The sequence below is a fragment of the Thamnophis sirtalis genome, unplaced genomic scaffold (genome assembly GCF_051295495.1).
Source record: "Thamnophis sirtalis isolate CommonGarterSnake01/CBP01778 unplaced genomic scaffold, rThaSir2_p1.2 scaffold_4, whole genome shotgun sequence".
In the NCBI taxonomy this organism is placed as follows: Eukaryota; Metazoa; Chordata; class Lepidosauria; order Squamata; family Natricidae; genus Thamnophis; species Thamnophis sirtalis.
In genome coordinates this window covers 135,423,599-135,532,727 of record NW_028261384.1, presented here as the reverse complement: position 1 = coordinate 135,532,727, position 109,129 = coordinate 135,423,599, and the positions used below count along the sequence as shown (strand labels likewise).

The 109,129-nt window shown below is 39.1% G+C and overlaps 5 protein-coding genes and 1 pseudogene across 5 annotated transcripts; all 6 read right to left on the bottom strand.

The window, feature by feature from the left end:
- Positions 1–26,533: 26,533 nt before the first annotated feature.
- Positions 26,534–37,553, bottom strand: LOC148046786 (vomeronasal type-2 receptor 26-like). Its single transcript, XM_087714203.1, has 6 exons — positions 37,357–37,553; positions 36,626–36,917; positions 34,759–35,622; positions 32,047–32,274; positions 31,464–31,590; positions 26,534–27,947 (listed from the first exon to the last, which is right to left on the bottom strand). The coding sequence occupies exons 1-6, from the start codon at positions 37,551–37,553 to the stop codon at positions 27,049–27,051; spliced, it is 2,607 nt and encodes an 868-aa protein (XP_087570329.1). The 3' UTR covers positions 26,534–27,048.
- A 2,765-nt stretch (positions 37,554–40,318) lies between these two features.
- LOC148046785 (vomeronasal type-2 receptor 26-like) lies at positions 40,319–44,946 on the bottom strand. Its single transcript, XM_087714955.1, has 5 exons — positions 44,917–44,946; positions 44,709–44,835; positions 44,002–44,572; positions 41,118–41,122; positions 40,319–40,641 (listed from the first exon to the last, which is right to left on the bottom strand). The coding sequence occupies exons 1-5, from the start codon at positions 44,944–44,946 to the stop codon at positions 40,319–40,321; spliced, it is 1,056 nt and encodes a 351-aa protein (XP_087571081.1).
- Positions 44,947–55,054: 10,108 nt separating this feature from the next.
- LOC148046784 (vomeronasal type-2 receptor 26-like) lies at positions 55,055–61,940 on the bottom strand (annotated as a pseudogene).
- Positions 61,941–69,313: 7,373 nt separating this feature from the next.
- LOC148046783 (vomeronasal type-2 receptor 26-like) lies at positions 69,314–79,530 on the bottom strand. Its single transcript, XM_087714954.1, has 4 exons — positions 78,697–79,530; positions 76,014–76,241; positions 75,502–75,628; positions 69,314–70,212 (listed from the first exon to the last, which is right to left on the bottom strand). The coding sequence occupies exons 1-4, from the start codon at positions 79,495–79,497 to the stop codon at positions 69,314–69,316; spliced, it is 2,055 nt and encodes a 684-aa protein (XP_087571080.1). The 5' UTR covers positions 79,498–79,530.
- A 1,006-nt stretch (positions 79,531–80,536) lies between these two features.
- LOC148046782 (vomeronasal type-2 receptor 26-like) lies at positions 80,537–81,497 on the bottom strand. Its single transcript, XM_087714953.1, has 2 exons — positions 81,301–81,497; positions 80,537–80,849 (listed from the first exon to the last, which is right to left on the bottom strand). Exons 1-2 carry the CDS (start codon positions 81,495–81,497, stop codon positions 80,537–80,539), a joined length of 510 nt encoding a protein of 169 aa, XP_087571079.1.
- Positions 81,498–94,646: 13,149 nt separating this feature from the next.
- Positions 94,647–100,541, bottom strand: LOC148046781 (vomeronasal type-2 receptor 26-like). Its single transcript, XM_087714952.1, has 5 exons — positions 100,257–100,541; positions 99,088–99,748; positions 97,288–97,310; positions 95,682–95,808; positions 94,647–95,545 (listed from the first exon to the last, which is right to left on the bottom strand). The coding sequence occupies exons 1-5, from the start codon at positions 100,539–100,541 to the stop codon at positions 94,647–94,649; spliced, it is 1,995 nt and encodes a 664-aa protein (XP_087571078.1).
- Positions 100,542–109,129: the final 8,588 nt, after the last annotated feature.

The following is a 109,129-nucleotide window of genomic DNA, read 5'->3' as shown; positions in this document are numbered from 1 at the left end:
ATTATCAGCTATCAAGGAGGAAGGGAGGGAGGAACGAAGGAAGGGAGGGAAGGAGAGAAGGAAGAACCCTCTAAAATCAATACAGGTTCTCTACTGAACCTTGCAACAACTCTTGGGGATCATGCTAAGACCAGGTGACTTCAAAGAAAATTTGATCTTGCCAACCATTTCTCAATCATGTCAGAACTCATCCCTTCATGGTTCAACCATCCTGCCAGAACCAATTAATTTTCCTCTATGAGAAGCAATATTTCGTCTTCTTCAAAAAAAAAACCCAGTCCAGTTGCTTTTTAAAAAAGCATCTTTGTGGCTACTGTGACTCCTCTGCCACAGAAACTGTAGCACAAGAGCTTCCAGCTGTGCAAGGGATACTTTCCAGGTTCCTCCTAATAAGCTCAAGCAAATCAGAACTCCAAGGTTGGAATCTTCCTCAATATTCCTAAATATTTCCCAGGGTTTCTGCATAAGTAAAATAGACAATGATTCTCTCCCCAAGTTTAACTGCTCACATTTTCCAATTAAATTATTTGGCGGGCTACTTAAGTACTCCCATTCTTCTTATTCTGACATCTATGGAGATGACCTTGGTTCCAAAGAGAAAGATTGGGGCTTTGTCTGGCAATGCATTCCAAATTCTCTATCCCCCCCCCCCCCGTGAACATCTCCATATTAAAGAATCTTGGGAAATGTGGAAAATGAAGATAAAACCTAACAGGGAATCTGATAAAACCTAACAGGGAATAAGAAACTTAGACAACCAAAATCAAGTTCAATGCACGTGATGAAAAGGAGAAAGCATCAGGTTAAAGAATCTTGGGAAATGGGGAAAATGAAGAAGTATGAGCACAGATTTTGAAATGGGCAAAAATAATAAATCTAAATAATCATAAACATCCTAAACAAATCTTTCTTTGACAGAAATGCCCTTCTGCCCCTATCACTTATATGTTAAATATAAGTATTAGTCATTCTAGTAATATTTTCAGCAATTCTGAAAGTAGAAAAAGAAAGCTGACCCCTCATTGCACTGTAAAATCATTTCTTGGGGCTGTGAATGCATGTCCAACTCTGGGAATGGGGGAGATGTCGACAACGAAACAATACAAATACATACTTGGAAGAAAGAGCATGAGAGTACAATAGAAAAGGCCAATCTTTTCCCCACCCATTTCCTCATCTGAGAACCAGGTTTAGTGGCCATGAAAGCAACAACTACAGTTGTGGTTTTGGCCAGTACAGTAGAAATGGCCACCGAGAAGGTGATGCCAAACATTGATTGTCGGAGAAGGCAGGTCACTTTTCCAGGCTGGCTGAGGAAGAGCAAAGAGGAGAGAAAACAGAGCAGAAGAGAGACAAGGAGGGTGTAGGTGAGGGACCTGGTGTTGGCTTTGACAATGGGAGTATCTTTGTTCTTAATAAAAATTCCAAGAATCCAAGAGGTCCAGAAGAAGAAACCAAGAGCTGTTGAGGCTGAACCAATTCCTAAGGGTTCTTCAAAAGTTTGGAAAACCAGCTGTTTCAATTTACATCCATTCTTTTCTTTATTTGGATAATGATCTTCTGAACATTCAAAACAATCATCCATATCTGGAAGGAAAATCAAGGATATTTTTTCATCAAGGCATTGCATATTACTGAAAATTATCTTATTAATTTTATTCATTGAAACAGTTTATTAAAGTTTGCTTAAAATTAAATTAAAATTCAAAATTCAATTCAATTTATATCAACCGATGAAAACTTGCTGGAATGTCTAACTTACCCTTTTGATTTGAAATCTTCCCTTCTGGACATGGAACACAGTCATAGCAGCAGAACTGATTCCCCTCAATCCCTTTCTTCCAGGATCCAGGGAAACAAGGGTCATTGCATCGAGAAAGTGGAAGAACCTGATGATAAAGATAAAATATTTTGAAATTGGAGATATTTAAAACAGTTTGTAATTTATCTCCTTTATGGAAGAGAATTACTTTTGACTTCCCAAAGGCTTCTTATTTGATCAGTAAATAAAATTATGACATGTTGACAATATTTTGTAAATGCACACCAAACATGCAAACAATGCTTTTACACTGCAATATCATTTTTTTTTCAATTCAATGAGTGCTTGATCATCAACAGCATTTGAGGACAATAGAAAAGGCCAATCTCTTCCCCATCCATTTCCTCAGGTGAGATCCTGGTTTAGTGGCCATGAAGGCCACAACCACAGTGATGGTTTTGGCCAGTACACTAGAAATGGCCATTGAGAAGGTGATGCCAAAAGTTGGTTGCCTGAGAAGGCAGGTCACTTTGCCAGGTTGACTTAGGAAGAGCAAAGAGGAGAGGAAACAGAGCTGAAGCGCGACAAGCAGGGTGTAGGTGAGGGACCGGTTGTTGGCTCTCACAATGGGAGTATCCCTGTGCTTAATAAAAGTTCCAAGTACCCAAGAGATCAAGAAGAAGAAACAGAGAACTGCTGAGGATAAGGCAATTCCTAAGGTTTCTTCAAAAGCTAGGAAGATCAGCAGTTTCAGGATACATCCTTTCTTTTCTTCATTTGGATATTGATCTTCTGAACATTGAAAACAGTCATCCATATCTAAAAGAAAAGTCAAGGCATTTTTAATACATTCCATATTATTGAAAATAATATGCTTTATGGGTACCAACCATATCCCTCTCAAGTTTTTTTTTCTATTGGCTACCAGTTGGATCATGTTTCTATGGAAATGCAGTTTTTCCATCATTGTGTCATCTGAGATCAGCATAAAAGAAGCACAATGGGAAGAGCCATTATTCTATGAAATGCATTCCTGTCTTATTCAAATTTATTAAAATTTAGACCATTTTGTCTTTTCCCATTTTTCCAAAACACAGAGAAGAAATCTGTGTGCGGGGGTACGAGTTTCGCTCTTTATATTCCAAAGAACAGATTGTGATTCACAATTTTAGAAATGAATATTCACCTTGAAGAAGTCACAAAACTATTTGCTACACTAAAGTAGTGGGAGGTTCATTCTCCCAGCTGGTGGTTTGGTGTGCAAATGGTATAGGGTTTCCTGCCTAGGCAGGGGGTTGGACTGTAAGACCTCCAAGGTCCCTTCCAACTCTGCTATTGTATTGTGTTGTTTCGTTACCAGGCTACGTAACATCTTCAGCAGATTTTAGGGGATGACAGTGTTCTGTTTATAAGGGCTTAGGTGTGATGGGTGTGTCAACTGAGGATCATCTGACAGGTCTTGTGATGAATCAGTTTTGAGTTATCTGTGAGTCTTGTGATGGGTCTTGTGATAAGGAGATTAGCTCAGATCAGGCTCTTTCAGAAGTGAACTGCTGGTGAGTGGGAGTGTGGGGGGAATGGCATGAGTTTCTGGAAGGTCAGTGCTATCTCTGGTTGGCTGTGTGGTTGATTTGGATTCTAAGGGATTCATATGCTGGTTGTAGGTCAATGTATCTATTGATGGAATTGCTTGTGGGTCCAACTAAAATAGTGTATTATAGTTTGCTTAAGTCTACCCTGTTTTCCCAAAAATAAGACCTCCCTGGATAATAAACCCAATCGAGCTTTTGAGCGCATATGCTAAAATATGCCCTTCCCCAAAAATAAGCCCTCTCCAAAATTATTGTAACACAGCAGCAGTCATGAGGTGACCACACTCACGGCTTCCTGCACCTCAAAAATAATAAGACTCCCTGAAAATAAGGCCAAGCGCTTCTTTTGGGGGTCAAAAGAAAATAAGACCCTGTCTTATTTTTGGGGAAACATGGTATCTAATGAACATTTGCTGGAATGTATAACCTACCCTTTTCATTTGAAATCTTCCCTTCTGGACAAGGAACACAGTCGTAGCAACAGAATTGTTTTCCTTCCAACCTTTTCTTCCAGTATCCAGGGTAGCAATGGTCACTACACTGAGAAAATGGAACAACCTGGTAATAAACAGAAAAGATTTTGCAAAGGGAAATTTATAATCAATTTGTATTGTTCTCCTTTATGGTAGGAGGAAGGATAGTTGAATTCATAAATGGTTTCTCCAGGTGTATTTATAAGGTAAAGGTATCCATGTACAGTTGTGTTTGACTCAAGGGGAGAGGTGGTATTCTGCTGGTTCGCACTGGTACAGGTGAATCAGTAGTGGCCGTGGTGCAAGGCTCCGCCCACCCACAAAGATCACAGCCCTTCTGCACATGTGCAAAATGTCCTGCACATGCCCAGATGTGCGCTCCTGCTACTGAACTGATAGTGAAGAAAAGAGGATACCATTACTGCTCTAGGGCCCATGCTCAACTCCATTTCTTGGCTGAAGAAGCCAGCATTATCCAGAGACATTTTCCATCAATACATGAGCAGCAGGGCTGCTCGCCAAAGGTACCAGGAACACTGTTACTTTCCCACCAAAGTGGTACCTATACATCTACTCACCTTGACATGCTTTTGAATTCCAAGGTGGGAAGGAGCTGAGGCAGGACAGGGAACTCACCCTATTGCATGGTGCTCAGGTCTCAAAGTGGGCTATCTGGCTGACAAGCTCGGTGTCTTTAACCACTGAGCCATCACGTATTTATACTATCGATTAAAATGTTGACATTATAAGGATGTGCAAAGGGCGCGTTTGGAGAAAGGCAGGGTGAATGGAGAAATATCTGTGACTACAATATTATGGGAATAGTATCTTATGATTTCAAATGGAAATGCAAATCCGAATATTAATAACTGTATTTTAAATTGTTATGTCATTTTGTCAATTTGATAATATTTGTACAGAATGTGCCATTTCAAAAATCACAAACTAGATTTCTAAAGAAACTATGTTCAATATTGCATCATAATGCATCAAGGAATAGTTGATTCAATGAATCCACACCTGGTTAAAAGCTGGGTGCCAGACAATCACCTCTTCATCAATGAATAATTCCTTCCCTTTGGGAACATGAGGATCCATTTTTCCAACTCTTACTCTCTGAAAGGATCTATTTGGAAAAGTGATCAAGTTGGTGATGTCAAATCCACCTGTTGCTTCCCCTTTCTCATTCAGGAATATGCTCTCCCCGGCTGAATTGTTAAAAGAAATGCCTTGAAGAAATGAATGGAGCTAATTGAAAGGGAATGAAAGAGAGTTGGAAGAATAACAATGAAGAAGTGGCCAATATATTCAATTTTCACTTTGATATTCTTCCCATTGCTCTAACAAATATCAAATAATCTATATTTCAGAAAAAGACACAGGTCTGGTCTAGTATTAATTTCATGTTATTTCTGGGGGGCGGGGGCGGGGAGATGAAACAACAGCAGCTAAGATATCAAAATCAAACCAAGGTATGATACAACTTGATTCAGATATGATTTATATTCACTTTTTAAACAACTAGACAATCAAACTTGGACCAGATCTAAACTCATCCTACATTGTTCTTTGTTAGTACAAAGATTTTTGACATCCTGAGAATGAGAGAATGAGAGAGACAAATAGAGACAGAGAGATTCTCTCAAACATACAGTAGTTAGAAAGGGTGGAGGACACAGCTGACATTTGGGTCATTCCTTTGAACATTGATAGAGAGTGAGTGCTTTGCATCCCAACTCTGAAGTGTTCATGAGCCAAAGAGAAGTAGATGAGAGAACTGGCTCAGGATAAATTTGGATAACAATAGCACTTAGACTTATATACTGCTTTACAGTGCTTTGCAACCCCATCTAAATGGTTTACAGGGTCAGCATATTGCCCCCAATGATCTGGTTCCTCATTTTACAGAACTCAGGAGGATGGAAGGCTGATCTTCCTTGAGTTGGTGGTCATCATACTGCCAAACTGCTGGCAACCGGCAGCCAGTACAAGTAGCCAGCAGTCCTGCTTTCAAACCACTGCACTCTGGTGAGAATAATTATTCACAAACGAATCAGAAAAGTGAAAGGTCTACATTTCAGAAATGTTTTTTGGGCACAAAAAGTAGAAAGAGTGCCTTCAGGCACAATGCAATTGAATTCTTCTTGGAACCAGATTGGAAAAATTCACAAGACATGCCAATTTTATGTGGAGGTTAAAAGGTATTTATTCAATGAAAATTGATGCATACAGTAAATCCCCTTGACTATACAGATATTAGGAAAGACTTGGTTTAAGTTCATCCACTTATTTTTTTTAACAAAACTAATAGTTTTGTTTAGAAGAAGCTATATTAGATTGTGAATGATTGAGATTACCTGCCAAGGCAGCAGATTTGCCAATTCAACCCTTTGAATATCTCTCGTTTGGGATTTTGATCTCACTGCCTGATGCAAAGAATGTGCCACTGCATAAACAGCATTGTAGATACTGTAGCTTTGGCCAGTTATCTGCAACTCAAACAAAGGACCAGGTAGAGTCTCCAACTTCTCTTCTCCAGTACAGGTTTCACTAATCGTAGATAAATATAATTCTGCCTTTGAAAATGAACAATCGAACAATTGCTCCCAAACCTCTTGGAGAAATCCATCTTTGTGGGTTGAAGGTTTGATGACTTGAAGAAATTCTTTGAACCCACAAACTTCTCTGGAATGCACAGTAAAGGAAAGAGCCCCGTGGAACAACTGGAAATCCCAACTCCTTTGAATTCCCATCAGAATGAAATCAATTGAATTCATCAGGATCCAAACCTTCCTAAATAACGTATTCTCTTTATTTTCAGGATCCATTAGAAACATGACAGTTCTCAGCCACACGATTATGATGGATTCTCCGTGGACAAGAAAAACATTCACTTTTCGATCCATCAATTTATTAAAAACAATTCTGACAAATCTTCCAAGTGGAGGTGTTGTGGAATGTTTTGCGTAAAAGCTAAACAGACCCCATTCTGTGAAAGCAACGGCTGCAGTTTCTGCAAAAAACGCTCTTCCTTATTTTCGAAAGCAAAGAGTCCAATCCACGTCCATCCAAAATGGAGAAGAAGTTGCATAAGTCCAGTGTACTGATGCTCCTCTTTGGGGACCATGCAATAAAGTGGAAATAACTCAGTAATCTGAAAGTCTTCTTGGGCAAAGGAACCGTAAATCAACTAAATAAACAGAAAAGAGAAATTCATTATTCATGAAAATCATGGGGAAAATATGAAGAAGACTGTGGGATAGAAACTCAATGAAGCTTTCCCTACATTGAACATTTGTCCAATTCTATGTAGATTATGACATTTGCTGGAACAGAGATGCAAGCAAAATTCCTTGGTAAAATATTTTCTCATCTGAAATATAACTAGATCACTCAGTTTCCTAATACAGAGTTCCAGTATGTTCATCCCCTTAGAACACCTGGAAACTTGCTAACCATCTGAGTTTTTGAGCTCTTCTCAGCCTAAGGAAAGGATTCTTAAGAACTAGACTTACTGGATTACCTTCTTCACTTATATGTAGCAGATAAAATAAAATAATTACATGTTGAAGACTATGCCCATCAGTTTTTGGAGGAGTAGAATTAATCATCTCTTCATTTACTACAATTATTATAGAGATCTTCAAAAGTACCAGGTAGCCCCAGTACTCCAATAATTTCCAGGCAAATCAGTTGAGTTTTAAATTCAGTTCTTATTTTCAGACTCAACCAAGATGTAGCAAGTGGAGTTGTCACCTGTTGTCAGGTAGCTTGGTGGAATCTGGAGCTGAGTTGAGGGCTGCAGTGAAAATGCTGATAGCTTTGATTTCAGGAAGTGGCTGAAAGGAGATGCTCCCTAAAACCACAAGACATGATAGCAGCGTTCTAATATTTGGGATACTCCTACAAAGATGTGGAGGGGGGGGGGGGGGTGTCTCACACTATTTTCCAAAGCCCAAAAATGCAACATGAGAAACCATGGATAGAAACTAACCAAGGAAAGAAGCAACCTAGAACTAGGGAGAAATTTCCTAACAGTGAAAACAATTAACCAATGGAACAACTTCTCTTCAGATGTTGTGGGTGCTCCATCACTGGAGGCTTTCAAAAAGAGACTGGGCAGTGATTTATCTGTAATGGTATGGAGTTTCCTGCTTGAAGAGGGGGTTAGACTAGAAGGCCTCCTTCCAACTCTATTATTCTAAGTGCTAGTGAGCCTTTTCTATCCTCCTCTTGACACAACTCCAGATTTTCCCACAGATAGTGGTCAAACTGCAGTGTTTCAAATAAGATTAATGTACTGTAATTTGTGATTTTAATTTTAATTTTCTAATCTATGATTGTAATAAAAGATTTAAATTTTCTTGACTGATTATTTTGAGGCAACATAATGAGTTGTTGGAACAATCGCAGAAGGGAGAGCAAAGAGAGCAAAATTGAAGTCCTGCAGAAAGGCAGGGCAAAATACTAACTAACCCTACAACACAACCTTCAAAAATGGCTAAGAAAAAAAGTTGAGTTTTATGCTAAACTACGTCTATTATACACCAGGAAATCGTAGTAAGAAAAGTTGTGACCTATTGCTGGCTGGCAGTGAAAACACATGTATGATTGTAATAAAAGATTTTGATTTAGTTAGATTACCTTGAGCCAGTCTATTGAGTTGTTGGAAAAACAGAAGAGGGGGCGATAAAAGTGTATTTAATTGAATTCCTGCAGAAAGGTATGCAACTAGTATCTACTATTAATTACAAAACAGTTTTTCTCTCTTACTCCATCGTAAACTACCTGTGGAATTTTGTAGACATTTATACTTTCTGCCATAAAGGAGGATGTATCAGGACCTAACCCTCCAATGATGGCCATGAGATTCTTCTGGCTATCACATTTGTAGTTGGGGACAAATTCCTGTGATTTGAAAAGCAGGTCTAGAGTGGTGCGATAGGTCATCCTTGGGTTGTTGTAACTGTCAAAGATATGGAACCCGAGAGTGATGTTAGGTAAGATCTGGGAGTCCTCATTGATCTCCTTCACAGCAAAGGCCAAGGCGAGGACGTGCTGGTAGAATTTGGTTATTACACTGGAAATAGTTTAAACACTCCCATTGAGCAAAATAAGTTGACAATTCTTTTATGTTGAAAGCATTTATACATGAGTAACAACCATTCCTGCCTCTGTTATAAGTGAGAAGATGAGGTTTTTTTCCGTAAAACACTAAATAATTTGTATAGTTTTAAACAATGTAAATTAGAGCCAAGGTGGCGCAGTGGTTAAATGCAGCACTGCAGGCTACTGCTAGATCAGCAGGTCAGCGGTTCAAATCTCACCGGCTCAGGGTTGACTCAGCCTTCCATCCTTCCGAGGTGGGTAAAATGAGGACCCAGATTGTTGGGGGCAATATGCTGACTCTCTGTAAACTGCTTAGAGAGGCCTGAAAGGCCTATGAAGTGGTATATAAGTCTACTGCTATTGCTATTTCCTTGATTTGCAATAAATAAGTTTAGGAAGAAAGTCTTGATTTTTTTTCAAGCTCTCTCATTTATTTCTGCCAGTTTTGCACAAAATAGAACAGAACCAGCAAGCATCACTCTTTTAATATATGTAAAGTATGCGGGGAGTGACTGCACAGATTGGATAATTTAAATTATCTTATTTTGAGAGTAACAATGCATTTATATTTATGCATTTATCAACTGCTGAGGAATTATTGAGTCTGTCATATGTATCTCCATAACTGTCTGGTTTGGCTCTGCAACCAGACTTAGATACTTAGAACTGCAGAAAAAAACAATTGCAACCAACCTGCCTTCCATTGAGGACCTGTATACTGCATGAGTCAAAAAGAGGGCTGTGAAAATATCTACAGACCCTTTGCATCCTGGACATAAATTATTTCAACTTCTACCCTCCAAACAACAATATAGAGAATTGCACACCATAACATCTAGAAACAAAGACAGGTTTTTTTGAATGCCATCACTCTGCTTAACAAGTAATTCCCACAACACTTTCCATAATTTACCAAGAATGTATTACTATTATTCTTCTCTTCCTTCCTAGTATCTATCTCTCCCCACTTATGACTATAACCATGTTGGTTGTATCTTTCAATTTATATTGTTTTTATTGTTTCCTCGTATGATTTGATAGCTTATCTAAGGTGACCAGACGTCCCGCTTTTGGCGGGACACCCCTGCCTTTTGATGCATATTCCCGCGTCCCGCCCGCTTTTTAAAAAGGCACGCTTTTTTTTGGCGCGCGCAGCTCCCGCCCATCAGCTGCTGGGCTGGCTCATCGTTTCGTTCTATGCTACCTACAAATTTAAGCCAGCCCAGCCTGCCGCTCATTGATTTGATTGGCTGGACTCCAGCCAATCAGTGAGCTGGCCAACCAGCTCACTGATTGGCTGGACTCCTTAGCTGAGGGCGCATGCGCGAGTTTCCATTTTTATTTCGTCTTTCTTTCTTATTTTAAAATATATTTTATTCAATTTTCACATTCCATTTGCAATCATTTATATACAGGGTATTTACTATAAGAAAAGAAAAAAAAAGGAAAAAGGGAATAAAACGAACAAATAAAAAGGAAACACAACTCATCATTCACAACCCCACCTAACCCTTCCATCCTCCATACACCCCATCTACCCCCTCCAACTTTCCTTTCTCCCTCTAACACTCCCCTCCTACTTCCCTTTCCCCTCAAACCTTCCTTCTCCCCTTACTCCCCGGACACCCTCCTTACATTCCCCTTACTCCTTCCTTACTCCTCCCTCTTCTTTCCCTCTACCTCCCTCCTTGGTGTATGCCTTTATTCGAGTGTTGTTTGATCTGATAAAAGTAAAATGAACCAAGGAAAAAAAGAAAAAAAGAAAAAAAAAAAAGAACCACCGTATATAAATACATTCTTGTTCTTATTAAGACTATGTTAACACCCCCCCACCCCACCCCCCACAAATCCCCATCCCTAATCCTCCCGACTTCCCAGGGCCCACACCTGGCACTACCTTCTGTCTAAAATATCTTGTATACATATGGATTAAAAAATAAAAGTAATATATCAAAAGAAAAAAAAACAGAGAAAGAAAAAAAAAGGGAGAAAAGAAAAGAGAAAAGAAAAAAAAAGAAAAAAAAGAAAAAAAAGAAACCACTCTTTGTGTTGATCTCAGCCCCCCATCTTTATCTATGCTTAAATAGTATAAATCATTCTATCTATATTTTATTCTCGTCTCTTACTTCTTTGCTATTTACCCCAACCTTCTGTAGATTCTCCCGTTCCTCTTCCTAAACCTCATGATCCCTTCCGATAAAATTTAAGCAACGTGGTTCATGCCATATATTCAAATATAACTTTACAGACAAGTAATCAAACTTTCCCTTCTAGTAAAGTTTAAACATCGTAAATGATCTTTCTTTACCCCCTTTTCAAACAGTTTCTTTCTTGTTGGGGTTGCAGCTGCTGCGCTTACTCACTGGTGGTGAGTAAATAAATAAATAATGTATTATTTTATTCTGATAATTTTATTGTCTTATTGTCTCGGTCACGGACGGAGCTTTGTGGCGGCGCCTGTGCTGTGCGCTTGCCTTCCTGGCTTCCCAGCGACCACGCCGCAAGTCTGCGAGGCGTGGTCGCGTCCCGCCGCCCTCCCCTGCGGCTCTCCTGCTGCAGAGTCCGTTTTTCAGCCTTGCTGCCCTTGCAGACAACTTTCACTCGCTTCTGCGGCTCTCTCGCCGCCCGGCAGAAGCCACGTGGAAGTTCTCTGGGCGAGGTGAAAAACAGCCGCCGCCCCGCCCGCCCTCCCCGGCTGGGCTGGCTTGGCTTAAATTTGTAGGTGGTAGCCTGGTAGCATAACGAAACGATAAGCCAGTCTGGGCGGGGGAGCCTCCCCCGCCCACCAGCTGCTAGCTAGCTCGCTGGGCTGGCTCATCGTTTCGTTCTATGCTACCTACAAATTTAAGCCAGCCCAGCCTCCCTCTCACTAATTTGATTGGCCTGGACTCCAGCCAATCAGTGAGCTGGCTGGGATGGAAAATTTTCAGCACGCCACGTGCTGAAAATTTTCCATCCCAACCAGCTCACTGATTGGCTGGACTCCTTAGCTGAGGGCGCATGCGCGAGTTTCCATTTTATTTCGTCTTTCTTTCTTGTTGGGGTTGCAGCTGCTGCACTTACTCACTGGTGGTGAGTAAATAAATAAATAATGTATTATTTTATTCTGATAATTTTTATTGTAATTTTATTATAATTTTATTTTATTTAAGGAGAGAGGAGGAGGGGGAAAAAAACACCGGCGTTGCTGGTCGCCGCGTGCTCCCTTGCTCGGGGCGGAGAGAGGAGGAGGGGGGGAAAACACCAGCGTTGCTGGTCGCCGCGTGCTCCCTTGCTCGGGGCGAAGAGAGGAGGAGGGGGGTAAAAACACCGGCGTTGCTGGTCGCCGTGCGCTCCCTTGCTCGGGGCGGAGAGAGGAGGAGAGGGGGGAAAAACACCGGCGTTGCTGGTCGCCGCGCGCTCCCTTGCTCGGGGCGGAGAGAGGAGGAGGAGGGGGAAAAAAACACCAGCGTTGCTGGTCGCCGCGCGCTCCCTTGCTCGGGGCGGAGAGAGGAGGAGGAGGGGGAAAAAACACCGGCGTTGCTGGTCGCCGCGCGCTCCCTTGCTCGGGGCGGAGAGAGGAGGAGGAGGGGAAAAAAAACACCGGCGTTGCTGGTCGCCGCGTGCTCCCTTGCTCGGGGCGGAGAGAGGAGGAGGGGGGGAAAAAAACACCGGCGTTGCTGGTCGCCGCGCGCTCCCTTGCTCGGGGCGGAGAGAGGAGGAGGAGGGGAAAAAAAACACCGGCGTTGCTGGTTGCCGCGTGCTCCCTTGCTCGGGGCGGAGAGAGGAGGAGGAGGGAAAAAACACCGGCGTTGCTGGTCGCCGCGCGCTCCCTTGCTCGGGGCGGAGAGAGGAGGAGGGGGGAAAAAAACACCGGCGTTGCTGGTCACCGCGCGCTCCCTTGCTCGGGGCGGAGAGAGGAGGAGGGGGGGAAAAAAACACCGGCGTTGCTGGTCGCCGCGCGCTCCCTTGCTCGGGGCGGAGAGAGGAGGAGGAGGGAAAAAACACCAGCGTTGCTGGTCGCCGTGCGCTCCCTTGCTCGGGGCGGAGAGAGGAGGAGGGGGAAAAAACCACCAGCATTGCTGGTCGCCGTGCGCTCCCTTGCTCGGGGCGGAGAGAGGAGGAGGGGGAAAAAAACACCAGCGTTGCTGGTCGCCGCAAGTCCACAGTCTTAATCTGTCAGGTTTGAAGATCCCTGTGTTTTTTTCCCCTAAAGGGTTATGGGTGCAAGGATCTTGTAACTTGACAGCTTTAAGACTTGCATGCTTCACTGCCAGAGTTTCTGAGCCAATATGACTGGAGGAGGAATTCTGGGAGTTGAAGTCCATAAGTCTTAAAGCTGTCAGGTTTGAAGACCCCTGAGGTTTTTTTCCCTAAAGGGTTAGGGGTGCAAGGATCTTGTAACTTGACAGCTTTAAGACTTGCATGCTTCACTGCCAGAGTTTCTGAGCCAATATGACTGGAGGAAGAATTCTGGGAGTTGAAGTCCATAAGTCTTAAAGCTGTCAGGTTTGAAGACCCCTGAGGTTTTTTTTCTAAAGGGTTAGGGGTGCGAGGGTGTTGTAACAATAGCTTTAAGATTTGCGTGCTTCAAAAGCTAGACTTTCTGAGCCAACATTTTGGTTGCTAAGCAGGACCGTTGTTAAGTGATACTGATATTATAACACTTTTAATTAAGCGGTACCTTGAATAAACATAACTTTGAGTTTCAAATAATACTGATTTTGTTGTTGTCTTAGGTGACATCTGTTAAAAAAATTCAGGTGCTCAGTCATGAAAATGTACCGCTCAAACACTATACTTTTCCGCTCACACTGAAAAAAAATTAGAGGGAACATTGGAGAGAGAGTGTGTGTGTGTGTGTGAGAGAGAGTGTGGGTGTGTGAGAGTGTGAGAGGTCATAAAACGGGGCAAAACCAATGTGACCACTGTCTGTGATTCCTTTGTTCCATCCAACTATATACCAATTATCCCATATCCAATAAAATTCTGATTCTTCTTTTCCCTCTATTTCTTTTGTTAATATATCCATTTCGGCACAGTCCATAATTTTTCTTATTATTTCTTCTTCATTTAGGTTTAGTTTATTTTTCCACTTCTGGGCGAAAGCGATCCTTGCTACTGTAAGTATGCGTAATAGAAGATATTGTATTTCTTTTTTGTATTTCATCGGTATAATTCCTAATAGAAAGAGTTCAGGTTTCCAATCTAACTTAACCTTTGTTATTTCTTCCAACCAATTTTTGATCCTTTTCCAGAATTTTTTTGCCTCTTCACAAGTCCACCATAAATGATAATATGTGCCATGATGTATTGAATCACATTTCCAGAAATTTAGCGAGGTATTTGTTGAAATTTTGGCCAACCTTGACGGTGCCAGATGCCATCTATAATAAAGCATTTTGTACTGGTTTTCCTTGTATGGGATTGATAGTGTCATTCTTAAATTTATTCCCCAAAATTTTTTCCATTTGTCTAGTTCAATGTTATAGCCAAAGTTCTGTGCCCATTTTATCATTGGTTCTTTTACAGTTTCCAATTTCCTCTTCCATTTGATACTTCAAGAGGAATTTGTATATTTTCCCTATCATCTTTCTGTCCAGACTTTGAATAATTTTATCCAATTCGTGTGGTTCTGTTTCAATACCATATATTTTAGTGTCTTTATTGTATTTAGTTTTAATTTGGAGGTAGGTTAGCCAATCACCTTTCATATTCTGATCTGCCAATTCTTCAATTGTTTTTAAATTTCCCTGTCTATCAATTAGATCTCTGTATCTTAGAATTTTGTTCCAATCTGTAAAATTTGGGTGTGTCGTTCTTTCTGTTGGTGATAGCCAATTTGGGGTTTTCACATAGTGTTTTTTTTATTTTGAGCCATTGTTGCACTAAAGTTCCAATTAAATGATTTTGAAAGTATTTGTGCGTTTTATGTTTGTCATTCCATAAGAAATTATGCCAGCCTGCCTGCAGGTCATGACCTTCTAAGATCAGAATTCTTTTATTCTTTAACTCAATCCAATCCTTCATCATTGTCATTGTTACTGCAGTTGCGTATATACTAGGCTCCCTGTGTGCTTCCATCCATCGCTACGAAGATCTGCTGACTCTGCCTGCCTGCTGGTAAGTGAGCCGGGTTTTTTCTTTTATTTTTTTAATGTATTTTAAAATAATATGTTATTTATTGTGCATATGATTTTTTAAAATAGTGGTATTCTGTGTTGATTCTTTTTTAAAATTGTCTTAGACTATTTAAAAAAAGATTCTATCCAAAATAAATTGAAACAAGCCATTTTTAAAATTTCTATGCACAATACTTTGAAATGGACTCAGGAGTCATGATTGACACTGAGTGAATTTGCACTTTAATAATCAGGAAGATACAATGGCATTGAAAAAAGTGACTGATGACCATTTTTCACACTTAGCGACCATTTTCACACTTAGCGACCATTGTGGAACCTCATGGTTTAAAATGATTTTACTTCAATTTATTCTGTGTGGAATAGTTTGAAATGGTGACAGTATAAATTATTGCTGGTGTAATACTTAACAATGGTTTTTAAGGATTTCTTTTATTTATAGAATACCTTTTTATTATTTTGGGGGGATTTTTATTTTGGGGGGATTTTTATTTTTAAATTGTTTATAAAATGTATTTACTACAAGAAATGTTCCTTTTTGCAAATGTGATCTTTGCAAATCTTTGTGATGCAATATGTTCAGACCAGGTTTATGTGTCTCAAAGTGGCTGCTATTCTATGGGCAGGGCAGGTTGGTGCAAGGCAGCTTTGCCAGATTTGGTGTGTTTCACCCTCATTGAATTTTATATAGTATAAAATCATATAATTTTAATTTTTTTTAGATTATTAACATGAGTAAGAAAAGAGGATGCAAATTCAACGATGATCTAAGAAATGAATTTCCTTTTCTTAAAAAAACAAAAAGCGACCACATAGTAAGATGTGAGAAATGCAATGGCGAATTTTCTATTGCGCACGGTGGGAGGCATGATATTACAAAGCATTTGGAGACGCAGAAACATAAGAGATATGTAGATGCTGTTGCGTCTTCCTCCAGAATGCAAGACTATTTTCATAAACCAACATATGCAGACGAAGACAAGAAATTAGCATTGGCAGAAGGACTTATGTCTTTTCATACTATTAATCACAATCATTCCTTCCGATCTATGGACTGTACATCACAAGTGGTCAAAAAGCTATTCAACAAAAAATTTACCTGTGCTAGAACTAAATCCGAGGCAATTGTGCGTAATGTGCTTTCCCCATATGCATTTACAGAATTAAGCAAAAATCTAGAGAAAATTAATTTTGTATCCATATACTCTGATGCATCAAATCATAAGGATATCAAATTATTTCCAACCCTTATTCGATTTTTTGATTCGGAAACTGGAATAAAAATTAGAATGTTAGATTTTGTTTCTTTGCCTGGCGAAACTTCGGAAATAATTTTCAGTTCCATTATTAATATTTTGGAACAAAACAATTTAAAACACAAAATAATCGCATATTGTGGAGACAATACAAATGCAAATTTTGGAGGAAAAGTGAGAAGGGGTACCAATAATATTTTTTATAAATTAAACCAAAACCTTAGTCAAAATATTATTGGTGTTGGTTGTGCAGCGCACATAATACATAATGCTATTCAAACAGCTGCTGACTTGTTGCCCATAGATGTGGAAAATATTATTGTTAAAATTTATTGTTATTTTCATATATACACTGTGCGCGTTGAAAGTCTTAAAGAATTTTGTCAAGATGCGGAAGTCGAATATCACAAAATGCTTGGATATAGTAAAACACGCTGGTTAGCTCTTTTGCCAGCTGTCGAAAGAATTTTGAAACTATACGATCCTTTGAAGTCCTACTTTCTATCACAGGATAGATGTCCTAGAATTTTAAAAGAGCTTTTTGAAAAAGAATATTCAAAAATTTGGCTAGAGTTTGTACACAATCAAGCAGCTCTTTTTCAAAATAGTATAAAAATTATTGAAGGTGACAAAATTTCGGCAATTGAAGTAGCAAATGAACTTAATAATTTAAAATTTCAGTGTCAACAGCGGTTAGATGCAATTTTTATTCCCATTACTATCCGTAATACTATAAGGCAGCTAGAAGAAGAAGGTGCAATAAATCGTGCAGATACCAAGAATCATTTTAAAAACTTCTATAAAAACTGCGTAGATTATTTAGAAGAGTGGACGGTACATTTTAACAATATCGAACATTTTAATTGGGTTGAATTAAAAAAAGAACTTGATTGGCATGATGTGCAAAAATCATTCGAGCATATTCATCAAAATTTCCCAAATAGTGATATTTCCGAAACTAATCTTTTTACTGAGGTATCACATTTAAAACTATATATGAATAAGGAAAAAGTTGAATCTTGGGCATCAGCAAAAATGACAATAGAGAATAAATGGATAGAAATGTTTAATCATTTTCAAAGAAACCATATTTCATATAATAATGTATTAAAAATTGTGGAATACGCGCTGTCCTTACCAGGAACTAATGCTGCGATTGAACGTGTTTTTTCTACGGTAAATCAAGTGTGGACATCAGAAAAATCACAATTAAGTGTTGAGACTTTGAAAGCCATTTTATGTGTAAAATATAATTTAACGAATTCGTGTGAAAAATTTCATGACCTTTTAAACAATGAGAGCAATCTACTAAAAAAAATTCACTCAAGTGAGAAATATGCCAAAGAGTAAAATTATTCTGTACATAATTTTTGTCAATATATTTAATAAATATAAATGTAAATCAATGTATTATATTTGTACTGTACATAATTTTTGTCAATATATTTAATAAATATAAATGTAAATAAATGTATTATATTGTAGTTATGTTGAAATAAAAAAATATTACAATACTATTTTTGTGATGTATGAAAATTTTTGTTGCTCCGTATAAAATTTTTAATCAAGCCCCCCCACCCCCCCCACCCGGCAGAAGCCCCGGGACCGAGTGGAAGTTCTCTGCGCGAGGTGAAACGGCCGGCAGCTGCCTCTCCCATGAAGCTGAAAGAATGGAAGGAGGAAGGAAGAGAAAAAAGGAGGAAGGGAGTGAGTGAGGAAAGAAAAGGATGGAAGGAGGGAAGAAGGAAGGAAGAGAGGGAAAGAACAGAAGACAGATAAGGTGAAGGTAGATAAGCAAGAGGAATGAAGGAAGAAGTGAGGAGTCTCGAGGAGGGGGAAAACATTTAGTGACCAAAGTTACAATGGCATTGAAAAAAGTGACTGATGACTATTTTTCACACTTAGCAACCGTTGCGACCATTTTTCACACTTAGCGACCGTTGCGACCATTTTTCACACTTAGCGACCGTTGCGACCATTTTTCACACTTAGCGACCATTGCAGCATCCTCATGGTCACGTGATCAAAATTTTGTTTGGCAAAAGATTCGTATTTATGCTGGTTTCAGTGTCCTGGGGTGACCTTTTGCCGAAAAATTTTTTTTAAACCCCCCCCCCCCCCCGGTGAAGGGCGTCCCTCTTTTCCAATCTGAAAATCTGGTCACCTTAAGCTTATCAGTAATCTTGAGTATTACTAAGTGTTGTATCTTTTTATTCTTGATGAATGTGTTTTTATTCTCCTTATGTACACTGAGAGCAATGCACCAAAGACAAATTCCTTGTGTGTCCAATCACAATAAAGAATTCTATTCTATGCCATTCCATTCTAATTCACTGTTTTATTCTATTCTGTTCTATTCTATTCTTCTCAAAGAACTTTAGTCATATGTGCAATTTTGGGAGATCTGGCTAAGGTTAGAAAATGAATGGAAAGAAAAAAAATCTTACATTGGTAAATCATAAGGTTTTAGAGAAGGATGTTCTTTAAATTCAATTTCAAAAAAAAGGGTGAATTATCTGAGACACCATCCCACCTACGATGAGGTCACCAGGCTGGTGCCACTCATGGGGAACAGGGAAAGCATCACTCGCAGGGCAGCTCAGAGTAACTGCTTTCTGCACCAAGAGAATCAGAAGGAATAACATCTTCAGGCATTTGTCATAGGGAAAATGTTTGTGTCTCCTGTCCTTAAGGAAGTTTGTATTTCAATGGTTCTTTCAATGATTGAGCCAAGGTTTATATCTGACAATGCACCTAATCAGACATCCCATCATTTTCTATCTGAAGTTCCATGTGTGTGCAAATTTGTATTCTGACTATCAATAGGATTGAACAGATGTTTTGGAAAAGAAGAAAGTATGGAGGAGGCATGTAGCAATGAATCTGATGGAGCCATTATTATCCCTTTGTGCCAAACTCCCTGGGGTTCAAGAGTTACTTTATAACCAAATAGATACCTTATGTGTTGCTGAAGTTAAATACCTTTATGCACAGTCCTTGAAGTTTTGGGCTAGCTAAATGAAATACAGTGATTCCTGTAGGAGATAATTATTTTGTTTTTGTTGAGAGAATAAGGAATTCAACTGAAAGTTCAACTTTTTGTTCCAATAAGCAAATGCTAATGAAAATAATCTAAGGGACATTGTCAATTAAAAAATACCCTCAAATATTGAAATTCATGTTCATTCCTTACAATGGAGCAGGGCCCCCATTTTCCATATAAAATGAACTGAATTGTTTAGTAGAGAAGAGGAAATATTTTTTTACATGATAAATAAGCCAATAATTTCTTTGGATGGTTTATCCACATTTTCAGTCAAAGAATGTTGAAGAATGAAACAATGACAATATTGAGATGGATATTTCAGAAGTTGCATTAGCCATTGCCTTGAGTTTAATAATCTATCCCTCCAAATCTTTAGTTATTTATTTACTTATTTTATTTGCATTATTTCTTACAAATAACTGAAGGAAGAGATGATATCTAAAACACCTTCCTTCTCCTATGGTAGCATATGATAGATGTGATGTGATATATGATATGGTATAATATGACAAGATAGATATGATAAGATAGGATAGGATAGGATAGATATTATTTATCTATTATAGCAGGGTTCCAATATCTAAGGGGCCATTACAAAGAAGAGGGGGGGTTAATTTATTCTCCAATGCACTTGAATGCAGGACAAGAAGCAATGGATCGAAAATAATCAAGGAGAAAAACAAGCTAGAACTAAGGAGAAATTTCCTGATGGAATGTGAGAATTAACCAGTGAAACATCTTTAAGCAAAAAAAGGAAAGAAAGAAAGCAGTCTCTAAACCTAGATATCAACCTAGAACTAAGGAGAAATTTCCTGACAGTGGGAACAATTAATCAGTGGAACAACTTGCCTCCAGAAGTTGTGGGTGCTCCATCATTCAAGAAGGGATGGGACAACCTTTTGTCTAAAATGGTGTAGGGTTTTGTGGTGGGACGATAAGACCTCCAAGCTCCTTCCACCTCTGTTATTCCTATTTTCCTCACAAAAGCAAGAACGTGGGATGGGCCCGAGAGTGACTGGGTCAGAGTTACCCAGAGGGCTTTAATGGCTAAGGTGGGACTTGAACTCATCACCTTCCGCTTTCTAACCTGATGCCTAAATCATTAGACCAAATTGACTACCAAATCTAAAAGTGATTCTCAAATCAAATATTTCACTTATGAGTGAATGGTATATACCCTTCATGGTACTGGACCTGGGTACTTGAGAGACCGCCTGCTGCAAATTACCTCCCAAAGACCCATTAGATCCCATAGATTAGGCCTCCTCCGGATTCCATCTACTGGCCAATGTTGATTGGCTACCACCCGAAGGAGGGCCTTCTCTGTGGCTGCTCTGGCCCTCTGGAAAGAACTCCCCACGGAGATTCGGACCCTCACCTCCCTTCAGGTTTTCCATAAAGCCGTTAAAACCTGGCTGTTCTGGCAGGCCTGGGGTTGATGAGTTCCCTTCCCCGCTCGAATTGTGTGACTGTTGACTGTTTTTAAATTTTTCTCTGTATCTTGTTTGTTGTGTTACCTTGTTTCTACTACCCCCCTCCCCTGGGTTTCTTAGCCGCCCTAAGTCCCTCCGGGAATAGGGTGGCATAGAAATGCAATAAACCTTTAAACCTTTTAAACCTGATCGAATGATTTTTGCACATCATGCCAATTAAGTTCTTGTTTTAATGCAACCCAATGAAAATGTTCAATATCATTGTAATGTACCGTCCATTCTTCTAAATAATCTATGCAGTTACTATAGAACTTTTTAATGTGATTCATGATGTCTGCACGATTTATTGCACCTTGTTCTTCTAGCTGGCTTATACTATTACGGATAGTTATGGGAATAAAAATATTTTTTAACCGCTCTTGATACTGAAATTTTAAATTATTAATTTCATTTGCTACTTCGATTACCGAAATTTTGTCACCTTCAATAAGTTTTATACTATTTTGAAAAACAGCTGCTTGATTGTGTACAAACTCTAGCCAAATTTTTGAAGATTCTTTTTCAAAAAACTCTTCTAAAATTCTAGGACATTTATCCTGTGATAGAAAGTAGGATTTCAAAGGATCGTACATTTTCAAAATTCTTTCGACAGCTAGCAAAAGAGCTAACCAGCGCGTTTTACTGTATCCAAGTATTTTGTGATATTCGACTTCAGCATTTTCACAAAATTCTTTAAGCATTTCAATGTGCACAGTGTATATATAGAAATAAGAATATATTTTAACAATAATATTTTCCACATCTATGGGCAACAAGTCAGCAGCTGTTTGAATGGTGTTATGTATTATGTGCGCTGCACAACCAACATCAGTAATGTTTTGATTAAGGTTTTTGTTTAATTTATAAAAAACATTATTTGTACCTCTTCTCGCTTTTCCTCCAAAATTTACGTTCGTGTTGTCTCCACAATATGCAATTATTTTATGTTTTAAATTGTTTTGTTCCAAAATATTAATAATGGAACTGAACATTATTTCAGAAGTTTCGCCAGGCAAAGAAACAAAATCTAAAATTCTAATTTGTATTCCAGTTCCCAAATCAAAAAATCTAATGATGGTTGGAAATAATTTTATATCCTTATGATTAGATGCATCAGAATATATGGATATAAAATTAATTTTCTCTAGATTTTTGTTTAATTCTGAATATGCATATGGGGAAAGCACGTTACGTACAATTGTCTCGGATTTTGTTCTAGCACAGGTAAATTTTTTCTTGAATAACTTTTTGACAACTTGTGATGTACAGTCCATAGATCTGAAGGTATAATTGTGATTAATAGCATGAAAAGACATAAGTCATTCTGCTAATGCTAATTTCTTTTCTTCGTCTCCATACGTTGTTTTACGAAAAAATTCCTGTATTCTGGAGGAAGATGCAGCAGCATCTAAATATATTTTATGTTTCTGTGTCTTTAAGTGCTTTGTAATATCATTCTTCCAACTGTGCAAAATAGAAAATTCACCATTACATTTCTCACATTTTATTATGTGATCGCTTTTGGTTTTCTTAAGAAAAGAAAATTCACTTCTTAGATCATCGTTGAATTTGCATCCTCTTTTCTTACTCATTATGTTAATAATCTAAAAAAAAATAGAATTATATGATTTTATACGATATAAAATTCAACAAGGGTGAAACATACTAAATCTGGTAAAGCTGCCTTGCACCAACCTGGCCTGCCCATAGAATAGCAGCCACTTTGAGACACATAAACCTGGTCTCAACATATTGCATCACAAAGAAAACTTTTGCAAAAAGGAACATTTCTTGGAGTAGATATATTTTATAAACAATTAAAAAATAAAATTCCCACCCAAAATAATTAAAAAGGTATTCTATAAATAAAAGAAATCCTTAAAAATCATTGTTAAGTATTACAACAGCAATAATTTACACTGTAATCATTTCAAACTATTCCACACAGAATAAATTGAAGTAAAACCATTTTTAAAAATTCTATACTCAATACTTTGAAATGCATTGTGTATAGAATTTTTAAAAATAATTTTACTTCAATTTATTCTGTGTGGATTCTTTTTTAAAATTGTCTTAGACTATTTATGTTTTATTTTTCTTTATATACACTGAGAGCATCTTCACCAAAGACAAACTCCTTGTGTGTCCAATCACACTTGGCTAATAAACTATTCTATTCTACTCTACTCTACTCTACGCTACTCTATTCATTTCTATTTCAATTTTAATAAGGAGTTTAGCTTCTCTTTCTTGAAAATGTAAGCTAGCATAAGGCATTATGCAAGCTAGTCTTAGCTTTCAAACAGTTCATTAAGTGACCAAAGTTACAATGGCATTGAAAAAAGTGACTGATGACCATTTTTCACACTTAGCCACCATTTTCACACTTAGCGACCGTTGTAGCATCCTCATGGTCATGCAATAAAAATTTTGATGTTTGGCAACAGATTCGTATTTATGATGGTTTCAGTGTCCTGTGGTCATGTAACTGCCTCTTTTGTGACCTTTTGACAAAGGTTTCCCCATTTGACTTTGTCAAAAGGTGATTACATGACCCCAGGACACTGAAACCATCATAAATATGACTCTGTTTCCAAGCATCAAAATTTTGATTGCATGACCATGAGGATGCTGCAATGGTCGCTAAGTGTGTAAAATGGTCATCAGTCACTTTTTTCAATGCCATTGTAACTTTGGTCACTATCAAAGTTACAATGGCATTGAAAAAAGTGACTGATGACCATTTTTCACACTTAGTGACCGTGGAAAAATGTGACACAGTGGGCGGCGAGGATTGCTTCTGCACAGTTGCAGAGATTGCATTGCTCTCTCGTCGCTGGCTCTGCCGCACCCCCTGCCTCCCAATTCCCGCCACCGGAGTTCCTTACCTGAAGCAGCAAAGGCGAATGCGAAATGGAGGCTCGAGTGAGCAGCGTGCTTAAAGTTTTCCATCCCTAGCCCGCTCACTGATATGCTGGAGTCCAGGCCGAATCAGTGAGCAGCAGGCTGGGCTGGCTTAGACTTAGTGTGGGTGGGCGGGGGAGCGAGAGGCAGCAGATGGGTGGGGGAGCGAGCGAGTGAAGAAAGCGGCAAAATTAAAAATCAGGATTTTTTGGAAATGACACGGGACGAAGGAAAAATTGTCGGAAAGCGTGCCAGTCCCACCAAAAGCGGGACATCTGGTCACCTTAACCTAACTACTCTCTCTCTCCCTACCTACCTACTGTATTTCTCTCTCTCTCTCTCTCTCTCTCTCTTTCTCTCTCTCTCTCTCTTTTTATCTACCTACTTACCTAACTACTCTCTCTCTCTCCCTACCTGTCTACAGTATTTCTCTATCTCTTTCTCTCTCTCTATCCCTCTACCTACATACATACATACATACATACACACACACTCTCTCTCTCTCTCTATTTCTCTCTCTCTCTCCCTTTATCTATCTATCGACCTAACTACTCTCTATCTCCCTACCTACCTACTGTATTTTTGTCTCCCTATCTATCCCTCTATCTACCTACCTACTTTTTTTAAAAAAAAAATGCCTCTTCAAAAACTTGGTGCATCTTATACTCTTGTGCCTCTTATACACTGAAAAAAATATGCAAATAGGTGGCATAATAATATGTTTATTGTAAACAATTGTGGAAGCAGTCAGTATATTGCTTTTTCAAAGCTGAAACTATGGTGTAAAATGAAGAACACTATATAGTAAAAATATTTTTAAAATAATAATAATTGCATATGGTGACAATATCATGTAAAAATGGTCACACTCATGATTTAAAATGAAAATAAAATACATAAACATGACTTTTGTATTGTGATATCATATTGTCAATTTAACGAGTGCTTGATTATAATCAACATTTGAAAACAATTTGCCATTGTTTCTTGAAAAATCCAGAATTCAGATTTCTAAAGAGAATATGTTCAATATGGGTTCATGATGGATTAAGTGGTGATGGATTAATTAATACAATACCTGGCTAAAAGCTGCATTCCAGACTATCATATCTTCATCTATCCATAATTCCTTCCCTTTTGGAGCCTCTAGTTCTAGCTTTTCAACTCTGACTCTCTGAAAGGATCTGTTTGGAAAACTGATGAAGTCGGTGATGTCAAATCCACCTGTTGCTTCCCCTTTCTCATTCAGGAGGACTCTCTCCCCAGCTGAATTGTTAAAAGCAATGCCTTGAAGAAATGAGTGGATCTACTTGAAAGGGAATAGAGAGAGGGAGTTGAAAGGGAATAGAGAGAGGGAGTTGAAAGCCATGTAAGAGAGTAGAGAATATCCTAAAACTATTATTAAATATGTATGCTTAGAAATTTGATAATTTATACTGCAAGGAAAGGTACTTATCCACTCTTGTATTAAATATAATATTATTTGAAGGTGTTAGGTAAGCTCCCCATTGGAAGAGCGAGTTCATTCAGAGAAGCATTGTGTTGGAGAACACACAAACCAGCATACAGAGACACTGCAGATTAAAATAGGCTTTTACTTTCGTGGAAATAGAGGTATCAGAGTCCATCAAACAATCCAAGTCATATATGGTTAAGACAGTCAGTCATCAACATCTTTCAGTTAAGGGATAATCCAAATAACATAGTGCATAATCATAAAAACAGTCCAGTACACAAAGTTTGCTAGCAGTTGCAAAACATACAATAGCTCACGCTGATCACTATATGGTATTTCTAACAGCCAGCATCCAAACACTAAAATCAGATCAGCATCTAACAGTGATTCTGGCTCTATCCTATGGCCGATTGAGGAAACAGCAACCAATCACATTTACAGCATGATTTAAAGAAACAGGTACAGCATTGTTACATGATTTCTATGTTGCCAACCAAACAGTTAGATTATATTCCTAACAAAAGGGAAGGGAAAAATGAATTGAAGCAGAATGAAAATACATTTTTGAAATTATGTAAGCTTCTTAAGAGGACAAGGTGGCTCAGTAACTAAGAGGCTGAGCTTGTTGATCAGAAAGGTCAGCAGTTCGGTGGTTTGAATTCCTAGCATCGCGTAACGACGTGTGCTTTCGTGACTTGTTCAAGGTTCTACCAACCTAGCAGTTCGAAAGCATGTAAAAATACAAGTAAAAAAATAGAAACCAGCTTTGGTGGGAAGGTAACAGCATTCGGTGCACCTTAAGCATTTCGGCATGCCAGCCACATGACCATGAAGATGTCTTCAGTCACATTGTCGAATTAAATGATTTCGTGGGTTACTTAGGTACTCCCTTTCTTCTTATTCTGACATCTATGGAGAGGACCTTGGTTCCAAAGAGAAAGGTTGGGGCTTTGTCTGGCAATGCATTCCAACTTCTCCCCCCTCCCCACACACACCCACATCTCCACAGTATGTGGCAACTGAGAAATGAGAAATAGCTCCTGCCGGGTTCGGTTTTTGAAATTGACAGGTATTGGATGCACCAAATTCTGAATCTTTTGTATTATTTGGAACATTGTCAAAGGGAATAGATTGCATAAATTGTGGAGCATAACAACCACAGTTGCATGGTCAGCGCTGTTTCTGCTTCTGCTTTTACATCATATGGCATTCTGATGTTTCCCATTGTTTCCCAGAAAACAATTGAAGGAGTGGAGATTAATATCAGGCAGGAGAAGAAAACAGCTGCACATACCAAGGTTCAAATAATCTAATTTATTGCTTAAAGTCTTTGCAGAGGAATATACTCAAATAACCGTCATGCTTTTCTAAAATACAGTTAAGCTTACAAGAATTACAAACTCAATAAATTTTACATTTGAAAGAACACTGACAAATACAAAATAAATGATACTGTGATAAATTTATGATTTTAAAATGGAAATATACTTCTTAATGCATTTATGTAATGCTTTAGGAATTCATGTAATGCCCCTGCAAATATCGGATATAATTTGATGTTCATCAATATCTGAAAAATCCTAACAGGGAATAACAATCTTAGATGACCAAAATCAAGTTCAATGCACATGTAGAAAAGGAGAAAGCATTATGTTAAAGAATCTTGTGAAATGGAGAAAATGAAGAAACAAGAGCAGAGATTTTGAAATGGGCAAAAATAATAAATCTAAATAATCATAAACATCCTACACAAAGCTTTCTTTGATAGAAATGTCCCTCTGCCCCTATCACTTATATGTTTCATATAGGTATTAGTCATTCTAGTAATTTTTAAAGCAATTTTTCTGAGCCAAAAATTAACATCTCTTTGTGAGTAGCTCCCTGTGGTTGAGGTCAGGGCGGAAAACAATGATGTAGCATTTTGGGAGGAATATGCATCCCAGTAATGCAGCACTGGAGGCCAAAATGGAGAAGACCTCCACAGCTACCATGGCTTTTCCTTTTGTGCTCAGATAGGCTGGAAAGAAGGAGATCCACACAGTGCAAAAGGCCAACATGCTGAAGGTGATGAACTTGGCTTCGTTAAAGCTGTCAGGTAATTTACGTGCAAGGAAAGCCACAATAAAGCTGGCGATGGCCAAGATACCCATGTAGGCCAAGACACAGTAGAAGAAGAAAGCTGACCCCTCATTGCATTGTAAAATCATTTCTTGGGGCTGTGAATGCATGTCCAACTCCGGGAATGGGGGAGATGTCGACAACCAAACAATGCAAATACATACTTGGAAGAGAGAGCAGGAAATTACAATAGAAAATGCCAATCTTTTCCCCACCCATTTCCTCATCTGAGATCCAGGTTTAGTGGCCATGAAAGCAACAACCACAGTAATGGTTTTGGCCAGTACACTAGAAATGGCCACTGAGAAAGTGATGCCAAACATTGATTGTCGGAGAAGGCAGGTCACTTTTCCAGGCTGGCTGAGGAAGAGCAAAGAGGAGAGAAAACAGAGCAGAAGAGAGACAAGGAGGGTGTAGGTGAGGGACCTGTTGTTGGCTTTGACAATGGGTGTATCTTTGTTCTTAATAAAAATTCCAAGAATCCAAGAGGTCCAGAAGAAGAAACCAAGAGCTGCTGAGGCCAAACCAATTCCTACGGATTCTTCAAAAGTTAGGAAAAGCAGCTGTTTCAGTTTACATCCATTCTTTTCTTTATTTGGATAATGATCTTCAGAACATTCAAAGCAATCTTCCATATCTGGAAGGAATATCAACATATTTCTTTTCATCTAGGCATTCCATACTATTGAGGGGTGCTTGGTGCTCTCTGAGTTTGCTTGTTTCCTTGTAAATATTTCATCGACCCAAACTAAATACCATCAAAATGTCTTGCCAGTCTATGTGGATGGGGACCTACTTAGAGAGTCTTTGGTTGAACTGTTTACTGATGTCCTTTTTGCAACTTCTTTTTTAAATAATCTTTATTATTTATACATTTTTTTAAAGAATAAAACATACAAATACAAATACAACTTTAAACATACACCCCTCCCCCCCCACGGTGACAGTCATTCACAGCCCAACTTTTTTTCTCCTTCCTCATTGTTTAGTCTCTAAGCAGCATCTTCTCGTTACAAACTTCAGGGATCTATTACAATACCCATGTTCACTTTTAGCTCCCATTGTTAACAATTGCTATTTAACTTTCCCCATTTTAAATCCCTGCTGTTCTCCTTGTCGCCCACATATACCATAGGTTCCAGCTAAGATAATGTTCCGTTTCTCCTTTGTCCCTCAGCCAACCCGTCATTCTGTCCATTTCTGCACATTCATAGATCTTTTTAATTATGGCATCTTCCGATGGTATGGTAGTAGATTTCCAAAATTGTGCATAGGTTATTCTTGCAGCCACAATTATATGTAGGCTCAACTGCCATATAGATTTACTCATGTTTTCTGGTTTCATGCTTAGTAGAAAATTCTTGGTTTTCCATTCCATGCTTGCCCCGGTAACCGCTTTTAGCCAGTTTTGAATCCTTCTCCAGTATTTCGTGGCCTCAGTACAATACCACCAAATATGGTAGAATGTGCCATCCCTTTTCTCCAAACTTCATATTTTCTAATTGTGACAACATAAACTTCCAATTTACCCAATCAAAAGCCTTTTGTGCATCGAGAAACATAAAGGCCACTTGTTTGTCTGGCCAGGCTTCATAATATTCTAAGGCATCCAAAATAATTCTAACATTATCTTTCAAATGCCTTTGCGGCAGGAAGCTGTTCTGTTCAGGGTGTATAAATTTGCTAAGGAAGAATTTAAGTCTATCTGCTAGTATAGCTGCAAAGATTTTATAATCCACATTCAAAAGTGAAATGTTTTTAATTTGGGTATGGTCATCTCCAGCTTTAGGCAAAAGGGTTATATAGGCCTCAGCCCATGATTTCGGTGCAATAGAATCCATCAAGACAGCATTAAATATTACAATCATCTCTTGTCCTAAGATTTCCAAAAAGGTATTATAGATTTCAACTGGCAAACCATCCATGCCAGGAGTTTTGTTGTTTTCCATTTTTTTGACTGCCTTTTCTAATTCATCTATTGTTATCTTTTGGTTTAGTACCCCTTTTGCTTCATTTGAGATCATAGGTAGATTTGCATTATCTAAAAATTCCTTAATTTGGTCCTCAGAAATTTCCCCTCTAATATATAGTTGCTGAAAAAAATCTTGAATAATTTCCCTTGATTTCTACTAATTCCCCTTTACTATTCTGCAGTTGAGCTATACGTCTGCTCTCTCTTTCTTTCCGTAGTCTATAAGAGAGCCAACGACCCAGTTTGTTAGCATCCTCAAAAAAGTTTGCTTAATCCACCTAAGTTTCTGAGCAACATCCACATGATCTAGAAGAGATATCCCGTACTTAATTCTAGCCATTTCTTCTTTTTTTATTATCTAGTGGGTCCTGTTGCAAGGCTTTTTCCACCACATCCAATTTGGCTACCCATTTTGCCCTCTCTTCTAATTTTTTCCTCTGTGTGCCTATTGTATATTTAATAGCTAGGCCCCTCATATAAGCCTTGGCTGTATCCCAAAGTATTTGTGGGGTTACTCCCATCCTATTTTCTTCAAAAAAAAACCTCATTTCCCTTTTAAACATTATTTGAAATTCTTGTTCTTTCACTGTCTCTGTATTCATCATTCACCTTCTTTTTCATCCCTGCCTTACTCATTTCCTCACCAATAAGAGTGGATTATGATCAGCCCAGGTATTAACCTCGATTACTGCTTCCTTAATCAGATCCCCAATTTATGGTGTCAACCAAGCCATGTCGATCCTAGAACAGGATTGATGTCTATGTGAAAAGAAAGTAAATTACTGTTTCTGTGGCTGGAGTTCACGCCATACATCCTTTAATTCATATTCCTCCCTCATGTCTTCAAAAGTTTTGGGGAGAGTTCTCCTCCTTTCTCTTAATTCACCACCCCCTTTTGGATGTTTCATGGGTTATAGTCCATTGTCCTATCTGCCACAGCATTATAATCACCCACCACACATATGTAGTCATAGCCTAACTCTGCAATTTTTTGATGCAACTTTCTAAAAAAGGTACTTTGATTATTGTTCGTATATGACCACCAGCAAAATTTTATATCGACCAAATTTCAATTCAACCATTAAAAGTCTCCCCTCCCCATCAGTATACACCAATTTAGAATCAATATGATCTTTAAGGGGCACAATGCCCCTTTTCTTTTCATCTGCTTCTTGATTGGTGTGTTGTTTACTTGATTGTTGGTTTGAGGTTAACTTTGGAGTTAATCTATGATGATATTGGTGCTGATTAGTGGTGGAGAGATGCTGGAGTCTATTTTGTTCTCTTTTGGTCTGATTGATTGCCTCTTTTGCATAATCATTAGATGCTGTTAATGTCTATGGTTGATTGATGGCTGATTTGTGAGAGTGCCAGGTATCTAGATATTCCCTGACATTTTTGGACTTGGTGTGATCTAGCATTGTCACATTTTCCAAATTGAAACTATCGTTAAATCTGTCTATAGATTGTGAAATTAAAGAATTATGTTCATGTCTTCTGACCCCAGTTGGTATTCATGGATAGATTCTGACAGTATTCCGCCTGTTCATGTCACTTAGTTGTGGTTGCAGTCCTTATATTGTACCTTTACATGACTCTTGTTTTTCTTCTGTGCTTGCTCCGTCTTTTGGTTTGCTTAGGAAATTTTGATGGGCTTTAGTTGGCTCATGTGCTACACTGATTCTATATGGTTGTCCAAGTTGTTTGGTGGCTTTTGAGATATTCTTGATGTATAGCAGTGTAATTCTGTTTAGGGTTTGTGTTTGTTGTGCTGTATTGGATTGAGTGGTTAGGAACATTTTGTTGAAGATGTGTGGTAATGCATTTTTTTGAAATGTGTTGCATAGATTCTCCCTTTCCATTTTCTGTTGTTCTGGGTTGCAGAACTGTATTTGGGCTACTTTAAATAAAGTCCTTACTCTGGATTCCCAGACAACTGAAAGCAAACAGCATTCCTTACTAGCACTGATTATGTTACCTACGTAGGATAATTAAACATCTGCAAGAAAACAAGTAAGCTCAGAGATCCCCAAAGACCCCTTATTTCAACCCTGAGCTACAAATATTCTTCTTTATTGGTATTCCGTATTATCGAAAATCTCCTTACTAAAGTTATGCATAGAAGTATTTTATTAAACTTTTCCTTAAGTCAAATGAAAAATGGTAGAATTACTACCCTACCATTATGGTTTGAAATCTTCCCTTCTGGGCATGGAACACAGTCATAGCAGCAGAACTGATCCCCCTCAATTCCTTTCTTCCAGGATCCAGGCAAACAGGGGTCATTGCATCGAGAAAATGGAGGAACCTGGCGATAAGCACAAAAGGTTTTGAAATTGGACGTAGATAGAGTTAGATTCTGTAATTTTTCTCCTTTATTGAGGGGAATTATTTTTGACTTCCTAAAGGATTGATGAAAGATGGAGGTATTCAAAAAAGTAGAAACTGTAATTATGTACAAAATTTCCTGCTTGAAAGACAGTGTGAACAAACCATAACAATTTATAACTATCTCATGGAAAGTAATACTGAGCAATTTCATGGAAAAATGGCTACTCTTGTGATTTCAAATGGATGTGCAAACCAAACATGCCAACATGTATTGTAATGTCATTTTGTCAATTTAATAAGTGCTTGATATCAACAACATTTGAAAATAGTATTCCATTCTTTCTTTAAAATCCAGGAATAAGATTTTGACTGAGATTAGGTTCAATATGGCATCATAATGGATTACGTCATGGTCAATTCACTCATTTGATACCTGATTAAAACCTGGACTCCAGACGATCACGTCTTCATCAACCCATAATTCCTTCCCTTTGGGAGCCTCTACATCCAGCTTTCCAACTCTAACTCTCTGAAAGGATCTATTTGGAAAAGTGATCAAGTTGGTGATGTCGAATCCACCAGTTGCTTCCCCTTTCTCATTCAGAAACACTCTCTCCCCAGCTGAATTGTTAAAAGAAATGCCTTGAAGAAATGAATGGAGCTGATTGAAAGGGAATAAAAGAGAGAGGGAATTAAAAGCAACGTAATAGAGAAGACAAAAAGATATCCAAGTTACATTCACTCATTCTGCCCTTTCCAATAACTCTTAATAATTACGTAAACTTAAAATTTTTATAATCAATATTGTATGGAAATATATATGTCAACTCTTTGATTTATTTGATATTATTTTAAGGAAATATAACAACGCACAGAATCAGAATGAAAATAGGCTTTTGGAATTATATCACTTTATCCAATTACTAAAAAAAACTAATTCAAGATAGATAATGTATAACATTTACACATGGGTACAAAGCTATTTGAGAGTCTGAGGTCTAGTTAATTTCCAGATTTTAGAATTTGAGACAGAAGCTTTCTTTAATAGATAAATGAGAGTTAGAGAATGATAGAGACTGTTGCAAATATAAGGTTTTTTCATACTATGCATGCCACATTTAAAAAGGGCCTAAGATGCCTCTAAGTATCCCAAAGACACAGAAAACGTAGTTAGTCAATTAGCTGAGAATTGATTAGTTTTTGGAGAGATAACAAAAAGTAATATAAATTATGCTTTTCACTATTACTTTTCAAGCTATGCTGATTTATTAAATATTTTTTTATCATTTTTAGTATGTATTTTATACAGAACAACATAAGACAGATGTAAGATACCTTGAATGATTTCTAGTAAAACAGCCAGCTCAATGAGAAGATGCTACAACATTTCAAACAAATGGCTGTCTAATAAACAACTTGTGACCAAAAAAAGCTTCAATATGTTCAAAACAAGAAAAAAGACAAGGAAACAATTGCTCCTTTGCTGGGAGAAAGTGTCAAGAGGGTACAATCAACAGGGAGAAAGCAAAACTACTCAACTTCTTTTTTGCCACTGTCTTTACACAAAGAGAAAAAACAACCCAACCTATCAAAAACAACACCACAAAAAACAGATTAGGAACACAAGTTAAAATAGGGAAGAAAATGTTATGTGAGCTCCTGTCTACCCTAACTGAGTTCAAATCACCAGGACTGGATAGATTACACCAGAAGGTTCTGAAGGAACTGGCAGATGAGATAGCAGAACCACTGAACTATATCTTTCAAAGATCCTAGAGCACCATGGAACAGCCAAAGGACTGGAAAAGAGCTGATGTAGTTCCTATCTTCAAAAAAGGATAAATATAGATCCAGGATACCACAGACCTATCAGTCTGACCTCAATATCAGGGAAGATTCTGGAAAAGATAATCAAGCAATGAATCAGAAAAAACTAGAAGGCCACAACGAAAAAACCAAAAACCAACATGGTTTTGTCAAATAGAGATCATGCAAGACTAATCTTGTTGCATTCTTTGGCAAAGTGACAAATTAGTTGATATACTTGGACTTCAGTAAGGCATTTGATGAAGTAGAACATAACCTACTACTAAATAAAGTACAAAATGTGGGTTAGACAGCATCACCATCAGATGGATTCATAACTGACTGACCAACTGCACTCAATGTGTAGTCGTCAATGGAATTTCATCGACATGAAGGGAAGTAAGCAGTGGGGTAGCCTAAGGCTCTGTTTTAGGCCCAGTACTCTTCAACATCTTCATCAATGACTTGGAGGGGGGAACAGATGTGGAACTCATCAAATTTGCAGATGACACCAAACTGGCAGGAATAGCCAATAATCCAGAAGATAGGCTTAAGATACTGAAAGATCTTGACAGACTTGAACATTGGGCGCTATCTAATAAAATGAAATTCAACTGTTAAAAAAGTAAGGTTCTACATTTAGGCATGAAACTAAATACAGGTAGTGTATATGGAGCTCCTTGCTCAATAGTAGTAATTTTTAAAAGGGATTTTGGAGTCTTGGTGGACAACCATTTAAATATGAGCCAGCAGTGTGCAGCAACTGCCAAAAAAATCCAACCCAGTTCTAGGCTGCATAAACAGAGGGATTAAATCAGGATCACTTGAACAGTTAATACCACTTTAAATTGCCTTCGTAACCACATACATGGAATACTGCATTCATATTTGGCTGCCACAATGTAAAAAAAAAAGATGCTGAGACTCTAGAAAGAATGCAGAGAATAACAATAAAGATGATTAGGGGACTGGAAACTAAAACATATGAAGAACGGTTGCAGGAATTGGGTAGATTAGAGATTAGATAACCATTTGTCTGAAGTGGTGTAGGGTTTCCTGTCTAAGCAGTGGGTTGGACTAGAAGAACTCCAAGGTCCCTTTCAACTCTGTTATTCTATTCTATTCTATTCTATTTGCATTGTAAATATCTGCTATTATGGAGCACCCAGAATTTCTGAAGGCAATTTTTCCCCAACTAATTACTGTCAAGAAAGGGTTCTATTTCTATTTTTTTCTACACATGTAGAATATATTAAGAGTTTCCACAATGGGTTCCAAAGGTAATTCTATTTCAAACTGCTGATTGAAATAAAAGAAGCCTCCAGTGCAAATGGAATACCTGCCAAGGCTGTAGCTGTGGAAGATCAGGGTTTTTACTCATCATGGTTTTCCTCCTTTTGAACCTCAACATGTCTAGAGCCTGCAAAGCATGAGCCACAGCATAAATGGCATTGTAGACGCTGTAGCTTTGGCCAGTCATTTCCATTTCAAACAGAGGTGCAGGAAGATCCTCTAGCTTCATCTCCTCAGTGCATCTCCTACTGTGTATTTCTTGTAACTCTGACTTTGGAAATGAACAGTCAAATGACTGTTCCCAAATATCCTTTCGAAACCCATCTCTGGAGTCGAAAAGAGGTTTGATGGACTGAACAAATTCCCTGAAACCCACAACGGCTGTTGAATGAATGGTGAAGGAAAGAGCCCCATGGAACATCTTGAGATCTGAACTTATTTGAACACCTGTTAGTGCAAAATCAGTCATTGCAGTCACGATCCACACCTTTCCAAATAAGGCAGTTTTCCTGCTTTCAGGATCTGACATAAATATTACAAATCTTAGCCACATAATTATCTCGGATTCCCCATAGACAAGAAATGCATTTGATTTGTTACTCAACATATTAATTGAAGTAATGAACATTCCTAGATAAATTTCTTCCATGTTTTCAAAGTGTAATATTGAATCAATCCTGTCTATGAATGCTGAACATATTCCATTCTGTGAAAGTAAGGGCTGCATTTTCTGTAAGAATTTTTCTCCACTGTTATTACGAAGAGAAAATATCCCAATCCACGTCCACCTGAAATGATGAAGCAGTTGGATGATCCCAATGTACTGCTGGTCTTCTTTGGGGACCATGAAATAAAGTGAAGAGAGCTTACTGGTCTGAAATTCCTCCTGAGGTAATGCACCAAAAGTCAGCTAAAAGAAAGTCCAGTAGAATTATGATGATTCAAATTTAATTTTTCTATTTGTTTTCATTTAAAATATATACAAGGAAAATTGTTGTCCTAGCATTTCCTAAAGGATATAGACACAATTTTGGGGGAAATATTTCAATCATATGCACTAGATCAGGGGTGTCAAACTCAAGGCCCAGAGGCTGGATGGAGCCTGGGGAGTTCTTAGATCAGGCCCAGAGGGCTTCCCTGGAAACAGTGAGGGACTAGCCCCTGGTGCCTCGGCCTTGCCCTCCCAACCTCCATTTTACCTTTCAGAATGCTGGAGCATGTTCTCGCAGCCGAAAATACAGCTCACGAGAGCTCCCTGTGCCCCTTTGGTCAGATCTAAGTTTAGTACATAAAATTATCTGCTACAATGTTCAATGACTACAATGACTATTTCAGCCTCAAACACAAAAACACATGACACGCAATAAATGCAAACTTAAGGTAATCCGCTCCAAACTCTTTTTCAGAAAATATGACCTAAGCAACAGGACTGCCCATGCCTGGAATGAACTACCTGACTCTGTGGTTTCTTTCCCAAATCCCCAAAGCTTTAACCTTAGAATGTCTACTGTCAACCTCACCCCATTCATAAGATGTCTGAAAGGGTCCTGCATAAATGCACCAGCGAGCCTACTGTCCGTGTCCTAATGATCCTTTTTTATTTATATCCATTTCCTGTGTTAATATCATGTTTATACTTACATGTGTTATCTAATGCATCGCAAAATAAATAAAATAAATAATAAAATCAATTATTTTAGCAAAGCAATTCAAATATTCCTGCAGCTACTCCTGATATTCACTTTGTGTAACTAGCAAGGTAGTTTCAGATAACAATGCTAAGTATTTGACATTAAGCCATGCAGAACATTCTAACACTTATTAACACAAACCTAAGCCTAATTTTTTTTGTGCATTAATTATTCCATAACAACAAGATTAAGAATTTTCTTCTAAGCCACTTTAGAACGTACTTGTGGAATCTTTAAGAATCCTATAATTTCAGCTATATAAGTTGATGTGTCAAAATCCAGTCCCCCAATGATAGCCTTGAGATTCTTCTGGCTATCACATTTGTAGTTAGGGACAAATTCCTGGGATTTAAAAAGCAGGTCCAGAGTGGTACGATAGGTCAATCTTGGGTTGTTGTAACTGTCATAGATATGGAACCCCAGAGTGAAATTGGGTAAGATCTGGGAGTCCTCATTGATTTCCTTCACAGCAAAGGCCAAGGCAAGGATGTGCTGGTAGAACTTCATTACTACACTGCAAAGGATTTAAATACCCCATTTGAAAAAGGAAGTTTATTATTCTCCTAAGCAAGGTTGCATCATTTCTGTATGAATAACTAACATTTCTTTCTCTGATTAAAGTAGGAAAGTAATGGGTTTTCTAACATGCTGAATATTTTGTACAACAACATATGTACAACAAAATCAATTCCATCATATATCAGTCATTTATTCTATATATTTTGTTAAGAATGATGATACAGATTTAAAACAAATATTACTAATGTCATTCAGAAGATGTTTTCCACTAAAGCTTTATACATTATATTACAAGTTCTTTAAAATCAAGTGAAAAAAACAAAAAGTGTACTCTCTCATAACTAGAAGGACTAGATATAACCCCTATATTGATACTCTCATAAGAAAATTAGAGGAAACGGATTAAGATTAGGAAAAGAGGAAAAATTTCTTACCATGGTAGGTCATAAGGTGTTATAGAAGGATATTCCTTAAAATCAATACCAAAAAAGTTGTAATGGATGTGGGACATCATCCCTCCAATGACGATGTCACCTGGTTGGTACCACTCATGAGGAATAAGGAAAACATCACTTGCAGGGCAGCTCAGCATCCCTATTTTCTTCATCAAGAATACTAGGAGCAGCAACATCCACACTCTTGAAAATGTCTCTGTCTTTCATCATGATTCCTTCAAATTTATATCTGAGAGTGCACCTAATCAGAAAACCTATCATTGTCTATTAGGATGCCCTTGAGATTGCCAATTCATTTCTTGAATTGCATCAGGATTTGAGCACGTTTTCTCACAGAGGAGAATAAAGGGGAGGAAGCCTGTAGGAAGGACTCTGAAACAAAGCTGTGCCAATCCCCCTGGGGTTCAAAAAGCATTGATTATTGTTGAATTCAAATATCCTCCTGTGCAATCTTTGAGGTTTTTGCCTATTTCAGAAAATATGGTAATTCCTTTAGGAGATAATTACTTCGTTATTGATAAGAGAAAAGATAGATGATGTTTAAATGATTTTTGAAATGCACAATTGCTAATAAAATGTACAGAGGGGAATTTGCTATGCCAAATACACATGACTTTTGGAATTTATATTCTGTTTTACAATAAATAATAGCTGCAGTTCACTCTCCTTTGCATAGGATTAAGATGCCTGGGCAAATGACCCACTGGTCACAGCTTACAAATGGTGGTCTAAAGTCAGCTGTGGATCCAGGAGGACTCCCAAATTGCGAACCCTGTCTGAGGGGCGTATAATTTCACCCCCCAGCCTGAGAGTTGGAATACATGGCCAATTTTTGGGAGGGAAAAACACAAGCCACTTGGTCTTGTCAGGATTGAGCTCAAGTTTGTCCAGACCCTGACAGCCTCCAGGCACTGAAACTCACATCAACCGCTTCACTGAGTTGGCACGGGGCGGACAGATACAACTGAGTATCTTCCGCGTACTGATGATATTTTATCCCGTGCCATTGGATGATCTCACCCAGCGGCTTCATGTAGATGTTAAACAGGAGGGGGGACAGGACCGAACCCTGTGGCACACCATACTTAAGGGGCCTAGGGGACGACCTCTGCCCTCCAACTAACACTGACTGCGACCTGTCCGAGAGGTAGGAGGAGAACCACCGAAAGACGGTGCCTTCCAGCCCCACCTCTCGCAACCATCGCAGAAGGATACCAGGGTCGATGGTATCGAAGGCCGCTGAGAGGTCAAGGAGCACTAGGACGGAGGGATGGCCCCCGTCTCTGTCTCTCTAGAGATCATCGGTCAGAGCGACCAAAGCGGTTTCCGTGCTGACCCAGGCCTGAATCCAGACTGAAAGGAGTCTAGATAATCGGTTTTATCCAAGGACCGCCGGAGCTGAGAGGCCACCACTTTCTCAACAATCTTCCCAACAAAGGGGAGGTTGGAGACTGAACGATAGTTGTTTAAAATGGCTGGATCCAAAGACGGCCTTTTCAGGAGGGGTCCCACCACCGCCGCCTTTAGGGTTGGAAAAGAACCTCTCCCGGAGGGAGGCGGTAACTATTGCCTGGATCCTGCCCCGCGTCACCTCCCTGCTGTTCGCAACCAGCCAGGAGGGGCACGGGTCCAGTGCACACGTGGAGGCACTCACTGCTCCAGTGGCCTTGTCCACTTCCTCAGGAGTAACAGACTGAAAGTCAATCCAAAGATGCCGTTCAAGACCTTCCCCCGGTACCTTGGTTGGCTCTGTGCAATTGGAGTCCAGGTTTGACCGACGCCGAGCAACTTTATCCAGCTGTGCAAGGGATACTGTCCAGGTTCTGACTAATGAGCTCAAGCAAATCAGAACCACAAGGCTGGAATCTTCCTCAATATTCCTAAATATTTCCCAGGGTTTCTGCATAATTAAAATAGAAAATGATTCCCTCCCCAAGTGTAACTGGTCACATTGTCCAATCAAATGATTTGTGGGGGCTACTTTTGTACTCCCATTCTACATATTCTGACATCTATGGAGATAACCTTGGTTCCAAAGAGAAAGATTGGTGCTTTTTCTGGCAATGCATTCCAACTTCTCCCCCGCACCCACCACGGACATCTCCACAGTATGTGGCAACTGAGAAATGGCTCCAGCCAGGTTTGGTTTGAAATTGACAGATATTGGATGCACCAAATTCTGCATCTTTTGTATTATTTGGAACATTGTCAAAGGGAATAGATTGCACAAATTGTGGAGCATAACATCTATTGTTGCATATGCTGCTTCTGCTTCTGCTTTTACATCATATGGCATTCTGATGTTTCCCATTGTTCCCCAGAAAACAATTGAAGCAGTGGAGATTAATATCAGAGAGGAGAAAAAAACAGCTGCACACACTAAGGTTCAAATAATCTAATTTATTGCTTAAAGTCTTTGCAGAGGAATATACTCAAATAATGGTCATGCCTTTCTAAAATGCAGTTAAGCTTAGAAGAATTACAAACTCAATAAATTTCACATTTGAAAGAACACTGACTAATACAAAGTTAGTGATACTTTGATAAATTTATGTTTTTAAAATGGAAATATACTTCTTACTATATTTATGTAATGCTTTAGGAATTCATGTAATGTCTCTGCAAACATCGGATATCATTTCATGTTCATCAAATCTGATAAAACCTAACAGGGAATAAGAATCTTAGACAACCAAAATCAAGTTCAATGCACGTGATGAAAAGGAGAAAGCATCAGGTTAAAGAATCTTGGGAAATGGGGAAAATGAAGAAGCATGAGCACAGATTTTGAAATGGGCAAAAATAATAAATCTAAATAATCATAAACATCCTGAACAAATCTTTCTTTGACAGAAATGCCCTTCTGCCCCTATCAATTATATGTTAAATATAGGTATTAGTTATTCTAGTAATATTTTCAGCAATTCTTCGGAGTCAGAAATTAATTTCTCTTTGTGAGTTGCTCCCTGTGGTTGAGGTCAGGACGGAAAACAATTATGTAGCATTTTGGGAGCAATATGCATCCCACTAATGTAGTGCTGGAGGCCAAAATGGAGAAGACCTCCACAGCTACCATGGCTTTACCTTTCGTGCTCAGATAGGCTGGAAAGAAGGAGATCCACACACTGCAAAAGGCCAACATGCTGAAGGTGATGAACTTGGCTTCGTTAAAGGTGTCAGGTAATTTACGGGCAAGGAAAGCCACAATAAAGCTGGTGATGGCCAAGATACCCATGTAGCCCAAGACACAGTAGAAAAAGAAAGCTGCGGGGGGCGGAGCCTGTTGCCGAGGAGGGCTCAACCGAGCTCCTCTCAGAGATCTGGTTTGTATATCTAAATAAGATCATAGATATCACCCCTTTTTGGCTAAGAAATGGGCAGGGAGTAGCTCTGTGTGCTAGGGTCTATTCGTAATTCACAGCCTTTCTCTTTTTTTTTGGCTGTAGACAGAGATTAGATCCAGCGTGAGCGGAGCTTTTATCTCCAGCCAGTTCTTCTCAGCTGCCTTTTTTTTGCAGCCCCAGACAGGCGAGCCCCCCCCCGACAAAGCAAAGTTGTTTGAAGCTAGGATTAATATGGGCGGGTCCCACTCCTGTGAGATTTATGCTTTCATTACTATCTTAAATACCAGCACCATTTGTCTTAGAGGCTTCTTTGTTTAAACGGACTTCAAAATGGCGATTTCTCTCCGTTGGTGACTGATAGGGGATGTACGTAGCCGGTTTTACCTTCCTGCAGACCGCTCCTTAACAAAATAATTTTTTTTTTGTTTTGTTTTTTTTGGAAACAGAGGGGAGCGAAAGCGCTGTTTATTTGTTTATTTATAATGGCACCCAGGTCAAAATCGAAGCGTCTCACTACAAATGTGCCTAAAGAATCTGTGAAGGAACTTAAAGAATTTACACTGGAATCACAGCCCTTGTCTCCTACGCCCTCTACTGGAGAATTCTTAACACAGGAATTTTTTTTTCAAATCTTTAATGATTTTAAACAAGAAATTAAGGAATTTGTATTGGAGCTATATGGTGATTTAAAGTCTAAAATTGACCAAATGAAGGCGAATACGTTTGCAGCTGTGTCTGCCCTGTCAGATTATACCGCTGAAATAGAGAATAAATTGGAAAGTTTGGAGGAGGCTAATTCTAATTTGATTACTAATATTCAAATTTTACAACAAAAAAATTAGAGACACTCAGGAACAGCTCGTTATGATAAACTTTAATAAGAAGACATTCGCAATAAGAGTCAGAGGATTCCGCGAAAAGGAGCGAGAGAATCTGAAACAGACCTTTGTTGAAGCCCTCAGCCATGCGGTGGGAAGCCCGGGACTTAACTTTGATTGGCAGATTCGGAAAATCTATCGCCAGAACTCGTTGGTAGCGGAACAGCGACAGCTCCCGAGGGACATAATCATATATTTCTCCACAAAAGAATCCAGAAACGCGATCATGCAAAAATTTTACAATAATACTTTGAGAGTTGATGGACAGGACTTGATTGTCTTCAAAGAAATACCTTTCCAGATGTTAAAGGCAAGAAGGGACTATACCTTTTTAACTAAAGAGCTTAGAAATCATCAGATTCAATATAAATGGGAGGCCCCAGCCGGCATTACGGTCACATTTGAGAATCAAAGACTTCGTCTCAATTCTGTTTCGGAGGCTCGAGATTTCTATTACAAGATTTTGAAGGCGGGACTTCCTGATCCACTTGGAAAAGAGGAGAGACAAGCCAAAGGAGAAGGCAACCAACAGATCACATGGCTGCAAGATGGAGGGGGTAGCTCCCCCTCCCTCGGAGAAGCAGAAAAGCGGAGTTTGAGGATTTAGACATTCTAAAATATTCACCAAAGTTGTGGACTGAATGGGGGTTTGCGACCTCTCTCCGGCAGAAAAAGCGGAATTTATTGGTGGGGTGATACTGAATGTATATATGTAAAATGCATGCAGAATGATTTACGCTGTTTAAATTTTGTTAGAAGGGAAAGTTTGAAGAGATTATTTTAAAATAGAAGGTAAACTGATTCTTGTTGAAACTATTATTTGAATATGTGGAATGATCTATGCTATTTAATTTTTATTAGAAGGGAAAGCTTGGTGAAATTATTTTGAGCTAGATTTTAAACTAATGTTTGCATAAATTTGATAGTGGCAAATATTAGAGAAGCAAGGGATGAGGGTAAAATGCATGCGGAATGATTTACGTATATTGGTGGGGTGATACTGAATGTATATATGTAAAATGAATGCAGAATGATTTATGTTGTTTAAATTCTGTTAGAAGGGAAAGCTGGATGAGATAATTCTAAAACGGAAGGTAAACTGATTCTTGTTGAAAGTATTATTTGAATATGTGGAATGATCTATGCTATTTAATTTTTATTAGAAGGGAAAGCTTGGTGAAATTATTTTGAGCTAAATTTTAAACTAATGTCTGCATAAATTTGATAGTGGTAAATATCCGAGAAGCAAAGGATGAGGGCAAAATGCATGCGGAATGATTTACGTTGTTTAAATCCTATTAGAAGGGAAAGCTGGTCGGGACCATTTCAAGATAGAATGCAAACTGATTTTTGTGTAAAGTAATACTTGATCCACGCTGCTTAAACTTTACTAAGAAGGGAAAGTTTGGTCAGATTATTTTGAATTATTGTTTGAAATTAAGGTTAAGAAAGGGAAAGTTTGATTATTCTTCTGTAAAGTAATATTTGAATATGTGGAATGATCCACGCTGCTTAAATTTTACCAGAAGGGATTATTTTTGAGTTAGATTGTATATGGATGTCTAAGGAAGAGGAATGGGAGAGTCTACAGGAGGTCGGGGTAAATAACAAAGAAGCAAGAGACGAGAATAAAATATAGATAGAATGACTTACACTATTTAAGCATATATAAAGATGGGGGGCTGAGCTTAACACAAAGAGTTTCTTTTTTTCTTTTCTTTTCTTTTTTCTTTGTTCTTTTCTTTCTTTTTTTTTGGTTTTTTTTTTCCTTTAATACATTACTTTTATTTTTAATCCATATGAATATAAGATACTTTAGATAGAAGGCAGTGCCAGGTGTGGGCCCTGGGAAGTCGGGAGGAGTAGGGATGGGGATTTTTGGGGGGTGGGTGGGTGGGTGTTAACATAGTCTCAATAAGAACAAGAATGCACTTATATACGGTTGTTCTTTTTTTTTCCTTTTTTTTTCTCTTTTCTTTCTTTATTTTTTTTTTCCCTTGGTCTATTTTACTTTTTATCAGATTATAATAAACAACACTTGAATAAAGGAATACACCAAGGAGGGAGGTAGAGGGAAAGAGGAGGGAGGAGTAAGGAAGGAGTAAGGGGAATGCAAGGAGGGCGTGTTGGGAGTAAGGGGAGAAGGAAGGTTTGAGGGGAAAGGGAAGTAGGAGGGGAGCGTTAGAGGGAGGAAAGGAAAGTTGGAGGGGGTAGATGGGGTGTATGGAGGATGGAAGTGTCAGGTGGGGTTGTGAATGATGAGTTGTGTTTTCTTTTTTATTTTTTTTTTAATTTTCTTTCTTTTTTTTTTCTTATAGTAAATACCCTGTATATAAGTGATTGTAAAATGGAATGTGAAAATGAATAAAATATATTTTTTTAAAAAAAGAAAGAAAGCTGACCCTTCATTACACTGTAAAATCATTTCTTGGGCCTGTGAATGCATGTCCAACTCCGGGAATGGGGGAGATGTCGACAACCAAACAATACAAATACATACTTGGAAGAGAGAGCAGGAAAGTACAATGGAAAAGGCCAATCTTTTCCCCACCCATTTCCTCATCTGAGATCCAGGTTTAGTGGCCATGAAAGCAACAACCACAGTGATGGTTTTGGCCAGTACACTAGAAATCGCCACTGAGAAGGTGATGCCAAACATTGATTGTCGGAGAAGGCAGGTCACTTTGCCCGGTTGGCTGAGGAATAGCAAAGAGGAGAGAAAACAGAGCAGAAGAGAGACAAGGAGGGTGTAGGTGAGGGACTTGTTGTTGGCTTTGACAATGGGAGTATCCTTGTGCTTAATAAAAATTCCAAGTATCCAAGAGGTCCAGAAGAAGAAAGCAAGAGCTGCTGAAGCTGAACCAATTCCTAAGGATTCTTCAAAAGTTAGGAAAATCAGCAGTTTCAGTTTACATCCATTCTTTTCTTTATTTGGATAATGATCTTCTGAACATTCAAAACAGTCATCCATATCTGGAAGGAAAATCAAGAATATTTTTTCATCAAGGCATTGCATATTACTGAAAATTATCTTAGTAATTTTATTCATCCAAATAGTTTATTAAAGTTTGCTTGAGTCTAATTAAAAATGGTAGAATTCCTACCCTACCATTTTGATTTGAAATCTTCCCTTCTGGACATGGAACACAGTCATAGCAGCAGAACTGATTTCCCTCAATCTCTTTCTTCCAGGATCCAGGGAAACAAGGGTCATTGCATCGAGAAAGTGGAAGAACCTGATGATAAAGATAAAATATTTTGAAATTGGAGATATTTAAAAGAGTTTGTAATTTAGCTCCTTTATGGAAGAGAATTACTTTTGTCTTCCCAAAGGCTTCTGATTTCATCAGAAAATAAAATCATGACATGTTGACAATCTATTGTAAATGCAAACCAAACATGCAAACAATGCTTTTACACTGCAATATCATTTTTTATTTCAATTTAATGAGTGCTTGATCATCAACAGCATTTGAAAAGAATATGCCTTCGTTTCTTTTAAAAATGAGAAATCAAATTTTTAAAGAGACTAGGCTGAAAATGGAATCATCATGGACTAAGGCATGGTTGATTCACTAATTAGGTACCTGGTTAAAAGCTAGATTCCAAACAATCACATTTTCATCAATCCATAATTCCTTCCCTTTTGGAGCCTTTAGATCCAGCTTTCCAACTCTAACTCTCTGAAAGGATCTATTTGGAAAAGTGATCAAGTTGGTGATGTCGAATCCACCAGTTGCTTCCCCTTTCTCATTCAGAAACACTCTCTCCCCAGCTGAATTGTTAAAAGAAATGCCTTGAAGAAATGAATGGAGCTAATTGAAAGGGAATAAAAGAGAGAGGGAATTAAAAGCAACGTAATAGAGAAGACATTCACTCATTCTGCCCTATCCAATAACTATTATTAAATACCTAAACTTAGAAATTTTATAATCAATATTGTATGGAAATATATATGTCAACTCTTTGATTTATTTGATATTATTTTAAGGAAATATAACAATGCAGAGAATCGGAAAGAAAATAGCCTTTTGGAATTTATTTTTTATTTTTTTTATTTATTTATTTTATTGAACATTTATATGCCGCCCTTTTCCCTGAGGGGACTCAGGGCGGCTTACAACAATGGGGGGAAGGGAGTGCAAGACAAGACTTAAAAAGAAAAAGAAACGTGAATAAAAGAAATTAACCATAAAAACACAACATTCACTCAACATTCGGGCGGGGTGAGAATAATCCTATCCCCAGGCCTGACGGGATAGCCAGATCTTGAGGGCTGTGCGGAAGGCCTGGACTGTGGTGAGGGTACGGATCTCCACGGGGAGGTTGTTCCATAGTGTCGGAGCTGCAACTGAGAAGGCTCTCCTCCGCGTAGTCGCCAGTCGGCACTGACTGGCGGATGGAATTCGGAGGGGGCCTACTCTGTGCGATCTGATGGGACGCAGGGAGGTAATTGGCAGGAGGCGGTCTCTCAAATAGCCAGATCCACTACCATGGAGCGCTTTATAGGTGGTAAGTAAGACCTTGAAATGCACCCGACGATCAACAGGTAGCCAGCGCAGCTCACGGAGGATCGGTGTTCTCACGGTGTTATATGGGCGAACCGTGGTGCGCCCATGATCACTCGCGCGGCCGCGAGAATTATATCACTTTATCCATTTACTAACAAAAACTAATTCAAGATAGATAATGTATAATATTTACTCATTGGTACAAAGCTGTTTGAGATTCTGAGGTCTGGATAATTTCCAGATTTTAGAATTTGAGACAGAAGCTTTCTTTAATAGATAAATGAGAGTTAGAGACTGATAAAGACTGTTGCAAATATAAGGTTGTTTCATACTATGCATGCCACATTTAAAAAGATTCCTCAAAATATCCCAAAGAGACAGAAAATGTAGTTACTCAGTTAGCTGGAGAATTGATTAGTTTTTCGAGAGATAACAAAAAGTAATATAAATAATCCTTTTAACTATTATTGTTCAAGCTATGCTGATTTATTAAATATGTTTTATCATTTTTGGTATGTATTTTATACAGAACAACATAACACAGATGCAAGATACCTTGACTGTTTTCTAGTAAAAAGCCAGCTCAATGAGAAGATCCTACAACATTTGAAACAAATGGATATTTAATTAACAGCTTCTGAACAAAAAAGCATCTTCCAATATGTTAAAAAAAAAAAAAAAGACAAGGAAACAATTGCTCCATTGCTGGGAGAAAGTGTCACGAAGGTGCAATCAACAGGGAGAAAGTAAAACTACTCGACTTGTTTTTTGCCCGTGTCTTTACACAAAGAGAAACAACAATCCAACCTATCAAAAACAACACCACAAAAAACAGATTAGGAACACAAGTCAAAATAGGAAAGAAAATGGTATGTGAGCTCCTGTTTACTCTAACTGAGTTCAATTCACCAGGACCGGAGAGATTACACCAGAAGGTTCTGAAGGAACTGGCAGATGAGATAGCAGAACCACTGAACTATATCTTTCAAAGATCCTAGAGCACCATGGAACAGCCAGAGGACTGGAAAAGTGCTGATGTAGTTCCTATCTTCAAAAAAGGATAAATATAGATCCAGGATACCACAGACCTATCAGCCTGACCTCACTATCAGGGAAGTTTCTGGAAAAGATAATCAAGCAATGAATCAGCAAAAACCTAGAACCTCACAAAGTAAAAACCAAACACCAACATGGTTTTGTCAAAAAGAGATCATGCCAGACTAATCTTGTTGCATTCTTTGGCAAAGTGACAAAATTAGTCGATATACTTGGACTTTACTAAGGCATTTGATGAAGTAGACCATAACCTATTACTAGATGAAGTACAAAAATGTGGGTTAGACAGCATCACCATCAGATGGATTCATAACTGACTGACCAACTGCACTCAATGTGTAGTTGTCAATGGAATTTCATCTACATGAAGGAAAGTATGCAGTGGGGTACCCAAAGGCTCTGTTTTAGGCCCAGTACTCTTCAACATCTTCATCAATGACTTGGAGGGGGGAACAGATGTGGAACTCATCAAATTTGCAGATGACACCAAACTGGCAGGAATAGCCAACACTCAAGAAGATTGGCTCAAGATACTGAAAGATCTTGACAGACTTGAACATTGGGAGCTATCTAATAAAATGAAATTCAATGGTGAAAAAAGTAAGGTTCTACCTTTAGGCATGAAAAAATAAATACAGGTACTATATATGTGGCACGCTCAATAGTACTAATTGTTAGACTGATTTTGGAGTCCTGGTGGACAACCATTTAAATATGAGCGAGCAGTGTGCAGCAACAGACAAAAAAATCCAACCCTGTTCTAGGCTGCATAAAAGAGGGATTAAATCACGATCACTTGAACAGTTAATACCACTTTAAATTGCCTTTGTAACCCCATACATGGAATACTGCATTCATATTTGGCTGCAACAATGTAAAAAAAAAGATGCTGAGATTCTAGAAAGAGTGCAGAGAATAACAATAAAAATGATTAGGGGACTGGAAACTAAACATATGAAGAACGGTTGCAGGAATTGGGTAGATTAGAGATTAGATAACCATTTGTCTGAAGTGGTGTAGGATTCCCTTTCTAAGCCGTGGGTGGACTAGAAGAACTCCAAGGTCCCTTTCAACTATTCTATTCTATTCTATTCTATTCTATTCTATTCTATTCTATTTGCATTGTAAATATCTGCTATTATGGAGCACCCAGAATTTCTGAAGGCAATTTTTCCCCAAATAATTACTGGCAAGAAAGGGTTCTATTTCTATTTTTTTTCCACACATGCAGAATATATTAAGAGTTTCCACAATGGGTTCCAAAGGTAATTTTATTTCAAACTGCTGATTGAAATAAAAGAAGCCTCCAGTGCAAATGGAATACCTGCCAAGGCTGTAGCTGTGGAAGATCAGGGTTTTTACTCATCATGGTTTTCCTCCTATTGAACCTCAACATGTTTAGAGCCTGCAAAGCATGAGCCACAGCATAAACGGCATTGTAGACGCTGTAGCTTTGGCCAGTCATTTCCATTTCAAACAGAGGTGCAGGAAGATCCTCCAGCTTCATCTCCTCAGTGCATCTCCTACTGTGTATTTCTTGTAAGTCTGACTTTGGAAATGAACAGTCAAATGACTGTTCCCAAATATCCTGTCGAAACCCATCTCCGGAGTCTGAAAGAGGTTTGATGGACTGAACAAATTCCCTGAAACGTACAACAGCTGTTGAATGAATGGTGAAGGAAAGAGCCCCATGGAACATCTTGAGATCCCAATTGATTTGAACGCCTGTTAGTGCAAAATCAATCATTGCAGTCACGATCCACACCTTTCCAAATAAGGCAGTTTCTTTGCTTTCAGGATCTGACGTAAATATTACAATTCTTAACCACATAATTGTCCCGGATTGTCCATAGACAAGAAATGCATTGGATTTGCTACTCAACATACTAATTGAATTAATGAAAATTCGTAGATAGAATTCTTCCAAGTTTTCAAAGTGTATTGTTGGAGGAAGCCTTTCTATGAATGCTGAACATATTCCATTCTGTGAAAGTAAGGGCTGCATTTTCTGTAAGAATTTTTCTCCATTGTTATTACGAACAGAAAATATCCCAATCCATGTCCACCTAAAATGGTGAAGCAGTTGGATGATCCCAATGTACTGCTTTTCCTCTTTGGGGACCATGAAATAAAGTGAAGAGAGCTTACTGGTCTCAAATTCCTCCTGAGGTAATGTGACACAAGTTAGCTAAAAGAAAGTCCAATAGAAATCTGATGAGACTTTTTTTTCAAATTTAATTTTTCTATTTGTTTCCATTTAAAATATATCCAAGGAAAATTGTTGTCCTAGCATTTCTTAAAGAATATAGATACAATTTTGGGGAAAATATTTCAATCATATGCACTACATAAGGGGTGTCAAACTCAAGGCCCAGGGGCTGGATTGAGCTTGGGAAGTTCATAGATCTGGCCCACAGGGCTTCCCTGGAAACAGTGAAGGACTAGCCCCTTTTTCCTTGGCCTGGCCCCCACAACCTCCATTTTAGCTTTCAGCGTGCTGGAGGATGTTCTCGCAGCCGAAAATAGAGCTCGTGAGGGCCCCCTGTGCCCCTCTGGTTGGACCTAAGTGTAGTACATAAAATTATCTGCTACAATGTCCTATCTGTCAATGACTATTTCAGCTTCAAACACAAAAACACATGAGCACACAATAGTTGCAAACTTAAGGTAAACCACTCAAAACTCAATTTCAGAAAACATGACTTCAGCAACAGAACTGTCCATGCCTGGAATGCACTACCCGACTCTGTGGTTTCTTCCCCAAATCCCCAGAGCTTTAACCTTAGATTGTCTACTATCAACCTCACCCCATTCCTAAGACGTCTGAAATGCTCCTGCATAAACGCACCAGCGAGCCAACTGTCCGTGTCCTAATGATCCTTTTTTATTCATATCCATTTCATGTATTAAAATCATGTTTATACTTAAATATGTTATCTAATACATGCTTCACAAAATAAATAAAATAAATAATAAAATCAATTATTTTAGCAAAGCAATTCAAATATGGCTTCAGCTTCTCCTGATATTCACTTCATGTAACTGGCATGGTAGTTTCAGATAACAATGCTAAGTATTTGACATTAAGCCATGCAGAACATTCTAACACTTATTAACAGAAAGCCAGGCCTAATTTTTTATGTATTAATTATTCAATTACAACAATAAGATTAAGAATTTTCTTCTAAACCCCTTTAGAACGTACTTGTGGAATCTTTAAGAATCCTATAATTTCAGCTATATAAGTTGATGTGTCAAAATCCAGTCCCCCAATGATAGCCATGAGATTCTTCTGGCTATCACATTTGTAGTTAGGGACAAATTCCTGGGATTTAAAAAGCAGGTCCAGAGTGGTACGATAGGTCAATCTTGGGTTGTTGTAACTGTCATAGATATGGAACCCAAGAGTGAAATTGGGTAAGATCTGGGAGTCCTCATTGATCTCCTTCACAGCAAATGCCAAGGCAAGGATATGCTGGTAGAACTTCATTACTACACTGCAAAGGATTTAAATACCCCATTTGAAAAAGAAAGGTTATTATTCTCATAAGCAAGGTTGCATCATTTCTGTATGAATAAATAACATTTCTTTCTTTGATGAAAGTAGGAAAGTAATGGGTTTTCTAACACGCTGAATAATTTGTGTAACAACATATGTACAACAAAATCAATTCCATCATATACATATCATATAGGTAACATTTATTGTATATATTTTAAGAATGATGACACAGATTTAAAACAAATATTACAAATGTCATTCAGAAGATGTTTTCCACTGAAGCTTCATACATTATATTACAAGTACTTTAAAATCAACTAAATAACCAAAAAGTGTATTCTCCCATAACTAGAACGACTAGTTATAACATCTATATTGATACTCTCATAATCAAATTAGAGGAAACAGATTAAGATTAGGAAAAGAGGAAATAACACCTTACTTTGGTATGTCATAAGGTGTTATAGAAGGATATTCCTTAAAATCAATACCAAAAAAGTTGTAAAAGATGTGGGACATCATCCCTCCAATGACGACATCACCAGGTTGGTACCACTCATGAGGAATAAGGAAAGCATCACTCGCAGGGCAGCTCAGCGTCCCTATTTTCTTCATCAAGAATACTAGGAGCAGCAACATCTGCACTCTTGAAAATGTCTCTGTCTTTCATCATGATTCCTTCAAATTTATATCTGAGAGTGCATCTAATCAGAAAACCTATCATTCGGTATTGGGATGCCCTTGAGATTGCCAATTCATTTCTTGAATTGCATCAGGATTTGAGCACCTGTAGCAAGGACTCTGAAACAAAGCCACTATTATTCTTGTGCAAATCCCCCTGGGGTTCCAGATGCCTTGATTTTTGCTGAATTGAAATATCCTCCTGTGCAGTCTTTGACGTTTTTGCCTAGTTCAGAAAATATGGTGATTCCTGTAGGAGATAATTACTTTGTTGTTGATAAGAGAAAAGATAGATGATGTTTAAATGCTTTTTGAAGTACACAATTGCTAATAAAATGTACAGAGGGGAATTTGCTATACCAAATACACCTGGTTTTTGGAATTTATATTCTGTTTTACAGTAAATTGTAGGTCCAGTTCACTCTCCTTTGCATAGGATTAAGATGCCTAGCAGTGGTGGGATTCAAATTATTTTATTTCTGATTCTATGGACATGGCTTGGTGGGTGTAGCAGGGAAAGATATTGCAAAATTTCTATTCTCACACCACTCCATTGGAAGGTTAATGTAAAATCCCCATTTCCTCCTGATCAACTGTGACTTGGGAGGCAGAGAATAGATTGGGAGAGGGACTGTCAGAAGTAGTATTTACTGATTCCCAAACTAATCAAAATTTCCGCTACCAGTTTATCATAAACTGCTGAATATCACCTCCAATACCTAAATATTTTGCCAGTCCCTCAAATAATTATTTCCATGGTTTCCTCCCAGATCCCCCTAGATGGGAGGTGATGCCTCTATTTTTTCCACGATGGTAGGTTGGGTGACATTTTTACTTATGTAAGCCATGAGGAAGTAGCATTTTCCCTTGCATTCCCCAAATTTAAATTTTCAGTTGCTTAACAATATACTTAAGAACTGGGAGAAGATTATGAAATAGAGCTCAAGCAAATGAGGAAAGCAGCGGCAGAGGAAACTGCTGGAGGGACTTTAGTGGATAAGTATTTCAACTTTTACAGCATTTAATAACAGTTTTAGAAATCATCTCTAATACTTGCTGAGATCTTGGTAGCATCTTTCCTTTGACATCTTTGTCTGTCCCTCAGTTTAATTTTCCCTATTACAAAAAAAGAGGCAATGTCTGTGCTTCTCTGAAAAAAAATTAAGGTGATTCGTAGTACGTTCAAGGCTTGGTTACATAGACATGATGTTGTCAATTCTGGAACATATGAGCAAGCCAGTCATGAATCATGTGCCAGAGCAAAATTTCAGGAAGACCAAATTTTCACCTGGTTCCCTAAACGTGACTAATCTTATGCGGAGCTAAAGTACCAATGAAAGAGCAAAATTCAGAGAGGAATCCCAACAGGGGAAAGAAGCCATCTTGTGTAATACCATATCTTCTCCAAAAGTATGATTGTCGGCTCAAAAGATCAACTTCCAAGTGATTGATGCTGATATATAATGAGTTTTGAGAATTTCCTCAGAGATTCAGATGGAACTGTGAGAAAGGTGTGGAAACATTATTTTTATGACATTCATTAGGGCTGTGCAGTGAGTTATCAGCTATCAAGGAGGAAGGGAGAGAGGAACGAAGGAAGGGAGAGAAGGAGAGAAGGAAGAACCCATGAAAATCAATACAGGTTCTCTTCTGAACTTTGCAAGAACTCTCGGGGATCATGCTAAGACTAGATGTCTCCAAAGAAAATTTGATCTTGCCAACCATTTCTCCATCATGTCAGAATTACTCCCTTCATAGTTCAACCATCCTGCCAGAACCAAGTAATTTTCCTTTATGAGAAGCAAAATTTCGTCTTCCTCAAAGAAAAAAACTCAGTCCAGTTTTTTTTAAAAGCATCTTTGTGGCTACTGTGACTCCTCTGCCACAGAAACTGTAGCACCAGAGCTTCCAGCTGTGCAAGGGATACTTTCCAGGTTCCTCCTAAAAAGCTCAAGCAAATCAGAACTCCAAGACTGGAACCTTCCTCAATCTTCCTAAATATGTCCCAGGGTTTCTGCATAAGTAAAATAGAAAATGATTCTCTCCCCAAGTTTAACTGCTCACATTTTCCAATTAAATTATTTGGCGGGCTACTTAAGTACTCCCATTCTTCTTATTCTGAAATCTGTGGAGATGACCTTGGTTCCAAAGAGAAAGATTGGGGCTTTGTCTGGCAATGCATTCCAACTCCGCCCCCCAAAACATCTCCATATTATGTGGCAACTGAGAAATAAGAAATGGCTCCTGCCAGGTTCGGTTTGAAATTGAGAGATATTGGATGCACCAAATTCTGCAGCTTTTGTATTAGTTGGAACATTGTCAAAGGGAATAGATATCATAAATTGTGGAGCATAACATCCACTGTTGTATGGTCAGCTGCTGTTTCTGCTTCTGCTTTTACATCATATGGCATTCTGAGGTTGGATTGGATTTGGATTGGATTTATTGGATTTCTATGCCGCCCTATTCCCAGAGGGACTCAGGGCGGCTCACAAACCAAAGTAAGGGGGGGATACAAACAGGAGGAAACAACAGACAAACAACTACAACAGTTTAAAAACAATCACCAACCACACAAATTCGAGTGGGGACAGGAACTCGTCAGCCCCAGGCCTGTTGGAACAGCCAGGTTTTAAGGGCTTTGCGGAATGTTTCCCATTGTTCCCCAGAAAACAATTTTAGAGTGGAGATTAATATCAGACAGGAAACAAAACAGCTCCACACCAAGGTTCAAATCATCTAATTTATTGCTTAAAGTCTTTGCAGAGGAATATACTCAAATAATGATCATCCTTTTCCAAAATGCAGTTAAACTTACAAGATGTTAGGCCTGCAGTTATATCCCATTTTGGATCTTTGGCCTGCCACACTCTCTCTTATTTCATTATGCTGTTTCATTCATGTAGTAATTGGGAGGGGGGAATAGAAAGTTACAGAATTGTGGAAGGTGTTGTGGTCATTCTTTTCTAGAAGCCCAATGTCATCTTCTGTCTCCGCACCTGACAGGAACCAGCTGGGTGGATATGCCACCATGGAAGAAAAAGATTGGACCATGTGATGGATTTTTGGGTATGGGGACAAGATCATGAACTTTCAACTGGGTGGAAATCTGATGTAACTTCAAGAATTGAGATTCCACAGAGGTGCTAAGATGTCTGACTTATTAAATTGGGAGTTTAAGGATCATTTTGTCTTGGACTCTGATTTAATTCTGCATGATACTTGGAATGATGACACAAGAATTACAAACTCAATAAATTGGATGTTTGAAAGAACACTGACAAATACAAAGTTAATGATATAGTGATAAATTTATGTTTTTAAAACGGAAATATACTTCTTACTGTATTTATGTAATGCTTTAGGAATTCATATAATGTCTCTGCAAACATCGGACATCATTTGATGTTCATCAATATGTGGAAAATCCTAACAGGGAATAAGAAACTTAGATGACCAAAATCAAGTTCAATGCACGTAATGAAAAGGAGAAATCATTAGGTTAAAGAATCTTGGGAAATGGGGAAAATGAAGAAGCATGAGCACAGATTTTGAAATGGGCAAAAATAATAAATCTAAATAATCATAAACATCCTACACAAATCTTTATTTGATAGAAATGCCCCTCTGCCCCTATCACTTATATGTTAAATATAGGTATTAGTCATTCTAGTTTTTTTTCCAGAAATTCTTCTGATCCAGAAATTAATTTCTCTTTGTGAGTTCCTCCCTGTGGTTGAGGTCAGGCCGGAAAAAAATGATGTAGCATTTGGGCAGGAATATGCATCCCAGTAATGCAGCGCTGGAGGCCAAGATGGAGAAGACCTCCACAGCTACCATGGCTTGTCCTTTTGTGCTCAGATAGGCTGGAAAAAAGGAGACCACACACTGCAAAAGGCCAACTTGCTGAAGGTGATGAACTTGGCTTCCTTAAAGGTGTCAGGTAATTTATGGGGAAGGAAAACCACAATAAAGCTGGCAAAGGCCAAGATACCCATGTAGCCCAAGACACAGTAGAAGAAGAAAGCTGACCCCTCATTGCATTGTAAAATCATTTCTAGGGTCTGTGAATGCATGTCCAACTGAGGGAATGGGGGAGATATTGACAACCAAACAATACAAAGACATACTTGCATAAAAGAGCAGGAAAGGACAATAGAAAAAGCCAATCTTTTCCCCACCCATTTCCTCATCTGAGATCCTGGTTTAGTGGCCATGAAAGCAACAACCACAGTGATGGTTTTGGCCAGTACACTAGAAATGGCCACTGAGAAAGTGATGCCAAAAGTTGGTTGCCGGAGAAGGCAGGTCACTTTTCCAGGCTGGCTGAGGAAGAGCAAAGAGGAGAGAAAACAGAGCAGAAGAGAGACAAGGAGGGTGTAGGTGAGGGACCTGTTGTTGGCTTTGACAATGGGAGTATCTTGGTGCTTAATGAAAGTTCCAAGTATCGACGATGTCAAGAGGAAGAAAGAAAGAGCAGCTGAGGCCAAACCAATTCCTAAGGTTTCTTCAAAAGTTAGAAAAACCAGCAGTTTCAGGATACATTCTTTCTTTTCTTTATTTGGATAATGATCTTCTGAACATTCAAAGCAATCTTCCATATCTGGAAGGAAAATCAAGGATATTTTTTTTCATCTACACATTCCATAGTATTCATAATACTTTCTCAATGCGTGCCAGTTGTTATTCCTTTGAGTTCTTTCCACTGGTTTCCAAATGGATCATCTTTCTATGAAAATTCAGTTTTTCCCCAAATGGAAAATTTAGGATTGGCAGAAAACAAAGCAGAAATGGAAGGACGAATATTCTTTGAAATGCAACCCTTTGTATCATTTTAAATTGTATTGCTATGGAGGCCATTTGGACTTTCCCCATTTTTTTCCCAAAACATGGACAAGAAAACCTTGAGGATATATCCACATCTCTAGTAACAGAGAGTATTGACCTAAACAACAGATTGTGAGTCACAGCTATAAAAATGAATATTCACGGATAACTAAAAAGTATTATTTATTTTGACACTGAGGTAGGGTATTACAGTTTGCTTAAATGTACTTATTTATTTAGCACCATGCTTTCTCCAAAAACAAGGCAGGGTCTTATTTTCTTTTGACCCTTGAAATAAGAGTTTGGCCTTATATTCATGGAGGTCTTATTATTTGTGAGGTGCTAGAGGCAGTGAGTGTTGTCATCTCATGGCTACTACTGTGTTGCAATATTTTTGGGGAGGGCTTATTTTTGGAAGACAGCTTATATTAGTGCATGTACTCAAAAGCCCGATTGGGCTTATTATCCAGGGAGGTCTTATTTTTGGGAAAACAGGGTATATGTTAATGTTACATTAGCCAGGAGACTATAATGTTAATACAGACTACTACTTTGGCTGCCTAAAACTTCTAGCTCTGTTTGTCTATGAAGAGTCTCAATCACCCAGCTCTAAGTGGATAGAGAGAAATGGAAGGAGTTCTATTCTTTGCAGACAGCTGATCATTAAAATTCACCTTTGGGACAACCATGACCTGGATCACTGAGAACATCTATTCACATTTAGCTATGCAGTTTGGGATGAGCACCCTTCAAATGGTTGGGAGTATGAATGGATTTCCAGCAAAAAAAATTGCAGACTACAGGAACCTTCAGTTTGAAAAAGCTTTCATTCCCCACCATCCGGTCAGAGTTGAAGAAGCTTCTTGGATGAGAAGCAAAATGTCTTGAAAGGGGACAAGCTAGCTCTGCACCAGCTCTGCCTTTCCTGCAGCATCAAAATGTAGTCCTATCCCTCCACCAGAGCTGCCTCGCAAATGAGCATCATAAATGGGAAGTGCAGGGCCAGCAGGATTCTAACCATCCACATTAAATGCCTACTCATTTTCCCACCAAAGTGGTACCTATTTATCTACTTGCATATAACATAAGTTTGAACTGCTAGATCGGCAGAAGCTGAGACGAGTGACGGGCACTCACCACACTACTCAGTACTAGGAGTCAAACCGTTGGAACTTAATGACCTTCTCCAGCATCATTAACCATTGTACCACTGTTCCTTTTCGTTCGCTTAAATCAATCTTTGATAAATCAACCATTGAAAACTTGCTGGAATGTCTAACCTACCCTTTTGATTTGAAATCTTCCCTTCTGGACATGGAACACAGTCATAGCAACAGAATTGTTTTCCTTCAGTTTCCTTCTTCCAGTATCCAGGAGAGCAATGGTCATTACACAGAGAAATTGGAATAACCTGGTAATAAACATAAAATGTTTTTTGCAAAGGATTTTTTTTTAAAAACAATCTTGCAGAATCCAATCTGATTCAATAACTGGAACCAAAGATTGACAAGTGACCAACTTAGAGTAGATTCTTCAACATTATCCTGGGACACCTTTATTAATGAGTTATTAATCAATCTCTTTAATTGGGGTAAAGAATTCTTTACTTCCCAGAGGGCTACTATATATTATCTAGCTGGATTTATACTATACATTAAAAGTTGTTGAAATTACAATGATGAGCTAAAGGGCCTGTTGGAAAAAGGCAAGGTGAGTGGATTAATATGCGAGATGACAATGCTATAGAAATAAGGTAATGTCCATCATTTGAAAGATAATTGCAACTAAAAACAAAACCTGACTTTTACATTGCAAGATCATTTTGTCTATATGATTAATGCTTGATCATGGGCCATTGTATTCCATTTTTTCTTGCAAACTGTTCTGACCTAGGCTTCCTTAAAAAACAGGAAGCAAAGTCTTGGTCCCGGCTAAACCTCTTTTATTTACACGACTGTGAATTACTTTCATTCACAGTAAGCAAGGCTTGGCAAACAGTCTTTCAGAGTTATATTTATCAACACGAACCTTATCTCGCTTGGAGAGCTGCCAGATAACTAGCTTCCAAATGCAGGGCAAGGCAAAACTTGGCACAGAGTCTCTTACAGTCACAAACAGAACTTACCACTCTTGAAATGACCAAAGGAATGAATTGTTTCCTTCAAAAAGCATCCTTCCTGTTCACTCCTCTTTTGTTTCCTCTGGGAGGGGCCAAACACCTCCAAGATATGGCGTTACTCCCAAGTCGACTCTGATTTCTTAGTTGTTCTTGTCTTCTGGCAGGTCTGTCCATGCACACATTGGGAACAGGCTCCAGCTGTTCTTCTGCCTCACTGCTGTCTAGTTCCCTCTCTGCCTCCAACACAGAGTCCTCATCTGAGCTTTCCTCATTACTGGCCCATGTTCCTCCCCAGCCACCTCACTTTCTGATTCTGCTGCCAGCTCTGCTGGCCACAACATGTACATTGAAATTAGATTTCTAAAGAGTCTAAGTATGGTTTCAGAGACCGAGATCTGTATTTCGGATCACAAAATGTCAAGTTACAGTCCATCAAATGAGTTCATACCTGATTAAAAGCTGGGTGCCAGACAATCAGATCTTCATCAATGAATAATTCTTTGCCTGTTGGAAAGCTCGGATCCATGATTCCGACTCTCACTCTTTGAAAAGACCGATTGGGAAATGTGATGAGGCTGATGATATCAAATCCACCCATTAGTTCCCCTTTTTCATTGAGGGAAACCTTTTCTCCCCCTGAATTGTTAAAAGAAATGCCATTAGGAACGGATGGAGCTATGCGAAAGAGAATGAAAAAAAAGTGGGATAGGAAGGATAATACAGGTAGCCCTCTATTTACAACAGCTTGTTAAGTGACTGTTTGAAGTTACGAAGGCACTGAAGAACACTTTTCACATTATGACCTGTTCTCACATTTACGATCTTTGCCACCTTCTGACAAGGAAACTCAGTGTGGAAACCAGGATCCCTTAAATGTGTTACTTAACAATAGAGTAGTTTCTTGATGTTCATAACTAACTGGATTTGATAAGCAGAAAATATTAAGACTTTCCGCCATAGGTTCAAAAGATAATTCTAGATCAAATTGCTTATTGAGTTAAAAGAAAACCTGACTTTTACATTGTAAGATGATTTTGTCAATTCGATTAATGCTTCATGATGGGCCATATTTGTTCATTGTATTCCATTTTTTTCTTACAAACTGTTTGTCAGATTTCCTAAAAATGCCCTAATTGATTCATAAATATCGAGTCAGGTTTTCAATACAAAACCAGTCATTTATTAGGAGCGCCATTAGGCAGGTTCTGTTCGCAGTCAAGCCTGTGCTTTGTTTGATTCATCTCTAAACTTTACCCCTGTTCCTTCCCTTCCCTCAGTCTGGGTCATTAATCACAGTACCATATAAGGTGCACCCCTCCCAAACCCTCTGCAGTAATCTGAGATCTGACAGCAGCTGACAATATGCATTTAATGCACTCCCCCCGCGATTCTGTCCCCATGACAACACTGAGAACTGAAACTGTTCTGACCCAGGCTTCCTTAAAAAGCATGAATCTCACTTATCATTCAGATCAAAGAAGTGTCCAGTGCAGAAAGAATACCTGCCAAGGCTGCAGAAGTGGAAGGTCAGTTTTTTTAACCATCATCGTTTTTTTCTTATTGAACCTCAACTTGTGTAGAGACTGCAAAGCATGAGCCACAGCATAAACAGCATTGTAGATGCTGTAGCTTTGGCCAGTCATTTCCATTTCAAACACAGGCGCAGGAAGATCCCCCAGTTTCTTCTCTCCTGGGCACTGCCTATTGGACATTTCTTGTAATTCTGATTTTGAGAATGAACAATCAAAGGCTTGTTCCCAAACATCCTGCAGAAACCCATCTCTGCAGCCTGAATGAGGTTTGATGGTCTGAAGAAACTCTTTGAAACCTATAACTGCTCTTGAATGAACACTGAAGGAAATAGCCCCATGGAACATCTGGAGATCCCAACTGATTTGAAAGCCAAAGAGCACAAAATCAATCTGTGCAGTCATGATCCACACCTTTCTATATAATGCCATTTGCTTGTTTTCGGGATCTGCTAGAAACATGAGAGCTCTCAGCCACACAATTGTCCCTGATCCTCCATAGACAAGAAATGTGGTGCTGTTGCTATTCCTCAAACTAATGAAAATACTTTCGATTGCGTGATAAGATTCTTCAAAGTTTTCTAGATGGATTAGTTGTGAAAGCCTTTCTATAAACGATGAGCAAATACCGTTCTGGGAAAGTAAGGACTGCATTTTTTGTAAGAAATGTTCTCCATTGTTGTTATCCATAGTAAAAATTCCAATCCATGTCCATCTGAAATGAAGAAGCAGTTGGATAATTCCAACATATTGATGGTCCTCTTTTGGGACCATGAAATAAAGTGAAGGTCGCTTGGTGGTCTGAAACTCTTCTTGGGCTAATGAGCCGTATGTCAGCTGAAAGAAAGCAGAGTAATATTCTGTTGAGTTGTTAGCTCAAATCCAATCTGTCTGGATCTAGTTTTCTTGTAAAAAATACCCAAAGGAGGAATTTTTCCTCAATTTCTTTAGGAATATTAATATTGAATGGAATTCCTATGAATTATTTCAAGCACATTACAATAGTTCATTTGTTTAAACAGGGCCAGGGTGTCCTACATTCAAATCTACCCTTTGGTATGGAATGACTCTAGATACCCACTTCTATGATTGGCTTTGTAGCTTCATAAAATAGTCCTACGTATTATACCTTAAGGTCTGCAGAATGTCTTACTGCAAATCTAATATCTGATTCTCAGTAAGTATGTCATAACAACAAAGTGCATAATTTTTCTGCTCATCTCCTCCATACTTACCTGGGGAATCTTGAACAAACTTACAACTTCAGCTATATTAGATGATGTATCAGAACCTAACCCTCCAATGATGGCCATGAGATTCTTCTGGCTATCACATTTGTAATTAGGGACAAATTCCTGGGATTTGAAAAGCAGGTCCAGAGTGCTACGATAGGTCATCCTTGGGTTGTAGTAACTATCACATATGTGAAACCCCAGAGTGACATTGTGTAAGATCTGGGAGTCCTCATTGATCTTCTTCATTGCAAAGGCCAAGGCAAGGACGTGTTGGTAGAATTTGGTTGTTACACTGAAAATAGATTGAGCACATCTTTTCAAAATAATCATAATTCATAATTTTGCAAATTATATTAGGATGGTCATTGTATATCTGACAACTCCAAAACCTGTTTCTGAGTGAAGTATTAATTACTTTTCTAATCAGTCCAAATATACTTTGTACACAATTTATTCCCTTTAATATTTTTTTCAGAAAATTAATCAGCATAAGACATACTATGTTAATTTCTGAAATTGTAACTTTAGTGTTCAGTTTAAACTTGAATGCCATGGCTTGTTGTTTTCTCAGTTGATTTAGTTTTTGTGAGAAAAAATAACCTCTCATTTCAACTCAGAGAGACCATGAACAATAAAAAGCATATTTATTTAAAATATATTTGTATATAGTCTTTTGCAAAACGATTCTCAACCATGAAAGATATAAAGAAAATGTTGGATAGGTCCGAATACATGGCTAAAATACATTTGGAGTTACAGTTCACTACCCTTACATAACTGTGTTATACAAACTTTCTGGCTACTCCAACCAGAAATCCCCCTGTCATTTTCCCCATAACAAGACTATCAATCTCCTCATGGCAGCTTCCTGACACTGCCATGGCAGTTTCCAGTAATGTCAGGCTGACCTGGCATTGAATAGCCTTGTTTTTCCCAAAAATGAACCCTTTACATAATCTCTTATCCTAATGTCTTACAGATGTGCTTCTAGGGTTATGAAAAATGTAAATATGGAATAACTCCAGTTCCTTTCTTTTATAAGAATAATCCCATTACTCTCAGTTTTCTAGGAACTAGAATTAGAATGAACTATAGATTAAGGGTGAAATTCTCTCTAAACTCATACATCTTGCTCATCTGAATCTTTCCAGTTCTGAAAGAATTTCATAATTCTTAGCTCCCCCAGAATCATTATGTAAGGTCCACTATAGGCTGCAGCAGGTAGAGATACCAAAACACCTTTACTCTATCCTACCATTCCTTACCTGTTCAGTAAAATAGAATGCCAATAGATTTAACTAAGTTCCAATATTTATGTCTATGGAGATTCTCAGTCATCCAGGTCATGGCTGTCCCAAAAGTGCATTTCCAAAAGACAACTGGACTTTCTTGAGGATTTTTTTTCTTTGAAAAGAGTTCGCTTGTCATCCAAGAAGCTTCCAGAACTAAACCAGAATTGAACCAGAACAAGAAGCTTCTTGGAAGAGAAGCAAAATCTTTTCAAAGCAAAAACCAAGAATATCCAGTTGCCTTTTGAAAAAGCACCTTTATTTTTGTCATGTGAAATGTGGCAGAGCTGAATTTTTTTAGCCTTCTTATTTTTGATAATTCCCATGCAATCAAATATGCTTGACACAAGAATGTTGTTAATGAAACAAACATAAATAACGTTCCCTCTTCTGTCACCACTTTCAAAACACAAAGAATTCTTACATGTCCATGAAAAACTCTATACAAACAGTCATATAAATGATTCTTTGCTATTGTGGGCATAAGTCAGGTGATTCAAAGGAAAATATTTACATTGGTGAATCATAAAGGTTGACAAAAGGATGTTGTTTGAATAGAGTTTGATAGAAATGGTAAATCAAATGAGACATCATCCCACCAATGAGGAGGTCACCAGGTTGATACCACTCATGTGGAACAGGGAAAGCATCACTCGCAGGGCAACTCAGAGTAACTGCTTTGTGCATCCTGACACCAGGAGGATTGATTTTATGATTCTTCTCTCTGTATGGAGAAAATGTCTGAGACTATCTTCAAGGAGAACTTCTGGCAGATAAAAAAGAAGGAAGAGAACCTTGTGGAAATGAATCGCACAGAGTCAGCATTACCACTTCCTTCCTTATTTCCTTCCTTCTTTCCTTCCTTCCTTCCTTCCTTCCTTCCTTCCTTCCTTCCTTCCTTCCTTCCTTCCTTCCTTCCTTCCTTCCTTCCTCTGTGTGGCTCTTGAAATATTTATGTAGATTCTTTTTAAATTTCTATTCCCTTCTGTGCAGAACTTTTGATATTGTGGCCTTCTAGAATAATGGAATGATTGCAGTCATTCATAAGGGACATAATTGCCGTGGAACCTGGCATTTTTTTTCTTTATATGTCTGATCAACAACTTTGCTTCTTTGGGGGGTGACATGATAAGTGACTGATGCTTAACCTGTTTTGAAAATAGTGGCGAAATGGAATTGGTAAGTTGGAAGCTACAACATTGCTCTCATTCTAGAAATGAGGACAAAGATTTAATTTTAATTAATGAATCAGGAATCTATTACTTTCCAAAATGTTGGATGAAATGGTCAAAAATCAACTGTCTGGTACACATTAACTGGTCTTGATTTGAAAATCCTTTAGAAACCAGATAAATGTGAAAGTGAAATAGACAATCATTCACACTTTCCTCCCCCCCCCCCCAAAAAGGGGGGAGAGAATAAGAAATAGGAGTGGACAAGTATATTTGAAAAATATAAAACTAATACTTCAAAAATGTAAAACTAAAACATGTTTTACATTTATCTCATATGTGCTTTTTAATATTGGGGAATTCAGAGAGGGAGGGAGGGAGGGAAGGAGGGAGAATTCATACTTGTTCTGTTCCAACATCTAGACTTTCTGAGCAGTTTGGTGAACTGGTTATTAGAAAAAATCATTAGGGCAGAGAGTCAGGTGTTAAATTATGTGAATCCCACCACTGCTTGCTTCCGGCTGCCTGCAGTTTTGCAGTTCGAATCTCACCAGGCTCAAATTGGCTCAGCCTTTCATCCTTCTGAGGTCGGTAAAATGAGGGCCCAGATTGTTGGGGGGAAATATGCTGACTCTGTAAACAGCTTAGAGAGTGCTTTAAAACACTGTAAACTGGTATATAAGTCTACGTGCTATTGCTATTGCTTCAGTTTCCGATTCAGAACACACTTGCACAAAAGTTCAAAGCCCTTAGGACAGTGATGGCTTTTTGTTGTTGGGTGCCCAAAATTCATGTGCGAGCATGCGATAGCCTACGCGTGTGCAGGCACCCATTATGCAAAGCATGCCCCCACATGTGCATGTATGCACAGCCACCTCCAACACTTCCTCCCAAGGGTGCCACACTTAGTAAGTTGAATTTAGTTTTTCCTCTGGGGGGTGGGGAAGGCTATTTTTGCCCTCCCCAGGCTCCAGGAAAACCTCCAGAGCCTGGGGAGTGTGAAAAATGGGCCCAATGGGCCTACTGGAAGTTCAGAAATGAACTAGGTCCATTGGGCCTGTTTTGTACCCTCCCCAGGCTCCATAGGCTTTCATGAAGGGTGAAAACAGCCTCCCTCCGCCCCCTGGAGGCCCTCCAGAAGCCAAAAAAAGATCATTTCTGTTCATATGCACTTGTGGCACCAGGTTTGCCATCACAACTCTAGGAAGAATCAAGACTTCAGTCCCTTGTGCAGTGTTTTTGGGAGTGGAGCTATACCAGAGGTGGGTTCCTACTGGTTCGCACCAGGTCGGTAGAACCGGTTGGTCAAATCTACAAAACCGTTGAGAGTAGTTTCCACCAGTGGACCCAGAAGTAAGTTCCGGAATGCCTGCCCCGACCCTGTCCCTCGCTCGCTCACTTGCCCCTGCCCATCTGGAAGCTGCTCCATGGTTCACTCCCCCTGCCCATCTGCACTCTCCTAGCTCCGCCCACCGCTCACTGATTGGCTACCTCACCAATCTCCCTGCCCACCTCTAGGAACCCTATCTAAACCCACTTACCTTTTTTTTCTGTTTGGCTCTCTATTGCTGCCTGCTGACACTGAGGAAATAAGTAAGCTGCAACTAAATGTGGGGCAGGGGGGCTGCTGTGGCCCTGCACTATAAGTGAGTCCAGTGACCTTTTGCAGCCTTGCAAGGATCTCGGGCTCACTTATAGCACAGGGCCTCATGGCCGCCAGAAAGCGCTGCTCCCTTTATGTGGATGTGGGATATTTTGCAAGGACTGGGAAATTTCTCATGCAGTCTCTGAACAAGAAAAATGTATTTGCATGTTAATGGGGGAAACAGCTGGGCTAATTATAATCTTAAACTATTTTTGGCTTACTATACAGATAATTTAGTGCAAAGCTGTGCACAACATTATTAGATTTCTGTGGTTTTATCTTCCTTGGTTGGTTTTGGGGAGAGCTATGGAAAGCTAAAACAAATGCTGTGTAACAAGCTTGAAACATTCCTTTTGATTCATTGGAGAATTAAAACCAAACCTTATTTCAAAGGAGAGAAGTTTCATATCGTGCAACTTTCATCAAAACTGTTGCACATGCCCTCAAATCTTGTGGGGAGGGAGGGGAGAGACAATAGTGAACATCTAGGAAGTTAGGTAATAGTGGCAAATATCTTAGAATAATACTTTGATACAACTATTATAAATTGTTCAACAATAATTTAACTAAAAGAATTGTGCATACTATATATAAATTGTTACTTCTTAGCAGGAAGTCCAATATTTTTTCTTTGGATTTTCCCATTTGGCTGGGTTTTTCAGTACTCCAACATGCTATTCTTTTTTATTGGAGTTATATTTATGAATTTATTTTTTTAAGCAACAGATCAGAACCTGTTCATATTAATAAGTAAGAAATCTGTTGGACATCAAACTTATTTTAAAAATATCAGATGTATAACTCTTTTTAGTAGTCTGGATTGTGGAAGAATTGCAGGAAAATATTAGATAAGACAGAAATAAGCTAAAATAGGGGTGGTGGTGGTGAATCAACGTCTTGTTTCTTGCCCATGTTTTGCTACAAACAACTCTAACTGCTGCCTGTTTTTTTTAGCAATAATGATTACATTGAATATGATATTAATATATGAAGCATGTGATGTGGTTCCAGGATCAGAGCTAGTCTATATTTGAATGGCCTTAAGGTATGTTAACATTCAAGGAAGCTAAAGCTGAAATCTAGGAAAGGCAGTTCTTGGCCCTCTAAGTACTTGGAAAACAGACCACCTGTGAACCATATGTAAAACCACCCTGATTGCCATATAGAAGAAAGTTTGAAATAGGCTTGTATAAATCATTTGGTGGGTTTTCAAAGCATTGGAAAGTTGTGGGAGTACTTTGCAACATCTGCTTCATTGAGCAGATCTGGAGGAGTGCTCAGAACCATGTAAAATAACTTGCCTAGCTTTAGTACAAATGCTAGGACTGCATGGTACTTTGGATTCTGTTCCAAACAAAGTACTGAAGAGAGTATAAGACCATAAATATAGTACCCCACCCACAACTCTTTAAAGTAGATATTTCATGAATCCAGGAAAATCCACTTCTTTAAAAAGTACCAAACAGATGCTGTGGGCTTTACATTCCTGTATATTCAAAAACAGTGCATAGCCCTAACAAACATTATTATTTAATGAATTTAAGATGTTGCCACTGCTTTGAAGTTAAATTCAGGTGTATGGATGCCTCTTTCTTTTCTGTGTAATTTATACCTCTATCTTGACTGGGAATGCTGACATCATCTTGGCCACTCCCACCCGGTCACATGGCCAGCAAGCCATTCCCACCTGGTCACATGGCTGGCAAGCCACTCCCACCCGGTCACATGGCCAGCAAGCCACTCCCACAAAGCAGGCCACACCCACAGAGTATATTCTTCATATTCTACATATATATACACACATACATACATACATACATACACACACACACACACACACACACACACACACACACACACATACACAAACAACCCAAGATTAAGATTACATCCCTAAGAACACTTTCAGAAGGTGTTTAATTTGAGACAGAAGTTGTTTAATTAAAGAACCTTGGATAATAATTACAAATGCCACAACATGAGCATTTCTTTCCCAATTGGCAAATATAATAAATCTTAGTGAGCAGGATAATTTCTCCATTAATCATCTGTTGTCAGAAGTAATGACTTCAATATGTCTCCTATAGATAGCAAACAATATTTCTCTTTTTTTTCCTCAGCAATTTGTCAAAGCCAGAAATATTACACAAAGACTTAATTTCTCTTTTTGAGTTGCTCCCTGTGGTTGAGGTCAGGCCGCAAAACAATGATGTAGCATTTTGGGAGGAATATGCACCCCAGTAATGCAGCACTGGAGGACAGGATGGAGAAGACCTCCACAGCTACCATGGCTTTTCCTTTTGTGCTCAGTTAGGCTGGAAAGAAGGAGATCCACACACTGCAGAAGGCCAACATGCTGAAGGTGATGAACTTTGAATATCTCTCGTTTGGGATTTTGATCTCACTGCCTGATGCAAAGAATGTGCCACTGCATAAACAGCATTGTAGATACTGTAGCTTTGGCCAGTCATCTGCAACTCAAACAGAGGACCAGGTAGAGTCTCCAACTTCTCTTCTCCAGTACAGGTTTCACTATTCACTATAAATAACATAGTCCATAATCATACAAACAGTCCAGTACACAAAGTTTGCTAGCAAGTGCAAAACATACAATACCTCATGTTGATCACTATATGGCACTTCTAACAGCCAGCTTCCAAACACTCAGATTAGATCAGCATCTAACAGTAATTCTGGCTCCATCCTATGGCCGATTGAGGAAACAGCAACTAATCACATTTACAGCATGATTTAAAGAAACAGGTACAGCATGGTTAGATTATTTATATGTTGCCAACTAAACAGTTAGATTATATTCCTAACCGAAGGGAAGGGAAAAATGAATTGAAGCAGAATGAAAATACATTTTTGTAATTATGTCAGGTTCTTAAGGGGACAAGGTGGCTCAGTAACTAAGAGGCTGAGCTTGTTGATCAGAAAGGTCAGCAGTTCGGTGGTTTGAATTCCTAGCATTGCGTAACAACGTGTGCTTCCGTTACTTGTTCGAGGTTCTGCCAACCTAGAAGTTCGAAAGCATGTAAAAATACAAGTAAAAAAATAGGAACCACCTTTGGTGGGAAGGTAACAGCATTCAGTGCACCTTAAGCATTTCAGCATGCCAGCCACATGACCATGAACATGTCTACAGTCACATTGTCCAAATAAATGGTTATTTAGGTACTCCCTTTCTTCTTATTCTGACGTCTATGGAGATGACCTTGATTCCAAAGAGAAAGATTGGGGCTTTGTCTGGCAATGCATTCCAACTTCTCCCCCCCTGCCCCCACACGGACATCTCCACAATATGTGGCAATTGAGAAATGAGAATTAGCTCCTGCCGGGTTCAGTTTGAAATTGACAGATATTGGATGCACCAAATTCTCCATCTTTTGTATTATTTGGAACATTGTCAAAGGGAATAGATTGCATAAATTGTGGAGCATAACATCCACTGTTGCATGGTCAGCGCTGTTTCTGCTTCTGCTTTTACATCATATGGCATTCTGATGTTTCCCATTGTTCCCCAGAAAACAATTGAAGGAGTGGAGATTAATATCAGGCAGGAGAAAAAAACAATTGCACATACCAAGGTTGAAATAATCTAATTTGTTGCTTAAAGTCTTTGCAGAGGAATATACTCAAATAATGGTCATGCTTTTCTAAAATACAGTTAAGCTTACAAGAATTGCAAACTCAATAAATTTTACATTTGAAAGAACACTGACAAATACAAAGTAATTGATACTGTGATAAATTTATGATTTTAAAATTGAAATATACTACTTAATGTATTTATGTAATGCTTTAGGAATTCATGTAATGCCCCTGCAAATATCAGACATAATTGGATGTTCATTAATATCTTAAAAATCCTAACAGGGAATAACAATCTTAGATGACCAAAATCAAGTTAAATGCACATGTTGAAAAGGAGAAAGCATTATGTTAAAGAATCTTGTGAAATGGAGAAAATGAAGAAACAAGAGCAGAGATTTTGAAATGGGCAAAAATAATAAATCTAAATAATCATAAAAATCCTACACACATCTTTGATTGACAGAAATGCCCCTCTGCCCCTATCACTTATATGTTTCGTATAGGTATTAGTCATTCTAGTAATTTTTAAAGCAATTTTTCTGAGGCAGAAATTAACATCTCTTTGTGAGTAGCTCCCTGTGGTTGAGGTCAGGGCGGAAAACAATGATGTAGCATTTTGGGAGGAATATGCATCCCAGTAATGCAGCACTGGAGGCCAAAATGGAGAAGACCTCCACAGCTACCATGGCTTTTCCCTTTGTGCTCAGATAGGCTGGAAAGAAGGAGATCCACACACTGCAAAAAGCCAACATGCTGAAGGTGATGAACTTGGCTTCGTTAAAGCTGTCAGGTAATTTACGGGCAAGGAAAGCCACAATAAAGCTGGCGATGGCCAAGATACCCATGTAGCCCAAGACACAGTAGAAGAAGAAAGCTGACCCCTCATTGCATTGTAAAATCATTTCTTGGGGCTGTGAATGCATGTCCAACTCCGGGAATGGGGGAGATATCGACAACCAAACAATGCAAATACATACTTGGAAGAAAGAGCAGGAAATGACAATAGAAAAGGCCAATCTTTTCCCCACCCATTTCCTCATCTGAGATCCAGGTTTAGTGGCCATGAAAGCAACAACTACAGTGGTAGTTTTGGCCAGTACACTAGAAATGGCCACTGAGAAAGTGATGCCAAACATTGATTGTCGGAGAAGGCATGTCACTTTTCCAGGCTGGCTGAGGAAGAGCAAAGAGGAGAGAAAACAGAGCAGAAGAGAGACAAGGAGGGTATAGGTGAGGGACCTGTTGTTGGCTTTGACAATGGGAGTATCTTTGTTCTTAATAAAAATTCCAAGAATCCAAGAGGTCCAGAAGAAGAAACCAAGAGCTGCTGAGGCTGAACCAATTCCTAAGGATTCTTCAAAAATTAGGAAAACCAGCTTTTTCACTTTACATCCATTCTTTTCTTTATTTGGATAATGATCTTCAGAACATTCAAAGCAATCTTCCATATCTGGAAGGAAAATCAACATATTTCTTTTCATCTAGGCATTCCATACTATTGAGGAGTCCTTCATGTTCTCTGAGTTTGCTTGTTTCCATGTAAATGTTTCATCTACCCAAACTAAATACCATCAAAATGTCTTGCCAGTCTATGTGGATGGGGACCTACTTAGAGAGTCTTTGGTTGAACTGTTTACTGATGGCTTTTTTGCAACTTCTCATTTTTAAAATAATCTTTATTAGTTATACCTTTTTTAAAGAATAAAACATACAAATAAAAATACAACTTTAAACATACACCCCTCCCCCCCCACGGTGACAGTCATTCCCAGCCCAACTTTTTTCCCCCTTCCTCATTGTTTAGTCTCTAAGCAGCATCTTCTCGTTACAATCTTCAGGGATCTATTACAATACTCATGTTCACTTTTAGTTCCCATTGTTAACAATTGCTATTTAACTTTCCCCGTTTTAAGTCCCTGCTGTTCTTGTCGCCCACATATACCATAGGTTCCAGCTAAGATAGTGTTCCGTTTCTCCTTTGTCCCTCAGCCAACCCGTCATTTTGTCCATTTCTGCACATTCATAGATCTTTTTAATAATGGCGTCTTCCGATGGTATGGTAATAGATTTCCAAAATTGTCCATAGATTATTCTTGCGGCCACAATTATATGTAGGCTCAAATGCCATATAGATTTACTCATGTTTTTTGGTTTCATGCTTAGTAGAAAATTCTCAGTTTTGCATTCCATGCTTGCCCCGGTAACCTCTTTTAGCCAGTTTTGAATCCTTCTCCAGTATTTCGTGGCCTCAGTACAATACCAGCAAATATGGTAGAATGTGCCATCCCTTCTTCCACATTTCCAACACAGTGGAGATAACCCAGGAAACATTTTGGCTAACCTCGTTGGGGGGAAGTGCCATCTATTAACCATCCTGTATACTTTTTCTTTAAACGCTGTAGATATTCTAAGTTTAATAGTCTTACTCCATAGAGCCCACCATTTGCCCATTTCAATCTCATAGCCAAATTTCTCTCCCATGTTATTAGAAGGCTTTTATCCATCTCTTCTTTAGCATCTTGACAGGTCAAAAATTGATAAATCTTTGATAACAATTTTTTATCTCCGCCAAACAAAATCTTATCTAGCCCCTGAGAGTTTGGGTAGATCCCAAACCATTCCTTATCACTTTTAAACTTATTTCTAGTCTGTAAATATTCCCACCATTCCAGATTCCTGCTCTGCTGCTATATTTCCATCTTTGTTTTCATCTTGCCACCTTCTTTCATAATATCTTTATATGTTATGTTTCTTGTCCAGTTAAATACACTGGGATGCGTTAACGCCTCCAACGGTGCCAACCAACACGGAACCCTAAGATACCGTATTTTCACAACCAAAAGCCGCACCGGATTATAAGCCGCAGTATCAATTAACGTTAATTTTTCAAACTTTTTCCACATATAAAGCGCACCGGGTTATAAGCCGCACGTTTCCCGACGCTTCTGGACATCTGTTGCAGTCGCGAGGAGCGGCACGAAGGTTCTTGGCGCTCCAGGAAGCACCGAAAGCAGCTGGGAGATGCGCACGGCTTGGTTTCTCCTCCCTGGACGTCGCAGCAGCAGCCCCAAGCGCACCGATCCCTGTGTTTTTCGCATCGGGGCATGCTCTTGCAGCACGCCCCAATGCGAAAAACACAGAGATCGGTGCGCTTGGGGCTGCTGCTGCGACGTCCAGGGAGGAGAAATCAAACCGCGCGCCTCTCCCGCTTCCCGAAGCGCCAAGAACCGTCACGCGCTCTTCTCCACACTCTCCTCGGCTCCTCACAACTGCAATAGACGTCCAGAAGCGACAGGGGCTATCGAGCTGGAAATCCAATCCCCATTAGCCCCAAAAGCCGCTTCTGGACATCTGTTGCAGTCGCGAGGAGCAAAGCAGCTGGGAGATCTTTTTCCACATAGAAAGCGCACCGGGTTATAAGCCGCACTGCCGATTTTGGATCAAATTTTAGGATTTTCAGTGCGGCTTATAGTCGTGAAAATACGGTAGTAGTTTTTCCTCATCTTTTCCCACACCCCCATCAAAAACTTCTGAATATAATGTCCCATGAAGTACCTATGGGGAGTATCTCTTTCTTGCCAAAGGGAGGCATGCCATCCCTGGGGGAGGTCATGTCCCTCTATAGCCAATAGGCGCCTTCTACTCAACTTCACGCAATCCTTCACCCCTGTCATAATTGCTGCATTATAATATGCTTCCCAGTTGGGTGCTCCGAATCCTCCCAGTTCTTTACGTTTTTGCAACATTTGGGCTTTAATTCGTGCTTTCTTGCCTTGCCATATAAATCGAGCCAATATTGGCTCCAAGGATTTAAAAAAAAATTGTCCAATTTAGTCGGTGCCGTTTGAAACAAAAACAAAAATTTTGATAGTACATGTGTCGTAACTGTCCCAATCCTGCCCATCAAAGACAGTTGTTTACCACTCCAATTAGTCATATCCTTAGATACCTGTTGTAGTAATTTCATATAATTATCTACCTTGATAGAGGAACATCTCTCCGTAAACCAAATTCCCAAGTATTGTATTTTATGGGCCATGTTAATCCCTAACAGGCTTTGTACTTCCCTTTTCTGGTTCAAAGTCATATTCTTAATTAACAGTTTTGTCTTCTCTTTATTTATACATAACCCCGCTATCATGCTGTACTCCTCTATTTTATGTAAAAGGTGTATCCCAGAAGCCATAGGATCCTCCAGAATAAAAACAAGGTCGTCGGCAAAAGCCTGGACCTTAAATTCCTGAGCTTTAACTCGTAACACTTTAATTTGTATATCACTCCTCACTATTCTAAGAAGGGGTTCTAATGTAAGGATAAATAGTAAGGGGGATAACTGGCATCCTTGTCTTGTGCCTTTACCAATCTCAATATCACCCGCCTCTTCTCCATTTACCAATAATGTCACAATTTGTCGTACATAAATTGCCCAAACTGCGTTTAAGAAGTTTTCTCCAAACTTCATATTTTCTAATTGTGAAAACATAAACTTCCAATTTACCCAATCAAAAGCCTTTTGTGCTTCGAGAAACATAAAGGCCACTTTTTTGTCCGGCTGGGCTTCATAATATTCGAAGGCATCCAAAATAATTATAACATTATCTTTCAAATGCCTTTGCGGCAGGAAGCTGTTCTGATCAGGGTGTATAAATTTGCTAAGGAAGAATTTAAGTCTATCTGCCAGTATAGCTGCAAAGATTTTATAATCCACATTCAAAAGTGAAATGGCCCTATAGTTTTTAATTTGGGTATGGTCAGCTCCAGCTTTAGGCAAAAGGGTTATATAGGCCTCAGCCCACGGTTTCGGTGCAATAGAATCCATCAAGACAGCATTAAATATTACAATCATCTCTTGTCCTAAGATTTCCAAAAAAGTTTTATAGACTTCAACTGGCAAACCATCCATGCCAGGAGTTTTGTTGTTTTCCATTTTTTTGACTGCCTTTTCTAATTCATCTATTGTTATCTTTTGGTTTAGTATCCCTTTCGCTTCATTTGAGATCTTAGGTAGATTTGCATTATCTAAAAATTCCTTAATTTGGTCCTCAGAAATTTCCCCTCTACTATATAGTTGTTGAAAAAAACCTTGAAAAATTTCCCATGATTTCAAGTAATTCCCCTTTACTATTCTGCAGTTGAGCTATATGTCTGCTCTCTCTTTCTTTCTCTTTCTCCCCTGCCTTATTCCTTTCCATACCAATAAGAGTGGATTATGATTGGCCCAGGTATTAACCTCGATTGCTGCTTCCTTAATCAGATCCCCAATTTCTGGTGTCAAACAAGCCATGTCGATCCTAGAGCAGGATTGATGTCTATGTGAAAAGAAAGTAAATTGTTGTTTCTGTGGGTGGAGTTCACGCCATACATCCTTTAATTCATATTCCTCCCTCATGTCTTCAAAGATTTTGGGGAGATTTCTCCTCCTTTCTCTTAATTCCCCCTCCCTTTTGGATGTTTCCTGGGTTATAGTCCATTGTCCTATCTGCCCCAGCATTATAATCACCCACCACACATATGTAGTCATAGCCTAACTCTGCAATTTTTTGATGCAACTTTCTAAAAAAGGTACTTTGATTATTGTTCGGCGTGTATATGAACACCAGCAAAATTTTATATCGACCAAATTTCAATTCAACCATTAAAAGTCTCCCCTCCCCCTCAGTATACACCAATTTAGAATCGATATGATCTTTAAGGGGCACAATGCCCCTTTTCTTTTCATCTGCTTCTTGATTGGTGTGTTGTTTACTTGATTGTTGGTTTGAGGTTAACTTTGGAGTTAATCTATGATGATATTGGTGCTGATTAGTGGTGGAGAGATGCTGGAGTCTTTTTTGTTCTCTTTTGCAAAATCATTGATTGCCTCTTTTGCAAAATCATTAGATGCTGTTAATGTCTATGGTCGATTGATGGCTGATTTGTGAGAGTGCCAAGTATCTAGATATTCCCTGGCATTTTTGGACTTGGTGTGGTCTAGCATTGTCACATTTTCCCAACTGAAACTACCGTTAAATCTGTCTAAAGATTGTGAAATTAAAGAATTATGTTCATGTCTTCTGACCCCAGTTGGTATTCATGGATAGATTTTGACAGTATTCCGCATGTTCATCTCATTTATTGGTGGTTGCAGTCCTTATATTGTACCTTTACATGACTCTTGTTTTTCTTCTGTGCTTGTTCCGTCTTTTGGTTTGCTTAGGAAATTTTGATGGGCTTTAGTTGGCTCATGTGCTACACTGATTCTATATGGTTGTCCAAGTTGTTTGGTGGCTTTTGAGATATGCTTGATGTATAGCAGTGTAATTCTGTTTAGGGTTTGTGTTTGTTGTGCTGTATTGGATTGAGTGGCTAGGAACATTTTGTTGAAGATGTGTGGGAATGCATTTTGTTGAAATGTGTTGCATAGATGCTCCCTTTCCATTTTCTGTTGTTCTGGGTTGCAGAACTGTATTTGTGCTACTTTAAATAAAGTCCTTACTCTGGATACCCAGACAACTGAAAGCAAACAGCATTCCTTACTAGCAGTGATTATATGTTACCTACTTAGGGTAATGAAACATCTGCAAGAAAACAAGTAAGCTCAGAGAGCCCCAAGGATCCCTCATTTCAACCCTGAGCTACAAATATTCTTCTTTATTGGTATTCCATTTTATCGAAAATCTCCTTATTAAAGTTATGCATAGAAGTATTTTATTAAACTTTTCCTTAAGTCAAATGGAAAATGGTAGAATTACTACCCTACCATTATGGTTTGAAATCTTCCCTTCTGGGCATGGAACACAGTCATAGCAGCAGAACTGATCCCCCTCAATTCCTTTCTTCCAGGATCCAGGCAAACAGGGGTCATTGCATCGAGAAAATGGAGGAACCTGGCAAACAAATCATAACACTTTGTAACTATGTCATGGAAAGTAATACTGAACTTATTAATTTCCTCTGCAACTTAAAAAGATGTGGAAACCATAATGATGTAGAAAAGGTCCTATTTGAAGAGCAGGGGAAGTAAATAATTGCACAGGGGAGCAATTTCATGGAAAAATGGCTACTCTTGTGATTTCTAATGGATGTGCAAACCAAACATGCCAACATGTATTGTAATGTCATTTTGTCAATTTAATGAGTGCTTGATATCAACAACATTTGAAAATAGTATTCCATTCTTTCTTTAAAATCCAGGAATCAGATTTTGACTGAGATTAGGTTCAATATGGCATCATAATAGATTACGACATGGTCAATTCACTAATTTGATACCTGATTAAAACCTGGACTCCAGACAATCATGTCTTCATCAACCCATAATTCCTTCCCTTTGGGAGCCTCTACATCGAGCTTTCCAACTCTAACTCTCTGAAAGGATCTATTTGGAAAAGTGATCAAGTTGGTGATGTCGAATCCATCAGTTGCTTCCCCTTTCTCATTCAGAAACACTCTGTCCCCAGCTGAATTGTTAAAAGAAATGCCTTGAATAAATGAATGGAGCTAATTGAAAGGGGATAAAAGAGAGAGGGAATTAAAAGCAACGTAATAGAGAAGACAAAAAGATATCCAAGTTACATTCACCCATTCTGCCCTTTCCAATAACTCTTAATAATTACGTAAACTTAGAAATTTTATAATCAATATTGTATGGAAATATATATGTCAACTCTTTGATTTATTTGATATTATTTACGGAAGTATAACAATGCAGAGAATCGGAATGAAAATAGGCTTTTGGAATTATATAACTTTCTCCATTTACTAACAAAAACTAATTCAAGATAGATAATGTATAATATTTACTCATTGGTACAAAGCTATTTGAGAGTCTGAGATCTGGTTAATTTCCAGATTTTAGAATTTGAGACAGAAGCTTTCTTTAATAGATAAATGAGAGTTAGAGACTGATAGAGACTCATTCTGCAAATATAAGGTTGTTTCATACTATGCATGCCACATTTAAAAAGGGCCTAAGATGCCTCTAAATATCCCAAAGAGACAGAAAACGTAGTTAGTCAATTAGCTGAGAATTGATTAGTTTTTGGAGAGATAACAAAAAGTAATATAAATTATCCTTTTAACTATTATTGCTCAAGCTATGCTGATTTATTAAATATTTTTTATCATTTTTGGTATGTGTTTTGTACAGAACAACATAACACAGATGCAAGATGCCTTGAATGATTTCTAGTAAAACAGCCAGCTCAATTGGAAGATGCTACAACATTTCAATGAAATGGCTGTCTAATAAACAACTTGTGACCAAAAAAAGCTTCAATATTTTCAAAACAAGAAAAAAGACAAGGAAACAATTGGTCCATTGCTGGGAGAAAGTGTCAAGAAGGTACAATCAACAGGGAGAAAGCAAAACTGCTCAACTTGTTTTTTGCCACTCTCTTTCCACAAAGGGAAAAAAAACAAGTTAAAATTGGGAAGAAAATGGTATGTGAGCACCTGTCTACCCTAACGGATTTCAAATCACCAGAACTGGATAGATTACACCAGAAGGTTCTGAAGGAACTGGCAGATTGGATAGCAGAACCACTGAACTATATCTTTCAAAGATCCTAGAGCACCATTGAACAGCCAGAGGACTGGAAAAGAGCTGATGTAGTTCCTATCTCCAAAAAAGGAAAAATATAGATCCAGGAAACCTCAGAGCTATCAGCCTGACCTCAATATCAGGGAAGATTCTGGAAAAGATAATCAAGCAATGAATCAGAAAAAACTATAACCCCACAAAGTAAAAACCAAAAACCTACATGGTTTTGTCAAAAAGGGATCATGCCAGACTAATCTTGTTGCATTCTTTGGCAAAGTGACAAAATTAGTTGATATACTTGGACTTCAGTAAGGCATTTGATGAAGTTGACCATAACCTACTACTAGATAAGGTACAAAAATGTGGGTTAGACAGCATCACCATCAGATGGATTCATAACTGACTGACCAACTGCACTCAATGTGTAGTTGTCAATGGAATTTCATCTACATGAAGGAAAGTATGCAGTGGGGTACCCTAAGGCTCTGTTTAAGGCCCAGTACTCTTCAACATCTTCATCAATGACTTGGAGGGGGGAAAAGATGTGGAACTCATCAAATGTGCAGATGACACCAAACTGGCAGGAATAGCCAACACTCAAGAAGATTGACTCAAGATACTGAAAGATCTTGACAGACTTAAACATTGGAGGCTATCTAATAAAATGAAATTCAATGGTTAAAAAAGTAAGGTTCTACATTTAGGCATGAAAATAAATACAGGTAGTGTATATGTAGTTCCTTGCTCAATAGTAGTAATTTTTAGGAGGGATTTTGGAGTCCTCGTGGACAATCATTTAAATATGAGCCAGCAGTGTCCAGCAACTGCCAAAAAAATCCATCCCAGTTTTAGGCTGCATAAACAGAGGGATTAAATCAGGATCACTTGAACAGTTAACACCACTTTAAATTGCCTTCATAACCCCATACATGGAATACTGCATTCATATCTGGCTGCCACAATGTAAAAAAAAAGATGCTGAGACTCTAGAAAGAGTGCAGAGAATAACAATAAAGATGATTAGGGGACTGGAAACTAAAACATATGAAGAACGGTTGCAGGAATTGGGTAGATTAGAGATTAGATAATTATTTGTCTGAAGTGGTGTAGGGTTTCCTGTATAAGCAGTGGGTTGGACTAGAACTACTCCAAGTTCCCTTTCAACTCTGTTATTCTATTCTATTCTATTCTATTCTATTCTATTCTATTTGCATTGTAAATATCTGCTATTATGGAGCAGCCAGAATTTCTGAAGGCAATTTTTCCCCAAATAATTACTGTCAAGAAAGGGTTCTATTTCTATTTTATCCACCCATGCAGAATATATTAAGAGTTTCCACAATGGGTTCCAAACGTAATTCTATTTCAAACTGCTGATTGAAATAAAAGAAGCCTCCAGTGCAAATGGAATACCTGCCAAGGCTGTAGCTGTGGAAGATCAGGGTTTTTACTCATCATGGTTTTCCTCCTTTTGAACCTCAACATGTCTAAAGCCTGCAAAGCATGAGCCACAGCATAAACAGCATTGTAGACACTGTAGCTTTGGCCAGTCATTTCCATTTCAAACAGAGGTGCAGGAAGATCCTCCAGCTTCATTTCCTCAGTGCATCTCCTACTTTGTATTTCTTGTAACTCTGACTTTGGAAATGAACAGTCAAATGACTGTTCCCAAATATCCTGTCGAAACCCATCTCTGGAGTCTGAAAGAGGTTTGATGGTCTGAAGAAATTCCCTGAAACCTACAACAGCTGTTGAATGAATGGTGAAGGAAAGAGCCCCATGGAACATCTTGAGATCTGAACTTATTTGAACACCTGTTAGTGCAAAATCAGTCATTGCAGTCACGATCCACACCTTTCCAAATAAGGCAGTTTTCCTGCTTTCAGGATCTGACATAAATATTACAAATCTTAGCCACATAATTATCTCGGATTCCCCATAGACAAGAAATGCATTTGATTTGTTACTCAACATATTAATTGAAGTAATGAACATTCCTAGATAAATTTCTTCCATGTTTTCAAAGTGTAATATTGAATCAATCCTGTCTATGAATGCTGAACATATTCCATTCTGTGAAAGTAAGGGCTGCATTTTCTGTAAGAATTTTTCTCCACTGTTATTACGAACAGAAAATATCCCAATCCACGTCCACCTGAAATGATGAAGCAGTTGGATGATCCCAATGTACTGCTGGTCTTCTTTGGGGACCATGAAATAAAGTGAAGAGAGCTTACTGGTCTGAAATTCCTCCTGAGGTAATACACCAAAAGTCAGCTAAAAGAAAGTCCAGTAGAATTATGATGATTCAAATTTAATTTTTCTATTTGTTTTCATTTAAAATATATACAAGGAAAATTGTTGTCCTAGCATTTCCTAAAGAATATAGACACAATTTTGGGGGAAATATTTCAATCATATGCACTAGATCAGGGGTGTCAAACTCAAGGCCCAGAGGCTGGATGGAGCCTGGGGAGTTCTTAGATCAGGCCCAGAGGGCTTCCCTGGAAACAGTGAGGGACTAGCCCCTGGTGCCTCAGCCTTGCCCTCCCAACCTCCTTTTTACCTTTCAGAATGCTGGAGGATGTTCTCGCAGCCGAAAATACAGCTCACGGGAGCTCCCTGTGCCCCTTTGGTCAGATCTAAGTTTAGTACATAAAATTATCTGCTACAATGTTCAATGACTACAATGACTATTTCAAACACAAAAACACATGACACACAATAAATGCAAACTTAAGGTAATCCACTCCAAACTCTTTTTCAGAAAATATGACCTAAGCAACAGGACTGCCCATGCCTGGAATGAACTACCTGACTCTGTGGTTTCTTCCCCAAATCCCCAAAGCTTTAACCTTAGAATGTCTACTGTCAACCTCACCCCATTCATAAAATGTCTGAAAGGGTCCTGCATAAACGCACCAGCAAGCCTACTGTCCGTGTCCTAATGATCCTTTTTTATTTATATCCATTTCCTGTGTTAACATCATGTTTATACTTACATGTGTTATCTAATGCTTCACAAAATAAATAAAATAAATAATAAAATCAATTATTTTAGTAAAGCAATTCAAATATTCCTGCAGCTACTCCTGATATTCACTTTGTGTAACTAGCAAGGTAATTTCAGATAACAATGCTAAGTATTTGACATTAAGCCATGCAGAACATTCTAACACTTATTAACACAAACCTAAGCCTAATTTTTTTTGTGCATTAATTATTCCATTACAACAAGATTAAGAATTTTCTTCTAAGCCCCTTTAGAACGTACTTGTGGAATCTTTAAGAATCCTATAATTTCAGCTATATAAGTTGATGTGTCAAAATCCAGTCCCCCAATGATAGCCTTGAGATTCTTCTGGCTATCACATTTGTAGTTAGGGACAAATTCCTGGGATTTAAAAAGCAGGTCCAGAGTGGTACGATAGGTCAATCTTGGGTTGTTGTAACTGTCATAGATATGGAACCCGAGAGTGACATTGGGTAAGATCTGGGAGTCCTCATTGATCTCCTTCACAGCAAAGGCCAAGGCAAGGATGTGCTGGTAGAACTTCATTACTACACTGCAAAGGATTTAAATACCCCATTTGAAAAAGGAAGTTTATTATTCTCATAAGCAAGGTTGCATCATTTCTGTATGAATAACTAACATTTCTTTCTCTGATTAAAGTAGGAAAGTAATGGGTTTTCTAACATGCTGAATAATTTGTACAACAACATATGTACAACAAAATCAATTCCATCATACACGTATAATATACGTAACATTTATTGTATATATTTTGTTAAGAATGATGATACAGATTTAAAACAACTATTACAAATGTCATTCAGAAGATGTTTTCCATTAAAGCTTTATACATTATATTACAAGTTCTTTAAAATCAAGTGAAAAAAAACAAAAAGGGTACTCTCTCATAACTAGAAGGACTAGATATAACCCCTATATTGATACTCTCATAAGAAAATTAGAGGAAACAGATTAAGATTAGGAAAAGAGGAAAAATTTCTTACCATGGTAGGTCATAAGGTGTTATAGAAGGATATTCCTTAAAATCAATACCAAAAAAGTTGTAATGGATGTGGGACATCATCCCTCCAATGACGAGGTCACCTGGTTGGTACCACTCATGAGGAATAAGGAAAACATCACTTGCAGGGCAGCTCAGCGTCCCTATTTTCTTCATCAAGAATACTAGGAGCAGCAACATCCACACTCTTGAAAATGTCTCTGTCTTTCATCATGATTCCTTCAAATTTATATCTGAGAGTGCACCTAATCAGAAAACCTATCATTGTCTATTAGGATGCCCTTGAGATTGCCAATTTATTTCTTGAATTGCATCAGGATTTGAGCACATTTTCTCACAGAGGAGAATAAAGGGGAGGAAGCCTGTAGGAAGGACTCTGAAACAAAGCTGTGCCAATCCCCCTGGGGTTCAAAAAGCATTGATTGTTGCTGAATTGAAATATCCTCCTGTGCAGTCTTTGATGTTTTTGCCTAGTTCAGAAAATATGGTAATTCCTTTAGGAGATAATTGCTTCGTTGTTGATAAGAGAAAAGATAGATGATGTTTAAATGCTTTTTGAAATGCACATTTGCTAATAAAAAGTACAGTGGGGAATTTGCTATGCCAAATACACCTGACTTTTGGAATTTATATTCTGTTTTACAATAAATAATAGCTGCAGTTCACTCTCCTTTGCATAGGATTAAGATGCCTTAAGATGCAGTGGTGGGATTCAAATTATTTTACTACCTATTCTATGAGCATGGCTTGGTGGGCCTGGCTTGGTGGGTGTAGCAGTGGAAGGATACTGTAATATTTCTATTCCCACTCCACTGGAAGGTTAATGTAAAATCCTTATTTCCTCCTGATCAACTGTGACTTGGAAGGCAGAGAATAGATGGGGCCAGGACCAGTCAGAGGTAGTATTTACTGATTCGTAAATGACTCAAAGTTTCTGCTACCGTTTCATCATAAACTGCTGAATATCACCTCCAATACCTAAATATTTTGCCAGTCCCTCAAATAATTATTTCCATGGTTTGCTCCCAGATCCCCCTAGATGGGAACTGATGCCTCTATTTTTTCCACAATAGTAGGTTACTTATGTTAGCCATGAGGAAGTAGCATTTTCCCTAGCATTCCCCAAATTTAAATTTTCAGTTGCTTAACAATATACTTAAGAACTGGGAGAAGATTATGAAATAATCTGCGAGCTGCGCTGGCTACCTGTTGATCTCCGGGTGCGCTTCAAGGTGCTACTTACCACCCATAAAGCCCTCCATGGTAGTGGATCTGAGTACTTGAGAGACCGCCTCCTGCCAATTACCTCCCTACGACCTATTAGATCACACAGATTAGGCCTCCTCCGAGTTCCATCCGCCAGTCAGTGTCGACTGGCAACTACGCGGAGGAGAGCCTTTTCAGTAGTAGCTCCGACCCTTTGGAACGATCTACCCGTGGAGATTCGCACCCTCACCACCGTCCAGACATTCTGCACAGCCCTCAAGACCTGGCTATCCCGTCAGGCCTGGGGATAAAGATTCTAATCCGTCCCCACCCGAATGATGAATGAATGTTGTCTCATGTCTTGTCTTGTATTCCCCTCCCCACAAACTGTAAGCTGCCCTGAGTCCCCTCAGGGAAAAGGGCGGCCTAATAATAATAATAATAATAATAATAATAATAATAATAATAATAATAATAATAATAATAATAATAATAATAATAATTCAGTAGCACAAATGATCCATTGGAATTTGTGCAAAAATTATAATATTAAAACAGCAACAAACTGGTGGGAACATCAGCCTGAAAAAGTCACCGAAAATCAGATGGTCAAGATCTTGTGGGATTTCCGTATACAAACCGACAAAATACTGGCGCATAATACACCAGACATCACACTGGTTGAGAAAAATAAGGTCACAATCATAGACATTGCAATACCAGGTGATAGCAGGGTCGCCGAGAAGGAACATGAAAAAATCGCAAGATACCAGGACTTAAAAATCGAAATTCAACGACTATGGCACAAACCAGCAGTGGTAATTCCAGTGGTAATTGGCACACTGGGTGCTATTCCAAAAGCACTGGAATTACATTTAAAAAAGTTAAAATTGACAAAATCACCATCAGTCAAATGCAAAAAGCCGCACTGCTTGGATCTGCACGCATATTACGAAAATACGTTACGACGTCCTAGGCCCCTGAGTGGGGCCCGACTAGTAACCAATGCCAAATCCGGCGAAACAACTGGCCGCTGTGATACAATTGTGTAATAATAATAATAATAATAATAATAATAATAATAATAATAATAATAATAATAATAAAAATAGGGCTCAAGCAAATGAGGAAAGCAGCGGCAGAGGAAACTGCTGGAGGGACTTTAGTGGTTAAGTATTTGAACTGTTACAGCATTTAAGAACAGTTTTAGAAATCATCCCTAATACTTGCTGAATTCTTGGTAGCATCCTTCCTTTGACATCTTTATCTGTCCCTCAGTTTAATTTTCCCTATTACAAAAAGAGGCAATGTCTGTGCTTCTGTGAAAAGAAATTAATGTGATTCGTAGTACATTCAAGGCTTGGTTACATAGACATGATGTTGTCAATTCTGGAACATATGAGGAAGCCAGTCATGTATCATGTGCAAGAGCAAAATTTCATGAAGACCAAATTTTCACTTGGTTCCCTAAACTTGACTAATCTTATGTGGAGCTAAAGTACCAATGAAAAAGCAAAATTCCCCCTACAGGGGAAGGAAGCCATCTTGTATAATACCATATCTTCTAAGTATGATTGTGGGCTCAAAAGGTCAACTTCCAAGTGAATGATGCTGATATATAATGAGAATTTCCTCAGAGATTCAGATGGAACTGTGAGAAACATTATTTTTATGACATTAATTAGGGCTGTGCAGTGAATTATCAGCTATCAAGGAGGAGGGGAGGGAGGAATGAAGGAAGGGAGGGAGGAGAGAAGGAAGAACCCTCTAAAATCAATACAGGTTCTCTACTGAACCTTGCAAGAACTCTCGGGGATCATGCTAAGACCAGATGACTCCAAAGACCAGATGACTCCATCCTTAAAGTGACCAGATTTTCAGATTGGTAAAGAGGGACACCTTTGACCAGGGGTGGGGGGGCGCTTGATTAAAAAATTTATACGGAGCAACAAAAATTTTCATACAACGCAAAAATAGTATTGTAATATTTTTTATTTCAACATAACTACAATTTACAAATATATATTGTAACTGTTGCCAAACATCAAAATTTTGATCACGTGACCATGAGGATGCTGCAACAGTCGCTAAGTGTGAAAATGGTCACTAAGTGTGAAAAATTGTCATCAGTCCCTTTTTTTCAATGGCATTGCAACTTTGGTCACTAAATGAACTGTTTGAAAGCTAAGGCTAGCTTGCATTATAATGCCTTATGGTAGCTTACATTTTCAAGAGAGAGAAGCTAAACTCCTAAATACACAAGGAATTTGTCTTTGGTGAATATGCTCTCAGTGTACATAAAGAAAAATAAAATACAATACATTCATTAAGAATCATAAGCTACAACACTTAGTGATGGTCACTAAAGCCTGGAGGATTGTTCCCTCTGTGCTTCTTTAAAACAGTATATGTTAGAATAGAATAACAGAGTTGGAAGGCATCTTGGAGATCTCCTAGTCCAACCCTCTGCTTAGGAAGGAAACCCTACACCATTTCAGAAAAATGGTTATCCAACATCTTTTTAAAAACTTCCAGTGTTGGAACATTCACAACTTCTGTCCTTGATTAGTTTCCACCCATTGCTTCTTGTTCTACCCTCACGTACCTTGAAGAATAGCTTGACTCCCTCTTCTTTGTGGCAACCCCTGAGATATTGAAACACTGCTATCATGTCTCTCCTAGTCCTTATTTTCATTAGTGGATCAGGCACCAGACAAGAAATCAGGAGTTTCTAGTCCCATTTTGGACATGAAAACCTGCTTGGATGAAATGAGGCCAGTCACTCTTTTTTCCCCTTCTTTCCTTCCTCCTTTCCTTCCTTCCTTTCTTCCTTCCTCCTTTCCTTCCTTCTTTTCCTTCCTTCCTTCTTTCCTTCCCTCTTTCTTTCCTTTCCTTCTTTCTTTCCTTCCTTCCCTAACTCCCCCCCTTTCTCTGTTGTGGGGAGTTGGAAGGAGCATTAGATCTGCTCACCGCCTTAAAAGTGGGATTTTTTAAAAATGGCTTTTTAAAAATGATTTCAGCCGGGATGCCTTTAGTACTCGCCCCATCCGTCCTCCCATCCTCCTTCCAAAAAGTTGATTTAAAAAGCCAGCGATCTGTGCCCGCTTCTCCAGCGTTCCTGATTCAGGGGCAGAGGTTCCTGGGCGTGCCCTGTTCCCCCCTCAAGGCTTCACGTTAAAGCCAAAAAGGACCTCCACAGAGATGGCTCTGGGTCTGGGAAGGCAGGGCAGGGAGGGACGCTGGAGAGCAGCTTTTGCCTACAGCCTTGGGGGCAGGGGGGTGTTTGCAACCCTGCCCTGCTTTGTGCCCCTCGTTGCTTGAAATTGGGTGCTCTGTTTGGGGGGGATGCAGGAGGTCCAAATAAAAGGCAGGCTCAGCCTCCGCTGGGATAGAGCAAGCAGAAGGAAAGGCAAGAGCGGGGGGGGGATGGGACTTTGCTGGCAGTTGCAAGGCAGCCTTCCCCCGATTGCTTTCCCCCACGCCTCCCAACCCTTTCAAAAGCCACCCCCATCACCAGCCTCTCCCAACCGGATCCCCGCATGCCTCCCCTTGGCTTACCCAGACCAGATTGACATTGGCTTGCATGGCATGGCTGCAGAAGAGCGGCACACAAAAGAAGCAGGGGAAAAAAAAAAAAACTTCCGATGGCTGAGCTGCTTGGCCCAGGACCTAACCTCCTCCTTACCATCGCTCTCCCTGCAGAAAAATGGCGCGCGTTGGCGCGCACACACACAAAAGGGGAGGGAGGGAAACACTGCCCTCTAAAGGCCACATCAGGAATGACACTTAAGATATTTTTTTTTTCACAGCGTCCTTTTTAAAATTGATTTTCTTTCTTTTGGAAAATCGGTACTTTTTCAATATGCGACGGGACGCGGGAAAATTATTGAAAGGCATGCCTGTCCAACCAGATGCTGGACGTCTGGTCACCCTAACGATCCTGCCAGAACCAATTAATTTTCCTCTATGAGAAGCAAAATTTCCTCTTCCTCAAAGAAAAAAAAACAGTTTAGTTGCTTTTTTTAAAAGCATCTTTGCAACTACTGTGACTCCTCTGCCACAGAAAATGTAGCACCAGAGCTTCCAGCTGTGCAAGGGATACTATCCAGATTCCAACGAATGAGCTCAAGGAAATCAGAACTCGAAGGCTGGAATCTTCCTCAATATTCCTAAATATTTCCAAGGTTTTTTGCATAATTAAAATAGAAAATGATTCCCTCCCCAAGTGTAACTGGTCACATTGTCCAATTAAATGATTTGGCAGGTTACTTAGGTACTCCCATTCTTCTTATTCTGACATCTATGGAGATGACCTTGTTTCCAAAGAGAAAGATTGGTGCTTTGTCTGACAATGCATTCCAACTCCCCCCCTCCCACACACACGCACATTTCCACAGTATGTGGCAACTGAGTAATGAGAAATGGCTCCAGCCAGATTTGGTTTGAAATTGACAGATATTGGATGCACCAAATTCTGCATCTTTTGTATTATTTGGAACATTGTCAAAGGGAATAGATTGCATAAATTGTGGAGCATAACATCCGCTGTTGCATGGTCAGCTGCTGTTTCTGCTTCTGCTTTTACATCATATGGCATTCTGATGTTTCCCATTGTTCCCCAGACAACAATTGTAGGAGTGGAGATTAATATCAGACAGGAAATAATAACAGCTGCACGCACCAAGGTTCAAATAATCTAATTTATTGCTTAAAGTTTTTAAAGAGGAATAAACTCAAATAATGGTCATCCTTTTCTAAAATGCAATTAAGCTTACAAGAATTACAAACTCAATAAATTTTACTTTTGAAAGAACACTGACAAATACAAAGTTAATGATATTCTGATAAATTTATGTTTGTAAAATGGAAATATACTTCTTACAGTATTTATGTAATTCTTTAGGAATTCATGTAATGTCTCTGCAAACATTGGACATTGAGGTTCATGAATATCTGAAAAATCCTAACAGGGAGTAAGAAACTTAGATGACCAAAATCAAGTTCAATGCACATGATGAAAAGGAGAAAGCATCAGGTTAAAGAATCTTGGGAAATTGGGAAAATGAAGAAGCATGAGCAGAGATTTTCAAATGGGCAAAAATAATTATTATGAACAAAAAATATCCCAATCCATGTCCATCTGAAATGGTGAAGCAGTTAGATGATCCCAATGTACTGCTGGTCCTCTTTGTGGACCATGAAATACAGTGAAGAGAGCTTACTGGTCTGAAATTCTTCCTGAGGTAATGCGCCACAAGTGAGCTAAAAGAAAATCCAGTAGAATTCTGATGAGACTTTGGTTCAAATTTGTTTTATTCTATTTATTTCATTTAAAATATATTCAATTGTTGTCCTAGCATTTCCCAAAGGATATAGACACAATTTTGGGGAAAATATTTCAATCATATGCACTAGATTAGGGATGTCAAACTCAAGGCCCAGGGGCTGGATGGAGCCTGGGGAGTTCGTAGATCTGGACCACAGGGCTTCCCTGGAAACAGTGAAGGACTAGCCCCAGGTGCCTCGGCCTGGCCCTCCCAACCTCCATTTTAGCTTTCAGCGTGCTGGAGGATGTTCTCGCAGCTGAAAATAGAGCTCGCGAGAACCCCGTGTGCCCCTTTGGTCGGACCTAAGTGTAGTACATAAAATTATCTGCTACACTGTCCTACATGTCAGTGACTACTTCAGCTTCAAAAACAAAAACAAATCAGCACAAATAGTTGCAAACTTAAGGTAAACCGCTCCAAACTTAATTTCAGAAAGTATGACTTCAGCAACAGAACTGTCCATGCCTGGAATGCACTACCTGACTCTGTGGTTTCTTCCCCAAATCCCCAGAGCTTTAACCTTAGACTATCTACTGTCAACCTCACCCCATTCCTAAGATGTCTGAAATGCTCCTGCATAAATACACCAGTGAGCCAACTGTCCGTGTCCTAATGATCCTTTTTTATTCATATCCATTTCATGTATTAAAATCATGTTTATACTTACATATGTTATCTAACACATGCTTCACAAAAGAAATAAAATCAATTATTTTAGCAAAGCAATTCAAATATTCCTGCAGCTACTCCTAATATTTACTTTGTGTAACTAGCAAGGTAGTTTCAGATAAAAATGCTAAGTATTTGACATTAAGCCATGCAGAACATTCTAACACTTATTAACACAAACCTAAGCCTAATTTTTTATGTGTATTAATTATTACATAACAACAATAAGATTAAGAGTTTTCTTCTAAACCCCTTTAGAACGTACTTGTGGAATCTTTAAGAATCCTATAATTTTAGTTATATAAGATGATGTGTCAATATCCAGTCCCCCAATGATAGCCTTGAGATTCTTCTGGCTATCACATTTGTAGTTAGGGACAAATTCCTGGGATTTAAAAAGCAGGTCCAGAGTGGTAGGATAGGTCAGCCTTGGGTTGCTGTAACTGTCATAGATATGGAACCCGAGAGTGACATTGGGTAAGATCTGGGAGTCCTCATTGATCTCCTTCACAGCAAAGGCCAAGGCAAGGATGTGCTGGCAGAACTTCATTATTACACTGTAAAAGATTTAAATAGCCCATTTGAAAAAGGAAGTTTATTATTCTCATAAGCAAGGTTGCATCATTTCTGTATGAATAACTAACATTTTTTCTCTAATGAAAGTAGGAAAGTAATGGGTTTTCTAACACACTGAATAATTTGTACAACAACATATGTACAACAAAATCAATTCCATCAAATACGTATCAGTCATTTATTGTATATATTTTGTTAAGAATGATGATACAGATTTAAAACTAATATTACAAATGTCATTCAAAAGATGTTTTCCACTGAAGCTTTATACATTATATTACAATGTAAGTAGTTTAAAATCAAGTAAAAAAACCAAAAAGTATATTCTCCCATAACTAGAAGGACCAGATATAACGTCTATATTGATACTCTCATAAGCATATTTAGGGAAACAGATTAAGATTAAGAAAGGGGCAAAAAAATCCTTACTTTGGTATGTCATAAGGTGTTATAGAAGGATATTCCTTAAAATCAATACCAAAAAGGGTGTAATAGATGTGGGACGTCATCCCTCCAATCACGAGGTCACCAGGTTGGTACCACTCATGAGGAATAAGGAAAGCATCACTTGCAGGGCAGCTCAGCGTCCCTATTTTCTTCATCAAGAATACTAGGAGCAGCAACATCTACACTCTTGAAAATGTCTCTGTCTTTCATCATGATTCCTTCAAATTTATATCTGAGAGTGCACCTAATCAGAAAACCTATCATTGTGTATTAGGATGCCTTTGAGATTGCCAATTCATTTCTTGGATTGAGCATGTATTCTGACAGAGGAGAATAAAGGGGAGGAAACCTGTAGCAAGGACTCTGAAACAAAGCTGTGCCAATCCCCCTGGGGTTCAAAGTGCATTGATTGTTGTTGAATTGAAATATCCTCCTGTGCAATCTTTGAGGTTTTTGCCTATTTCAGAAAATATGGTGATTCCTGTAGGAGATAATTGCTTCGTTGTTGATTAGAGAAAAGATAGATGATGTTTAAATGATTTTTGAAATGCACAATTGCTAATAAAAAGTACAGTGGGGAATTTGCTATACCAAATACACCTGACTTTTGGATTTTATATTCTGTTTTACAATAAATAGTAGGTGCAGTTCAGTCTCCTTTGCATAGGATTAAGATGCCTAGCAGTGGTGGGATACAAATTATTTTACTACCTATTCTATGGGCATGGCTTGGTGGGCTTGGCTTGGTGGGTGTAGCAGAGGAAGGATATTGTAAAATTTCTATTCCCACACCACTCCATTGAAAGGTTAAGGTAAAATCCCCATTTCCTCCTGATCAGCTGTGACTCGGGAGGCAGAGAATAAATGGGGACAGAGCCAGTCAGAAGTAGTCTTTACCGATTCCCAAACAGCTCAAAATTTCTGCTACCGGTTCATCATAAACTGCTGAATATCACCTCCAATACCTAAATATTTTGCCAGTCCCTCAAATAATTATTTCCATGGTTTCCTCTCAGATCCCCCTAGATGGGAAGTGATTCCTCTTTTTTTTCCACAATAGTAGGTTTGGTGACATTTTTAATGTTAGTAATGAGGAAGTTGCATTTCCCTAGCATTCCCCAAATTTAAAATTTCAGTTGCTTAACAATATACTTAAGAACTGGGAGAAGATTATGAAATAGGGTTCAAGCAAATGGTGAAAGCAGTGGCAGAGGAAACTGATGGAGGGGCTTTAGTGGTTAAGTATTTGAACTGTTACAGCATTGAGGAACAGTTTTAGAAATCATGCCTAATACTTGCTGAGATCTTGGTAGCATCTTCTGTGAAAAGAAATTAAGGTGATTCATAGTACATTCAAGGCTTGGTTAGATAGACATGATGTAGTCAATTCTCGAACATATGAGGAAGCCAGTCACATATCATGTGCAAGAGCAAAATTTCAGGAAGACCAAATTTTCACCTGGTTCCCTAAACGTGACTAATCTCATGCGGAGATAAAGTACCAATGAAACAGCAAAATTCAGAGAGGAATCCCAACAGGGGAAGGAAGCCATCTTGTGTAATACCATATCTTCTCCAAAAGTATGATTGTGGGCTCAAAAGGTCAACTTCCAAGTGATTGATGCTGATATATAATGAGTTTTGAGAATTTCCTCAGAGATTCAGAGGGAGCTGTGAGAGAGCTGTTGAAACATTATTTTTATGGCATTCATTAGGGCTGTGCAGAGAATTAAAAGCTATCAAGGAAGATGGGAGGGAGGAACGAAGGAAGGGAGGGAGAGAGAGAAGGAAGAACCCTCCAAAATCAATACAGCCTCTCTACTGAACCTTGCAAGAACTCTCAGGTTTCGTGCTAAGACCAGATGACTTCAAAGACAATTTGATCTTGTCAACCATTTCTCCATCATGTCAGAACTAATCCCTTCATAGTCCAGCTATCCTGCCGGAACCAATTAATTTTCCTGTATGAGATGCAAACTTTCATCTATGTCAAAGAAAAAACAACAGTCTAGTTGCTTTTTAAAAAAGCATCTTTGAGGCTACCCTGCTTCCTTTGATACAGAAAGTGTAGCACCAGAGATCCCAGCTGTGCAAGGGATACTGTCCAGGTTCCGACTTATGAGCTCAAGCAAATCAGAAGGTTTAGAGATTTATTCAACTTGTATGCCGCCCTATTCCCAAGGGACTCAGGGCGGCTAACAAACCTGGAGGGCAGGGACATCATACAAAAGGGAAAGAACAAAGACAAACAACAACACAAAAATGGTTTTAAAAAAGTCTCAGCAAGCACTCTAGTTCGAGGGGGGATGGAACTCAACATCCCCAGGCCTGCTGGAACAGCCAGGTCTTAACGGCAATACGGAAAGCCTGAAGGGTGATGAGGGTCCAAATCTCCATGGGGAGATCGTTCCAGAGGGTCGGAGCAGCCACAGAGAAGACCCTCCTCTGGGTGGTTGACAGTCGGCATTGGCCGGTCGATGGAATTCGGAGGAGGCCTAATCTGTGGGATCTAATGGGTCTTTGGGAAGTAATCGGCAGAAGGCGGTCTCTCAACTACCCAGGTCTAATACCATGTAGGGCTTTATAAGTGATGACTAGCACTTTGAAGCGTATCCGGAGACCAATAGGCAGCCAGTGCAGCTCATGGAGGATAGGTGTAACGTGGGTGTACCGAGGTGCACCCACAATCACTCGCGCGGCTGCATTCTGGACAAGCTGAAGTCTCCAAACACTCTTCAAGGGCTGCCCCATGTAAAGCGCATTGCAGTAGTCCAGTCTTGAGGTCACAAGGGTGCGAGTGACAGTTGTGAGAGCCTCCCGGTTCAGGTAGGGATTGGTGCACCAGGTGAACCTGGGCAAATGCCCCCCTGGTCACAGCTTATAAATGGTGGTCTAAAGTCAGCTGTGGATCCAGGAGGACTCCCAAATTGCGAACCCTGTCTGAGGGGCGTATAATTTCACTCCACAGCCTGAGAGTTGGAATACATGGCCAATTATTGGGAGGGAAAAACACAAGCCACTTGGTCTTGTCAGGATTGAGCTCAAGTTTGTCCAGACCCTGACAGCCTCCAGGCACTGAAACTCACATCAACCGCTTCACTGAGTTGGCACGGGGCGGACAGATACAACTGAGTATCTTCTGCGTACTGATGATATTTTATCCCGTGCCATTGGATTATCTCACCCAGCGGCTTCATGTAGATGTTAAACAGGAGGGGGGAGAGGACCGAACCCTGTGGCACACCATACTTAAGGGGCCTAGGAGACGACCTCTGCCCTCCAACTAACACCGACTGCGACCTGTCCGAGAGGTAGGAGGAGAACCACCGAAAGACGATGCCTTCCAGCCCCACCTCTCGCAACCATCGCAGAAGGATACCAGGGTTGATGGTATCGAAGGCCACTGAGAGGTCAAGGAGCACTAGGATGGAAGGATGGCCCCCGTCTCTGTCTTTCTAGAGATCATCGGTCAGAGCGACCAAAGCGGTTTCCGTGCTGACCCAGGCCTGAATCCAGACTGAAAGGAGTCTAGATAATCGGTTTCATCCAAGGACCGCCGGAGCTGAGAGGCCCCACTTTCTCAACAATCTTCCCAACAAAGGGGAGGTTGGAGACTGAACGATAGTTGTTTAAAATGGCTGGATCCAAAGACGGCCTTTTCAGGAGGGGTCCCACCACCGCCGCCTTTAGGGTTGGAAAAGAACCCCTCCCAGAGGGAGGCGGTAACTATTGCCTGGATCCTGCCCCGCGTCACCTCCCTGCTGTTCGCAACCAGCCAGGAGGGGCATGGGTTCAGTGCACACGTGGAGGCACTCACTACTCCGATGGCCTTGTCCACTTCCTCAGGAGTAACAGACTGAAAGTCAATCCAAAGATGCCATTCAAGACCTTCCCCCGGTACCTTGGTTGGTTCTGTGCACTTGGAGTCCAGGTTTGACCGACGCCGAGCAACTTTATCCACCTGTGCAAGGGATACTGTCCAGGTTCTGACTAATGAGCTCAAGCAAATCAGAACCACAAGACTGGAATCTTCCTCAATATTCCTAAATATTTCCCAGGGTTTCTGCATAATTAAAATAGAAAATGATTCCCTCCCCAAGTGTAACTGGTCACATTGTCCAATCAAATGATTTGTGGGGGCTACTTTTGTAATCCCATTCTACATATTCTGACATCTATGGAGATAACCTTGGTTCCAAAGAGAAAGATTGGTGCTTTTTCTGGCAATGCATTCCAACTTCTCCCCCCCCCCCACCACAGACATCTCCACAGTATGTGGCAACTGAGAAATGGCTACAGCCAGGTTTGGTTTGAAATTGACAGATATTGGATGCACCAAATTCTGCATCTTTTGTATTATTTGGAACATTGTCAAAGGGAATAGATTGCACAAATTGTGGAGCATAACATCTATTGTTGCATCTGCTGCTTCTGCTTCTGCTTTTACATCATATGGCATTCTGATGTTTCCCATTGTTCCCCAGAAAACAATTGAAGCAGTGGAGATTAATATCAGAGAGGAGAAAAAAACAGCTGCACACACTAAGGTTCAAATAATCTAATTTATTGCTTAAAGTCTTTGCAGAGGAATATACTCAAATAATGGTCATGCCTTTCTAAAATGCAGTTAAGCTTAGAAGAATTACAAACTCAATAAATTTCACATTTGAAAGAACACTGACTAATACAAAGTTAGTGATACTTTGATAAATTTATGTTTTTAAAATGGAAATATACTTCTTACAGTATTTATGTAATGCTTTAGGAATTCATGTAATGCCTCTGCAAACATCGGATATCATTTCATGTTCATCAAATCTGATAAAACCTAACAGGGAATAAGAAACTTAGACAACCAAAATCAAGTTCAATGCACGTGATGAAAAGGAGAAAGCATCAGGTTAAAGAATCTTGGGAAATGGGGAAAATGAAGAAGCATGAGCACAGATTTTGAAATGGGCAAAAATATTAAATCTAAATAATCATAAACATCCTGAACAAATCTTTCTTTGACAGAAATGCACTTCTGCCCCTATCAATTATATGTTAAATATAGGTATTAGTTATTCTAGTAATATTTTCAGCAATTCTTCGGAGTCAGAAATTAATTTCTCTTTGTGAGTTGCTCCCTGTGGTTGAGGTCGGGACGGAAAACAATTATGTAGCATTTTGGGAGCAATATGCATCCCACTAATGTAGCGCTGGAGGCCAAAATGGAGAAGACCTCCACAGCTACCATGGCTTTACCTTTCGTGCTCAGATAGGCTGGAAAGAAGGAGATCCACACACTGCAAAAGGCCAACATGCTGAAGGTGATGAACTTGGCTTCGTTAAAGCTGTCAGGTAATTTACGGGCAAGGAAAGCCACAATAAAGCTGGTGATGGCCAAGATACCCATGTAGCCCAAGACACAGTAGAAAAAGAAAGCTGACCCTTCATTACACTGTAAAATCATTTCTTGGGCCTGTGAATGCATGTCCAACTCCGGGAATGGGGGAGATGTCGACAACCAAACAATACAAATACATACTTGGAAGAGAGAGCAGGAAAGTACAATGGAAAAGGCCAATCTTTTCCCCACCCATTTCCTCATCTGAGATCCAGGTTTAGTGGCCATGAAAGCAACAACTACAGTGGTGGTTTTGGCCAGTACACTAGAAATGGCCACTGAGAAAGTGATGCCAAACATTGATTGTCGGAGAAGGCAGGTCACTTTGCCCGGTTGGCTGAGGAAGAGCAAAGAGGAGAGAAAACAGAGCAGAAGAGAGACAAGGAGGGTGTAGGTGAGGGACTTGTTGTTGGCTTTGACAATGGGAGTATCCTTGTGCTTAATAAAAATTCCAAGTATCCAAGAGGTCCAGAAGAAGAAAGCAAGAGCTGCTGAAGCTGAACCAATTCCTAAGGATTCTTCAAAAGTTAGGAAAATCAGCAGTTTCAGTTTACATCCATTCTTTTCTTTATTTGGATAATGATCTTCTGAACATTCAAAACAATCATCCATATCTGGAAGGAAAATCAAGAATATTTTTTCATCAAGGCATTGCATATTACTGAAAATTATCTTATTAATGTTATTCATCGAAATAGTTTATTAAAGTTTGCTTGAGTCTAATGAAAAATGGTAGAATTCCTACCCTACCATTTTGATTTGAAATTTTCCCTTCTGGACATGGAACACAGTCATAGCAGCAGAACTGATTACCCTCAATCCCTTTCTTCCAGGATCCAGGGAAACAAGGGTCATTGCATCGAGAAAGTGGAAGAACCTGATGATAAAGATAAAATATTTTGAAATTGGAGATATTTAAAGCAGTTTGTAATTTATCTCCTTTATGGAAGAGAATTACTTTTGACTTCCCAAAGGCTTCTTATTTGATCAGTAAATAAAATCATGACATGTTGACAATCTTTTGTAAATGCAAACCAACCATGCAAACAATGCTTTTACACTGCAATATCATTTTTTTTCAATTCAATGAGTGCTTGATCATCAACAGCATTTGAAAAGAATATGCCTTCGTTTCTTTTAAAAATGAGAAATCAGATTTTGAAAGAGACTGGGCTGAAAATGGAATCATCATGGATTAAGGCATGGCTAATTCACTAATTAGGTACCTGGTTAAAAGCTAAATTCCAAACAATCACATTTTCATCAACCCATAATTCCTTCCCTTTTGGAGCCTTTAGATCCAGCTTTCCAACTCTAACTCTCTGAAAGGATCTATTTGGAAAAGTGATCAAGTTGGTGATGTTGAATCCACCAGTTGCTTCCCCTTTCTCATTCAGAAACACTCTCTCCCCAGCTGAATTGTTAAAAGAAATGCCTTGAAGAAATGAATGGAGCTAATTGAAAGAGAATAAAAGAGAGAGGGAATTAAAAGCAACGTAATAGAGAAGACAAAAAGATATCCATGTTACATTCACTCATTCTGCCCTATCCAATAACTATTATTAAATACCTAAACTTAGAAATTTTATAATCAATATTGTATGGAAATATATATGTCAACTCTTTGATTTATTTGATATTATTTTAAGGAAATATAACAATGCAGAGAATCGGAAAGAAAATAGCCTTTTGGAATTATATCACTTTATCCATTTACTAACAAAAAATAATTCAAGATAGATAATGTATAATATTTACTCATTGGTACAAAGCTGTTTGAGATTCTGAGGTCTGGATAATTTCCAGATTTTAAAATTTGAGACAGAAGCTTTCTTTAATAGATAAATGAGAGTTAGAGACTGATAAAGACTGTTGCAAATATAAGGTTGTTTCATACTATGCATGCCACATTTAAAAAGGGCCTAATATTCCTCTAAATATCCCAAAGAGACAGAAAATGTAGTTACTCAGTTAGCTGGAGAATTGATTAGTTTTTGGAGAGATAACAAAAAGTAATATAAATAATCCTTTTAACTATTATTGTTCAAGCTATGCTGATTTATTAAATATTTTTTATCATTTTTGGTATGTATTTTATACAGAACAACATAACACAGATGCAAGATACCTTGACTGCTTTCTAGTAAAAAGCCAGCTCAATGAGAAGATCCTACAACATTTGAAACAAATGGATATTTAATAAACAGCTTCTGACCAAAAAGCATCTTCCAATATGTTAAAAACAAGAAAAAAGACAAGGAAACAATTGCTCCATTGCTGGGAGAAAGAGTCACAAAAGTGCAATCAACAGGGAGAAAGCAAAACTACTCGACTTGTTTTTTGCCCGTGTCTTTACACAAAGAGAAACAACAATGCAACCTATCAAAAACAACACCACAAAAAACAGATTAGGAACATAAGTCAAAATAGGAAAGAAAATGGTATGTCAGCTCCTGTCTACTCTAACTGAGTTCAATTCACCAGGACTGGAGAGATTACACCAGAAAGTTATGAAGGAACTGGCAGATGAGATAGCAGAACCACTGAACTATATCTTTCAAAGATCCTAGAGCACCATGGAACAGCCAGAGGACTGGAAAAGTGCTGATGTAGTTCCTATCTTCAAAAAAGGAAAAATATAGATCCAGCAAACCTCAGACCTATCAGCCTGACCTCACTATCAGGGAAGTTTCTGGAAAAGATAATCAAGCAATGAATCAGCAAAAACATAGAACCTCACAAAGTAAAAACCAAACACCAACATGGTTTTGTCAAAAAGAGATCATGCCAGACTAATCTTGTTGCATTCTTTGGCAAAGTGACAAAATTAGTCGATATACTTGGAGTTTACTAAGGCATTTGATGAAGTAGACCATAACCTATTACTAGATGAAGTACAAAAATGTGGGTTAGACAGCATCCCCATCAGATGGATTCATAACTGACTGACCAACTGCACTCAATGTGTAGTTGTCAGTGGAATTTCATCTACATGAAGGAAAGTATGCAGTGGGGTACCCAAAGGCTCTGTTTTAGGCCCAGTAGTCTTCAACATCTTCATCAATGATTTGGAGGGGGGAACAGATATGGAACTCATCAAATTTGCAGATGACACCAAACTGGCAGGAATAGCCAACACTCAAGAAGATTGGCTCAAGATACTGAAAGATCTTGACAGACTTGAACATTGGGAGCTATCTAATAAAATGAAATTCAATGGTGAAAAAAGTAAGGTTCTACCTTTAGGCATGAAAAAATAAATACAGGTACTATATATGTGGCACCTTGCTCAATAGTACTAATTGTTAGACTGATTTTGGAGTCCTGGTGGACAACCATTTAAATATGACCCAGCAGTGTGCAGCAACAGACAAAAAAAATCCAACCCTGTTCTAGGCTGCATAAAAGAGGGATTAAATCACGATCACTTGAACGGTTAATACCACTTTAAATTGCCTTTGTAACCCCATACATGGAATACTGCATTCATATTTGGCTGCCACAATGTAAAAAAAAAAAGATGCTGAGACTCTAGAAAGAATGCAGAGAATAACAATAAAGATGATTAGGGGACTGGAAACTAAACATATGAAGAACGGTTGCAGGAATTGGGTAGATTAGAGATTAGATAACCATATGTCTGAAGTGGTGTAGGGTTCCCTTTCTAAGCAGTGGGTGGACTAGAAGAACTCCAAGGTCCCTTTCAACTATTCTATTCTATTCTATTCTATTCTATTCTATTCTATTTGCATTGTAAATATCTGCTATTATGGAGCACCCAGAATTTCTGAAGGCAATTTTCCCCCAAATAATTACTGGCAAGAAAGGGTTCTATTTCTATTTTTTTTCCACACATGCAGAATATATTAAGAGTTTCCACAATGGGTTCCAAAGGTAATTTTATTTCAAACTGCTGATTGAAATAAAAGAAGCCTCCAGTGCAAATGGAATACCTGCCAAGGCTGTAGCTGTGGAAGATCAGGGTTTTTACTCATCATGGTTTTCCTCCTTTTGAACCTCAACATGTTTAGAGCCTGCAAAGCATGAGCCACAGCATAAACGGCATTGTAGACACTATAGCTTTGGCCAGTCATTTCCATTTCAAACAGAGGTGCTGGAAGATCCTCCAGCTTCATCTCCTCAGTGCATCTCCTACTGTGTCTTTCTTGTAAATGTGACTTTGGAAATGAACAGTCAAATGACTGTTCCCAAATATCCTGTCGAAACCCATCTCTGGAGTGTGAAATAGGTTTGATGGACTGAACAAATTCCCTGAAACCTACAACAGCTGTTGAATGAATGGTGAAGGAAAGAGCCCCATGGAACATCTTGAGATCTGAACTGATTTGAACGCCTGTTAGTGCAAAATCAATCATTGCAGTCACGATCCACACCTTTCCAAATAAGGCAGTTTTCCTGCTTTCAGGATCTGACAAAAATATTACAAGTCTTAGCCACATAATTGTCCAGGATTCTCCATAGGCAAGAAATGCATTGGATTTGCTACTCAACATATTAATCGAAGTAATGAACATTCCTAGATAAGTTTCTTCCAGGTTTTCCAAGTGGAGTATTGGATCAAGCCTTTCTATGAATGCTGGACAAATTCCATTCTGTGAAAGTAAGGGCTCCATTTTCTGTAAGAATTTTTCTCCACTGTTATTAAGAACAGAAAATATCCCAATCCACTTCCACCTGAAATGATGAAGCAGTTGGATGATCCCAATGTATTGCTGGTCCTCTTTGGGGACCATGAAATAAAGTGAAGAGAGCTTACTGGTCTGAAATTCCTCCTGAGGTGATGCAACACAAGTCAGCTAAAAAAAATCCAGTAGAATTTTTATGAGACTTTTGTTCAAATTTAATTTTTCTATTTGTTTTCATTTAAAATTTATCCAAAGAAAATTGTTCTCCTGGCATTTCCCAAAGGATATAGACACAATTTGGGGGAAAATATTTCAATCATATACACTAGATCAGGGATGTCAAACTCAAGGTGCAGGGGCTGGATGGAGCCTGGGGAGTTCTTAGATCTGTTCCACAGGGCTTCCCTGGAAACAGTGAAGAACTAGCCCCTGGTGCCTCAGCCTGGCCCTCCCAACCTCCATTTTAGCTTTCAGCGTGCTGGAGCATGTTCTCGCAGCCGAAAATAGAGCTCGCGAGGGCCCCCTCTGCCCCTTTCATCGGACCTAAGTGTAGTACATAAAATTATCTGCTACAATGTCCTATCTGTCAATTACTACTTTAGCTTCAAACACAAAAACACATGAGCAGACAATAGATGCAAACTTAAGGTAAACCACTCCAAATCCCTTTAGAACATACTTGTGGAATCTTTAAGAATCCTATAATTTCAGCTATATAAGATGATGTGACAAAATCCAGTCCCCCAATGATAGCCATGAGATTCTTCTGGCTATCACATTTGTAGTTAGGGACAAATTCCTGGGATTTAAAAAGCAGGTCCAGAGTGGTACGATAGGTCATTCTTGGGTTGTGGTAACTGTCATAGATATGGAACCCCAGAGTGACATTGGGTAAGATCTGGGAGTCCTCATTGATCTCCTTCACAGCAAAGGCCAAGGCAAGGATGTGCTGGTAGAACTTCATTATAACACTTCAAAAGGATTTAAATACCCCATTTGAAAAAGGAAGTTTATTATTCTCATAAGCAAGGTTGCATCATTTCTGTATGAATAACTAACATTTCTTTCTCTGATGAAAGTAGGAAAGTAATGAGTTTACTAAAATGCTGATAATTTGTACAACAAAATCAATTCCATCATATATCAGTCATTTATTGTATATATTTTGTTAAGAATGATGATACAGATTTAAAACAAATATTACAAATGTCATTCAGAAGATCTTTTCCACTGAAGCTTTATACATTATATTACAAGTACTTTAAAATCAAGTAAAAAACCATAAAATGTATTCTCCCATAACTAGAAGGACAAGATATAACGCCTAATTCTCATAACAAGTTGTACGGCTCGTTAACAAATGCAGACAAACAAGGCTTAAGAGGACTTTTTATCAGTTTTTCAGTTCAAACTGGGTTCGAACCCGAACGCAAGCTGTCCTGTGCGAACGGGGTGACACGGCCACACCAACGTGCTGGTTGTCCGACTTGATCGTGTGTTGCTGAGGGACGGCTGCCGTCCGCACCACCCTTCTGTTCTTCTTGGGGCAGCTCCCTGCCACATGTCCAAGATCCCCGCAGTAAAAACACAACCCCTCCGCACATCGTCTGTCCATCTCTGCCCGTGACACCCGAGGTCGGACAGCACCCAACTCCATGGGCTCCTCCCAGTCCACTGCAGTCTCTTGCTGACCTGGCATGCTGGTGGTTTCCTGGAATACCTGGCAAGGCCTTCGCCTCTGCAGACAGGCGTCTATCCGGAGACACAGGTGGACCAACACGTCCAACGTCGGTGGCCTGTCCACCCTTGCCAGTTCATCCTGCAAGGCCTCAGACAATCCATCCTGGAACGTGTCCATTAAAGCAGGTTCATTCCATGTGGAATTTTGGCTACGTAGCCTGAAGTCAGACACAAATTCTTGCAATGACCCAGTACCCTGCTGCAAGGATTTCAAACTTCTGGCAGCTGTTTCCCCTTTGATCGGATCTTCAAACATCCGTTTGAAATGCTGGCAGAAGCCCTGAAAGTCATCCAGCAGATGGCTCTGTTGCACTAACAAGGGCGTGGCCCAACCAGCAGCTGTGCCTGAGAGCAAACGTATCATGAATCCCACCTTCGTCCGATCAGTGGGAAAGTCTTCCGCTCTCAAACTAATAAATAGCTGGCATTGTCCCAGAAAAGCATTAAACATTGACAAACTTCCATTATATTTATCTGGCAGGGCAATTGGGCACTTCCTCCTTGGCTGGGGGGGGGGTTTCTTGCAGCTCTCTGCAACTGCTGAATTTGGTCCGATAGGACAGGGATCTGCTGTGCGAGCTGCGTCTGGGCAGCATGCAATTGCTCCATATTTAATGAAATGGAGGCTTATCTGGCTGGAGTCAATCTGTTCTGACCCCCCCCCTTGCACGGCTCGTTAACCAACGCAGACAAACAAGGCTAAAGAGGACTTTTTATCAGTTTTTCAGTTCAAACTGGCCTCGAGCCCAGAAAATAACATAAACAAAACTCTGATAAGAATTCCAAAATAAATCCTTACAAGCAAGATGCACTTTTTCCGAAGTCTTCACGGAACAGTTTTACATGAAAACATCAAAGCATTTCTCCAAATGTAACAGGCATAATCATGAGTAATAAGCCAGCAATATTGTACCAGACACGGAACACACGAAGGAATGAATGAACGTATGTTGACTCCAGCAACTGGGGCGTGGCAGCATCTCTCCTTTTATCTCCAAAGTGGCCTCTAACCACTCCCAGCTGCCTAATGACTCTTGATCCTGAAAAAGCTCTCAGCAGAACTGCTGAATCACCACACTGAATTTTGTATGCTGAAAAATCGCTAAGCATAACTGCTGAGTCACAACACCTAGCAGTGGTGGGATTCAAATTATTTTACTACTGATTCTATGGGTATGGCTGTGTGGGCATGGCTTGGTGGGTGTAGCAGGGGAAGGGCACTGTAAAATTTCTATTCCCACACCACTCCATTGGAAGGTTAATGTAAGATGCCCATTTCCTCCTGATCAGCTGTGACTCAGGAGGCAGAGAATAGATAGGGACAGGGACAGTCAGAAGTAGTATTTACCGATTCCCAAACACCTCAAAATTTCCGCTACCGGTACACAAACACACACACACACACATCTCCACAGTATGTGACAACTGAGAAATGGCTCCTTCCGGGTTCTGTTTGAAATTGACAGATATTGGATGGACAAATTCTGCATCTTTTGTATTATTTGGAACATTCTCAAAGGGAATAGATTGCACAAATTGTGGAGCATAACATCCACTGTTGCATGGTCAGCTGCTGTTTCTGCTTCTGCTTTTACATCATATGGCATTCTGATGTTTTCCATTGTTCCCCAGAAAACAATTGTAGGAGTGGAGATTAATATCAGACAGGGAAAAAAAACAGCTCCACACACCAAGGTTCAAATAATCTAATTTATTGCTTAAAGTCTTTGCAGAGGAATATACTCAAATAATGGTCATCTTTTTCTAAAATGCAGTTAAGCTTAGAAGATGTCAGGCCTGCAGTTATATTCCTTTTAGGATCTTTGACCTGCCACACACTCTCTTATTTCATTATGCTGTTTCATTATTGTAGTAATTGGAAGGGGGGAATAGAAAGGAGTAAAATTGTGGAATGTTTTGTTGTCATTCTTTTCTAGAAGCCCAAGGTCATCTTTTGTCTCCGCACCTCTGCACCTGACCGGAACCAGCTGGGTGTAGATGGCAGCGTGGAAGAAGAAGATTGGACCATGTGATGGGTTTGTGAGTGTGGGGACAAGATCATGAACTTTCAATTGGTTGGGAATCCGATGTAACTTCCAGAATTGGGATCCCACAGAGGTGCTAAGATGTCTGACTTATTAAATTGGAACTTTAAGGATCATTTTGCCTTGGACTCCAATTTAATTCTGCATGATACTTGGAACGATGACACAACAATTACAAACTCAATAAATTTTACATTTGAAAGAACACTGACAAATACAAAGTTAATGATACTGTGATAAATGTATATTTTTAAAATGGAAATATACTTCTTACTGTATTTATGTAATTCTTTAGGAATTCATGTAATGTCTGTGCAAACATCGGACATCATTTGATGTTCATCAATATCTGAAAAATCCTAACAGGGAATAAGAAACTTAGATGACCAAAATCAAGTTCACTGTACGTGATGAAAAGGAGAAATCATTAGGTTAAAGAATCCTGGGAAATGGGGAAAGTGAAGAAGCATGAGCACAGATTTTGAAATGGGAAAAATAATAAATCTCAATAATCATAAACATCCTACACAAATCTTTCTTTGACAGAAATGCCCCTCTGCCCCGATCACTAATTAATTAATGAATTTCTCTTTTTGAGTTGCTCCCTATGGTTGATCAATCTACAGTTTTTCCCCATCCAGCAGATCAAAATTCAGATAGTGAAATATCCCAGAAAGTGTGCGTCAGGGTTCCAAGTAACAGACCCAACACAATCAAAACTCCGAGGCCAAGGTGCTTCTCAAACTCCAAATTTATTAGGCATGTCATATTGGCACGTTTAGTGAAAACCTGACTCTGAAAGTACTATGGTTTTGCCCACCCAAATTAAAAGCTCTTTCCCTCAGACCAGAGATCGGCAACCCACAGCTCTGGAGCTGCATGTGGCTCTTTCATCCCTCTGTTGCAGCTCCCTGTTACCGTCGCTTCCACAATTGATAGGGTATTCAGTTAGGACAGGTAGAGGAAAAAGGACGTCATACTAGGAGGAGACTCTATGGTAGGATAACCGGACTTCAGGTTGGCAGAGGAAAAAGGACATTATGATAGGAGACTTTGTGGTGGAACTGGACTTATGATTGGTTCCAGAATTGATCAGAGGGCTTCTGGTTACAACCTTTGTGGCTCTTTAAGTGTTTGTATTTTTTGTATTTTGTATTTTATTTAACATTTATAGGCCGCCCTTTTCCCTGAGGGGACTCAGGGCGGCTTACAATAATGAGGGAAGGGGAGTGAAAGACAAAATACACAAAAAGAAAAGTGAAATAACAAAAAGTGCTAAAACACAACATTCACTCAGCATTCGGGAGGGGCAAGAGAATTATCCCCAGGCCTGACGGGCTAGCCAGGTCTTGAGGGCTGTGCGGAAGGCCTGGACTGTGGTCAGGGTACGGATCTCCACGGGGAGATTGTTCCATAGCGTCGGAGCAGCAACTGAGAAGGCTCTCCTCCGGGTGGTCGCCAGTCGGCACTGACTGGCGGATGGAATACGGAGGAGGCCCGCTCTATGCGATCTGATGGGACGCAGGGAGGTTATTGGCAGGAGGCGGTCTCTCAGATAGTCAGATCCACTACCATGGAGCGCTTTATGGGTGGTAAGTAAGACCTTGAATTGCACCCGGAGATCTACAGGTAGCCAGCGCAGCTCGCGGAGGATAGGTGTTATGTGGGCGAACCGAGGTGCGCCCACAATCACTCGCGCGGCCGCGTTCTGTACTAGCTGAAGTCTCCGGGTGCTCTTCAAGGGTAGCCCCATGTAGAGCACATTGCAGTATTCCAGCTTAGAGATCACAAGGGCTCGAGTGACTGTCGTGAGAGCCTCCCGATTCAGGTAGGGCCGCAACTGGCGCACCAGGCGAACCTGGGCAAATGCCCCCATGGTCACAGCTGATAGGTGGTGATCAAAACTCAGCTGTGGATCCAGGAGGACTCCCAAGTTGCGGACCCTATCTGAGGTTTAATGTTGCCGACTCTTGCCCCAGTCCATATGTCCATCACATGGTCCAATCCGGTCACCGTCCCAACTACAGTTGGTTTCCATCCAGGCCTCCCCTGCATCTGGAGAGAATGTCCTTAGTTCCCAGAAGAAAGAATTTTATTCTGGCTATAAGTCCCCATCTGTCTCTATCTCCCACTCCTGTTCCCACAGCTCCAGCCAGCCCTACTGTGGCAGCAATGAAGACGCCCCAAAATGACTTCAGGATTGACAGAGTGGACCTAGCCAAGAAGTTCAATTCAAGGAAAGCACAGGGTTTTTTTGTGTGTTTTTTTTAAAACAGCCTTCTGCTGAATTGATGCAGCTGGCTGAGTCTACTCCAAGGAATTTAGGCTGATTATTCTTGGGAATTCTAATAAAGCATAACAGTCAACCTATTATTGATGCCATGGAAATGACATCTCCTTGTGCAAACTGACAGTGTGGGTAAAAACTGGGTGGAATTTGGATTGCAAGTTTATCAGAGATGTTTCATCTTTTAATCTTTCTCACATTCCACCCCAGATTTTATTTCACTTTTTATTTTATTATTTTATTTTAATTTTTACACTATATTCCACCTTAATCATTTCTACAGAATAACAGAGTTGGAAGGGACCTTGGAGATTTTCTAGTCCAACCCCTGCTCAGGCAGGAAATTCTGTACCATTTCATGTATATGGTTCTCCATCTCTTCTTAAAAACTTCCAGTATTGGATCACATAAAGTTTTTGAAGGCAAGTCTGTCAGAGTTTGCTGCAAAAAATCACATCCAGAAAGCACAGACAGGATTCAGCAGGATTCATTAACTTCTCTTTATATACAATATAACACATAAGTACATATACAATACCAACAATGGTTCATCCAACATGGTAAAGAGAAGAGATTGAAAATAAGTACAACCACAGGCAGAGTACAGCAGAGAAGAGCCCAGATAGTAGACTAGATCAGTTCCCTTGCACAGACTCAGAGCTGCATAGGTAAGTCACGCCCAGGCTCCAAGCCATCTGGCATGGCTCTCAGTCACCAAATTGCATTGACCCAGTTGCATTGCCTATAAATTGGCTAACCTTGTTACCATGTATCTGCCAGTTCATGAATATTCTGACAAAGTCATTCCACTGTTTAATTGTCCTGTCAGGAAAATTCTCCTTAGTTCTAGCTTGGTCCTTTCCTTGATTAGTTTCAATCCATTGCTTCTTGTTCTGCCTTGTGGTGCTTTGGAAATAGGTTAACCCCCATCTTCCTTATGGCAACCCCTTAGTGATTGGGACACTGCTATAATCTCACCCCAGTCCTTCTTTTCATTAAACTAGACATATCTAATTCCAACAGCCATTTCTCATGGTTTGCTCTTTAGTCATCATGGCAAAGTTAATAAACTTCCCTTCTCAAAGATGGGGGGGGACTACTGTTCTGTCCTTGGCTTCAAGAGCCCTAATGAAACTGAAGATATATTATCTGGTGGGGCTGCTTGGAGGTCATCCTTTGGTTGCCCCTAAAAACTGGTTGAGGATTTTCTGTGCTTTGATCCAGGTAAATAAGCACTGGGGCATCTCTTAATTGACATGTGGTGCTATATCTCAATGGGAATTTTAGCTCCACCCACCTCCATGACTGGGTCCATAGCAAAGATGTAGTATCTATGTGGAAGAGGGACTGCTTTTTCTTCCCGAAAAAACTTCAGGAAAAACTAAGTATTTAACTGGTAACTTGTTTTTTGTCCCTTTGCAGTGTCCTACCAGTGACTGCAATAGATCTTCTGATCTGCTGTTTGTACTTGGACAAATTGGCAAGTTGGAGCTATAAAAGACAGAGTTACAGCCTGCAGTCTATATAGGATGGGAAGTTTTAGCCACTCAGCTCATAAGATTAATGGAATGTGAAGGTGTCTGGTGATATATAGGGTTAAAAGTACAGTATGCTGGATTACTGCTATTAGCAGCAGGGACCACATAATTGGACCAACTTTTAAATTTTGTGAAGTATTGTTTCTACTTGTTTTGGAATGTTTAGAAGGACAGTAGGTATTTATACAATTGTAATCATGGTGAAGCCTATAAAGCCAGCTCTTTAGGGAACAAGAAACCTAGATGACCAAAATCAAATTCAATGGAGGGGTTAAAAAGAAGAAAGGACTTGGTTAAAGAATCCAGGAAAATGGTGAAAACATATCAACGTGAGCATTTTTTTTGCAATTGACAATCACAATAAATCTGTTCCTATAACATATATAGTATTATTTTTCCTACAGACAACATTCTTTCTATTTCTTTTTAGGCAATGTCTCTGAGGCAGTATCATGATAAACTAATTTCTCTTAATAAGTTGTTCCCTGAGGTCAGGCCGCAAAATAATGATGTAGCATTTTGGCAGGAATATGCATCCCAGTAATGGAGCACTGGAGACCAAGATGGAGAAGACCTCCACAGCTACCATGGCTTTTCCTTTTGTGCTCAGAGAGGCTGAAAAGAAGGAGATCCACACACTGCAGAAGGCCAACATGCTGAAGGTGATGAACTTGGCTTCATTAAAGCTGTCAGGTAATTTACGTGCAAGAAAAGCCACAATAAAGCTGGCAATGGCCAAGATACCCATGTAGGCCATGTGTGCTTCTCTGAAAAAAAAATAAGGTGATTCATAGTACATTCAAGGCTTGGTTACATAGACATAATGTAGCCAATTATTGAACATATAAGGAAGCCAGTCATGTATCATGTGCAAGAGCAAAATTTCAGGAGGACCAAATTTTCACCTGGTTCCCTAAACTTGACTAATATTATGCAGAGCTAAAGTACCAATGAAACAGCAATATTTAGAGAGGAATCCCAATAGGGGAAGGAAGCCATCTTGTTGGAATACCATATCTTCTCCCAAAGTATGATTGTGGGCTCAAAAGTTCAACTTCCAAGTGATTGATGCTTATATATATTGAGTTTTGAGAATTTCCTCAGAGATTTAGAGGTACCTGTATGAAAGCTGTGGAAACATTATTTTTATGAGATTCATTAGGGCTGTGCAGTGAAATATCAGCTATCAAGGAGGAAGGGAGGGAGGAATGAAGGAAGGGAGGGAGGGAGAGAAGGAAGAACTCCATAAAAAAATACAGGTTGTCTACAGAACCTTGCAAGAACTCTCGGGGATTGTGCTAAGACCAGATGACCGAAGAAAATTTGATTAAATTTGAAGGAAAATTTCAGCTTCCTTAAAGAAAAAAACTCAGTCCAGTTGCTTTTAAAAAAGCATCTTTGTGGCTACTGTGACTCCTCTGCAATAGAAACTATAGCACCAGATCTTCCAGCTGTCCCAGGGATACTTTCCAGGTTCTGACTAATGAGCTCAAGCAAATCAGAACTCCAAGGCTGGAATCTTCCTCAATATTCCTAAATATTTCCCAGGGTTTCTGCATAAGTAAAAAAGAAAATCATTCCCTCCCCAAATGTAACTGGTCAAATTGTCCAATTAAATGATTTGGGGGGGGGGCTACTTTCGTACTTCCATTCTACATATTCTGACATCTATGGAGATGACCTTGGTTCCAAAGAGAAAGATTGGTGCTTTTTCTGGCAAGACATTCAAACTTCTCCCCCCCACCCCCACACAGACATCTCAACAGTATCTGGCAACTGAGAAATGAGAAATGGCTCCTGCCAGGTTGAGTTTGAAATTGACAGATATTGGATGCACCAAATTCTGCATCTTTTGTATTATTTGGAACATTGTCAAAGGAAATAGAAACCATAAATTGTGGAGCATAACATCTATTGTTGCATCTGCTGCTTCTGCTTCTGC

Bases quoted from the DNA above. Each gene is read 5' to 3' on its own strand.
- LOC148046786 (XM_087714203.1), bottom strand. From the start codon at position 37,553: ATGTTGCTGCTCCTAGTATTCTTGATGAAGAAAATAGGGATGCTGAGC. The intron at 36,918-37,356 runs GTAAGAAATTTT...AATCCTTTGCAG, and splicing joins ACACCTTATGACCTACCATG to TGTAGTAATGAAGTTCTACC. The intron at 31,591-32,046 runs GTATCAAATGAG...GCTTATCGCCAG, and splicing joins GGAGTCCAGGTTTTAATCAG to GTTCCTCCATTTTCTCGATG.
- LOC148046785 (XM_087714955.1), bottom strand. From the start codon at position 44,946: ATGAAATCAGAAGCCTTTGGGAAGACAAAA. The intron at 44,836-44,916 runs GTAATTCTCTTC...CTTTATCATCAG, and splicing joins AAGCCTTTGGGAAGACAAAA to GTTCTTCCACTTTCTCGATG. The intron at 44,573-44,708 runs GTAGGGTAGGAA...TTTTCCTTCCAG, and splicing joins GAAGATTTCAAATCAAAATG to ATATGGATGACTGTTTTGAA.
- LOC148046783 (XM_087714954.1), bottom strand. From the start codon at position 79,497: ATGGTCCCCAAAGAAGACCAGCAGTACATTGGGATCATCCAACTGCTT. The intron at 76,242-78,696 runs GTATTCCATTTG...CCTTTCAATTAG, and splicing joins CACAGCTACAGCCTTGGCAG to CTCCATTCATTTATTCAAGG. The intron at 75,629-76,013 runs GTATCAAATTAG...TTTGTTTGCCAG, and splicing joins GGAGTCCAGGTTTTAATCAG to GTTCCTCCATTTTCTCGATG.
- LOC148046782 (XM_087714953.1), bottom strand. From the start codon at position 81,497: ATGTTGCTGCTCCTAGTATTCTTGATGAAGAAAATAGGGACGCTGAGC. The intron at 80,850-81,300 runs GTAAGAAATTTT...AATCCTTTGCAG, and splicing joins ACACCTTATGACCTACCATG to TGTAGTAATGAAGTTCTACC.
- LOC148046781 (XM_087714952.1), bottom strand. From the start codon at position 100,541: ATGAAGTTCTACCAGCACATCCTTGCCTTGGCCTTTGCTGTGAAGGAG. The intron at 95,809-97,287 runs GTAAAGACACGG...CTTTATCATCAG, and splicing joins GCATTGTTGTTTCTCTTTGT to GTTCTTCCACTTTCTCGATG. The intron at 95,546-95,681 runs GTAGGGTAGGAA...TTTTCCTTCCAG, and splicing joins GAAAATTTCAAATCAAAATG to ATATGGATGATTGTTTTGAA.